At 50.3% G+C, this 142,664-nt stretch overlaps 2 non-coding genes and 1 pseudogene across 2 annotated transcripts; all 3 read left to right on the top strand.

Annotated features, from left to right (window-relative positions):
- Positions 1-5,658: 5,658 nt before the first annotated feature.
- On the top strand, positions 5,659-5,743 carry LOC139826729 (small nucleolar RNA SNORD45). The gene has a single exon (XR_011736873.1). It is a non-coding gene; the product is annotated as a small nucleolar RNA SNORD45 (small nucleolar RNA).
- Positions 5,744-41,882: 36,139 nt separating this feature from the next.
- LOC136115910 (dynein axonemal heavy chain 9-like) lies at positions 41,883-127,857 on the top strand (annotated as a pseudogene).
- Positions 127,858-140,060: 12,203 nt separating this feature from the next.
- Positions 140,061-140,145, top strand: LOC139826728 (small nucleolar RNA SNORD45). The gene has a single exon (XR_011736872.1). It is a non-coding gene; the product is annotated as a small nucleolar RNA SNORD45 (small nucleolar RNA).
- Positions 140,146-142,664: the final 2,519 nt, after the last annotated feature.

Here is a 142,664-nt window from a genome sequence, read left to right as displayed (position 1 = left end):
TCCATCTGAATAGCCCCTCCTACCAGCTTGTGTAAAACAGATCCTCTGTTCTCCCCTAGGGCAGGAGGCAGAGCCTACAGCGAGTCCACCTTTCTCTAGGTTAGTTGCTACCCATAATTTCTGCCCTTGGATTTCACACTTCTCCAATTTTGTTCTATCATAACATCCAGAATTAATACGAGTGTGATAATGTAGAACATACTGGGTTAGTCTTCCTATTCTCACACGCTTGTAGCACTTGGTCCAGGGATTAACCAGGCTAAGTTGGGAAGAATAAGTCACCGCTCCTGGCAAGAGGATCAGGTCCAGGTTTCCACGCTCTCTGGCCGAGCAGGTTGCAGCCGCAGCCGAGTTCGTCGTCTTCTCGGCAGCGAGGGCCGTGTCCCCGCCTTTCCTGTTTTTGTCGTTAGCGTGGCGATTATCGTTTCCCAACTCTTGGCCTTCACTTCCTAGGAACAACAGGAGCAACACGGAATTTGATTTCTCTGTCTGCACTCTATTCTTTTCATCACTGGTGGACTCTCTAAATTCCCATTCACCCCTTCAGTAAATACCTCCCACCATTCTTGGCTATTCTTTTTCTATTCTTCCAGTGGCAACTGGAATCCTCAACCGAGCTCTGGTTTCCTGATCTTCTATTCTTAGACATTTCTTACACAATCCTGTTGGTAAGTTCCCTTTGTGGATATGCTTATACCACAGTCCATTTACAACCCCGAGTCAACTTCAATTTCAGTTTGCCCGGTTCTTGAGATACTTTCAAGGTTCTTTCTTCCGTCAGGGGTCCTTTAGCTTGAGAGACGTGTGTCCATCTTTTCTCTGCCCTCCAAACAGCTGGTTCTGTAGTTAACAAAACAAGAAAAAGGCCATGAGGAAAGAAAGGGAAAAGGGAAAAGGGGCGAGATCCTCGTGATCTCCCACTTTTATATGAAGTATTCACGTGAACAGAATGTTATTCACCATTGGTCAGTCGCTCAGTCATCAGTTTTCTCATTGCCCCCCTCGCGAGATGTCCATCCGTGCTTATCAATAAGTTTGCATTCCCTTGCTGGGTTTAACCAAAACATGTGTTGGGTTCTCCAGGAAAATGCAGCTGACATGAAGGCTTTAGCTGACAGGCAAATTCACTAAAAGAGAAACTTGTTTTTAACAAAACCAGGACATAAACGTAGCAATGGAATGAAAACTTATTGATAAGCACGGATGGACATCTCACGAGAGGGGCAACGAGAAACTGATGACCAACTGTGTATAACATTCCATTCACGTGAATACTTCATATAAAAGCGGGAGATCACGAGGATCTCGTCCCTTTTCCTTCCCTTTTGCCTTTTTCCTTCCCTTCTGCTCATGGCCGACATCAGGAGAGGACCTTGCTGGTCGTCCCTGCGAACTGAGGCCACTGAGAGACTGAATCCAGCTCCGGTTGGCTACAGAGTCCAATCCAGGACTTTGGGTGCTGGCTCTGCAGTTGCTGAGACTTTCAAGATTGGTTTTGTATATTTGTGTTATTTTCTCTATTCTTATCAGTAGCATTAGTAAAACATCTTTAACTTTTCCAACTCTCTTCTCTCTGTCCTTCTTTCCCTCTCAATCGCCTGTGCTGAGTGGGAAGGGGGGAGAGGGAGGGGCAAAAGGGGGAAGTGGGGGGGAGAGGAGGTTGACAACACATCTGCCAGGGTTTGATTGTCACCCCGCAATCTTAACCCTCGACACCAGCCTATCTCCATTTCCCTGCCCACCTCTATGTCCAGGCCTCCTGGGCACTGGTGCCCTCTGCGAGGAAAAAGTGGGTGGCCCTGTGGCATCCCCGGGGATTTTGGGCCATGAAGGCACCCAAGAGTGGCCGTGAGCAGGCGAGCAGGTGCCACCTGCCAGCGATGCCCTGACCACTCAGGACAAGGAGCCTGGACCTTCCTGCGGTCTCAGGGGAGGCGCCCACCGCAGTGGCCCAGGAGGGAGGGGCCGCAGCTTTTGTTGGCTTTTGTTCACTTTTAAGAGAGGCCTTTGGAGGAGTCAGGTGGGAATCAGGAGCTCCCTGCCGCAGGTTCCCTGTACACTGCCTTTTAGGGAGTTTCATTTGCAGACAAATGATTAAACTCCACTGCTCCATCAGATGAAGTGAAAAGATCAAATGCAGAACTTCAGAACATCACTTTGTGGAGCAGCAGTGTCTACATTCATGGCAATCTATCCAAGACAAACTTACACTCAGAGGTGCCCCAACAATATCACTCCTGTTACACAGTTCTAGCACAAATGCCCAAGTATTTAAGGACAAGAAAAGGAATCATTTAGCTGCACAGAACTGTCTTCCAAATGTATGGAATGTATTGGTTTGGGTATTTCTTTGAAGCCCCAACTCACAAGAAAGAAACAGCACCAAGTTTAACAATAACGGTTTCTCAGTGGTTTTTGAGAACTTTTCCAAAAACCATTAGGCAAAAAAAAAAGCATTGAAAAACAAGAGCTGAGTGATACAATGTGAAAATGGCAAAAACCACACTCCAAACAATTGTTATTGCAAGAAACAGAAATCACACACAAGCTGTACAAACATACACGTTACCGGCTCTGGACAGACAGACGCACACCACGGCAGCACGTTCAGCTGTGCAAACCTTGAACCCACACGATCTAAAACCAATCTGACATTATCTGTACAACACAAAGTCAGACCGGAAATATTCTGGCGCATTCACAATGAAATACAATGTGTTGCTGGGCACAAACACCAATATTCACATCAGAACTGTGCAAACCATGGCATTACTCGCTTTGGATTTACAACACAGCCTATGTTTTACTGGAAAACACATTATGTTAATGTTTGGAAAGTTAATACAAGGCTACATTGTTTAGAATTCAGTGTAGTGTGTAGGGAAAACAGTGAGAACGTGTGTTTTTCGTGCTGCTTTTGACAGGCTGTGTCTCATCTCGGTGTACTAAATGTGGCTTTTCTTCCGTGTGCACAGCGAGTACAGACCCCTGGTTTTGGGATAACAGTTGTATCACCCAGATGGACACCAATCAAAGCCTTGCCCAGCCCAGCTCGCTGGAGCAGCGGGGCGGGTGCCGATGGGGCTCCAGCCGCACTGCCCTGTTTGTCAGGAGCCCCAGCGGTGCCTCCACCCGGCTGAGCAGCGAGCGGCCCAAAGGCGCAAGGCTAAAATCGAGATATTGTCTTCAATGAATGTAATTGTGATCTGTTTGTATATTTGAGCTTGGCGTGCGGTTTGCGTGTCTGAGCTCAGCCTTTTACTTCGCACGTTTATATTTGGTACCAAAAGAATTTTGTTCGGGGAGATAATTACAAAATGAGAACCGGTTCCATTATTAAAGTGCCACCGCGCTCCCCGTTCAGATGCATCTGTACACATGAGAGTAAATGAGAGGGGGAAGTGATGTGAATGTGAAATTCTGGGTTAGCTGTGTTGCAGTCAGTGTTGTTCTGCGCACAGACTGATCTGGGTCTGAAATTAGTGTAAGAAACTACAAAAGGGAGGAGCTGAGGGATGTAACTATTGCTCAGCTAATTGAAATTGCATATGAAGTTTATAGTCGCAGGAACTGAATGAAGGGAGAAAGAGATTTTAAATCAGACTCTGCCTTTAGGGTTTCCGATTCATAAAATACAACCTGGGGATAAAGTACTAATTAAAACCTGGAAAGAGGAAACTCTGACCCCACGATGGGAAGGACCTTTTCTTGCCTTATTAACTACAGAACCAGCCGTTCGGACTGCAGAGAAAGGGTGGACACACGGCTCTTGAGTTAAAGGACCACGGACGGGAGAAAGAACCTGGGGAGTAACCCAAGGACCAGGGGAATTGAAATTGAAATGGACACGGGATTGGTGATGTAACCACTATCAGCACTGTTAACGTGAATGTCCAGTACAGAGAGTGAATCGCCCGCGCACCCAGCGCTGTTTGGCTTGTGCTCTAACGAACACGTGTTCAAGGAATACAGTTAAGGAATTGGATTAAATGTTGTTTATCCATAGAAAAAGCGTAAGCTACGTATTTCAGTTCCTCATTTGCAAAAATGCTGTAACTCTGTGCAGCACGACCCCTCATCTTTATCTCTCTATCTTTCCACCTCTTTCTGGCATTAACAACGCCCAGATCAAACCTCTCAGCACAGACACTGAGAAATGCCCGCGGCCCATGCTCTGTCAGTTCCTTGGAGCTGCTGCTGTTCTGAGATCCCAGGAGGAGAAACTTCTCTTCAGCCGAGTTTAACACGGAACCTGTTCTCAGCAGCCGAGCCTTCTCCTCTGTGCAAGGGCAGCAAACCGCAGGTTTGGAACCCACAGCCCCTCAGTCCCGCTGCAGCCAGCGAGGAGGCGACGAACGAGCGCGGACACCGAGTCCGCCCGCGGGACGCGCCGGTCGCGCTTTGTGCTGCGGGGTCAGCGGTGCGGAGGGCGGGGAGGAGCTCATCTGACAGCTGAGGCTGACCTGCAGTTCAGGGGGTTTTCCACTCTCTGAGCCACCATGACGGCACGGCTGCCAGAGACTTTGTTATTTTAATAACTGTTCAACTCAGTCACATTTCGTATAAAAATTTGGCGGGTCAGGCGAATAATCGGACAGCTCTGGCGGGGTCCTGCCGGCAGCGCCGCTCGGCTCGCCCCTCCCGGTGACGCAATTTCCGGCTACAGGGCTGGGGCGAGCGGAGGCTGCTGAGCGGGTCCGGGGAGCGAGCGGCGGGTCCGGGGGAGCGAGCGGCGGGTCCGGGGGAGCGAGCGGCGGGTCCGGGGGGGCGAGCGGCGGGTCCGGGGCGGGGAGCGGCGGGTCCGGGGCGGGGAGCGGCGGGTCCGGGGGGGCGAGCGGCGGGTCCGGGGGAGCGAGCGGCGGGTCCGGGGAGGCGAGCGGCGGGTCCGGGGGAGCGAGCGGCGGGTCCGGGGAGGTGAGCGGCGGGTCGGGATGGGGGCGGGAGAGGCGCCCGCGGTCGGGGCGCGCGCACAAGGATCCGTGTGCGAACGGGCCCTTGGAGACCCCGGTCCCGGGAACCCCCGGAGCTGAGCCCACAGCTGCCGGTCTCTTGGTGCTTTGTGCAGGTGACAGCGCAGAGGCCGCCATGAGAAACCCGGGTGTCCCCAGCACGTTCCTGTTGGAGCAGCGCGTGGCCTGTGCAGCTTCGTGTGGGCCAAGGGAGGCGGCTGTGTCCGTGTTGGCTCAGGTCGGTGCAGCTGCGCTAGGATTTAGAGCAGTGACCCTGGCTGGCTGGTTGAGCCTTGGGGGTTGTTTATTGCTGAGAATGGCAGGGGTCTGTTCAGCAGGTCTTGAATTGCTGTGCACTTTACCCTGCAAGAAGGGTTCATTTTCAGTGTTATTCATTCAGCGTAGCTCTCTCCATTGTACGGATAAGTTTTCCCGCTCTCAAAGGTTCCCTCTCCATTTGGTGGTTGAATTTCTCAGCGTCTCTTCTGCCGTTTGTTTTCCTTCTCCTGCAAAGTGGGGTGGGAAGGAGAAGGCAAAAGGCTCCGCTGCTTCCAGGCAGGGACTTGGTTGCTTGTATAACGTATGTCTGGTTCATCTCGAAGTAGACAGAGAAGAGTGGTGTTAGAAATCAATCAGCTGCCTCCTGTTGGAGGGACAAAGTGTGTTGGGTTTGAAGGCGTTGGGCAGGACAGGAAGAGCTGCCTTCCTGGGTCAGTGATGGGCGTTGGCATGTATTGTCTGAGCTGGAGCTGATGGCTGTCACCACTTGAGCTCTAGAATTACTCTGAGACCCAGGAATCTCCAGTTCCTTGTGGAGCTTTTCCAGGCTGTGGAAGCCCCTTTCTGTCACAGATTGTAACGCAGCCCTTGGAGAAGGGGGCACTGCTTGAGGTTCCTCAGTTTGGGCATTGGGGAGGCGTCGTTCTTGGGCTCACGCTGGGCGTTACGAGGAGACGTTTTCACGTGAGCTGAAGGCAGCTCTGGGTACCCAAAGCTGTTAACCGGTGTTAACAAACGTTGCTGCTGAGATTTGGGGGTAAAAGTGCCACAAATGTGATTTCCCAGGGAAAACAGAGAGATTTGTCAGTGCCTGGTTGTTCCATGGCACATTGTAGTTAAGCACAGTGGTAATTTTGCATCGATTTTACACAGAGTTACTGGCTCTAACAGACTGGTTTTATCAAATAAATGTTGACTTGCTGCACTGGTGGCCTTGTGAACAGCAGATGGCTTCTGGAGGGGGTGACATCTCCTGTGAGCCCAGGAGTGCTGAGCCCATCATACAGGGAACGACCTCCCCTCCCCGAGCAGGGCAGAGGACCCAGGGGTCCGGGCTGCCTGTCTGTGCTCCTCCCCTGCCCCAACACCAAAATACATTCCTTGGGGACAGATGTGGGCCTGGACCAAGATGTTACATAAGATGTTTTTCCAGTAATTGTTATTAAAAACACACTAAAGTCATGTGATGTTTATTTCAGTTACGTTCCCACTCGTTCACAGACCAGGCCCAAGGACATTCACACATCCCATGCACTTGGGGGCGGTTATCCGGCCCGAGATCCCATTCTCACGAGTCTGGGCTATAACTTTTTACAGTTATGAGAAACGTACTTCAAAGTACTCTGTCCAAGGCCCGTTCTATGTTATTATGTTAGTATTATGTCTTTGACCGTCCAGATGGTCATGTTAGTATTGATCTTCGTTTATCATCCAGATGGCTGGAACCGCACATCTTGCTTTTCCACATTTACTTTCCAAGAGGCTGCTGAACTGTGGCAAGGTGTTGCTGTCTGTACGGAGAACATGGTTGTAAAAGTACATCATGGAGATGCTCACACAGCCCAGAGTCAGCCACTGAAGAATATCAAAGCAAACACAGGTATGTCCCTGAAGGGCTGCCAGCTCTGCAGGGACAGAAATCGGGTCTTGGGAATCTGAGATCCCTCTTCTGCTCCAGTCAGTGAGCACAGACTGGTGCTGGAAACCGCTCAACATCCAGGTTGCCCGGGCAGCAGCCACTGAGACTGGAGTTATAAACCCATTGATTCCCCCACTGTCACACTGCCCCACAGTGCCCAGAGGATGCTGACCAGGGCCCCCAGGATGGGGATGTTTGGGCCAGGGGTGCAGTGAAGGGAACCCCGCGCCCTGCAAAAAGCCAGGGAGAGCTGCAAGGCGGGCGGGGGAGAGGGCAGGGGAGGCCGTGCCCCTGGGGACACAGCTCCATCCCCCAGCTGCTCTGAGCCCCACTCCAGCAGGACTCCCCAGGCTGTCCCGAAGCAGAGCGGCACCCCGGCTGTCCAGCTGCTCCCCTGGGACCCCCCGGCCTCTGGGCTCCAGCCTGTGCCCAGGGCAGCCAGGGAGCCCCAGGCGTGCGGGTGCCCCAGGACCTGCTCCTCCCCGCTGCCCCAGCACTGCCCTTCTCTGTGGGCTCTGCCCGCTGCCAGGGCTGGGGGAGCCCAGGCTTCCAGGCTGCTTTAACTGCCCTGGATCCCCTGATCGGTCACTCTGTGAGGCACCGATCTTGGTGAACGGGCTTCTTGTGCCATGGGCCCTGGGCAAACAGAGCTTATCAGAGCCGCTGTGGGAGCAAACATCCCTCCTTGTGCCAGGGGAGCTCCGTCCTGCAATGAGCTCTGAGCAGCTGCCTGGGAACAAGCGCCCGCTTCATCACGTCCCTCTGGATGGCCACGTCCTGCTCAGGGACAGCGCTGGCCTGGGCCGAGGATGGGGGCATTGAAGGGACGCTCGGTGGGGACAAGGGCCTTTGGTGAGCTGTGGCCAAGTCCCAGGAAGGGACAGGGCTGGAGCCAGAGCCTTGTTGGGGACAGGGACACTGGGACCCACCATGTGGGATCAACTCTACAGGGCGGGACCCAGGTTGTCTGGGAGGGCGCAGTGACCCCGGACAGGGACAGGTGAGAGCCAGGGCAGGGGATGTTCCCTCTGCTCTGTTCTCAGCTGTGGCTGCAGACTGGACCAGTTGGGGGCTGGCGGTGCAAGGGAAATGGGGTGGGCTGGAGCTGGGCACTGACACCACCCCAGCACTTCCCCCAAGCCCAGCCCTCCTCTCCCAGAGCCCAGGATTCACCAGTGCTCCCCATTGTCAGTGCCACCAGTGACTGAGGATCCCAGTCACCAGCTGTCCACATTGCCCCAGCTGTCCTCCCACCTCCCAGAGTTCCCTAATCCTGGGGTCCCTGGTGCCCCAAGAAGAGGAGTGACTCCCAGCCCCTCATTTATTTAAGGGGCTGGAAAGGGCTCAGAGATAATTGTGCTTAGAGACCCCAGATTTGAGGCTGGTGTCATCTCTAGGGGGGGTTCCATAGGGAAAGACTGGCCTGGGAGTTGAGGGGCACTGGGAGATGGTGGTGCTGGGAGGTGAGGGGCACTGGCAGGTGGGGGGATCAGGCTTTTGGGGTTGTTGCAGGATGGTTTCGAGTTGGAGCAGTGGGTCATCACCATAGGGTGTCTGGCTGTCAGGGACACACTGCTGTCCCCCCTCACCACTGTGGATGCCTGGGCCCTTCCCCGTGCAGCTGCCCCATGCAGGAAGCGGCACTGATGCCAGGGAAGGCAGCTGGATCAGTGCTCAAGGCGGGAGTGACTCTGTGCCAAGGCTGGGTTGCCAGGGCGGGTGTCTCTGCCAAGCTTTGCCCTGGGGGCTGGAGGTGTGGGGAGGGGCAAGGAGTCCTCCTGGGAGGGATAAAGGTGCCCTCACCTTTTCTGGCATCACCCAGGACTCGCTGCACCGCAGAGGAAGATGAAGGTCGCAGTGCTCAGTGTGGCCCTGCTCTTCACCATCCTGCTGTGCACCCTGGAGGATGCGCAGGTGAGGCTCCAGTGAGGGCCCCTCCCGGTTTCTTGTCTTGGTGCCCCCACACCCCTCTTCTTTGGGCTCCCCATTCCATCCTTTAAGACCCCTCAGGTATCTCCTCCTCAGGATCTCCTCTGTGTCCTATAGAGGGTCGCCAAATGCTCTCCCTTTGATGGATGCCAATGCCTTTCTTTCCATCTTTCCACTCCGCCCTTTGCCTTTCACCCTGTCCCCTGCGGTAGTGCCCCCAGATCCCCCTCCTTGAACACCCCCTCCCAAACACTTTCCTGATCCCCGCGTTTTGTTCCTCTGCTGTCCTCTTCCTCCTGCCCCCACCAACAACCTCACCTGAATTCCCCATGTCCCCTCCCCTTGAATTCTTTACCCCTCACTTGCATCCCATGCAGTCCTGTCCCTCCAGCACCCCCAGCCCGGTCCCTTGGGTTCTGCAAGTTCACAACAGTGCCCTGCCTCTGGGTCCCCCCCAGCCACCGTCCTCCTTGGAGGCCCCAAATTCCCATGTTATCCTTTTCTCCAACCCAAGCCCTGGTCCGCCATGAACAGGTATCCCAGGTGAAACTTGGAGGAATGAGGTTGGGGGGAGCAGAAGGGATTTTCACGCTCAGATGAGGGAGAATCCATGGGCCTGGGTGGGGCTGGGGACACCTGTGCCCCACCCACAGCCCCATTTGTCTCCAACCCCTTTCTCTTCTTTCATAGGCATTTCCAGGAACATTGCTGGAAGCAAGTGGAGGGTCTCTCCTGCATGTGAGTAGTGGGGCGGACTTGGAGGGCATCCAGTCTGGGGAACTGGAGGGCACCTTGGTCCTCCCCTCCCTTGCTGGGGCTGGGACATCCCAGTGACCAGTGAGGTCTCATGGTCTCTCTACAGCAGGGACTCAAACTGGGGCGAGTGAAGAGGGCTGCGGTAGGTGTCACAAGTTCTGCTGCCCCACACCCTCCCTCCCACGGCCACGAAACTCCAGGGCATCCCGGTGTGCCCCAGAACATGCCAGTGTGCCCCAGTACACTCCCATGCACCCCCTGCAGCCCCACAGAACATCCCTGCTCCCCAGTGTTTTCCCAGGGATGCCCCATTGCCCAGGGCTCCCATTGCATTCCCTTCCACCCCATCACAACCCACTACAGCCCAGTGCACCCCACGATACCCCAGGACACAGCCCCTTCCCCAGGACCTCCACTGCTTTCTGTGCCCCACCACACAAACTCACGCACCCCATTTTCCCTGGAGTCACCTTCCCAAGGACCCCATCGCTTTCCCCTGCCTCCCAGTGCACCCAAGTGTGTCCCTCACCCAACCTTTCTCTCCAGCTCCCTCTGTCTCTCAGGGTGGATGATGTTTTGCAGCAGAAACACCAGGTTCCAGATCTTCCAGATGCTGAAGTGCTAGTGCAGCCATCTCCTCCATTGCTGGTGAGCAGCATCAGGGCATCTCCAGCCCCACAAAGGGTCCTGGGTGGGCAGAACGTGGATCTAGAAGCAAACAGAGGAGACTGTCCATGCCCTGTGTCCCAGGCCACGCTGGACAGAGCTGCCCCCATGACTTTTGTTGCACCCAGCGGGGCTCTACGGACCCAGAGGGTCACCGTGCAGGCCAGGCTGGGGCTCTGGGGCCTTACAGACCCCAAGGATCACCCTGAGGGCTGGGCAGGGTTCTGGGAGATGTAGGGGCATCCGGGGCTAATGACACACTGGCCAAGGAGCTCTGGGTGCCACATGGATCTCAGGAGAACCAAGTCTTGTCCTGGGTTGATTGAGGGCTCCAACTCTTCTCTCCTTCCCTGGGTCTCTGCAGAGAGACGGTGGGGAGAGGCCTCCCCTCATGTCCCAGCTGACACTGGAGATCTCATTTTGGGCTCTGATTTCAGAACTGAAACTGATGGTGACAGCCGTGTCCTGTCCCCCTCCAGTGACATGAGGAGATGATCATCCCTGGATGACCCCGTCTGATCCCCTGGGAGCCCTGGGCCATTTCCCTCTCATGATCAGTAAATCCCTTCAGCAAAGCTACGCCTGCGTGTGGATGTGTGTCCGTGTCCATGCTCCCACTGCTGTGCCGGTGCCCGGACACCTGGGTCCTCTCTGTCACTCTGCCCGACACGTTGCCCCTCATGTCGTGGCCTCAGCAGAGGAGGTTTTTACCCTCATGATTCTGCAAGTATTGCACTAAAAAGCTGCACCCAGCGCATGTGCCTGATGTGCTGCTCTGAATCACATCAATAGTCAAAACTGCTGTGTTTGCTCCCCTCCCAACTAGAGCAAAGTGAACACCTGCATTTCACTCTCTTTCCCAAAGAGCCGATCGTAGGAAGTTACATTCACATCCTAGGATGGAAAAAAAAAAAAGAGAAATAGGAAAAGCAGTCCAGACAATGGAAAACAAAATGGAAAAACATTCTATAAGGAAACAAAAATTTTGCAAGAGGCATCCACCTGTATTTCATATCAGAAATACGCTCAGTGCCGATGTTTGCAACACGAGGTGTACAACGTGGCATTCTCTGCACTGCTTTAAATCTGTTATATAGTATTACTAGATAAGTAAAACAATGATTAACTTGTATGAAACCTTGTTTTCATCAGAGTGCACCCACTTCACCTTGTTTCCTCTGACAAGCTGTTCAACTGGCCATATGGGAGAGATTCTAAGGTAATGTCTTGAGGACTCATGTTGGAAAGTAAATGTGGAAAAGCAAGATGTGCGGTTCCAGCCACCTGGATGATAAAGGAAGATCAATACTAACGTGACCATCTGGACGGTCAAAGACATAATACTAACATAATAATATATAAAGGGCCTTGGACAGATTACTTTGAAGTACGTTTCTCGTAATTGTAAAAAGTTATAGCCCAGACTCGTGAGAATGGTATCTCGGGCCGGATAACCGCCCCCAAGTGCATGGGATGTGTGAATGTCCTTGGGCCTGGTCTGTGAACGAGTGGAAAAACAAGGGAGACAAACATCACATGAGTTTAGTGTGTTTTTAACAACAATTAGTGGAAAAACACCTTTTGTAAACATCTTAGTCCAGGCCTGTACCTGGTTTTGAACAGTGGTACTGTCTGATGGCTTTCCTCCTCGTCTCCAGATGAATGTGGTAGAAAATATAAAGCAAGGAAACGTCCTTTGGCCCAGCCGAGCGCCCCCTAGGGGAGGGGGGGCCTGTCATCCCCGGGCCTGTCACTGCCTGCTGTCCCCCCTGTGAGCAGCGAGGCCTCTGATTCAGCTGCAGTTTGTACTGTAACCGTGCATTTCTTGCTGTGGGCAGTAGCGCTCCAGGCTGAGTTGGACACCTCTGTTTCCCTCTAGACACTCTTCCAGAACGTTGTGCCCCACCACTGCCTGGGCTGCATCTGGTCCCGAAGGGACAAGAAAGAGAACAAACAGCTGGCACAGAGCATCAGAGCCACCATCTCGCAGTTCAACGCCGTCACCAACTGCGTGCTCAGCACCATCCTGGAGAGCAAAGAATTAAAGACACAGCCAAGAGCGAAGATCTTGGAGAAGTGGATCCGTATCGGACGTGTAAAGCGTTTATTTGCGACTGTTTAACGTTCCTTGTGCGGGTGCCGTGGAGCTGGGAGGGGACAGGGGGGTTGTAGCGGGGAGTGATATTTTTGATGCTCAGTATTTGTAGAGCTGCCCGCTTAGCAGGGAGAATGTGCAGCAAGCAGGACACGGGGCAGACAGAAGAGCACTGACTATTGGTGATGCTGACGTTTAACGCTCCTGTGTTTCTAACCACTCCTTTCACAGCAATGTAGGATCCTGAACAACTTTTCGTCTCTGAAGGCCATCGTTTCCGCCTTGCAGTCCACCTCGGTTTATCGCCTGAAGAAGACCTGGGCCTGCGTTCCAAAGTAAGGCTGTGCAGTGTGTCACTGGATGTGTTTTGGTGCTTTTATCTTTTCTGTGCCCAACTGTTAACGATTCTTGAGAAAAAAATTGTCCCCTGGTCTGATTCAGAGTGCTTACAAACAACTTAAATCATTGAATCTTTTCCTGTACAGGGACACAATGCTGATGTTCGAAGAGCTTTGCGAAATCTTCTCCGACTGTGACAACTTTGCGACGAGCAGGGAGCTGCTGCTGAAGGGGGGAATGAGCTTGAGTTGCCAGGTTGTGATCTCACCCAAAGCCGAGCTCAGCCCTGTTCCTGACCAATGAGCTCCCGTATGCGGTGCTTTGGGGAAGACGGGTCTGTAAATCCCGGCTTTTCTGCCGGGGCGAGAGGTGCCGCACAGCGAGATTTGACGCAGAGGAGTTACGAATGAGCACTTTGGCTTATATACCGCTCTGTGCAGACATGAACCGCTGGCTGAGATACCAAGGATGATGTCGTGAAAGCATCATTTACAAGAGCGCTGTTTGGTGAAGCAGACTAGTTGTATTTGGTTTGCTTCCACAGGAGTATTCTAATTAGTATAATTATTACTTCTCAGTCAATTAATCCAGCATTGCTCTGACCGTTTGCAGGGAGTCACACAAGGCACGGTACCTTACCTGGGTACCTTCCTCACTGACCTCGTCATGCTGGACACAGCCCTTCAGGACTATCTCGAGGTAATTTGGGGCAATTTTTGGAATCCTAAATCTCCTCCCTCCCTTGCAGACACTGTGTCTGCTCCTGCATCTTCCACTGGGTGCTAGTGCAGTTCTTAAAAAGAGAGGAATGTATTTAACAAATAGACTCAGGTACACGAGTGCTGTGGCTTATCCTAGAGCTGGAAACGGGTCTTTGTAGAGGCCTTTGGTCAGGGCAGCTCTGGCCCGTCCCTTGGTGTCGCTACTTCATCCTGTTCATCCTGTTTGTGATCAACTCCAGCCGAGCCTGTGCTCTTCTCCTCTGATCCCTTCTCTGTCCTTCCAACAGGGCGGCCTGATCAATTTTGAGAAGCGGCGAAGGGTAAGTGGAACGGTGACTGTTCTGTGATCGTTAGTGCCTGACGCTCTCTGCTAGAGCGTTCTCTTGGCGAGGCCTGTTGTCTTTGCTGGGCGTATCCAACAGCCGCTCACGTTACTCAGAGGGTGAGGAAGGAACAGTCCCCGGCACGCTGTGAACCTCTGCCGGGCTGTGCGGGGCGGCGCGGGAAGAGAAATTCCTTTTAGATGCGGGCAGCAGGGGAAGAGGAGCCGCAGGGCACTCGCTGCCGCGGGAGTTACGTCTGGGGCACGTTCCCCCCGTTTGGTGTTCACGGGAACACGTTACACGAGCGTGTTCTGTGTGCTGGGAGCGCATCAGACCTGCTGGCGTGAGACCTTTGCTGGCCACAAGATGCAGTCTGTGACCATCTTCCTTGTGCTGCAGTAAATAGTTGTGGGTCAAAGGTGCAGAGAGCGAAGCGGGTACCTGGGACCGAGAAATCAAGGCTGAGCGTTGCCTTCCAGCCTGAGCCTTGTTGGTCAGAGATCAGTAGGAGCGAAGGTGCCGGGGTTTCCTCTGTCCGAGGGCAGTTTGTCCTGGATCTGTTGCTGCGTGTGTTTAGTGTATTAACGAGACTGGCTTGATTTTTCTAATTAGAATTCCTATTTTATTATTTGTTTTCTTAGGAGTTTGAAGTAATCGCACAAATTAAGCTGTTGCAGTCCTCATGTAACAGCTATTGCGTGACAGGAGATGAGAAATTCGTGCAGTGGTTTAGGAGGCAGCGGCATTGAAGTGATGAGGAGAGGTAGGGTCTCAGCCCAGCTGGCGAAGCAGCTTTTCTTCCCCCGCAGGCAGGTTCAGGTTCTCTCAGCCTTGAGCTCTGCGCTGCCAGGAGCTGCTCCCGGAGAGTGGAAATACACACGCACAGAGCTGCGCTCCTCCTCGTGGGGATGAACCCTCTGGGACGTGGGAGTGACGCAGGGCTTCTCAGATATGGCCACTTTGAGATATTTAACTAACGGTATTGCCTGTTCTGCAGTTTCCGTCTGTCACGTGAAATCGAAGGAGCAGCTCCTGACCAGAGCACCGCAGCGGGCAGAGCTCAGAAGAGCGTGGTGAAGAGATTCAGCCTGTGAGTACAACGGGGAGGGGGTTTGGTGTGTGAATATGAACTGGAATAAATCAAACACCAGCTGACAAACCTGGCTGGGGATCCAGAGCACTGCAGTGCTGCGAGGAGACACCGCCAGCTAGAAATACGTATTGCTGTTGTCTCTTTCTATTGGTGTAAGTAGCCAGGAGGGTTATCGACTAAAGACTTCAGAAATAACTCTAAGGTGTCAAACAAAGGAACGATTTTAGTGCTGGATTATAAATTCAATTCAAATTTGCAGCAGCAAAACAGAGCAAATAAGGATAGAGTCTAATTTGCTATACACACACAAACAATAGGCCACTCGAGATAGGAAAACACAACAGCAGGTCAGATTGTTGAAGCAAGTGACAGCTGTGCTCAGCCCAGCTCTGTTGTGCTTTCTTTTCTCCCCTAGGCCGTTCCTGGGCTTGGGGGTGAGCGCCCTCAGCACCCCCGTCAACGCGCAGCCCAAACCTGCTCCAGGTGGGAGCTCTGGGGACAGCACCGTCACCATCGTCCCTCCCACCGACACTGCTGAGGAGCCTCAGCACAAGGTAGGGCCCGGGCCCTGTGTTCAGCACAAACAGCCTGTGCGAGGCTGCTGACGCTGCCGGCGGCCCCAGGCGCTTGCCCAAGCCTGTGGATCTTGACTGGAGCGTTGCTGGCAGTGGAATGGAGGGACCTGAGCTCTGGGAAAGGCGATTTTGGGGGGAGGGCTCATGTACATCAGCCCAGCCTAATTCTGGGGCAGGCAGAGCAGCTGAGCAAGTGAGAAGCAGGTGAGGTCAGAGCTCACCAGCCCTGTGGTTTGACCTGCCAGGAACTGCCCAGACCAAGCCTGGGCTGGGCTGGGTTCCGTTCCCAGGGAGCTTTGTCCTGCAGACTCTGCTCTCTTGACCTAAGCTGCCTTAACTGGGTTGCCGAAGCCCTTGTTAAGGCTGTTGTGCTGAAGAGTGTCATCTTTAGCTTTTGGATCTTTGAAATTCAATGGTAATGAATGTGTTTGATCTCGTCTCCCCCCTTGCTGCCATCTGATGACAAGTGCTCCAAGAAGTGCCCCGGCCCCGTGACTCCCGTTCCATCAAAAGAAGTGCCGCCAGTCCTGCCAGTCTACAACCAGCAGAGCGGAGAGAGCTGCGTCATCCGCACCAGCGTAGAAGAGGACAGAAGCGGCAACATCTACAGGAGCATCCTGGTGAGCGGTGGGAACAGCAAAGCGCTGTTACTGTGGGTGGTGTTTTCACCCCAGGTGACTTGAATGGTGCTTTTAGTTTCGGAAACACCTATTCCCCGATCAGACCTCCTTGACAGGGAACGTGACCGATGTTACAAATCAAAACATGTGGAGCAGGGGATGAATGAGAGGTTTGCAAAGAGCATCTCTCAAGGTTTCTGGCTTTGAAATTGAAGCTTGTATTTGATCAACAATGCCAAGGGAAGCACTCTGAGCAAGTGCCGGCTTTGCTGCCCCTGCTCTTCTGCCAGCGCCGGCTGTTGTGTGTCCAGCTCAGCACTGGGGTGTGTGAGCTGTGACACAAGGTGCCCCTTCCCCAGCAAACCCAGCTCCAAGGCCCAGAATCTTTGCAGGACATCGCAGAAAGTGTTTAGCAGGGGAGACTGTGGATTAATGGATGTCTGCAAACAGCAGCTGGGGCAGCTCTTGCTGCGGATTCGATGGCTGCTGAGAACAAGGTCTCACCTCTCCGAGCGGTTGCTCAGGAGAGCAGAGGCTGTGATTTCCTGCTGCATTTCTAGAGCAGTATTCTATTTAATCTTTATTTAATATTTAATACTTATATAATAAATATGCAAACGTTTTCCCACCAATTCTTGTCTGGAGTTAGTAGATTTTAATGTTTGATCTTTAGATCATGTTTGAGCTTTGTATAATATTTAATGTATCTATAATAAATAGATGAACTTTTTAACACTATTTTGTGTCTGGAGCGAATGTATTTAAATATTTGATCTCGTGTAACATTCCATCTCTCTATAACCTTTAATGTTTCTATGATAAATACGTCAACTCTTCCCGCTCATCAGTGTCTCGTTCATCTCTTTTCCTCTCTGAGACTGCACCGCGGTCTGAGAGTTTCCACCTTTTCCCCGTTGTCTCCATCACGGCATTTGTTGCTCCTGGCAAAAAGACGACCCCGAATTTAAGCTGCCTCTTGCGTTCTGGTTGTACTTCAACTGCCCGGGGAGCCAGCACACTGTTGTCAGGTTGTCAGGTTCTGGTGACAGCCTTAGAACCGGTGACGTGCACCAACCCTGCCTGTGCCCTTGGTGTGAGCAGCTCCACTTGCTCCTCACCCTGGGGAAACTGCTCCTGGCTCCGGGTCTGTCACCCTCGCTGCGGGGTCTGCACCAGCCGGGGCTCCGGGGGCTTCGCTCTCGTGCTCCACAGCAGAGGACAAACCCCACGCTCACAGGAGAACACAATAACTCATGGAGCAGCTGAGCTTCACAGCAAAGGGGAAAAAGAGCAGAAAAAGAGCAGAACAGCGGAGAAGGGTTTGCACTGGCTCCTGCCTTCCCAAAACACAGTCAGTGCTGAGCAGGGAAAGCCCGGACAGCACCAGCCCAGGAGCTGAAAGCACAAGTGCGGTCACCTGCTGAAGTGAAGGGTGTTTGGGGTTGCACTGGGAAGCAGTTTTAGTCCTTCTGGGTGAGCAGCCTGGGTGGTGCTCACCGCATTGGGAAGAAGAAACCCAAAAGAACAAAACAAGTAGAATTTCTGGTAGATATGGGGGCAACACTAATGAAAACCTGAAAAGAAGAAACTCCAACCCCATGATGGGAGGGACCTTTTCTTGTTTTGTTAACTACAGAAACAGCTGTTGGGAGGGCAGGGAAAGGATGGACACGCGTCTCTCGAGTTAGAGGAGCCCTGATGGAAGAAAGAACCTGGAAAGTATCTCAAGAACCAGGGGAACTGAAATTGAAGTTGACACGGGATTGGTGATGTAACTACTATTAGTGTTATTGATGTGAATGCCCAGTATAAATGAAAATGAGAATGGCTTAATAGCTAAATGTGTTGAACCGAGTTGTATATGTAATTCTCATTTTATATCTGATGTTTAGGTTGTAAATGGACTGTGGTATAAGCATATCCACAAAGGGAACTTACCGACAGGATTGTGTAAGAAATGTCTAAGAACAGAAGATAAGGAAACCGGGGCTCGGTTGAGGATTCCAGTTGCCGCTGGAAGAATAGAAAAAGAATAGCGGAGAATGGTGGGAGGTATTTACTGAAGGGGTGAATGGGAATTTAGAGCCCACCAGTGATGAGGAGAACAGAGTGCAGACAGAGAAACCACATTCCGTGTTGCTCCTGTTGTTCCTGGGAAGTGAAGGCCAAGAGTTGGGAAACGATAAAAAGTCGCCACGCTAACGGTAAAAACAGGAAAGGCGGGGACACGGCCCTTGCTGCCGAGAAGACGACGAACTCGGCTGCGGCTGCAGCCTGGTCGGCCAGAGAGGCAGAGGGTGCAGAACCCTGGACCTGATCCCCTTGCTGGCAGTGGTGACTTATTGTTCCCAACTTAGCCTGGCCAATCCCTGTACCAAGTGCTACGAGCGTGTGAGAATAGGGAGACTAACCCAACATGTTCTACATTATCACGCTCCTATTAATTCTGGATGTTATGATAGAAAAAAATTGGAGAAGTGTGAAATCCAAGGGCAGGAATTATGGGTAGCAACTAACCTAGAGTGTAGTGGCAGAGCCCCCCCCCGCCCCAGGGGGATGGGGTTGTCGCCAGCCTGGCTGAGAGGTGAAGCCAGAGACAAAAGAGACTAAAGGAGCACCATTAGAATGTAATAATGAGTGAGCAATCGCCGGACACATGCGTGCAGAGCGCGTGGACAGTACATGCAGCCTAGCATGTTATTGTATAACACGAGTTACAACCAATCACGTTGTTGTAAGGCGCGTGGACAGGGCAGCTTTGCTATAAAGCCAGCCCGGTCCGACAATAAAGCGAACTCTGTGAACATCATATTGGTGTGTCAGGTTCCGTGGCTCGCATGGATAAAGCAACACTTTGGTGACCCCGACGTGATCCTTCGTATCGAAGCAAGATCGCCGGAAGTGAAGACGCGAGGACGCCACCTGGGGGCGACACCAGCCCAGCGCTCAATCATAGCGGAAAGTAGGCCTACGAAGAAGCAGGTGGCATGGGAAACACGGCATCCGTGGAAGGAAAAATAATAGTGAGAAGTATTCTGCAGCTGGCTGCAAGAACAGGAAGAATTTTGGAAAAAGACGCGGTGGAGCGCCTTTTACTATTCGCCCAGCGTAAGGGCTGTGTTCGTTCGACGGACGAATTTTTTTCTCCCGGTACATGGGAGGACATAGGGACCGAACTATGGGAAGCGGTTACAAGGGGGAGCCGCGAGGCTTGCGATCTCGCCGGACCCTGGCGGGAGGTCAGGCAGCTGGTGCAGGAAGTCTCAGAGGAGCCGAGCTGTGTGCCGTCCCCTCGGAGCCGCCCGCCGCAAGCTGCCCACCCTCCGAGAACTCCGAAGAATCAACACCGCTGGTATGTCCCGTATCAGATCTGGAGTTCTGGGGCGGAGAGCAAATTATACCCTCTGCGCCCGTTGAGCCATTGCCTGGCTCCGACAACGAATGGCAGCAACCGGCAAGTTTCAACAAGCCAGGACAAGTTAATCCAGCCGACGTGCCCTTGCCGGAGGACCCGATGGAACACCGGGACGGAGCACCGCAGAATCGCCCTGACTGCCAGGAGGAGAGCCACGTGCAGAGCCTGAAGGACTTACTGAGACGGCAGGAGAGCCAGATGCAAGAAGTTCTAGAAGCTATGAAACGACTAGATGGCGGTAACAGTAAAACTTCGCGGTTAATAGCATATAAAAAGGCGTCAGATGCAATTAAGGACGGGCTGGAGGCAATTGGCAGGGAATGTGAAAAACGGGGAAAACAGGAAAGGGAGGGGGTGGAATTAGACCTCACTCCCGAGGAGCTCCGTATCAAAAGGGAGCGAATACAAAAATGGGCTAGACAATGTGTTGAAGATGGGATGTGGTCTGTAAGAGAAGCAGATGAATATTTGAGAGCGCGATATGGAAAAGGGCTGGAGACTGGGTTAGTAGATCGGTTTGCAAATATGCGTCGACTTACTGATCCACAGGGAAACACAAGGGAATTGTATAGCAGTGATAATAATGATAATTTGGGTGCTGCCCCTGTGCATCAGGGTAGAGATATTCCTCGAGATCATTCTTATAATGCAGGGCAACGTTGGCAAGGGGTAATCAGAGATGCAGCTATTGAAGGGATCATGTTACCTGGTAGTATTACAGCAATGCCAGTGCACATAGATAATAGAGGACAAAGGCAGTGGTCGCCTTTTGATTGGAAAACGGTTAAGCAATTGCAAAGTGCAGTTATGCAATATGGTATGGATAATAAGCATGTGATGCACCTAATCAATTCATTTTTCAAGGGGCAAGTACTAACTCAAACAGATATTAGGGCATTGATGGAGTTATTGCTTCCTCCAATGGGGTATTTGCTGTTCTTGGACAAGTGGCAGGGGAAAGTGGAATTGGCAGTATTAGAAAATGTTCGTTTACCAGCTGATGATCCGTTGCGGTTAGCGAGCATGGACCAGTTACTGGGTCGTGGGCAATATGCGGATGGTGCTACTCAGGCAGCACTTCATCCAAGGATTTTGCAGCAAACGCAAGGGCTTGCCTTGGCAGCAGTGAAAGAATTGCCAAATAGAGGTAACCCTGTGCCACCCTATTCTACAATAGAGTGGGATCCTGGGGAACCATATATGAAGTTTGTAGATCGTTTGAAAGAAGTGATAGATGCCTCTCCTAACTTGACTCCAGAGGCAAAAGCTGCTGTGGGGAAAGATTTGGCTATGATGAATGCAAACACCCAATGCCAACAGATATTAGCCGGTTTGGGAAAAACTGCTTCTTTAGCAGAGATGGTGGAAGCTTGCACACGGGTACCAATTATGCAACAGGAGGTAGAAAAAGCAAAAATACATGCTCAAGCCCACGCTGCGGCCTTGGCTGCAGCACTTAAGCCTGCAATGAAAGGCCGAAGCCCTTCTTCTTGTTCTTGCATGTTTTACTTGCAAACAGACAGGACATATTAAAAGAAACTGCCCTCAATATGCTTAGCAGCATTGCAAAAATGGCATAACTCTCCAGTTAATCTGGTAACAGATTCTCTTTATGTTGTGGGAATTGTACAAAGAATACATAGAGCGCTTTTGCAGCGAGTTTCCAATTCCTTGTTGTTTGAAGCATTGTTAGATTTGTGGAACGTATTAGATTATAGGACAGCACCAGTATTTATCATGCATATAAAAAGCCATACTAAGATACCAGGTGGTCTAGTAGAGGGAAACAGCATCATAGACAAACTTGTGGCAGTAGCAGATATATCCCCTTTTGAACAAGCCAGACAAGCTCACGAATTCTTTCATCAATCCTCAGCAGCACTCCGAAAGCAGTTTACAATTACAAAGGAACAAGCTCGAGCCATTATCGCAGCTTGTCCTGATTGTGCCCGCATAGTCCCTCTCCAACAAAAGGGAGTAAATCCTCGGGGCTTGCAGCCAGGTCAGTTATGGCAAACTGATATTACTGAATTTGCACCATTTGGCAGACAAAAGTACATTCATGTCTCCATAGATACCTGTTCAGGACTGCTGTGGGCTACAGCCTTGACCTCAGCAAATGCAAAGGCAGTAAAACGTCATTTACTACAAGCTTTTGCTGTCATGGGTGTCCCTACACAAATCAAAACAGATAATGGTCCTGCATACCACTCTGACAGACTCGCAGCCTTCCTCACCCAGTGGAAGGTACAGCACCTGTTTGGAATCCCTTATAATTCTACTGGCCAAGCAATTATTGAGCGTGCACACCGTGCATTAAAAATCTCTTGTCTGTTTTGAAAAAACAAGGGGGAATTGGTGTGAGCCCAGAAGAGGTATTGATGAAGGCATTGTATGTGCTGAACTGGCTTAATCCTAAAAGTGAAACTGAAATGGAACCGGTTGTTATGCACCAAATCAAAAATGTCAAAGATTTTTCCGAAAATGTGCCTAAGGTTAGTGTGTTTAATCCGACAACACAACAATGGGAAGGTCCTATGTCACTAATAACCTGGGGAAGGGGATATGCTTGTGTTTCTACAGGTAACCACAAAAATTCATGGATCCCAGCAAAGTGGGTGAGACCTTGGCTAGCTAACAGAGAAGAAACCGGTTGCAGTGATGACAACCCTTAACCTCAGACATGTTATCGCTTTAAGCAATGAATGTAGCCAATGTTGAGAATACCACTTTGTAAAACAGAGCAGCAATTAATTTTTTGTTATTGGACATGTTCACAGTTATGAAGGGTTTGATTGTATGTGTTGTTTGAACTTAAAAGTTAAAAAGATAGAAGATTTGCAGAACAAGAAAATAACAGAAGATACTGGGTTTTTTGGGGTGAATGCCTTGTTTGGTTAAAAGGAATATTGAAAACAGGTTTGTTCTTGTTAATTGTAATTGTATTAGCCTTAATGTTCTTACCCTGTATTTCACACTGTATTTAAAGCATGATATGGTGTATTGTTAATATTAAATAAAAGAGGGGGAGATGTAGTGGCAGAGCCCCCCCCGCCCCAGGGGGATGGGGTTGTCGCCAGCTTGGCTGAGAGGTGAAGCCAGAGACAAAAGAGACTAAAGGAGCACCATTAGAAGGTAATAATGAGTGAGCAATCGCCGGACACATGCGTGCAGAGCGCGTGGACAGCACATGCAGCCTAGCATGTTATTGTATAACACGAGTTACAACCAATCACGTTGTTGTAAGGCGCGTGGACAGGGCAGCTTTGCTATAAAGCCAGCCCGGTCCGACAATAAAGCGAACTCTGTGAACATCATATTGGTGTGTCAGGTTCCGTGGCTCGCATGGATAAAGCAACACCTGGGCAGTGCCAGGCGGTGTGAGCAGGACAGAGCTGAGCACACAGCGGGTGGGACGGGGTCTGTGACACGGACAGGGAGCAGACCCAGGGACAGAGACACAGCTGCAGGAGCACAGACATGGGCAGGAAGAGTTAACTGCTACCAGAAATGCTGGGGATGGGATTTAGGAACCTCTCTCACATCCCCTGCAGTGCAGACACATTTCCCAGTGCAACCCCTGATCTCCTCTCCTCTCCATCAGAGCCTCTGCCCCGAAGCCATGGGGTCCAGGTCCTGAGTCTCCACCTCAGCAGCTGGACCTCCAGGGGAAGGGTTCCTGGAACGTGAAACACAAAAAAGGTGCTAAAAGTACTTGCTCTACAGTGTCATTTCATGTGTGGCAGCAGCACAGTCGGGTAAGGAGAAGGTTCCACAGCCTGCCCGTCTGCCTTTCTGTCCTTGCTTTATTTCTCAGAAGCACTGCAGTGTTCTTCCCTGTTTCTCCACCTGTTCCTGGAGCTCTTGCTCTCTGGGGTTGGGGTGGGACATGCAGCTGAAATATTCCCATGGTATGCATGGTCTTAGGAGCAAAGCACCGTGACTCAGCCTAAGCAGATCTGCCGCTTATTCTTTTGTACTGCCAGCAGATTGTGGAAGTAGAGTATAAAACCCATCCTTATGGAGAGATCTTTGCATTTTAGGCTTAGTCTAAGTAAGCGGGACCGGCGGGCAAGGACTGAACCGGACCGGACCGCACCGGACCAGCGGGAAAGGACTGAACTGAACCGGACTGCACCGGACTGGCGGGAAAGGCCTGAACTGAACCGAACCGAACCGAACCGGACCGGACCGCTGCGGGACAGTGTACGCGACTCTACGAGTCGAGCTTTTCGACCCTCGCGATCCGTGCACACGCTCGGCGAGTCCGTGTCTGGAGTTTCGGGGCTCGCGCGTGGCGTGGGGATGCGGGTTTCGTGGCGGTGGTTTTTTTTTTTTTGGTGGGGGTTTATTTCGGCAGGGGCGGCGGGGTCGTGGTGGTGTCGTCGTGCCCCCCACCCGCACCTGCCGCCGCCGCCGTATAATTTCACTTCGTGTTCCGGCTCAGACTGCACGGCGAGCACAAACACCCCCCCCCCCCGCCCGCACCCCAAAGCGCGGTCTCTCCCGCCCTCGCCTTGCCCCCCGCCCCCTCCGGCCCACCCGCGGGAAGGGCCGGAGGGGGTCGGCAACTGCGCGCGCCGCGCATGCGCGCTCTCCCCGCCGCCCGGCAACCGGCCCCCTGCCCCCCGCCAGGTGCCCAACGGTCAGTCGCTCGGAGTCAAGCCCGTCGGGCGGGCGGTCGCGGGGAGGCCAGCGCGGGAGCGTCTTGCCGATCGGCCGAGGAACCCCGCGCGCGGGTAGGCAGGGAGGCAGGCGGGCCGGGACGGGGAGACGGGGACGGGGACGCGGTGTCTCTATGCCTCCCCGGGGGGAGGCAAAGCCGCTGGCGGGGTCGGTTTCTTCTTCAGCCCGCGGCCGGGGCGGGCAGCGGGCCGAGGGACCGAGCGAGCGAGCCACCGAGGAAGAAGCGCGGGAGGCGGCAGCACGGGCAGGTGAGGGGGTTAGGCCTCCGACAGCGGGGCTGAGAAACCGCGGGACGCCCGCGTGCCCCGCCCGGCCCCGTCCACCCCCCCCGCCGTCCACCCCCGTCCACCCCGGGCACGGAGCCGGCAGGGACGCCCCGGCTTCCCGGGGGGGAGGCGAACTCGCTGGCGAAAGGCCGGGGCGGGGGGTGGGGAGGAACTCTGGGCGGGGATGGGCGGCCGGGCTCGCTGCGGCGGACTGGGGCGGGCAGGCGGTGGTTGGGGCCGGGGAAGGCCGCCGCCTGTGCTCTCATTGCCCCTCCTGGTACAGTGTTATTTGGAGCACAGAGTTTAGGGGATGGACAGTGAGCAATGAACGGTTATAGAGTTGAAAAGAAAAATGACCCTATCTAAAGGACAGTCTCTCCCAGGATGTGAGTCTCTGCAGTGCAACCCTTTGCTAATTGCAAGGCAGAGAGCAGATGATTCAGTAAGTGGGGTTTATGGATCACAAATAGACATTAGTAGAAAAGATGCCCTGGGAAGGTTCAAAATATATGGAGGTACAAATGCCTGGGTAGAATGGATCAAATATATGGTGCAAAGCCTAAACGAGCAATTGCTATGCCTGTGCGGCAGGAAGGCCTGTGGCCCAAGTGGTACCCTTCCCTCTGGGGTGGAGCGAAGATTGACAGGGGATGGAGTGCGTCTTAGCCTTATGCCAAGACTCTACGGCATGGAGAAATAAGTCGTGTCGTACTCTCTCCCTACTGTTTCCAGCTTTGCAGGGAAAAATATCAAAATTCCCCTGGCATTTTCAGGAATAATTGGAAATCATACTGCCTGTCTCTCACGACGCGGCAGGAATGATACCAAGTTCCTAGGAACATGAGTAGGTGTGCAGAGACACGGGAAGTTGGTCCTCATATGTCCTCAAATGCTTCTTGAGTGGATCTTTGGTGGTACTGTGGGAAGATGACACTTCATTCCATTTTATCCCCCACTGGGAAGGTACCTGTGACGTCGTACAACTGGAAATTCCTTTTACCCTGGCATTTGAACACTGTGATCCATCAGGGCAACAGAAAAAGGAGTTGAGGGCTTTCCTCTGATGACAGGGTTTATTTCAATTAGATTGGGGTCCCCAGAGGAGTCCCCAAGGAACACAAAGCAAGAAGTCAAGTTAGCTGCGGGTTCTGAGTCCTTTTTGTTTTGGTAGGTAACTACAAACAAGAATGTAGACGGGATAAATAACATTTATTTATAAGTTATACTAGACAAGCAGTTAAAGGAATCACCAAGCAATTAGATGCTACTAGTAGAATGGCATGGGAAAATAACATGGTCCCCGATACGATGTTGGCAGAAAAAGGTGATATATGTCTAACCACAGCTTCAGCAGAAGAATTGGCTGAGAATTCAGGTGTAGATAGTCCACTCATGGGATTGTTAGAATCTTGGTTTGGAATATTGAGAGAAATTACTTCTTTAATCGAAGTAACAGAAGCACTGATTTCTATAGCATGCTACATCATTCCGTGTCTGCGAGGACTTGTTCAACACCTTATTGGACAGCTCTATCAAAGCAAGTGCCTTTAGGGCCACTGCCATGCTCAGATAAAATGATCCTGCTAAAAGAACAAGAAGAAAGAAAGAACAGCAAATGCATAACTCCAGAAGAAAAACGTGAAATCGTGTTGTCTAGGCTTGAAGCCACCTATACAACTGTATCATAAGAAAGTGCAAAACCTCCTCCATTTCAGTCCTGCAGCTCAGCACTAGTTTTTCCTCTTCCCTCCCTTTGTCCTGCTCCCTTTGCTTTCTCCCTTTGTTCCATATCCTTCTGCACAAAACCACCGTGACTCAGCCTAAGTAGATCTGCCGCTTATTCTTTTGTACTGCCAGCAGATTGTGGAAGTAGAGTATAAAACCCATCCTTATGGAGAGATCTGTGCATTTTAGGCTTAGTCTAAGTAAGTGGGACCGGCGGGCAAGGACTGAACCGGAACGGCGGGGCGGTTGGTCCTACGCAGGGACAGGAGCTGGACGCGACCGAGCGAGCCTCTCGCGGGTGGCTGCGGGACAGTGTACGCGACTCTACGAGTCGAGCTTTTCGACCCTCGCGTGCCCCCCCCGCCCCCGTCCACCCCCCCCCGCCGTCCACCCCCGTCCACCCCGGGCACGGAGCCGGCAGGGACGCCCCGGCTTCCCGGGGGGGAGGCGAACTCGCTGGCGGGGGGTGGGGAGGACTTGGACTACTGAATGTATTAACTGAACAAAGCACGGGGTCGTACGTGGCACAAACAGTAAACCCAGAAATGCACATACTATCATGAAGCCTATTTTCTTCCACCAGGCTCCCCCAAATAAGTTACCCCACCAATGGCTAGTAAGTACAGAATTCCACTTCTGTACTGGTACATGTGCAACGCGTTTTATCTCCTCTGCTATTTTCATTATGGCTTCCCCATCGTTATCTCTTTCCAAACAACACTCCGAAGTGTTCAGTTTCCCACAGACGCCCCCCTCTCTTCAGCTGAAAGACAATCTCACGCTCCCTGATTTTGGTACACTGCAGCTCTGGTCTGAGACAATTGTCTCGCTATGAGATTCGGTGCCTCAGCCGTCTGGTTGCTTATTATTTCAACCACTGCTTGCAACCGAATAATTTGGTTTAGCATATATATAGGGGTACGGGATCCCCAGTTTCCACCCCCCGCAGTGAATCACTCCCTGACAGCCGGGCAGGATGGGGGTCTCGGGCCCGGTCCCACTGCCCTGGGCGCTGAGCAGGCAGCAGCTGCAATAAATGGTGATGGGCAACCAGGCACTGGTGTGGTCTGAGTGGGGTTCCATGGGGCAGGATGGGAGAAAGCCCCACTGTGTTTGCTTTTTCAGGAGAAAAATAAGTGCTAAAAAGCCACTTTGGGGGTGCCCAGGTGGATCCAGTGGTATCCAGACCCCCCCCAGAGGGAGCATCCCCCAGCACCCCCAAGTCCTTCGCAGGGCTGCTCTCAGGCCCTCCATCCCCAGCTTGTGTTGATACCCGTGGTTGCCCGGGGCAGCTGCGTCTCCCAGGCGAGCTGGGTCCCGCCCCGGCCCGCCCCCGGCTCCTCGCAGTGTCCCTTCCCCCGGGCAACGCGGCTCTTCCCCGCAAACACCCGCCGGTGCCGGCCGGATGGAGCAGGCGGTGGAGCCGGTGCCCGGCGCCGAGCGGCTGTGCCGGTGCGCGGCGCGGGGGCTGGGGGTGCCGGCGGAGCGCTGGGAGCGCTGGGCAGGCGGGGAGGCGGCGGGGCCGCTGCTGCGGAGCTTCCTGGCGGGGCCGGCGGGGCCGGCGCTGCTGCTCTGGCGGGGCCCGGCCGGGGAGCTGGAGCTGGGGCCGCCCCCGCCGCCCGCCGCAAGGGGCTGTTCTTCCTGCGGGCCCCCGGCGCCGGCCCCGGGGAGCTGCTCTGCGGGGACCTGCCCGCCGATGCCCTGCGGCACTTTGCCGCCCTCGTGGAGGAGGTGAGGATGAGGGGCCACGGGGGCAGGCTCAACATGAGGAGAAATTTGTTTGCTGGGAGGTGCCAGAGCCTGGCCCAGGCTGCCCAGGGCGGGTGTGGAGTCTCCTTCTCTGAGACATTGAAACCCGCCTGGACCCACCTGTGTGATCTGCTCTGTGACCCTGCGTGAGCAGGGCTTGGACTGGGGGATCTGCAGAGATCCCTTCAACCTAACCAGGCTGGGATCCTGTGAGGCCTGGGCAGCCCCGGAGGTGCAGAGGGAGCCCTGGCACCCATGAGTACCGGGTGCCCCTCGCACATGGCAGCGGGGAAGGTGTCCCCTCCTACAGACAGGCTCCTTGGCCTCCCTCCCTTCTCTGCTGATGCACTTGTACCCTTAACTCTGCCCTTTGCAGTACCATGGACGGCTTTAGAACTCATATAAACCACCTGAATGCTGATCCACATCAGCTCTGTCTATCAGTGGGGTCCTTGTGGGACTGATGTACCCACAGGTGCTGGAGGGGACATCTGCAGGTCACCTACTCCAAACCCCTGCTCAAGCAGGGCCATCCAGAGCCAGTTGCCCAGGGCCATGTCCAGGTAGCTCTTCATTATCTCTAAGGATGGAGACTTCACAACCTCTTTGAGCAACCTGGGCCAGTGCTCGATTACTCTCATAGTGAAAAAGTGTTTTGTGATGTTCAGGAGCCTCCTGTAGCTCAGTGTCGGGTTATCTCAGGTGGGCTGATGTTTTCTTAAAGAGATCGTCAAGAGGTTCGAGTGCTTTTGCTTTGCTGTGTTATTAGCCTGAACTAGACAATGTTGTTTCGGTTTATTCCTGATGGCTCCTCACCTGGAGAAGTCTCAGGAATGAGGCTGTAATGGGAAAGCAGAGGAGCTGCTGGATTTGAGAAGCTCTGATCATGATGTTTGGTATATTAAGATGGTGACTGATAGATTGGATTCCCAAGAGCAGGCTGCCAGACTGGTTATCCTGGTTTTGTGAGAAAACACATTATTTATACGGGGAGCTTTTGTTTTGATGAGCCCCGTGGTCTTGCGAAGTCTGCCCAAACAGTGGTTTTGCATCACGGCTGGCCAATAGCATTGCAAGCACCGTCTGCTATGGGTAGATGGTGGGGTAGGAACACTTTGGCAGATCCTGTTAAATCCTGTTTTCTGGATGCCTTTGGGAGCCGGGATTGTGCGTCCCAGCTGCGTGTTTGCAGGCTTTGCTCTCCCCTGTGCAGACATGCAGTATTTCTGCAGGGAGCAGATTGTGCCTGGTTTTCATCCTATTTTCCTCTCAAGCTTCACTTGAAGGCAAAAGCAGCGGTGGTGCTGGGTCAGGCAGATGGGGTGGGTCTGCGTGAAGGTGAAAAAGGTCTTGAATTTCCTGGGGTTGGGGTCGTGTGTTCCTCTGCCCACACTTTGTCTTTATTCAGTGAGGGGTCACAGCTGGTGACCTTGTCCACTTGTTGCTTCACTCCTGCGGTGCCGAAGGGAACACACCTGCTCTGTGGGCTGGGGCTTCATCCTGAGTCCAGTTATCATTTTAACAGTCAGAAAGAAAATGAACGGCTACCATTTGCCTGGTTACAATATCACTGGCATTAGCAGTCCACATGCTTTAAGTAATAGAGACACATCTTGCTAATAATGCAGCTAAAACTGCTGAAGGTGAACTCGTCAGCACCTGCCCGTGTGTTCCCTGGGGTTGTGCTCCCCCTTCCCACGGCTCCCTGGGCACGAAGGTGGCTGGTCGGGTCTTCTTCGGGTCTACAGAGCCAGCCACAGTTCCAAAGAGTCTTCAGCATCCTGGGACAGCACCATGGAGGTGCTGAGCTGCTTTATTCCGTTTCAATTTTATGTCCATTTGCAGCTATTTTTATGCCTTTAGTCACCTCCCCCCCTCCCCTACCCCCACCCTGAGTCCAGTAACACAAAGGGCTGTTGTTTGTCACTAGGGACAACCTGGCTTTGTTAGGCTGTTGCCACAGGCTGGTCCCAGTGCAGAGCCAGCCAGGATAGGTGACAGACACGGTGTTGCTGTCACAGCTCAAACAAGCCAAAAGCAGCTCAAATCTGGGCAAACCCCGACCAGCCCCACAACCCCATGCTGCCGGGTCAGTAAAAGTGCTGATAAAGGCAAAGCTCCTGTTTGGTGGGCTGCAGCTGGGACCTGGGGGACCCTCACCACCAGTGTATCCCAGGGGGTACCAGCAGACCTTCCCTTGCAGCACACTGAGCTCAGCCCAGCCCTGGCAGGCTCAAAGGGCAGCCTGACGGCTGTGCCCATGGGCAGGGACATGGGGACCAAGCACCGGGGACAGTTGTGAGGGCAAGGGACAGCAGCCCATGGGGCCATCTCCAGTTGCGGGCTTGAAAGGCTGGGAGAGCCTGGGGATGGGGCTGCTCACTTTGCCTACTGGCTTCCACCCTCCTTGGCTGCTTGGATTTGGGGAAAAGGGTGTTCTGCTGTATAAAGTGGGCCTGTAGAGATGCCCATTCATCATCAGCTGCCTCTATTTCACATGGGAACTGCTTGAGACAGCAATGAATATGGGTCTCCAGGCTTGGCCAAGCACAGACCTCAGAGCCTGGTGGCCCGTCCGTCTCCTGCTGCACTTTTTTCTCCATTGGTCTTCCGTGACTCCCGCTGTAGGTGATCGTGCCCATCCTAACGAACAAGAAGAACCATCAGGGCTGGCCACAAGTGGTGTCACAAGACATCGTGCGTCATGTCCACAACCTCAAAAGTACCATTTTCACAGTTGTTGGCCAAGTAGACGGCAAGACCTTGCTGCCTCTCCCAGCTGGCTCAGAGGGAATTGAGGACATTGATCTGGAAAATGAGAAATCGTGAGTACCACCCCAAAATAACAGGTTCTGGAAGGTCCAGAGAAGCAGATGCGTTTGTACATCAAGTTGTCATCGTGTCTGGGCTGCGTGCGTGCCCCTGTGGAACCCCAGGAGATGTGTGGGTGCAGTGGAATGAATCACTCCTCAGACAGGACGTGGTGCGGGTGGGATTTTGTGAGAAGTTACTGCTTCCAAGGCAGTGGGGTGACCTGTCCTCAGCTTCCCAGCCCACTTGGTGGTGTTTCTTGCTGAATTAAGTGAGTTAATGACTGCAGGGATGTAGAATATTTTGAGGGAGAATGGTATGGGGAGAGAGAATCTTGCTGGATGTGTGAGTCTCCAGGTCAGATCCTGAACCTGAATGGATCTGATGTGGCAATGACTGGCTGTGCAGAGAGGTGGCGACTGGCTCTTCATTTCCACCATTCACTTTATGAACAGTGTTGTTGCCCACACTGCTGCAGACATTCAGCCATTTTCTCCAGAGTGTAATTCCTATATTAAACCAGTGACAAAATCTTATGGGGTTTGATTGTTTTGTGGTTTTGAAATGTGAAACCCTGTAAAATCCAGCTGCCCACACGGCCATTGGAAGTAGATCCAACTGAGCAATGCACATCAACAAAGTTAATCACGTACTCTGTTTACTACAGCATGGAACGGATAGATAAATCTCTGGTGTATGCCATGGAGTCGGCCATCATAGACTGGAGCCACCAGATCCAGGAGGCACTGAAGAAAGAGTCTTCAGAGCCTCTCCTGCAAGGCAGCAATCCGAACCCGAAGGTGGAGCTGGAGTTCTGGAAGAACAGGTACCCAGAGCAGCCTGGCCAGTGCATGGTGCCCTGTGGTGCTGGTTTTGTGTAGAGGGAGAGTGCTGGTGGTGGAGCTGCTAATTCCATGAGTTGAGAAGAACAGGCCACTTGGGGTTCATGTAGGCTTCAACTAAGGAAAATTGCTCCCGCACAGAAAATCATCCTGATCTGCAAAGTGCCTGGGAGGTCACTGGGCAGCTGGCTGTGTTTTAACTTAGCCCCACCACAGGGGCTACACCTCAAGGGACTTTTTTCAGAAATGCCCTTTACAGGATCCCAGCCTGGTGGGGCTGAAGGGACCTCTGCAGATCCCCCAGTCCAAGCCCTGCTCACGCAGGGTCACAGAGCAGATCACACAGGTGGGTCCAGGCGGGTTCGAATGTCTCAGAGAAGGAGACTCCACACCCGCTCTGGGCACTCTTTCGTCACTGTTCACTAGGAGCCATCCACAGGAGTAATTGCTGATGGACACCTGCTGGGGGCTGTCTGGAAATGGTGCATCTCAGCTGGCTGCTGTTCATCTGTCAGGGCCAGAGGGGCTTTAGATGCTCAGGAGCCTGGGAGTGGTATTTCCTCCTGCCCTTTGAAAACCTTTGTGCTGTACTGGTTCAGGCTGACTCGGGGCAAAGCCCTGCTGGCTGGAGAGCTGTTGCTAATGCCTGCAGAAACACGATGGCTTTTTTTCAGCGATGTTCTGTCAGTAGCAGAGCTGCTGTCATGCTGAACTCAGCACTTTCTGTCCTGTAGGGTTTGTCTGTGCCTCATGCAGCTTTCTCCCATTTCCACAGTCCATGTGTAGCTGGAGGAAGCCCTGAATCAGGTCCAGGGGAAACAGATGATGTTGGGGGACAGCTGATGGCCCAGTGTAGGTGGGTAACATGGCCACCAGCATCCTGGTGTGCATCAAGAACAGTGTGGCCAGCAGGCCCAGGGCAATGACTGTCCCACTGTACTCAGCGCTGGGGAAGCCAAACCTCAAATCAGTTTTGGGCCCCTCAGGCCAAGAAAGACCTTGAGGTAGTGGAGTGAGTTGAGAGAAGGGAATAGAGCTGGTGAGGGGCTGGAGCACAAGTGTGGTGGGAGTGGCTGAGGGACCTGGGGGGTTCAGCTGGAGAACAGGAGCTGAGGGGAGACCTTCTGATCTCTGCACTGCCTGAAAGGAGCTTGGAGCCAGGGGGGGTCGGGCTCTGCTCCCGAGGAACAAGCGCCAGGATGAGAGGAAACGGCCTCAAGTTGCGCCAGGGGAGGCTGAGGTTGGATATTAGGAAACATTTCTTCCCAGAAGGGGTTGTGAAGCGTTGGAACAGGCTGCCCAGGGCAGTGGTGGAGTCACCATTCCTGGAGGGGTTGAACAGTCACTGAGATGACATTCTCAGGGACATGGGGCAGTGCCAGGGGTTAGGTTATGGTTGGACTCGATGATCTTGAGGGTCTCTTCCAACCAACTGATTCTGTGATTCTGTGTCTCGGTTGCTGTAGGTGTGATGACCTGGAATGCATTTACAACCAGCTGACAACGAGGAAGGTCAGGAACATGATGGAGCTGCTGGAGAGAGTTGAGAGCAGCTACATCCCAGCCTTCAAAACCATGCTAATGGATGTTGAGGCAGGTGAGATGCTGGGGCAACTTTACCACAGTGCTGGCTTCTGGCCTTTCTTCATGGCCTGGTGTGACTGATTTCAAGCCAAATCTTTCTAGTTTGTGAATTGAGACTGGGCTGCTTGTGCTTGAGTCTAGGCTTTTGTTTCCAGGCTGGGACAAGCTCCATCGCTGGTCTGTTGAGCCAGACTCTTGCCAAAGTTCAGGGTGAATGGGTTTGGGAATTTATTCTGCTGTAATAAAGTGTTTGCATTACTCTAACAGGACTCACCTCAACTTCCACCAGCTCCTCTGGTGTTATTATGCAGGAATGGGAGTTCAGACTAAGAGGACAGATCTTGTACCTAAGACTGCTTTGTTAGAGCGCTGCTTCTCAGGCTTTGGCCACTGCAGCCCGAATTTCCTTGCTTTGCTTTGCTTAGGGGAGTTGAGCGCAGCCCAAGGAAATATTGCAAATCCCTGTCTGTAGTGAAAAACAGTGTAGTCCTGCTGGTCTGTCCCTGCAGACCAACACAGCTGGACATCCATGTCCAACCCAGCTGCTCTCTGGCACAATGAAACCATCTAGACTGTGTTAGCTGTGCACGTGCTGGCAGAAAACACTGTTCTTCACCACTTCACGTGCAAACATTGAATCTCTTAAGGATCTGTGTCACACTCTGCATTGTGCAGTTTAAATGGGCTGGAGAAACACCCCTTATATAAGGAGCCAAGGGTTCATTGTTAAACTAATTAATACTTTAAGGGTTTAATCAAAATACAACAAATATTTGGTTTTAATCTGGCTACAGCGATACTAACCCTAATTGGATAATTTGGACTATAATTGTTAATTTCCATTACAGCGCAGTTCAGATTTGTGTGCACCTGCTTTTAAGTCTCTGCCCCTTTCCCTGGCATTGTACTGGTGTGGCTGCTGTTGGTGGATTTGCTGGGAGGGTGATGCTGATAGTGGGAGTCTCTTCTTCCTTGGTCTTGGGCCTTAGGGGTTATTTTTGCATGCATTCAAGCACTTCTGTCACTTCTTGTTGGTCCACAGGTTTAATTGCACAACGATCTGGTTTTATTAATGCTTGCGCTCTGGGGTAATTCTTCAGGGTAAAACCACACAGCTGTACAGAGCTAAGCTAAAGCTTTCGACGAGTCAGACATCAGTTGCTTTACTGTTGACAGGTTTTCTATTACAGTCAGGACTAGTGGGGCCGTCGTCATCTGCCCACTGGACAAGGAGTTGCTTGAGCCAAAACTGAGCTAAAAAGGGCTCAGGCCAAGGCTGTACAGCCTGTCGTGCTGTACAGCAAGGCCATGGCTCACAGCCATGGCAGCACTGTATTTTTGGTGCTGTTGGGCAAATTCCGTGTGACTTTTTAGCAGTTGTGGACTCAGGCTCTCCACGAAGCCCTGTCCCAGCTCCCTGTCCCCTGCCATCACATCAGCTTATTTCTGTTCTGGTTACTGCCGCAGGTGAGTGATGTTCACGAGTGAGTGACCTGCAGCACACAGGTGGCTGAGGGTGCTCAGTGCTTGTCAGGACAGTTTCTTTTCCCAGGCACTTTTCCATGTGGTGAGGCCAGCACCTAGCTGGGAACCCAGCACACCGCAGCTGGGTGGTTCTTACCGCTTCTCACGTCTCTCAACACAGCTTTGACTGAAGCTCAGGACGTTCACCTGCACCTGACACCCCTCAAGCGCCGCTTGGAAGACGTAGAGAGGGTTGAGTTCAGCGAGGTGAAGCCTTTCCTGCTCCCCCTGCTCCACGTGGTGTGTTTGATCTGGGTCACCTCCAAGCACTACAACATGCCCGTGCGGATAGTGGTGCTGCTCCAGGAGATCTGCAACCTTCTCATTGAGCAGGTCTGTGGCTGTGATGCCTGTGTTTGCAGTCCCCTGTGTCCCCTCTCCCCTTCTTCCTATTGTCCTTCCCTGGAAAAGTGATTCTTTAGGCAACATTTAACTTAATAAACAGGTTCAAATGTGTTCAACACAAGAAGTCCTTGTTTTCCATGATGGCAGAAGTGACCTCTCAGGTGTGATTTTGCTCTTCCAGGCCCTGGTGTACCTGTCTCCAGAAGACCTTCTGAAAGGGGACATGGAGGAGAGCCTGGGCAAGGTGCGAATGGTGCTCGGTATCCTGAACATGTTCAAAGAGGCATTTGAGGAGAGAAGGGAAAAACTGCACATGTATTATGAACCAGGCCAAGAAGTGAGGGAGTGGGACTTCAGCTCCACGATGGTGTTTGCGAGGCTGGACACCTTCCTGAAGAGACTGGAGATGGTGGAGGTGAGACTCTGGTCTTGAAAAACATTGCAAACCGTCAGGAGAACTCTGTAGCCAGGAGATCACTTGCTGGCATCTTTCCTTTCTATAGCTTCACCTGATACCAGGGAATGGGGCCACTCTTTTGCTGTTAGGTCTCCTGTTACAGCGAGTCTAAGACTGTGTTTTACTATGTCCTGCTCAGTGCATATGTAAGCTGGTCAGGTTGATAGGTGTGTTTTTTGCTCTCAGGAGTCCCGTTGGACTCCTTGCTCCTGTTGGGGCAAGAAAAGGAGGATTACTGGAGGTGTGGTTTGCACAGCTGTAAATAAAGCAATGTAATCTCCCAGGTCTCCTGGTGCCATCAGAGACAGATTTAGGTTATGGTTGGACTCAATGATCTTAAGGGTCTCTTGCAACTGAAATGGTTCTATGATTCTATGACACCCTAGAGCTGGGTCCTGCCTGTCTTGGAGAGGCCAGATGGCAGGATCCCCTTGGCTGTGCCACGTGGGCCTGGGGAGGAGCAGGGACACGTTCCTCACCAGGTTGTCCCTTCGCATCCTCATAGTCCATCAAACTGGGGTGCTGTGGCTCAGGGGTGTCCCTGTTTGCCAGATCTGTCACCTGAGGCAGGGACATTGGGGTGTCATCCCTGAGCTGCCAGTGTGGCCAAGGGCTCCTTGAGCCACAGGAGATGTTCTGCAGAGAGCAGGTCTGAGTGTGAATGTGGGAGCTCCCTATGCTCTCCTTACCACATGGCTGTGTCTGGAGACCACAGACATACAGACACCATATGTACCTGTTATACAGACACTGTATATACCTCTTATACAGATACTGTATGTACCTCTTGTACAGACCTTGCATGTACCTGTTATCTCTCACGTGGCTAACCACACACATTCATCTGCTCTCCACACACATCCCAAATGAATTTCTTTGTTGATTGTTGCTGCATTCTCAGTGTGTAGGGTTGGATGGCCAGTGTACAGGTTGCTGGTGTTTGCAGTTTTACTGCTTTAAATGTGCCATATACTTTTATGTGTTCCTTAATTAACTATGTTGAAAACTGTCATGACTGGTGCCTATTTTAAAAGTATTCATAATGATGGTTTCCAGTAGGGTTTGATGTGAAATAAACCAAATTATGCTGGTCAGTGTAGAGAGGAATATAAATAGACACAGGAATAACTGCAGGTTATCATGAGGACAGTGTTGGTGACAGGTTTACTGGGACCCTGTAAAGGCTCTGGGGCACTGACTGCTGGGATTCCATGGATGCCATGGGCACACTGTGGATATGGGCTGCAGACAAAAGCCAGTGGGGAGGTTTTGAGCTGGGGCACTGTGCGTTTTGACCAGTGTCTGTTTCCTCCTTCCGTGGCTGTCCCACACTCCAGGGACAGTAGAAGCTGCAGTATCTGGAGTCAGAGGGAGAGCCTGCGGAGTGAGCTGTAAAACAATAATTAAAAGCATAGTGCACACCAGCCTGTTAATGAGGAAAACTGCTGCATCTCTCTCCGTCTCAATTTCCCCTCATCACTTCATTTCAAGCAACCTTGCAAGACAAAGCAAGGGACAACTGGTATTTCCACATTATTTTTTTGCCTTACTAGGTATTTGTTCAAGCGGATGTGCTGGTGTGTCGAAGTGAATATGAATGCATATGTGCATTTGTTTTCGAATTTTCATAAAAGCTGCAGTTACACTGGTGCATGGGTAGCCCATGAGCACGTGAAGAGGGAAGGATCCCTTTCCTTTGGTTCGTTGCACTGTTTCATATTACGTGTCTGTGGTAAAACCTGCTGCCCTGCTCGGGTGGCCCCAGGACAAGTGCAAGCAGAGAGTGGCCACCAGTACATTCCTGTGCACATTTCTCCTGGTCCTCTGAGACAATGGATGTTCAACCAGCCCTTACTTGGCCCTACCTAGGGAGACAGATGAGGTGGGATGGCAGCAGAGCTGCCCAGTGCTGCCACCACCACTGGGGGAGCGGGACATTTTCCCAAGAGGTGACACTGCCAGGCTGCAGAGGATGGGAAGGGAAGGGAAGGACCCGTGTGCCACCTCAGCAGAGAGGGCCAGCGGGGCAGGTGCTGCAACACCCACTTGGACACGTGGAGGTTTGACTGCGCAGGAGCTTTGGACAGTTTGGGTACCTGTAAATATTAGAAATCTGTCCTTGGTTAATACCTATAAAATTGGGATTCTTAGCTATGCTGGATGACATATAAGAGTCTCATATCCTGCTTTGGATCTGTCCTTTAAATACACTTAAAAGCGATTTTACAGTTGTCATGGTATTTCTAGTGGCTGCAGCAGGTCTCACTGGGCAGGGACGTGTTATGAGCAGCCACTGATGCTCAGGACAGGCAGATCAGGCTCCCCCCTTCCCATCCCTGCCACCCAGCCTGAGCACCAGCGCTGTGCTTGGGAAGGTCCCTCAGCAAGTGCAACTCTGTCGTGACAACTGTTGTCATCTTCTTTTGTCAACATCATGACCTGTGTCTCCCTCCGTTGACTTTGAAGGATCTCCTGGCAACTTCCTTGGACTTGATGAAGCTGGAGAAAATTGAATTCAGTGGGATTAAAGGGAAGACCCTGGGCCAGCAGGTCCTGGACATGTATGAGGAATTCCAGGAGGCATACAAGGTGTTTTCAGAGCGAACCTATGACTGTCTTGACCTGACCAACACGGTAGGTGGGACCAGTTTGCGGGAACATCAGGAACATGTGCATGTTTCCAAAGCAGCAGTTTCCTGCTATCTTCTTCCCAGCTCTTTCCTCCTTTCGTTATGATCTGATCTGGTACTGGAGGGAACAGGGAGCCGCTGGCCTTTCCTGCAGAGATTTGGGACTTCTTGCACGTCTATATCTAACATATCTTGCTAGATCAGCACCTTAGATCAGTGCAGCTGGGAAACTGGGATTTCCATGAGTTATGCACAAGCTTTTGCTGTACATGGTGCTTGCTGAGGTATAAGAGCTATACCAACACCCACATCTCTTTGCTTTCCTGCTCTTGGTATTTACCATGTTTCCCCAAAAATAAGACCTACCCCAAAAACAAGCTATAGCGTGATTTTTCAGGATGCTTGAAATATGAACCCTATTCAAAAAATTAGCCCTAGTTACAGTTCATAAAAAAGTCAATTTAAATAGGGTCCAGGCAGCTATACATGTAAAAAAGTAAGCATCTTTTGCAGCAAAAATTAATATAAGACGCTGTCTTAGTTTTGGAAAAACAAGGTAGTTTGCCTGATGAGGGCCAACTCAGATCATCTCTGGGATGTGTTCGCTCCTGCCTAGATGAACACATGGCATCTGGGGCTCTCAGAATTCAAGGATGCTCTATTTTATTATCAGTAGTGCTTTAATTAAAGGAATATTCCCAGCCCTCTGGGACCTGCCTGGTGTGGGGATGGGTGGCTCGTGCTTTGCTTCCTGCAGCTCCCAGTACATCTCTGCAGGGGGTGGCACGTCCCCAGTGTTTCTTGCTGGAAAGCTGCTTGCTCCATAGCACCCCTCCTTCAGCAGGGCAGGCACAGAGGAGAGGTGACAGTGGCTCTGCAGGAGGTGGCTTGGGTTTGGTGACCCCATGGCCATTTGTGTGACTCTGAGTCATGTTTGTTCTTTCAGTGCTCTAGTTTTGCACCCTCTGCCACTGCTGGAGCCGTTTTTTTTAGCTAAAACATGGCATCTGGATCTGCTGGAGCTCAGCAGTAGCAATAGTAAAAGCTATTTCCTTGCACTTTGTCCTTTGGAAAAGAGACACATGACCTCATTTTTAGTGGTTTTGTCCAAGCTAGAACAGAAGGACTGTCACGGACTGTCAAGTTCAGTCTTTGATTTGGACTCTTTTACGTGTAGGAAAACAAATATAGATGTTACTCTTGAAGTTCAAAGGATTTATTACAATTGAAGCAAGAAAAGCAGTGCAAGAAGATGATGGAAATTACAGAAACCCAGTACTGTTGAGTTTGAAAAGGACCTCTGGAGATCACCCAGTCCACCTTCCCTGCTCAAAGCAGGCTCAGCTAGAGCAGGACTGTGACTGGTCAGGTGAAATATCTCCAAGATTACCTATGTCCAAGTGTGGAGACTCCACAGCCTCTCTGGGCAACCTGTGCGAGTGTTTTGAAACTGCCTCACTCACAACCAGCTCACCATGGAACCACAGGCTTGTTTTGACTTGAAAGTAGGTTGGATTTGGGACTCAGCAGGTGCATCCGTGGGTTTTCTGGATGATGGTGTGGTCTTCAGGCCAAGTGGTGGGGGAGAGGGTGTGGAAATAGTCCATCTTGCCTGTAGGCTGAAGATAGTGCCATGTGGGCTGTGGAAAGCCCTCAGGACCAAAGGGTCCCTCCCAGAGAAAGGGCCAACATCTCAGCCATGGGACAGCACAGAAATGTTCTCAAGCTTCGTGAGGACTTTGCCACGTTGCGATGGCTGAAGATTGGCCAGAGGAGTGGCTTAGTTCACAGTGAATAAGAGAGGGCATCTCTGGATCGAGGAGTTACAGGTACCTTCCTAGTGCCATCTTGCAGCCTCACAGCTTGTGTTTTGCCTTTGTGCAGGACTTTGAGCAGGATGCCTTTGGTTTCCAGCAGAAAGTAGAAGACATGGACCGTCGGCTGGGCACCATTTTCATCCAGGCTTTTGATGACGCCTCCAACTTGGACCACGCCTTCAAGGTTTGTTTATCGCTCCCTTGCTCTTCCCTAAAAGGGAAATCAGGGCACCCGGCTCGGTGAGAATCACGCTGAGGAGACCAGGCAGTGCTGGAGCCACAGGCACATGGGGCTGGTGTTTGCTGGTGGGACAGCGGGACTTGTAGCTTTTGGGCTGCTCTTGGTTTGGGATGCTCAGGCTGGTGGGTCCCTCACAAAGCTTTTGGATGCCAGGAGATATATTTGTGTCTCTCTCTGCAAGTTGGGGGAAATCATGCTTTTTCTAGGATTTCCTGGTGAGAATTGATATTGTTAGTATCAATTTGTTAATATTATTAATACATGGATCTGTTTCAGTTTTGGAAACAGGTTTTCTAGAAACAAAACTGGTTTATTTATCAATTAATCTATCTTGCAGAAATAATAAATGGTATTTTTTTAAAAAAATCAATATAAGCATTTGTAGAAAAGCCTTTAGCAAGTGACAGTGTTTATCTTTGTAAGTTTTTTGAAAAAAATAGAAAATCTTGAAGCATTTGAAGAACAACAGTTGGAATGTGGTCCAACCCCAGAGAAAGTCTGAGAGGCCCCGTAACAAAGGGAGCAAATTTCCTTTTTCCAAAGTGCCCATCGGTGCGGACAGTATTGAAGCCTCTGGGCTGGGGAGGAAGGTCCCAGCTGATCTCTCTGCAGGAGTCGGGGTTGTAAATTTTTCCCCTCTTCTTTTCCTGCGTGTTCACCCCAACAGCTGCTGGACATGTTCGGGAGCCTTTTGGAGCGACCGGTAGTCGCTGCAGATGCTGCTGGCAAATACTCCGTCCTCATCAGCGTGTTCAGCAGGGCCCTGGACCACGCCAGGCTGATCTACTCCCGGCACATCCAGGCAGAGCTGAAGCTCGGTAGGTAGAACGTGCTGAGTAAAATGGGTTTTACAGGGAGTTTGATTGAGATTAATTTGGGGGGGAAATGATTTATTTTTCTAAGGAACCCAAAACTTTACAAATTGCAGATGTTTTCAGCCTCTGTAGCTCCTAGTGGCAATGGAAACGCCTGGGAAAGCTCTGTTCTTAGTATTAAAGCAAATAATTGGTTAGGAGTAAAAATACCCTTTTTCAAATGTGTATGCATGATATGTGACTGGGAATGGAGACACATGCTGAGCTTTTCTCCCAGCGAGGCTGTGACAGGAGGTTTCTCTCCACATTTGTGTGCTGCCTCCAACACCCCATGGGACCTGCAAACCCACTCATGTGCTCCTCAGAATGAATTTATTTTGTTTCCCTTACAATGCTTAAAATGCAAAGTGTGCGAGTGGGACTTTGTAACCAAGGGTTTAATCAGCCTTTTCCAAGTTTATTATTCCCCGTGACTGTTGGCACAGGGGGGAATGGGTGGATTTCTATCAGATTATGAGGATTCAAGTGTGTCATTTTGAACAATAACCTATTTACTTGCCTCAGAAAGATCATACTGGAACGAGACAAGTCCTGGACTGGAGAGAATCATGGAGAGAATCATTTGCTGTGAATTTGTGGTTATTGTTCTGTGGCTGTTAGATAAGACGGACAGAAGTAACTCCTGGTCAGAAATCCCTATGTCAGTGTTTGTGAGGGGCGGGGAATGTGTCCCAGGCAAGGGACACCTCACATCAGCTCAGGTTTGGACATAGTCTGGGCTTCTCGTTCGATCTCAGCTCCTTATTCAAGATCCAGAGGCACTCGCCTTGGTCACAGACCTACATCAGTGTGGCAGATGTTGGATTTAAGGAAGGAAGCTGGGAAATCAGAGCAGTTTTCTGCAAATGAGGTTCTGTTGTTGCATCTTTGGGGTTACAAGTGCAGTGTTCAGTCAAATGCTGTTCCAATGTGCCCTCCCCAGGATCCCCCCCTGTGCACAAGAACATGCCGCCGGTGGCTGGAGCGCTGCGCTGGGCGCAGGAGCTGCGAGCGCGAATCCAGGTGCCGTTTGATCACTTCAGGCACATCCCACATCTGTGCGTGTCTGTTCCAGCTAAGTTGCTTTATGACCACCTTGCTATCTTCTCTGTAATCAATCTGATTTTCTTTCTGTGGTGAACATTATCCCATGGTTATAGCTGAAATAATTCTTAGTCAAAGAGGTGTGAAGTGGTTGCACTGGTGCTTTTCAGCTTCCTTGTGATCATTATTTTTTTTAAGAAACTCATTAACTGGATTTGTTTTGAAGCGATTAAGAGGCACAGTGGGCTATTCAGCTTTCAGACATAGTTCCCGGGTTGCAATTGAAAGAGGTATCAGAACCTTTCCTGCTGCAATCCCACTCAGCATGTTCTCCAGGACCTCCTCAGCTGCAAGTCCTGGTTCTGGCATCATCCAAACTGTGAATAGCAGAGAAGTGCTGGGCTGGACTCAGCTGAGATGGGTCGATGGAGCTGGGTTTGCATGTTGGGGAGCAGACGAGCATTTTGTTGGGCAGAAGAAAACTTTCTCAGCGTTAAACAAAGGAGCCATCTCCCAAGATCAAGGAAAGAAACCAATGCTGGTATATTTATCACCCAAATGCTTGTTATAACGGATGGTGTCAGGGAAGTATGGCCTCATACTCACAGCTGGCACCACATGAGACAACATTTAAGAGCTCTGTAAGCAAGGCAGTGTTGGACTTACGACAACTGAGGGTGTTCTAGGGACTGCACCTGGTAGCTCACAGGAATGGCTTCACGTGTGCTGGTCAGGATTCTGTGTAAATGGATCCACTTTTTTAATGTACTTGACCAAAATAACTTGACCGTCACTGTACCATGTTTGTAACCTTCTCTCACTGTATCTTGCCATTAAGTGTCTTTAAGTGCACAGTTATTCTGCAGCAGCAAAGACATTGGTGCAATGAAACAAACTCTTGGGCTGTTCCCAGCACAGAGCCCAAGTTATCATGTCTGATTTGAACCTAAATGGCAAATTTTTGTCCACCATGAAGGACCCAGATCTGCATTTCACACTGATTTTCTGTCCTCTGTTTAGAGTAGTTAATAACATGCTCTGCAGCGGTGGTGACATGATGCTGTTGAAAGGGAAAAAGGATTAAAAAGGAGAAACAAAAGTGGTTTTGCTGGGATTTACTTGGATTTGCTCAGAGGACTTGTTTACTTCCAGCAGGTTTCTCAGCACTTGCCCAGCGGTGACTGCTCAGGCGCTCCTTTTTTCCAGCTTTTGGTTAAGTTAATTCAAGTTTTGTCAATATGTCCTCCAAAATCAACAACCATCTTGAGGAGAACTTGGATATTGTAGATGAAACAGTGGGGAAAAGACAGCATGATAAGAATTCCTCTGGCCTGCTGTTCCCTGGGCTGTACAGCCCTGGCAGCGTGGCCAGGGCTCTGCCTCCCGCACTCTGGGACACCTTTGCTCTTCGGTTTGAGGGGCATGAATTGGGCACCGCCAAGAGCTTCATCTGCCGGGAGCCACACTCTGCTTCTTTCTGTGCCTCTTTGACCTCAGAAAGTGGTGGCTGGTGAGCAGAGGTTGCCCTGCTCTGTGCAAACACCGGAGCATTGAGTATGTTACGGAGACCAGTGTTCCTCCAGCAGCTCTGGGCCCTTGTTCTTCCCCCAGGACGTGGTTCTCATTTGCCAGTTGCCATGCAAACACCCGCAAAAGGGCGCACTGGGGCTTGGAGAGCTTTTGTGCAGTGAAATGGTTTTGGGCGATATGGTGGGGTTGGAATGTAAGATCCCCAGCCAGGCTCTGCCTGCAAGGTGGTGGGTGGTTTTGGGAAGGGGTAAATAGAGACTGCAGCCTCACAGGGCTAAATGTAACGCTGAGCTTGTCTGTTGTGCCACCAGCTGCTTGGACTCTGCTGAAGGAAGAAGGGTGATAGAGAAGTATGAAGAAATGATCCAGCTGCTCGACAGGTAAGTGGTGGCTCAGGCATGACTGTAACTATATGAAAAAAAGCCAAACCTTATAGAATCATAGAATTGTTTTGGTTGGAAGAGACCCTCATGTCCATCCATTAACACAACCCTGGCACTGCCCCGTGTCCCTGAGAACCTCGTCTCCACGTCTGTCCACCCCTCCAGGGATGATGACTCCACCACTGCCCTCGCAGCCTGTTCCAATGCCCGACAGCCCTTTGGGGAAGAAATGTTTCCTAATATCCAGTCTGAACCTCCCCTGGTGCAACTTGAGGCCATTTCCTTCTCCTTCTCTAAACCACCTTTCAGCACATTTGCAAGCCCAGGGCCTGAGAATGTCTCTTTCTAAGCCAGAAGGAATTTTGTGATGAGAGAGGAGGAGGAGTCCTTTGCTACACACCACAGTCTTTCTGTGATATCTTGAAATGAGAAGTTTGCATGGGAGGGACAGGGGCTGTGCAGCCCAGCAGAAATGTTGGAACGAGATTCTTTTGGATGTAGGAGATGCTGTGGTAGAAAACCTGAGCTGACCAGAAGTCTCAATCCGCTTGTGCCCATTCACAGTGTACTTACCGTGGCTGTAATGTGTGTATTCCACAAGTGGGAGTGGGATTCGTTGCACCTCACTTAATATCTTAATGTTTGATGCTAAAACTGAACTGATTGCTCTGAGCTTTTGAATGTTTGTCCCCAAATTTGAATCCTCTGCTAAGAATGGTACTTGGGGGATCTTTGTTTTCCTGACTTGATGCTGTCACTGGTTTTCAGGTGTTTGTCTTTGAAGCCAAGATCTTTATGGAGGTGGTGTGGGTGGGTTTTAAATATTCCTTGATGTTCTTCAGCCCTCAGAAGTGGACTTGGCTTTTATTTGGTTCTATGTCTTGGTGTGCGGGCTTGGCAGCTACGTGGTGGATGTTTTAATTTGTTTGTTTTTCGGCAGGTATCAGGAGAAGCTCTATGCAGACTGGTCCCAGACAGTCTCTGAAAAATCACAGTACAACCTTACTCAACCGCTTATCCGGCGAGATCCAGAAACCAAACTGATCACAGTTAATTTTGATCCCCAGGTAAGAACTAGCTTTCCTGTCTGCTGGAGGGCACGTCTCCAAGCTGTGCCCCACCGTGCATGGCAAGTCTGGTGGGATCGCTACTAGATCTGTTCTGCTGAGGTCCCTGGAGCATCTGTTATGGGTGACATGAATTAACCATCCCCTTTGTGGGCTCTGTCTCCTGGTAAAATATCAGGATTACAGTTTAAGCAGCGCAGATTGTAATTAAAGCCAGAAAGTCTGTGAGTAGCCAGATGTTAACTGGTGTCAACATCTCCAGAGCAGGTTGGTTTGACGCTGGTGTGGGGAGCGTAGGAGCATCATCCTACAGACGTGGGTTCGTGTTATGTTTACCTGAAATCTGAGCTTCCTGAAAGGGTATAAAAATCCCAGGAAAGGTTTGTTTTGTTACTTCAGTGTTGTGGCTGTTGGATTTCCTTAATTGTGGTGCAGGAGGCTTCCAGTAGGTCTCTGTTCCCTAGGGCTGCCCTCTCCAGCACAGGGAGGCCTGACCATCCCCCTGCCCAAAGCAGAGGCAGGGTCCAAGCCAGCAGAGTGCAGAGGTGGATTCAAAGGTTCTGGGGCCTGATGAGAGCTGGGGCCTCTCAAATGTGAAATGCCATTTGCTGCGGAGGTGCTGAATCTCAGGGGCCTGGGAAAACATCAAACACTTCCCCCTTTCCCTGGGACTTGCTGCTGTTAGAGAAAAGTGTTGAGGTTCCAGAGCTCATTCCAGCTTGGCTCTCAGACAAAGGATTTGTCCAGCTCCTTGGAATCTCCTTGCTAAGGTGGGAAGCAAATGGCCCCAGGGGATGTTTTCCACCCTTCACCCTGGTGCCAGGGTTTGGAGCCTGTGCCGTGCTGAGCATGTTCTCAGCTCCAGTCTCTGAGTGCTTCTGCGCTGCTCTCAGCTTTCCATACTGAGGACTGCCTCATGTCCTCAGGTGCCTGCTTAGCAGCCCCTTCATGCCCTTCAGAGCAGATAGGAGCACCTCATTTTGCCTAAAGGGAGGATGTATTTGCAACCCTTCAACATTAAAGAATCTTCCAGAGCTCACCTTCCATGGAGGAGAGGGAAAGAGGGTAAGACATCCTTGACACCATGGTGGGGATGTCTCAGACATTCCAGTGCATAAAAGGGAGGGGAGTTTGGTTCTATCTCACTTGGCCTCCTGCTCCCTCAATCCCCTGCTTTTCCCTTCCTCCCATCCCATCCTCTTCCGTCCACCTCCTCAAACTGCTCCCTTCACCCTTCTGCGCTCCGTCTTTCTTTCCTCTTCTTGTCATTGTGGACATAGTCACTTTAGTATTGTAGATACTCCTCACCCCTGCCATTGCCCATACAATATACTGAATTTCTGTCACCCAGCCAAAATGTGCAGTTTCAGGAGCATTTTCCCTCTCACAAGCCACTAAACTGAGCAAAGATTTTTTTTTTTTTGTCTTAGAAGTGATATATTGCGTTGGAAGACCTTGCTGCTCCGTTTGTTGCAGGGACTCACTTCTACTTGGGTTTATAGTTTAATAACCCACTCAATCCCGTTCCATCACAACTCAAAGATGCTTTTGGTTGTGCCTCCTCCTGCAGGCACAGTATTGCTGAAAGACTGTATTGATGAGGATAGCTGAGAAGACCAGAGATCATCATGGCTTTTAGAGGCTGCACAGGGTTTGCTGGCTGGGTAGTTAACAGAGCTAGATGTCTTTGATTGGGAAGCAAATCAGAGGCAAAGATCAATGGGAGGGAGATGGTCTGGACTAGGAGGTGTCCAGGCCCTTCTCAGAGCGTACTGCTTTGTGAATAAAACAGCAGGAACCCCCTAAGATCCCCAGAATTGACGGGAGGGTGTCTACCAGGTGAATGGGGAGGATTGTCTCACATTCAGCTCTCTGCCTTGTTTCTGCAGCTGGTGTCGGTGCTGAGGGAGCTGAGCTACCTGTCTGGCAGCCGCCTGGGAGCCATCCCACCCACGGCAGCAGAAATCTATTCCTCCAAGGAGTCATACCGGCAGCTGGCGGCCAACTTGGAGCTGATGGTGAACAGATACAACAAGGTCCTGAAGACAGTCCTGGAGGTCGAATACCCTCTCATACAGGAGCAGCTGTGGGATATTAACTTGAAGCTGAAGAAGGCAGAAGAAACACTCAACTGGAAGATGGAGGGTGAGCTAGCTCTGTGTTAGGGCAAAAGAGGCCGTACAGGATTTCACAGAATCCCAGACTGGTGAGGGCTGAAGAGACCTCTGGAGATCTCCCAGTCCAACCCCCCTGCTCACGCAGGGTCACAGAGCAGATCACACAGGTGGGTCCAGGTGGGTTTCAATGTCTCACAGAAGGAGACTCCACACCCGCTCTGGGCAGCCTGGGCCAGGCTCTGGCACCTCCCAGCAAACAAGTTTCTGCTCATGTTCAGTCTGTACCCGTTGCCCCTCACCCTGGCGTTGGGCACCACTGAACAGAGTCTGGTCCATCCTCTGACAGCCACCCTGAGATATTGATGCCATTGATCAGATCCCTCTCAGCTTCTCTTCTCCAGCTCAACAGCCCCAGCTCTCTCAGCCTTTCCTCAGAAGAAAAATGCTCTAGACCCCTCAGCATCTTGGTAGCCACCGCTGGGCTCTCCCCAGTAATTCCTTGTCCTTCTTAAACTGGGGTGCCCAGAACTGGACACACCACTCAGATGGGGCCTCACGAGTGCAGAGCAGAGGGGGAGGATTCACCTCCCTCGACCTGCTGGCCACACTCCTACTCACGCAGCCCAGGTACCATCAACCTTCTTGGCCACAGGGCACATTGCTCATGGTTAACCTGCTCACTTGGGTCTCATCAGATTCCTCCCATGTCCCCAGCCTCCATCACCTGGTTCCCAGTGACAGTTCACAGCAGGGCAGGGGACTCTCCAGCAGAGCCAGCACTGGGGAGACAAAGGGCAGCCCCCAGCCTGCCTGCTCCTTCCCATCTTACCTTGATCTGCTTGGGCTGGGGACAGGATCCTGATCCCTTCAGCTTCCCTCTGGGCTTTTGGGGAAGAGAGGCTGCCCTGTAAGCAGTGATGCTGAGGAAACGGCAAGATTGGGGTTTGTGAGAGCTGGCAAGGCTGGGGTTGAAGAGTCTGCTCCCTGCCCGTGCCAGCCCAAGTGACCCACTGTGTGGTCATGTCCCTGTGTCCCCAAGGCACTGCTTTCTCCCTGAGTTGTGCAGGGACTGGGACCCCTTGGCCCAGCCATCTGGCTTGGGACAGACTTCTCCCGGTGGGGGCCAGGGCCACCTCGTTATCCTTTCCAGCCAGATGAAATACTGTGGTTAGTGGTGAGGTTTGTGCACCGTGACTTTGGGATGATTTAACCAGTGTTCTTGCTTGATCAGTTTTAACTGCAAAGCAGAATGGAGGAAGACAATTTGTTTCCTCTTGGTGAAAGCAAACTGCTCGCTGTTGGAATATATATTTCTGTCATCAGGCTTGTGGTATGAACAGGAACAAGTGTCCTCCCTTGGGAACTTGCAAAGCAGAATTCCTCATGCTGAAAAACTCTTTCTCCATTGCACAACAAAGATGAAGGGACTTTCCTGCAGATGAAGTTCCCTGAATCTAAATGCAGCCCTCGCTGGTACCTTGGGCTGTCACAGCCTGTGTTTGTGGGGCTGTGGGTCCCTGCTCTAGTGACAGTGGCAGGAACACTCAGCCTGTTGTCCTTGTTCTCTCTCTGGTAGCAGATTAAATCTGGGTACGGGAAAGGGGGAAGTGTCAGACGTCCCCACGGTGCTGGTGCTCCTGGCAGAAAACAGAGGCTGCAGCTGTACCATGGATTGTTGGGGTAGGAGGGAGCTAGAAGTGACTCTTTTGGTTGAGGTGGTAAGTCTCTTGTGTTAATGATGGGTGAGAAATACATGAAACCGTGGGGGAAAAGTCTTATGGAGAGTGCACAAGAGCTTGGCCATGCAGCTCTGAAAAAAAGTCGTCAATCATCTCATTTTTTACCAGGTGTCTGGGATCACATCTCCATGGTGATGGATGATGTCCATGACCTCGAGCAGAGGATACAGAAAGCCAAAAACAATGTTGAGGAGATCCAGACCATCGTGGGATCGTGGGCGTCGCCCATATTTGTGAGAAGAGATTGTAAAAGAGAATCGCTGCTGAGCCTGGAGGACTGTCAGGACCGCCTGGAACGGCGTTACAGCCTTGTCCGAGAGTCAGGGCAGAGGATTCATCTGCTGGTGAAGGTGAGGGGGGACCTTCTCCAGGGGTTTGTTGACTCTTCATAGGCTCTGGGTGTCTCTCCGCTCTGGTGAAAATGTCCAGAGCTGCTTCACCTTAAAATTAACTCCCTTAACTCATTTGAAAAACTTACCTGTTGTTGATTAAGGAATACTTTGATGGGTGAGCTGGTACAGCTGAGTGTGCGGGGCTGCTGACCAGGCACCGAGTTTGGAGCAGGAGTGGGAGCCGATGCAGCCCAGTCTGGCTCCCAGTCCTGGTTCTTGTGAAGCCACTAGAGGGGAGTCGTGCATCAGGCTTTGGGATCCTGCTCAGAGGAAAAACTCCTCCGAAATATTCACCTTAAAATGGAGAGGCAGCTGGCTGTGGCTGACCTTTCTGCTTTAGGCTTGTTGTTCCTCTGTGGGAGCAGGAGGTGACGCTGTCAGTCCAGGGAGAAGCTGAGTAACAAGAAAAAAGCTGCTGTCTGAACCCTGGGTTTTTTCCAGTGGCTTTGCCAGAGCTGAGAGTCCTCTTTGCAGAGCAGGAGAAAGCCCAAATCTCTGCGCCTCACCTGCCCAGAGGTTTTAGCGTGTCAGGGACAGCACCTTGGCTGGAAGGCAGATGGATTTTAGGTCCAGCCCACTCCTGAGGGTCACCATCTGGCCTTGGACTCTGGAGAGACTGGGCTGACCCTCTCTGGGACACTGAGCCCTTGTTGCTCACCTTACTTCACTGTCTGCACTCAGCCTTGGGCTTCTGACCCACTTCTGTACCCTCTGAACCCACGGCGAGGATTTTACTATGCCCACGTTGTCCTGCTGCTACAGCTGTGACAGGCTCAACCACCTCCAGCTACACCCAAAAGATGGGAACACTTCCTAAATTGACCGGAGAGAACATGGGGCTGTGGCCAAGGCAGAAGGGCTGGCACCGCTGCTCTGGTGGCTCACAGGGCAGGACCAACTGCAAAGCAGCACGAAGGTCCTGGGGAGGGAAAGGCACCGTGGCCCAAAATAGGATGTCCCCATGCCTCTGTCCTGCTGTGCTGGTCAAACCTGGAGGAACAGCAGCAAAGGGGCCAAGAGCTGGTCTGCTGTGTTTCCCTTGGGTGTTCAGGTCTTCTTTTGAGCAGGTGAGTCTTGAGGCTGCTGAGAGAAGAGCACAGAGAGTTTGGGTACGTGCACCCACAAGCACAGGCAGGACAGTGAGATGCTGGCTTGCATTGCCCTTTTGCACCAGGATGAGGCCTCTGGAGTAAAGGTTCAGTAGAACACCAGTGACAAGGGGGCATTGTCAAATACAAGGGCATGGGACGGTGAAGAGGGGGTGGTGCTTTCAAATGGGCATTCCCATAGTGTTCAGTCCTGTGAAGTTCCCCTTTCTCTTGTGTCAGCAAAATGTGGAGGTGAGTCTGCAAGGCACCAGAGCCCTGGCTTGCTCTGTTAACAGTTTAATCACTCAGCGTTGATGTGTAAAGTTGGGGAGCAGCAACTCTGGGTTGACTCAAGCCCAATTGGCAATGCCACTCTATCTTGAGGAGGCTGAGGCCAGACCTTCTTGCTCTCTGCAACTGTCTGAAAGGAGGTTGGAGCATGGAGGGGGTTGGTCTCTTCTCCCAAGTAGTAAGAGATAGGATGAGAGGAAGTGGCCTCAAGTTGCACCAAGGAAAGTTCAGATTGGATATTAGGAAAAAATAATTCACAGAGAGGATTGTGAAGCTTTGGAATAGGCTGCCCAGAGCAGTGGTGGAGTCACATCCCTGGAGGTGTTAACAAATGTACAGATGGGGTTCTTAGGGACATGGGTTAGTGGTGGAGTTAGGTTATGGTTGGATTCGATGATCTTGAGGGTCTCTTCCAACCAGAATGATTCTATGATCTCATGTGTGCCAAGCTGCCATGCCACTGGGAATGGCACCCTCTCCTGTGTCCCCAGAGATGAAATACAGCCAGCTTTGAACCCCTGGCAGCAGACTGCAAGCTGGACCTTACGTTTTTTTTGAGCCCGTGCCTGTGTTGAGAGCCCCTGGCAGGCTTAGGAGAAAGAGCCCTCAGAGGGCATAGCAAGGCCGGAACAGGATCACGGCAGAGCCTGGGAGGTGCAGGGGATGGATACCCAGGCTGGTCTTGTGGGTGTGGAAGAGGAGACGCAAGAAGGATGGGGCCATTCTGTGGCCTAGAAAACCGTGAATTTCCTGACTGTGAACTTGCCTGGAGGTAAGGAACGCAATAAGCTGAGAAGGGAGGCTGTAAGCCAACCCTTTGTCTTCTGATCCCAATCTTTAACTATTTTCACTTGGTTTATTTAAAAACCCTTTTCTGAATTTTAAAGTTCTCTTGTTTTGAGATGACCATTTGTAGGGCAGAGGTGTAAGCAGTCCACTTGGAAGGACTCATCCACCCAAGGTAACATTATACAGGCCACAAGGACTGAGGCTTCATGCATTGGGATGAGCCTTTGGCCCAGGTCTGCAAAGCACCCTTGAGCCCTTTGGCCTCAGAGAAGAGGGAGGAGAAGGTTGCAGGGCTGCTAAGTCTCTCACGCACTCCATTTTTACCTTGTGATTATTTTGAGTTGCTTCAGATGACAAAGCAGCCCTTGACAGAAGGAGAAAATTGTGGCCATGCTACCAGCAGCAACATCCGTCTGTCTGGTTTCTCACCCCCCGCAGGGCTGGTACCTGTGTGCTCATTGCCATGAGTCCTCAGCTGTGGGCAGCTCTTGTAGGACAGACTCAGCCCCGCTGTATTTCAAAGTGTCGTCTTTTTCTTCCAGGAAAACCAGAGCCTCTTACTTGCAGACCCAGCATCTGACATCTGGAAGGCCTATGTGGATTACGTGGATGAGATAGTTCTGGATGGATTCTTCACTGCCATTGAGTGCTCACTCAAGTACCTCCTCGAAAACACAGGTAACTGCTGGTTCCTCAGCTCTGGCCGTGATACCATCTTCAGTCTCACCAAAAGGAAGTTTCTGTTTTGTGCTTTGACTTGTGGTGGTCTTTCTACTCTGCCTCTTGCATTGTCTACAGCAAGTGCTGGAGGAGCCTCCAGACTCAGAGGGTAACTCTGTCCCCTGGTCACTGGAGCAAAGCCTTGCTCAAGGGAAGGGACAGAGATGACTGTGCACCATTTGCTGGGATTTGTGAACAGACAAAATTGAGGCATCATTCCAAGTCTGTTCTTGGGCATCAGCCATCTCCTGACCTCCCATGCACAAAGCATCAAGGTGACACAACCTTTCGTTTGTGGAGAGTCTCAAGAGTTGGTTCTGTGGATGAAAGACATGAAAGAAAAACCTCCATCACTGAGGAGTGAGGAGAGGGGTCACCAAAGCAGAGCTCCTGCCTAAGGCTGCCACGGAGGGTCACTCTGCTGAGAGCAGCTGTGTCCAGCTAAAGCACATCTTCAGAACGCTTCCCTCCTGGATGTGGAGGCACACTGAGCTGGAGAATTGCATCCAGTTCCTCACCATCTTGTTAAAAACAAGCACATAATTTCACATTTGTGAAACCAGTTGGTGTTTTATTTTTTCATGCCTTTCTCCACTAAATTAAAGAGCCTCTTGGTTCCTGTTGTTTTTCTCCTCTTTAAGTACTTATGCGCTGTAATTGTTCAGCTCTCAGACTCCCTTTTGATTAGCTGAAGAGCCTGGTCTCTTTAAGGCTTCCCTCCACAGCATTTTTCCGGTCCTTAAATCACTTGTGTCTCATCTGTTCTCCAGTATCTCCTGTGGGTACCAGAACACCAGCTGGTTTGGCAGCCTCCCCTCTGCGTTGTATGCAGACACAATGTCACTGGACCCAGCGAGTGGGTGTCCCACCTGCCTGGTGTCCCTGTGGGGCATGTGTGTGTCTTGTGGTGGGATGTTAGTGGTGGCTCTAGATCACTTTTCTCCCCTTCAAAAATAACCTGGCACCTCTGTTCTTCCCTACCAGATCCCAAGGCAGGGCTTCCTCCCCTGTTTGAGGTGCAGCTGGATTTGGTGATCCCAGATTTGATATTTCAACCCTCCTTGGACCCTGGCACAAACGATGGCTTCTACGACGTGGTGGAAGGTCTTCTCAACGACATCTACCGGATCTCATCGCTGGTGCCCAGGCTGGCTGAGCACAGCGGCTTCCTCCACTACCAGGTCCGTGGCTGTGGAGCTCCCTCACGCTGTGTGGCAGTGAGGAGGTGCCACGCTGCCCCCGCATCACTGCGAGCTCCTCTCCTCTTCTCTCCAGGCTGACATGGAGGACATGGCTGACCTGGCCGACATGCGCCATGAGCTGATGGGGCGTGTGCAGGCCGTGATGGCGGCCTGCTGTGATTACCGCAGTGCCTTCGACCACTACTCCTACCTGTACGGGGAGGACAGAAAGGAGTTCTTCCGCCAGTTCCTCCTCTACGGGCACATTCTCACTGCGGCAGAAATCGAGGCCCATGCAGAGAACGGGGTCCCTGAGTCACCTCCCACGCTGCAGCAGTTCCGAGAGCAGATTGACTCCTACGAGAAGATCTATGAGGAGGTGAATCGCATCGAGCCCATCAGCATTTTCCAGAGTTGGATGAAAGTTGATGCTCGGCCTTTCAAAGCGTCTCTGCTGAATGTGATTAAACGGTGGAGCTTGGTGTTCAAGCAGCATCTCATGGACCACGTCATGCACAGGTAGGAACCATTCTACCTCTTCTTCCCAGAACCAAAGTGGGTTTCTCTTGTGTTGGCTGGGCTTTATCATTTCACACTGATAAGCAAAAGGCTAATACAGGAGCAAGAGGAGGGGGCACACACCCCCTGCCAGCTCCATCGCATCTCTGCTGACTTTCATCCCCTCGTCTCTGCTGGGAGCAGCTGGTCCAGCTGAGTGTGTAAAGTGCAAACAGTTCCACGAACTCGGTACCATCGACATCCTGCGAGCTGATGCTCCTACGACCTACTGTGTGGTGTTGGACAGGATGTCTGTTTGTCTGTTCATCCTGGTCCAACTAATCTAATCTCTTCTAGGGCTCTATGCTTATTTTGTTGAATTTGCCATCAGTAAAGCTGCATTAATGCCATGAGATACTTGCTCCGTTTCTAAATGCAGTGCTCTTTTGAGTGCACTCTTTGTAAAAAAAGTAATTTGGGTTGCCTGGCATGAGCAGTCATGGGGAGGCAGTTTCAAGGTTACAAAAAGGAGGAGCTTTGGATGTAAGTTTTGAATTAACATGTGTTCCCTGCTCTGAATAGCTGCTCAGCCGCCTGGTCTCTGCAGGATGATGTGTTAGGTGATTTATTTGAGTAGTAGCAGCTGAAGGATGCCACAGGGCTTGGATGCTTACGAAGAAATATTTACAGACATATGTACTAGTGAAGGCTGCTGCGTGTGGTGGCTGCTGTGATCTCTTGTGTTCTTTTCAGCACGATAATTCCTGTGCAAAGAGGTTTTTGCATAGGTTAGAACAGGCATTTAGGAGTTCTTATTAAGAGCTCCTGACTCAGCAGTTTAGTCTTTAATAGGTGAAGTGTTTAGGGCTATGTTTTGGTCCAGCAGCATCCACAGAATTTAAGCGGGCACTTCAAAAGTAAGCGTTTTGAGAAGGGAAGAATGGAAAGGACCAAAGATCCAGGAGCCCATCAAGCTCTGCTAACAGTGTCCAGCAGCTGGTGAGATCAAGAAGCAGGTAGGGAAACTTCCCCCAAATAGTCTCCTTGTCTCTAACCATTCATACCTGAGGACTTTGAGAGTCATGGGTTGTACCTTTGTATCTAAAGACCTGGATGGATTTTTTTTTCTCCCACAAATGTTCGGTTGCTTTTCTGAACCGCTGTGAATTTTTAACATCTGCATCCTTCTGCAGCAGAGACTTACCCTCTGAAATAAGGCAGCGTGCGAAGAAGAATCCCTGTTTGTTGTAGCTTTACAACCTACCAGGTTCATTTGTTGAATTCTTGTATTGGAAGAGATGACATGAAAACTGTCCTTTCACATTCACTCTCTTCAGACCACAGACCCGAGCTCACAGGTCTCCCTTATAGAATCATAGGATAGAGTCATAGAATCTGTTTGGTTGGAAGAGACCATCAAGATCACAGAGTCCAACCATAACCTAACTCTGGCACTACCCCATGTCCCTGAGAACCTCATCTATATGTCTGTCCAACCCCTCCAGGGATGGTGACTCCACCACTGCCCAGGGCAGCCTGTTCCAAGGCCCGACAGCCATTTCTGTGAATAATTTTTTTCCTAATACCCAATCTGAACCTCCCCTGGAGAAATTTGAGGCCATTTTATCTTATCACTTGCTACCTGAGAGAAGAGACCAACCCCCTCCATGCTCCAACCTCCTTTCAGACAGTTGCAGAGATCAGGTCTCCCCTCATCTCCTGTTCTCCAGGCTGAACAGCCCCAGCTCCCTCAGCTGCTCCTCGTAAGACTTGTGCTCCTCAAATGCCTTTTCTCCAACCTGTGAAGTCCCAACCCATTTATCCGTTCCTCACAGGAAGCTGTACCACATCTATGGATCCCTGTGAGCATGAACTGTGGTTCTGATGCCCTCAGCATGTTGCCATGTGATGGGCAGAGTTAGCCAGGCCTTTCCCTCTCCGTGCCAGTCCAGCTGCCTGGATGATTCCGGTAGGAACTGCTCTCATTTGGTGCTTTCCTGTTTTGTGTTCTACAGCTTGTCTGACCTGGACGAGTTCATAAAAACTGCTGACAAAGGTTTGAGCAAAAAGGTTGAAAAAGGCGATTATGATGGTTTGGTGGAGATCATGGGGCATCTCCTGGCCGTTAAGGAAAGGCACAGTGTCACCGATGCCATGTTCGAGCCCCTGAAGCAAACCGTCGAACTGCTGAAGACGTATGAGCAAGAGCTGCCGGAGGAAGTCTATAAGCAACTGGAGGTGGGTGAAAAGCTGCGGTGGACACGGCGGTTTGCCGAGTAGCCAGCGTCAAAGAGTATGAGCTTAAGAGCATTGCAGGAATATTTAAAGCCCCACTCCCTGTCATTAGAGGGCCTCAGTGGATAGTATTTTACTATTGTGGGATGTGCCTTAATAGCTCTAAATTTTGGAGTTATATTGAGGTTTTTCTTTTAAAGCAGAGATTAAGCCTTTTGTTATGTATGAAAAACATAGAATTGCCTGCTCCAACTCTCAGCGATTACTCTTGAAAAAAATTAATGCATTTTCAAATACATCTGTTAATTAGTTTGAATTATAATTATTTTTAAATAAGCCAGTTCTTGGCAACTGTGGAGATGGGAAGGATAATGTTGGCAGAGGAGTCGCCTTCTCATAGGACTTCAGTCCTCCACTAGGTCTATAACACCCAATCTGCTTGACCCAAAGGACATCGCTGGGAGCACGTTATGAAAGTATTTCAGCACCTTTCCACATCTGGCCCTGATGAATCAATTTTTCTTTGGGGAATTCTTCTCATTTCTGGACAGGGGACCATGAGGTGAAGGTTGGAAAAGCCTGTGGGATGCCCAGCCAGCCTTGGGGAACTGGCAGCAGTCACCATGTTACGGTGGAGGAGCGTGTGGCTGCATACTGATGGATACCCCTTAGTCACGGGGCGTTGTGTGCAGAGGGCTCTGTGTAGGACACCAGGTTTAAGGCAGAGCTTTTTGGGGAGAAGTTCCTCCCTCTGCTGCAGGCTTGGATGGGACCTGAGCGGGGTTTAGCAATCCCCCAGTTTTCTGCTGGTGCAGCCGTGATCCACGGATGGTTGTATCACCAAATCTGACACGGGTAAGGGTCCTAAAGATAACTGGATTCCTACAGACACCCTGAAAAACAGAAGAGCTGCATTAAATGAATGTTTTGGCTGCTACAGCAGCTTCAGTTCAGCATAAAAAATGGTGCTATGGGGAACCCAGCTCTGCTGATTCCTCTGCCCAAGAGCTGCTTGCTTGGTGCCTGTTTGTGCGTGTAGATTTGAACAACTGATTTATTTTTCTGACAGAAGAAATGAGGTATGCAGGGCAGCCATTCAGATGTAGGAGATAACAAAACAGTTTCGTTCTTTCTGGCAAGTGACAGCAACACGTAGTTGAATAATTCATTCACTGCTGTACACAGTAGGAAAACCAAAGTAAGTTCCTCCAGGTACCGCTCCCTCCATGGCCATGAAGATGGATGGGCTGGAGCTGATAGTTTGTATGAGAAGGACAAGGAAGCAGCTCCATGTGTGCCCTGCTATGGTCATGGATAGTGATTTCTACAGAGACTGGAACATGAAGTGCCAGAAAGAGACCCCTCAGGAGGGACTGGCCCTGCTCTGGCCGCCTCTGCTGCCTCCAGGTTATTTCGCTTCTTTGCATAGTGTTGGTGCATCTCCATTAGTCTTCTCAACTATGTGCACTGGGATGAAAAGAAGCCCAAAGTCTTTCCTGTAGGCTGGCACAGTACCTGGGGAAGTGGGAGAGCAAAGCTGTGGGACTTGAGGACAGCAGAGCCCTGGCTGGTGTCACTGTCTGGGGTGAGGATTTGGCTCGAGAAGTCTAGTGAGAAGAGAAGAAATCAAATCTCTTTCTAAATAAAATCCCAGGTGCAAAGGGTGGATTGTTAGCAGTGCTGTGCACCAGCAGCTTGGATGCAGTCCTGAGAAAGAAACTGTCTTATTTATTACTAATATTATACAGGCAGGCTGGAGGGATTTGCCCCAGAAAGCTCTGTAGAAGTCCTTCTGGCATAATATCTTCTGCTCTAAGAGCTGGCTGGAAATTTCCCAGGCTCTGTTTCTTAATTAGCTCTGGGAAGCCGGACGATCTGATGAACTTGCATCCTCAGCCCACCCTCCTGCCTCCAGCCAGCTCTGGGTCCCGCTGGGCTCGGTGTCAGGAGAACTGTGCTCTCTCAACCACCGAGCCATCCTGGGAGCCCAGGATCTGGTCTGGGACCCTTCTTCTGAAGTTATTTAACATGTTTTTGCAATCAGAGCAGTCAGTTTTAAAGTCTCAGTCTTCATTCGTCTTCAAAATTGTGGATAACTGATAAGTTTTATCCCAAATTGTGTTTAGCTTTTGCATCACAACAAAACTTCCTTGCAGTTTTAGGCATGGAATCTGTTGCTTTTCCTGTTCTGTGATTGTCCATAAACAGATCAGTCACATCTTATATCAAATAGCAAATACTGCCTACCGTCATTTAAATTTTGCTTGCAGGAGCTGCCAGAAAAATGGAACAATATAAAGAAGCTGGCGATAGCTGTGAAGCAGCGTGTGGCTCCTCTGCAGGCGAACGAAATGACAGTTGTGCGCAAGAGCTGTGCGGCGTTTGATGTTGAGCAACACAGATTCAGAGAGCGATTTCGGAAAGAAGCACCATTCAGGTACAGTGAAATTATAACATCAGAGAAGCCCTGAGGAAGAAAAGCTTCATGGGATCATCTCGGAGTGTCCTGAGGATGTGTTCTTGAACCCTTGCATACATTTCCTACCTGCTCACGGTGTTGTATCTGTTATGCCCTGGGTGTTTTGTCCCTGCAAACACTGTAAGGTGTTAGCAAGAGATTCAATCTGGATGCTGAGTGCACAATATTGCTTAAAGGGGTTGTCAGCAGTGCCATGTGGCTGCACCATCAATGGGTACTATAGATGTATCATGTCTGCTTTGTGTCTCAGAGGCACCATTTGTTTTATGTTTTCTTTAGAAGTTGTTACAATATCACTTATGAAGAATAAACATTTCTTTCTAGGTTTGACACCAAAAAGCCTTATCAACTGCTGGATACAAAGCACATTGAGATTAAACAAATGGAGTCAGCCATGACCTCGATTTATGAATCAGCTGGTCTGTTTGAAGTCATAGTGCCAGACTATAAACAACTGAAGCAGTGCCGAAAGGAGCTGTGTCTTCTCAAAGAGCTCTGGGATATGATCTCCCTTGTGGGCACTTGCCTTGATGACTGGCAGACCACCAAATGGGCGGATATTAACGTGGAAAACATGGATCTGGAGTGTAAAAAGTTTGCAAGAGAGATTCGGAATTTGGATAAGGAGGTGAGGGCGTGGGATGCTTTCACTGGGCTGGACAGCAAGGTGAAGAACATGCTGACGGCCCTGAAAGCTGTGGCAGAACTTCAAAATCCCGCCATTAGGGAAAGGCACTGGAATCAGCTGATGCAGGTGACGGGTGTGAGGTTTGTGATGGACTCGGACACCACGCTGGCTGACCTCCTGAAGCTCAACCTCCATAACTTTGAGGATGAGGTTCGTGGCATTGTGGACAAAGCGGTACGAGAAATGAGTATGGAGAAAGTCCTGAAGGAGCTAAAAATGACTTGGAGCACCATGGAGTTTCAGTATGAGCCTCACCCCCGGACGAACATCCCGTTGCTGAAGTCAGACGAGGAACTCATAGAAACTTTAGAAGACAACCAGGTGCAGCTGCAGAATTTAATGACATCCAAATGTATTGCTTTCTTCTTGGAGGAAGTGTCCATATGGCAGAGGAAGCTGTCCACAACAGATTCCGTCATTTCTCTCTGGTTCGAAGTGCAGCGTACGTGGTCTCACTTGGAGAGCATATTCATAGGCTCAGAAGATATACGGGCACAGCTTCCTAAGGTATGAAATCCCAAATCCTATTTTTCCTGTGTGGAAAGCGTTGAAGAAGAGCCTCCATTACACAGAAGAAGGTTGTCTATATTGCCGTGTTCCCCCAAGCAGGACTGTTCTCTTGCTGCATTGCTTTCTTGGAGGCTCCCTTAATGCTACAGCAGTTTCCCCAGTGTTGCCCCAGGATGTTTTTGTACTGTTGGTTGTGCCTGAACCCTGCTGAGAAACTGTTTTTCCTCCCCTCCACCATTGCACAGCAGATGCAGAGTTCCTGGAGGCTGAGCAGGAGGCTGCTGGCTTCCTTCAGTGATACAGGCGTGTTCCCTCTTTCCTTGGAGGGGAGAAGACGGAGATAATTACTCAGATGGTGCAAATTGTCAAATCAGAGCTGGACCAGGCAGCTTTGCAGTATCCGCTTCCCTGCCTCCAGTGCTGGTGCAGCGGGAGAGCAGCTCTTCTCGCACTTCAGCTTCAGAAAATTGAGCAGAGTTGTCACTGATGCCCTCCTCAGGGTTGTGACCTCCTCAGGGCTGTCTTTGAGTCCAGCTTCCAGTCTTATTCCCTATTCTCTTGATTATTTAGAAAATCTTCCAAGCTTGTTCCTGGCCCCGCTGGACCACTCGCAGCCCTGTGGAGGAACCTGCCTTTCACTCACGAGTGACCCACAGTTGGCTGTGTGACCCCCGTCCCTGTTCACGAGCAGCATCGCTGACAGCACCACTGTGGGACGAACACCCACGAGGGGATGTGCGCAGCCCATTGACCCCTGGACAACACACTGTTCTGTCTCCAACCCTGCACTCTGCTCTGCTTGGACTGTTCCTCCATCTGCTTCAGAGAGCACGCTGTGCTGAGTGTCCTGGGGGCAGTTTTTGGCCCCTCACACCAAGAAAGCCCTTGTGGTGCTGGAGCAAGTTGAGAGAAGGGAATGGAGCTGGTGAGGGGCTGGAGCACAAGTGTGATGGGAGCGGCTGAGGGACCTGGGGGGTTCAGCTGGAGAACAGGAGGTGAGGGGAGACCTTCTGATCTCTGAACTGCCTGAAGGGAGCTTGGAGCCAGGGGGGGTCGGGCTCTGCTCCCCAGGAACAAGCGCCAGGAGCAGAGGAAATGGCCTCAAGTTGCGCCAGGGGAGGCTGAGGTTGGATCTGGGGAACAATTTCTTCCCCAAAGGGCTGTGGGGCATTGGAACAGGCTGCCCAGGGCAGTGCTGGAGTCACCATCCCTGGAAGATGTATAGATGAGGAACATGGTTTAGTACTAGATTTAGGTTATGGTTGGACTCAGTGATCTCAATGGTCTCCTCCAGCTAAATGATTCTATGATTCTGGGCACACCTCGCTCACTGGGCAATATATACAGGTGCTGATAACCAGTGCCCTGAGGCTGTACCATGTGCCAGCAAGCTCTTAATATCCAGGAGCTATCTAATGTCATGTATGAAATTGCATCATGATTTACATTTGCATCCTGCTGGGCAGCTGTCTGCATCTCAGTAGCTGTCTGGCAGTGGTATGAACCATAGAACCATAGGATGTCCTGACTTGGAAGGACCCATCAGGATTGTCAAGTCCAACTCCTGTCCCTGCACAGGACACCCCACAATTCACCCCATGTGTCTGAGGACGTTGTCCAGTCTCTCCTTGAACACTGTCAGGTTGGGGCTGTGACCCCTCCCTGGGAGCCTGTTCAGTGTCCAGCACCTCTGGGTGAAGAACCTTTTCCTCATGTCCCACTGCCCTCCCTGGCACATCTTCTGCCATTCCCTGGGTTCTGTCACTGTCACAGAGAAGAGCTCAGCCCTGCCCCTCCTGCTCCTGCTGAGGAACCTGCAGCCCCATGAGCTCTGCCCTCAGTCTGCTCTGCTCCAGCTGAGCAAACCCAGGGACTTCAGCCGCTCCTCATACGGTTTCCCCTCCGAACCCTTCACCAAGTTCATGTCCCTCCTCTGGACACTCCAGTAGCTTTATCTCCTTTTCTCCTGTGTCCCCAGCCCTGCACACAGTGAATGCTCCAGGTGAGGCCGCCCCAGCACAGAGCAGAGCGGGACAATCCCCTCCCTGCCCGGCTGGCCGTGCCGTGCTGGATGCACCAGGACACGGGGCCCTCTTGGCTCCAGGGACACAGGTGGCTCAGTCAGCAGCTTCTCTTCCGTAAAAGAAAGACTGAAGCTCAAAGTCTCTGTAGCTGAGCACCCTCAGGATGCATCCAGGGCTGGGGGGATGTGCTGACAGGCTGTGGGATGCTCACCTGGAGCTGGATCTGTGGCGTGAGTGTAGGGAGGGCTCAACCTTCCAGATGGAGCCTTGCTCCTGGGGCTGAACACAGGGTAGCGTGGAAGTGTTACCTGGACTGCTTGGAACACTTGTTCAGTGTCCCGCCTCACTTAGGAGGCCTGACCTGGGAAGAAGGGAGGAGCAGAGATGTTTTGAACATAGCTTGCTTTATTCTTCAGTGTTTAGCTCCAGAAATTCAGAGTCCCTGTTAGATATGGAGCATAATTGTTGATGTGGGCCTCCGGTGCTGACGTGGGGTTTCCATACCCTCATTGAAGGCAAGGAAGGGCTCTCCTCTACAAGAGTCATCATACCCGTTTTGTGGATGGGTGTTGGGATTCCTGTGCTGTAGCAGGAGGGGAGGAGTGCACTCACATGAGGCTGGGAGCCTTTCCACGGTGTGGGAGCATCTCCTGCTGCTGCAGCCAGGGAAACTTGGTACTTCACCTGGACATGGGAGAGAGAGATTTATGAGGTTTTCCAAGGGGAATTAAATCCCATGAAAATGGTTGGTCCTAGACATTGCCTCCTGCATGGAGCACTTTATCCACAACCCCTTTGGGATACAGTGACAAGAAGGCAAGTGCCTGTTTGCAGACTAGTTTCAGGCAAGTCAGTGGAAGAGCCATTCTGGAATGGTGGAGGGGTCCCTGTCTGCACTGGACAGAAGGTTTTCCCCTCAACCCAAAGACAGCACCCAGAGGATGGAGACCTTTAGCACAAAATCCATGTTTTACCATGAACATGTTTGTGTTGCTTTTTAGGACTCCAAACGCTTTGAAGGGATTGATGCGGACTTTAAAGAACTGGCCTATGAAACTCAGAAAACCCCAAATGTGGTTGAGGCCACCAATAAACCAGGTCTGTCCCAACAACTGGAGGACATTCAGAGTAGGTAGGTACAACTTCAGTCCCAGGATTTTGTCAGAGACTGGGATCAGCTCTAATAAGTTGGTTTAACCTGTGCTCCAAGGCTTTCCTTCTGGACTGTGCGTTCTTTGCATTCACACATTGAGTCTTTTTATTCATGATCCATCACCCTGAAGCCCCCAAGGTGGATTCTGGCTTTGCGTATGTGCAAACTCTTATCTTGAATATTGATTTGCACACATGCAAAGCTAGGCACTCAGTTGGTTTTAATAACATGTGGCCTCACTGCCACCCCAAATTTGGTGTCTTAAATATCTATTTAGCAGTCCAAGCAGGGATATCTGCAGCAGAGCTGATCCCATGTGCTTTAATTAACAAAATTATCTTTGTGTGTGTACCCTTCACAGATGGTATAACTAAACTCCCTGAGAAAGACCTTAATGTCCAGAGATGGATACAGTTCTCACCTAACATATGAGCTACTCTACCTGGAACACACCTAACAAGTTAACGTGATAGCTGTTGTGTCAGTAATAACTATCCATTTAAAATAGAGATCTAATTTTACTTCCTAAACAGATAAGGCCCGTGTTCCCCACAGAGGACTAACTGCATGTTATTTATGAACTTTGAAAGCTCAGCAGCAGTTTAACATGTAAACACTGAGAGATTCATTTTAGAACGGAGCAAACAAGTTTCTTTTCAGGCTTCACAAGCACAAAAAGCTGAGTAGGTTTGAATCAGACTTTAAAATGTGCTCGTTAGAATAAAAGCAGTTTTGGAAACTTTCATCCTAGTGTGAAATCACCTGTGGCAGTTGAGAGCTTGTCTAAAACAGTAAGTCAGACTGCAAAGCCTTTCTAGCCTCTTCTTCCACCTGTGTTTCTGCTTTTTGGTGAGGATTCTCTGACTCTTTGTCTGTTTGACCCTTGGGAGTGGAGAGAGATCTATGAGTTACTATGTGCTTTGTTATCTATTTGGAAAATGCTGTAAAGGACCAGCCTGCAGGCTCAGCTCATGTCTGGCATTTCCCCATGGGAGGGGAGAATCTGCTCGATAACCCAAACTGTAGCACGACACATTAAAGGATATTCACCCGCCTGTCCTGGGCTCTGTTTTTCTGCTCTTCTCCCCAGGTTGTCCCTGTGTGAGAAGGCTTTGGCTGAATATTTGGACATGAAAAGATTGGCCTTTCCCAGATTTTACTTTGTTTCTTCAGCAGATTTATTGGATATTCTTTCCAATGGCACCAACCCACAGCTGGTAAGCCTTGCACTATGTCACCTTCACATTTTCCAGCTGTCAGTAATGTCAGGGTGGAAGATGCTGTCTAGGGACTCAGCTGTAGCTTATCCTTTCTTGAGTGCCTTTTCTCCCACCCTCACTTGGATTAACAATAACTCTTTCACTGCTGGCCTTCATCTGTCGTCTCTGAAAGGCAATGCGCACACTGTATGTTGTCCCATCTGTCCCTGGTGATGCTTGCAGATGGTTCTGAAAGCACTGCACAGAGCAGAGCTATGTTCTTGATACCATAAAAACAGTGGGTTTGTTTCTGCTGGGATACAGTGAGGTTGGGGGAAACCATTTCTTGAGGATCTCAGCCAAAACTTGTTGCTGAGCTTGGTTCCCCAAGCTGGGATGCCAGCAAACAGCATCTGTTGTTGAAAGAGCCACAGACCGATCATTCAAATGTGACAGTGTTGACAACCGAGGGCTTGGAGACGTCTCTGTTTTTAGGCAGAGGAGACATCTGCTAGTCAGCCACTTCTTCCTTCCCCCATGCAAAGGTCTTTGGGATGGCCTGTTTACAGGGGAAGAGCAGAACACAGCCTGGAAGAGGTAAGACAGCTGGTGGTCAGACAGTGGCTGTGGCCAAGGCAGGACTTCCTTGGGTTGCCACCCACCCCTGCACAGCTCTGCTTGGCCTTGTTTGGGACGCATCTTTTATTCAGAGGTTGGTGCATAAAACCAGTCAAAACGTTCACAGCAAAAGGCGAGTGTTGGATGATGAACAAAGTCCTAATTCTGTCTTTTGGTAGCGAGTATTTTCACTTTCTTCAGGCTTTCCACCATTTTCAGTATTGATGTGAGCACAGGAATGGAGCAGGTTTGCATGTGTATTTGGAAATGCTGTTGTTTACCTCTAACCTTTAACGCTGCTTCTATCTGTGTCTGCTGCTGGGTGATTTCAGCCCACAGAGTATCATAAATACATAGTTGATTGATATTTAAAATGAAGAGGAAAAAAAAAACACAGGAAGCAAAGATACTGTGTTGAAATGCTCTGTTGAGTAAGAAGAAATTCCTGGTGTTTTCTGTTATTCAAAAGTATTTGCAGTAAAATCAAAGTAAATGTCAAGCAGTATCATACATAGATACACTCTCAGCCTTCCCAATGTAGTTTCAAAGTCTGATGATTCCTAAAGGAGGATTAAATACACAATGACATTATCCTCGTGAACTGGGTGCTGAACTTGTGCAGATTCAGGTGCGTTCGGGCTCTGGCAGCAGGATCGCAGCAAGTGCTGGGGTTGTGTCCGAACCCTCCAGACTGGACAGGGTCTGGGAAGGGGCAGCTGGGGATTTGTGACCAGAAGCTTCTACATGTAAGAAAAAGTTTCTACGGTTTACTTACGGTTTGAAAAGAGATAAGCTTATGGCCTCAAGATACGCTTAATGGCCTCAAGTTGTGCCAGGGGAGGTTCAGATTGGATATTGTAAAAAAATTCTTCCCAGAAAGGGCTGTGGGGCATGGGAACAGGCTGCCCAGGGCAGTGCTGGAGTCACCATCCCTGGAGGGGTTTAAAAGACATTTAGACGAGGTTCTTAGGGACATGGATTAGTGCCAGAGCTAGGGTATGGCTGGACTTGATCCTGAGGGTTTCTTCCACCCAAAATGATTCTGTGATCTGGGGGGATGCTGAGTGCCCTGTGCTTCTCAGAGTCACTTAGCACCTCCCAGGGTTTGGCCCTGCTTGTATGTGTGTGAGAAGCTGCGTCCACTTGCAGCACAGCTCATGAGAGGGAGGGTTGTAGTTCTTTGTGAGTCAGTGAGTCAGAATTAGATGGACAAATCCACCTCCACCCTTCCTTCTCTGAAAGCATCAGAGCATTGGGCATCTCACGCAGAATCCCAGAATGTCAGGGTTGGAAGGGACCTGGAAAGCTCACCCAGTGCAATCCCCCCATGGAGCAGGAACACCCAGCTGAGGTTCCACAGGAAGGGGTCCAGGGGGTTTGAATGTCTGCAGAGAAGGAGACTCCACAACCTCCCTGGGCAGCCTGGGCCAGGCTCTGCCACCCTCACTGAGAAGAAGTTTCTTCTCAAATTTAAGTGAAACCTCCTGTGTTCCAGTTTGAACCCATTCCCCCTTGTCCTATCACTGGTTGTCACTGAGAAGAGCCTGGCTCCATCCTCCTGACACTCCCCCTTTATATATCTGTAAACATGAATGAGTCCCCCCTCTGTCTCCTCTTCTCCAGCTCCAGAGCCCCAGCTCCCTCAGCCTTTCCTCACACGGGAGATGCTCCACTCCCTCCAGCATCTTGGTGGCTGCGCTGGACTCTCTGCAGCAGTTCCCTGTCCTTCTGGAACGGAAGGGCCACAACTGGACACAATATTCCAGGTGTGGTCTCCCCAGGGCAGAGCAGAGGGGCAGGAGAACCTCTCTGACCTACTGACCACCCCCTTCTAACCCACCCCAGGTACCATTGGCCTTCCTGGCCACAAGGGCCCAGTGCTGGCTCATGGTCACCCTGCTGTCCCCAGGACCCCCAGGTCCCTTTCCCTCATTTCTCATCTCCCCTATGGGAGTTTTTCTACCTCTCTGCTGTAATTGAGAGAGGCAGCTCCTGTCTGGGACTGCTTTGGGAGCTTCCCCTTTCTGTGGGGACGTCAATCCTAGGAGAATCTCACCTTCATTGGCGTGGGGCGCGCAGTGATGCAGTTGTGTGTTACGCAGTGGTCTGGAAGAAGTGCTGGTGACCTGCTCAGCTCCCAGCAGGCAGATGCTGATGTTGAGAGCCCACAGCATCTCCCTGTTGGCTTTGCAGACTCAGATGGAGGTGAACAGGAAAGAACTGAATTATTCTTTTCCTTCTGGAAGAGTGCTTTTGGTGAACATGGTTGTTCTATAGGAGGTCTGGGCTGTTTATCATAGGTCTTAGGCAGAAATAAAGATCTTTCTTCTCCATGAAAGAGAATTTAGGATATTTCACTAGCACAAAATCAGTTTCTAGTAGTGGAAAAACAGGAAAGTTCATAGTGAAGAAAACTCCACGTTGTGCTGAGAATAGGATGAGGTGGAGAAATGGCTACAGACTTCTCATCACTACATGTAGGGAAATTTGGGGTAGGAGTCATGAGGTGTTTCAATGTTTTCTATGCTTTTGCTCTGTATGGAAGATTTCCCAATGGAGAAACATGATTTATTAAGGCATGTCTGTTTTCTAAATTCCATAGAAATAGGTGGAAGTATTACAAGAGACAGCAAGAGGCTTTTGTTGGCAGTACGTTGGCCACATTTGAGAAGATGTGGTGCTACCTAAATATCCAAGATATTTTGTTAACATGATTTTGCTTGTGACATGTATAGTGATCTTCATTCCGCTCGTCCTATCTCGGTTGCTTTATTTACACAACCCGTTTTGCAGGTGCAACGTCATCTTTCCAAACTCTTTGACAGCTTGGCCAGGATGAAATTCCAGCTGGACTCTGAGCAAAAGCCAACCAAGGTTGGCCTGGGAATGTACAGTAGAGAGGAGGAGTACGTCAGCTTCAGCGAGCCCTGTGACTGCAGTGGGCAGGTGAGAGGGAAGTCCTTGTCTATCAAAACTGTCCGGTGGAGTCTGCTCCCCTGCCCCTCGTGTGAGATCCCTTGCCAAGACGTCATAGAGCTTCACTGCTCTCCCCTGGTGCATGAGAAAAGCTGGAAGAGGTGGTGATTTAGTACCTCCTTACACCACAACCTTTCGTGTCACTCTGGATAGGTCCTCACTAAGGGGGGACGTGGATGTCGCAGTCCACTGTGAGAGAAAGAGCTGTGCCATTTTTCTGACTAGGTTTTTAATTTGATTTTTTCTAAGACCTTTTGAAGGTTAGTCTTAAAGCTTGCTACAAATATCCTCGGTGAGGGAGGGGATGCAGACTGAAAAGAGACTAAGCTATTCCATAGTACCTCTGCACGGGTGTGTTTGGCAGGAGAAGGCCTTTTACCTGTTTCTCAAGTCTTCATTATTTCATACCACGAGTGAAAGTATGAAATGTAAGAATCAAGCTACTGCTCAGCTTATCTGTCCTGGTAGTTTCACCTTTCTGCATGGTCTGTTACAGGAAGCTAAAGTACGTAATACCGGCTACTGAGCTCCCCAGCAATGGAGCTTGCTGCGTTCAGTCTGTCTTCTTGTTGAGGGCTTTGCCTGTGAAATATGAAATTCAGCAGGAATTGTGTTCCCAAGTTTGGCAGCATCTTTCTTCTGCTGCTGGCAGACTGCCCACATCCCACCAGGGATTCTGTCATGGCCTGGAGGTGGAACACACCTGACCAAATTATTCATTGACGGAGTTCATTTTGGTTCCTCCTGTAGCTAGAGTTCAAGAAAAAAATCTGTCTTCTGTTCTTGGTGTCTGGAAGTAGATGCTAATCCTACAGTACCAGAATTAGCCAAATCTACCCAGTCTGAAGGAGGCTGTGAGGTTTGGTTAACTCATAGAATGTCCTGAGCTGGAAGGGACCCACCAGGATCATGGAGTCCAAGTCCTGTCCCTGCAGTGACAACCCCACAGGTCACCCCGGGTGTCTGAGGACGTTGCCCAGTCTCTCCTTGAACACTGTCAGGTTGGGGCTGTGACACCTCCCTGGGAGCCTGTTCAGTGTCCAGCACCTCTGGGTGCAGAACCTTTCCCTCATGTCCAGTCTAAAGAGAACTGAGATGCTTGCCTCATTTCCTATCTTCACTAATTACCAAAGGCACTTAAGAAGAGCAAATGTGTTACTGGGATTTAATCTCTTTTCCAGGGTGAAGTCTGGCTCAGTCATGTACTAGACAGCATGAGGGCTACTGTGAGAGATGAGATGACAGAAGCCGTCATGGCTTATGAGGAAAAACCAAGGGAACAATGGCTCTTTGACTATCCTGCCCAGGTATCTGCCACTGCTTCTTATCACCACTCAGGCTGGCTCGTGGAAAGGTAGCTCTTGGGTTCCCCATCAGTCCTGCCCTTCCCTTCTTTCAGCAGCTGTGGACAGGCATGTTTCTGGCCTCCACCTTGCTATCCAGGAGAGAGGGAGGATGAGTTGTCCTTTATCCTGGCGGTCTCCTGATGGAGTTTTCAGGCTGAGCTCCATGCTCTGGTTGGGGCTCTTGGTTGGGTGACAGAGCCCAGGGGCTTGGGCAGTGCAGTCTGTACAGCCAGAGCAGTGAGAGGTGCAGCAGGAAGGCAAAGTGGTGAGGCCTGATAAGAGTGAAGAGCCCCTCAGATGCACCTCTGACAACCTCGTGGTCTCCAACTCTTCCTCCTCTGCTGTGTCAGGCATGTGAAAGGTGCTGATTTACTTATAACTAGCTGCTAAATGTGTCTATCACTGATATGGTGTTTTAAATGAATGTCATGGAGCAGATCCTTGTTGTACTGTCTGCTGTGACTACTGTATGAAAAAATACTTAATTTCATGTCACGGATGTTTCATCCTTGATCTCCCTGTGGATCCGACACTCTTGAACATAAGGAAGCTTTGGTATTTTCCCTGATACTGAACCAGCCTATTTCCCTAGGTGGCGCTTTGCTGCACCCAGATCTGGTGGACAACCGAGGTTGGGATTGCCTTTGCCAGGGTGGAGGAAGGCTACGAGAATGCGATGAAGGAATAGCACAAGAAGCAAGTGACCCAGCTGAACACCCTCGTTACCATGCTGATCGGGCAGCTCTCCAAGGGCGACAGACAGAAAATCATGACCATTTGCACCATCGACGTGCATGCTCGGGATGTGGTGGCAAAGATGATAGCACAGAAGGTTGGTGTTGGCAGTTCAGCACAGTTCTGTGGGTGCTGGAGAGGGGGCTTCAGGGGGCCCAACCACTGGCCATTCAGATCACTGCCGGTCTCAGTGGGAGACGTATGACTAAATTTATTTCTACAATGTTTGTAGTAAGTGTGCAGAAAGCCCCTGTAAGCCTGCAGAGCTGTGCTGTGTCATGGCCCTGCAACACCAACTTGTAGTTGCTGCAGATTCACACCAGGAGTGAGAGCGCGGCACTGCGTCCTGGTGCCAAGACATGTGCTGGTGGATGATGGTGGTGTGTTGGGAGGCTGCTGGACTCAGTCTCAGTTTTGACTTTAGAAAGTAAGAAAAAGCATTCAAGCTTTGTTCTTTGTAGCGTCCTTTGTCTGGTGTGGGGCCACAGGGACTTATGTGGGACTCCCTTCTCCTGCAACACCTCTCTCACACTACTCCCCTGTCCCTGACACCATGCCAAGTGTTTAGCCTTGCAGGTGGGTGGGAAGATGCCCTGAATGTATTGGGTTGTGGCTCTTCCCTCATCTGTGTCATCTCAGAGGCAGCCAGGCTGCTCACAGGGTTTCTGTCTTCAAGGCTCAGCTGGGCTCAGTGGTGCCTCGGTCCAGCCTGGGGTGAAGTGATGCATCTGGACCTGCCTGCTGGTTGTGCAGAGAGCGCTGGCCATGCCTGTCTTTGTCCACCTGTCCCCAGTCTGTTTCCTTGGTGCTGTCTGCAACCTCTTCCTTGTCTAGATGGCCTCTGCTCCTTCTCTCACTCTGGTTGCATTATGAGACCTTCTTCATGACTTGCTGCTTCTTAAATCTATTCAGGAGTCTTTTTGTAAGGCTCTTTCTCTTGGCCATTAATTTTTTCCTCTCCCACCAATGTGGTCACTAATTTGGTTCCTCCCCTTTACTGATGGGAGAGGGGGAGGTGACATTTCTCACCGCATTGCAAGGAGGCGGCCTTCCTCACCACACCTGCCTTGCAGTGAGGACCAGTCATCCCCCATGAAAATTTTATAGCAGTCGCTATTTTGGCCCCCGAGCTGCATGTGTCTGGCATCCCCGGCCTTCCTGTGATGGTGTTTGTGGGTGTGTTGCAGGTGGACAATGCCCAGGCCTTCATTTGGCTGTCACAGCTCCGGCACAGATGGTCAGATGAGGAACGGCACTGCTTTGCCAACATCTGTGACGCCCAGTTCCTGTACTCCTATGAATACCTTGGCAATACCCCTCGGCTTGTGATCACTCCGCTGACCGACAGGTAAGTCCCTGGGACACAATGTCATAGCTGGGCTTTGCCACACAGGTAGAGAGAGAGATGCCAACCAAAGATGGATTTAGTTCAGACACCTGTATCCCTCTTGTTCTGTCTCCATGTCCCAGCACTCCAGTGGTCGAGCTCTAACTCTTATCTGGTTTTTGGTGGTACCCTCTGGGGAATTTGTACATCAGATCCCTGGGTGGGATTCAGCTCACACATTAAAACACTTGTGGGTGTCTTCCTGTGCACAAGATGTCCACAGTCCATAAAGCTGTTGAGTCTAGAGAGCTTTCATCCCATCTTGAAGCAGACATCTACCTGGTTGCCTCAGTGGGGACACCTAGGGTTACTTGAGATACTCTGTGTTGTCCCACCTGGCTTCCAGCTGCCAATCCAGAAGTGTAAAAGTCTCCTATGGACCCCTTGTCATATCTCTCCACCCTATGTGACATTTCAGCAACCAAGAGCATCTCAGGTGGCTCTAGTCACCTGTGTTAGTCAGCTGCGTCAAGCCCCCAGGTATCATCAGGTTTTGTTGGCTATATTGACTACACCTCTGTGGCTTATACAGGTAGTATAGATACTCACATGTGGACACCACCCCAGTGTCCATCATCAACATGATGGAGAAACTTTGGGACTTGCTGCAGCTTTGAGTTGGGTTCACTCATAGGCCACCTGAGCAGGTTTCTGTCAGTGACAGGTCTTCCAGAAAAGCTGTCCTTTTCTCATACTGCCTGAGATGTGCCCAATATCCATGAGTTGTATGAGGATCCAGAGAGAACACAAGCTGGACATGAAGAGGTTTGGGCAGACCTTGGTGGAAGATGAGTATCTCTTGGAGAAAACAGAGCTGAGCAGAGGTGGTAATTAATGCCAAGAAGGCTTTCAGCTCAGACACGACCCCTGCTCACGTACAGCTTTTCAGAGGAGAGGCTCTGCTGAGTGCAATGCTCTAGTGCTATTGCCCTGCAGCCCACAGTTGACCTATTGGACATATTTCCTTTTTTCATTCATCATTCACTGTGAAAGATGTTACATCACCCTGACCCAGTCACTGCACCTGACCATGAGCGGAGCACCTGCAGGCCCTGCGGGCACTGGCAAGACGGAGACTACGAAAGATTTGGGGCGAGCCCTGGGCATCATGGTGTACGTGTTTAACTGCTCCGAGCAGATGGACTACAAGGTATGGCTCCCACCTCGGCTGCAGTGCGGTCACATGGGGCTGGGGATGCTCAGGGCCCGAGCAAACCTGAAGGGTGAGAGTAATCCAATGGTACCTGGGGTGCATTAGGAGAGGTATGACCAGCAGGTCAAGGGAGGTTGTTCCTTCCGCTCTGCTCTGCCCTGGTGATGCCACATCTGGAGTTGTGTCCAGTTCTGGGCTCCCCAGTTTAAGAAGGAATAACTGCACAGAGTCCAGCAGTGGGCTACAAAGATGCTGAGGGGTCTGGAGCTTCTTTCTTGTGAGGAGAGACTGAGAGAGCTGGAGCTGTTGAGCTGGAGAAGAGAAGCTGAGAGGGATCTGATCAATGGGATCAATATCTCAGGGTGGCTGTCAGAGGATGGACCAGACTCTGTTCAGTGGTGCCCAACGCCAGGGTGAGGGACAACAGGCACAGACTGAAACACAGGAGGCTCCATCTGAACATGAGCAGAAACTTGTTTGCTGGGAGGTGCCAGAGCCTGGCCCAGGCTGCCCAGCGCGGGTGTGGAGTCTCCTTCTCTGAGACATTGAAACCCGCCTGGACCCACCTGTGTGATCTGCTCTGTGACCCTGCGTGAGCAGGGCTTGGACTGGGGGATCTGCAGAGGTCCCTTCAGCCCCACCAGGCTGGGATTCTGTGATCACCTCTCTCCAAATCCCTGCTACACTCCTTTAAGCTGAATGCCTTTTCCTTCTCCTCCCGTTCCTTCTCTAAGATTTGCACAAGGTTCTTCAGGAGGCAGAGACCCGAACTATCTTCTCTGCCTCATTATGCATTTCCCTTCCTTTCTGGAGTTAGATTTCATGTGCAATTCTTCAAAAATGTTGGTCTGTTCAGTTGAGACCAAGGCTGTGCTGATAGTTGGACCCTGGTCGTTTCTTCTCGGCGTGCTCGTGACCTGGCAGCCCCTGGCACGGGGAGGGACCTGTCCTGGTTTTCTCAGGATCCTCTCCCAGAATAAACCCAAAACATAGTGAACCTTCAGCCGCTACAGAGCACTGAATCATGAGGCTGAGTCTTGCTCTCTGCCAGTCTGGCACGGTACAGTGATTTTGGTAGCCTCGGATCATATTTCATTTAGCTTATGGGCTCTCCCAGGAAACGGGACCATCAGTAATTCAGCACAAGTGACCTTTAAATGAAACTGGTGCACAGATATATCGAGAAAGTGCAATTAGCAGATAAAGTGGCAAGCTGCGCAGAGCTATAAATATTATAATTGAGTTGTGCCTGCTGTTTCCATGCACTTTTCTAAATACCCACAATAGACTGTAAATTGCTATAAATAAACAGGCTGGGAAATAAAATCAATTTTTTGCTGAAGTTGATTCCATTTATGATTTCACTCTTGTAATCTTTGGTTTTGTTTTGTTTTTCCAGTCTTGTGGGAATATTTACAAAGGCCTTTCCCAGACGGGAGCCTGGGGCTGTTTTGATGAATTTAACAGGATCTCAGTTGAGGTCCTTTCTGTGGTTGCTGTACAGGTGAGTGGAGAAACACTCATAAATAAATACAAACAGAGCAGAGCCATTCTGCAGTCTTTGGAGCAAGGGTAAAAATGGCAATTGCATATTGCCGGTTTCAGTTCTGTGTATAGGCAGGTGTGGGATTAGATCTCAAGATTAATCACATGAATATCACAGCACTGCCAAGATGTCGCAGTTACGTGCTGCAAAGATATTTGTCACTTTTCTTGCCCCAGTTACAGCATTTGTGCCAAGACAATTCTTTGCAGCATCTTTTCCCAGACCACTACGCACCATGGCTCTGTACCTGTTCCTCCTCAGGAAAGCACTCGTGTCATTAATCTGCTGTGAGATAATTGCAGCACATCGTTTCAAGACAGAGAAGCTGCCTTGACTTGCGGCTGCTCAGTCTGCAATGTAGGGAATAATTTTCACAGAGGGGAAGAGGGGTGTTTGGGGCAGATCCGCTGGACTTCTGGGGGTTCCTTATCACCCCTGGTCAGGCACAGGTTGTGTGTCATACTCAGGAAATGGGAATACATTCAGGATTAATTTTCTTAACCTGTCTCCAAAACTATATGGCTGTGGATTTAGTTCTGGTGTCTGTAACGACAGCTCTGCCAAGTGGCTTTGGAAGGTATTCCTGGCCAACTGGCACCATTCCTTGGAGGAATGTGCGCAGCCCCGTGGTGCTCCCAAAAGCCAGTGTCAGCTGGTGACACTCGGGAGCTGGAATCTGGGGCAGATCTGCGGCCCTTGCTGACGCGCTTGCCCAGGGTACCCTGACACCGTGGGATTAAACCTGGGACAGAGCTATTGGAGCGGTGCCCAGCTGGGCATGGGTGTTTCCCCTGGCGAATGGTTTCTCATCTCCTCTGTAGTTCAGCTGCTCAGTGCATTGTGTTGGTGAGTCTCGTGTGAAGCGCAGCAGCATCCCTGGAGAAGGGCTGGAAGGGAGACTGGCCTCCCCATCGTGCCAGAAAGTCCTGTGCTCTCGTGCTTATATATATAATCTGTCACTTCGCGTCCTCCTTCCCCTCCTCTTACCAGCCCATGAGGAAACCTGGCATTATTTTATACAGGGGAAGCCTTGGGGGGCTTCAGTGCAGAAAACTGAGGTGCCAAAGTGCCCAAGTTCTTCAGGATCCAACTGTCAGCTGAGTGCGTGTTTTAGGATCCTAATATCTGATTGAGGTGCTGAATTGTTCCTGGACTCCCTTTTGGGCTCAGTGTTATAGAAAGATATAAAGCTCAGAAGTTTCTACACTTCTGTAAATGTTTCGGTCAAAGACATTGTTCTGAACCCCTCCATGAACTCCTCATTCTTCTCATCTGTTTCACTCATAATTGGTACCTTATGTGGCATCCCAGAGAAGCCCCAGGCAGGTACAAGAGTTTATGTATCATTCCCTCTCAATTTCTCTTCCGTCAGGTCCTAGTTTAAAGTTGTCATTGAAAAAAAGTCTTTGAGGATCTTGAAATAAAAAGGGAAGCTGAACAAAAGAAGCCCAGGAATGACTCAACTGCTAATGGTTCCCTCGCTCCTGGCTGGAGCGTGGCAGCTGAAGAAAGCGGCACGGCCGTCATTCCATCATGGTGTCTCCTGGCTGCTATTAGGAGTGTTACCATGGCGATGTTTAATTGGCTGTCTTACTCATGCAGCTGATGTCGATATGGTTCCTTACAGGGAAAAATTCGATTAATTGCTTTACTTTGAGATGGCAAACAGTAGTGAGGTTAGAGCGGTGAATAGAGAGAGATTTGCCCCTCGCTGAGGTGCTGTTTGCAGAGAGGTGAACTCTTCGGAAGGAGAGGAATGAGCAGAACAAAGCTGCAATCAGGCAAATATAAAAAACAATATAATATTAGTGAGTGAAGGTGTTAGGAGAGGTTTTACAGCTTCTGCCTTCTGGTTTTGGTTTTAAATCAAACGTCTGATGTCCCAAAATCTTTAAAAGTGATATCAAGTGGTCAGTTTACAACTGAGCTGAGGCCAAGCTTATTGGGAGGTGCTACCCCTTCTCTGGGCCTGGTCAGGGAACGGAGCAGGCACAGGAGGGTTTTGGGATGTCCTGAAGAGCAACGCTGTGTGGGGAGAGGTGAGATGGGTAAAGGGAATAATGGGCCCATATTGTGATAGACTTTGGGGAGTGCGTTTGGGTGTTGGCTATGTTGTGGATACCTGTACTGCCCTGTGTCTCTCTCACACATCAGACCTCTGCTGGGCTGGCTGGTTCAGAGATGGTGGAGCCTTTGGTGGTGTTTTTGCTGTGAGATGTGCTGAGCAGTGTCCCACAGGTGATGTCAAAAGCCAAGGTGAATGCAGGCAGTGCTGGGGACATTTCCCGCTCCTGAGTTGCTCTTCCTGACCCACGTTCATCATTGTCTCATGGAGCAAAGGTGTGAAGTCTTGCAACTCCTTTGCATTTTGACTTTCCACTCTCTTCAGCTCTTTTTTCTGCTTTGCCAGAGTTTGACTGAGATGGGAAATTGATATTGCCATGCTGATGTACTCCAAACAGTGTATAAAGCTTTATGCTGCCGGTAAAAAATAAAACAGTGATTAGCCCCATTTGTCACGAGGCCAAGAGTAACGAAGGAAGCACCGTTGTCTGATGTGTTTTTCATAAGTGAACGCTGATACTATAGTACTGTCTTGATTTCTAGGTGAAGAGCGTGCAGGATGCAATACGGGAGAAGAAGAAATCCTTCAATTTTCTTGGAGAAGACATCAACTTAGTACCATCAGTAGGCATTTTCATCTCCATGAACCCTGGTTACGCAGGGCGAACAGAGCTACCTGAGAATTTAAAAGCTCTCTTCAGGTGAGTCCAGGTCAGGGTTTGTGACCTGGCAGAAACTGTCTTTTGGAACATCCAGGCTCGACCTCATGTCCTTGGGGAATTCACTTGCATAGGGCATTCGCAGGTAGTTTAAGCCTTGCACAACAGGCCTGGGTCTGGGCACGCACAGGCAGGGCAAAGGAGCTCTGTCCCTTGTCGTGGGGAAGGCAGAGGGTGACCTGGCTCGTAAAAGAAGGCCTAGAAGATGAAGCTGCAAATGCGCTGCCTGTAAGACCTGTAGTCAAGAAATACTTGTTCTGCAATGCCTCCTCACCTGTCATTTTAGGCCGTGTGCGATGGTTGTGCCAGACTTTGAGCTGATCTGTGAAATTATGTTGGTGGCTGAGGGATTCATCGAGGCCCGGGTGTTAGCCAGGAAGTTCATTACTCTCTACCAACTCTGCAAAGAGCTCCTGTCCAAGCAGGTGAGCCTGGTTCTGTGGCTGAGTGGTATGATGAATCTCCAAAATCAGCAGAAACATGGCACTGTGCTGCTCAGCTCCATGGCTAACGTTTCACAGCTTTTATTTAATGACTGCATTTGCACTGGCTGCTGGGGGAGGAGAGGGTTGGTGATCATCGGAGCAATAAAATTTTCAGACTGCTTTACTGGAGCATCTGCAGGGACAAAAGCATTTGACCAGCTGCATTAATGGGAGACCTTTCAGTGAGTTTAAATGACACCATGTTTGGGGTAGTATTCAGTGACCTTTTGCTTTCCAGTCTCTTCCTATTGATTCTCCTGCCTGCAAAGGGTTTATGGTGTCCCTCTCTGAGTTCAGCCTTAGGCTGGTTCCAGGTCTTGTTAGAGTTACTGTCAGTGCAAAGCAAATCAGATTTTTCCTTGTCATTATTTGTGTAGATCGAAGCTGGGTCCAGAGGAGACCTGAATCAGGATTCCTGATGATACAAACCTGATCTTGGCTGTGCCAGCATGAGGCTGGGTGGGATATGCTCTGTCGCAGAAACTTGGTGCTGTGCCTTGAGGGGCCTGGTGGAAGCCATGGCCTCCCACACAGAGCAGTCAGCTGTCGAGCTGTGCTCTGGAGGGTGTTAACAGGACAGAAATATGAACAGTTGTTTGTTGGCTTGAGAGTTCTTCTCATGCCGTTTTGTGGTACTTTTTCAGCAATGTCTTTACTGACCCCTTATTCCTGGACCTCCTCTGAGACCAAACAGGCTTGTCATCTTGTGATGGGCAGGGTGGAGAAACTTGGGTCTTTGGGGCCTCATAATGGACTAACAAGCCTTTCACCTTGGTGGCTCCTGCAGATGCAGGGGGCTGGCTGGCCTTGCTATAGGTGCTTTATGATTTAGGTGAAACAAATTGCTTTGGTCTCTGGAGTGCAAATCCTGCTGCTGTCTTACTGCCAACTGTGAGCCCATGTGATGGTCTGAACAGCTGAATTATTTGACTCTTTAATACTGTCCCTGACGGGAATCTCACCTACTGAGATGGAAACCAGGTCACTCAGGCTGGAGAAGGTCTCTGGCCACAATGCAAATAACAGATTTAGATGTATTTTCATTGCTTACTAGTCTGGCAGTTTGGGAATGGTGGTTCTTCACCCTACATGGTACTGTCTAAGCATAAACTCATGCCTCTTTTTTTTTCTTCCTCTGGTGTAGGATCACTATGACTGGGGCTTGCGTGCCATTAAGTCAGTGCTAGTTGTTGCTGGCTCCCTCAAGCGAGATGACCCAGAGCGACCCGAAGACCAGGTTCTGATGCGCTCTCTTCGTGACTTCAACATCCCCAAGATTGTGACGGATGATGTGCCGGTGTTTATGGGGCTGATTGGGGATCTATTCCCTGCACTGGATGTGCCTCGGAAGCGTGACCTGAATTTTGAGTCGTTTGTGAGGCAGGCTGTGCTGGACCTCCGGCTGCAGGCTGAGGACAACTTTGTGCTCAAAGTAAGACCAAGAGATCTTCTGCTACACCCACATCGCCATCAAATCATTTGGGTTTTCTCAAACAGCTTTGCTTCTACAAAGAGAGCTCTGCACAGCATTGTCCTTGCAGGCAGATCTCGCTGGAGGGCAGTCAGCTGTGCTGGGTCTGAGGCAGTTGCACCTGCTCCTGAAGTCAGCACTGGATCAGTCTCTGGGCTTCCAAAGGGGCCAACTTTTGTAGGCTCATGAAAGTGTAGCCCCTGGAGAGCAGGGCCTCATCAGGTGGTGGTTGTCAAGTATAAACAGCGCTGAAAGTTTATCTGCAGGCTGAGGATTTCACCCATTGTGATTAGAGTGGCTGGACCAAACTCAATTGTCAAATCTGCTTGTGTCTCAGGGTCACGTCTTTCTAAAGAGGTGGCCCAGTGGGACCTATTTTATAGACCTGAACTTCAGTTTGGCATCTTTGTCTAAAATTTGGGAGTGTTTTTCTCAGGTGGTGCAGCTGGAGGAGTTGCTGACGGTCCGGCACTCTGTCTTCGTGGTGGGTAACGCGGGCACGGGCAAGTCTCAGGTGATGAGATCCCTGAACAGGACTTACCAGATAATGAAGCGACGTCCTGTCTGGACAGACCTCAACCCCAAGGCAGTCACCAATGATGAGCTCTTTGGCATCATTAACCCAGCAACAAGAGAATGGAAAGACGGTAAATGTCATTTCATGTCTGAAATATGTAGATAAAGACGGGTATTTTTAATGAATTTCCCGAGCAGCAGCAGGGTGACTGGTTCTTCATGTGCAGGTCTGAGAGCCCAGGTGCTTGTCTGCTGCCTACAGCCACATGACAGTTTGTTGTTGAAAGGATACACAGGATGTTTTAGCTCTTTGATCTTCAAATGGGAAATATAGCATAAGCCTACTTGATCCTATTGCCCTAAGAATAATTTTAATGCCCATTAATACCAACACTTACCAGTTCCTAAGTGGGGCAGGCAGTTTTTGGGAGTTGGCTGGACCAGTGATGGAAGAGATGTCCCTCCTGCACTGTGGTGTGCACTGGGACCCCAAAAAATGTCCCATCCCCAGGTTTTCATTGCTGATAGCACGCACAGCAGCCTTAACGTCAGTTTTTCCACTCAGTATGGCTGCCCGATCTCTGTAGCACACCAGCGTTTGCCAAGCTGTTGATCCTGCTTACTCCTGAGGAACATTTCAAACTTGCTGGAAGATTACAGAAAATCTGGAGTGGAAATGTTGGGTTGTGACTGATACATAAAGGCAGCTTCGATTTACGTGTGCGGCGGGTTTGGGAGGTGTGGGGGAGGTGAGGGAAGACATTACCATGAATCATCCACAGCAGCAGATGAGCTGCCACCCACCTCCCCTGGCCCCGCCATGGACCCTTCCCGACCCCCTGCTTTGCTCCAATGCCAGGTTAATTTCTTTCTAATTGTAATTAGGGAGCCTAAATCAAAGCGGCAGAGGGACGTGCAGGGTACAGCCTGAACTGTGCAGACTGGCTGCAGCAGTGGCTGCAGATCGAGGGCAGCGGTGACACCGAACAGCAGGAGGGACATTTTACAGGTGACTGTCCAGTGGTTTCTGGCCTGCGATGGTTTAAATGAAATAGTGGCACTCCTCCCTGAGCTTTCAAGGCAGATATTTTCTGCAGTAACCATTCCTGAAAATGTTGTTTCATGTTGTCAAAGACCAGCAAGGCAATCTTCACCACAGCCTAGCAAGAGGTGACCTGTTCCCTTACAGATCAGCCCCTGCTTTTCCGCTCCCCAGTTTTATCCTGTCACATTATCAGAAGTTGAAAAGGTCCTACATGTTAGGTGGTAAAAGGTCCCATATGGGAATCCCAAAAGTGTTCTTTGCAGAACAAAACTCTTCTTTTAAACCCCAAGAGAGCCGTGTGCTGTGGATGCACAAGGTCAGGACAGAGGCGCTTTCCTCTCCCCGCTGCCGCGGTGTATCCGAGGGAAGCCCTGATGCCCTGAGACAGCAACTGTTTCTGATGCTAATAATGTCGGAGTGGTTCCCAAGGCGTGTGTCCAACACGTGAGGAACTGGCTGGAGGCAGAGGCGCTGAAGCGTTATTTTTGTTGACCCAGTCTCGGGATCACACACCTGTTCCAGGTGAGCCGTTCTGCATTTGCTGAGCACAAGCTTTGTCTTCAGTCAGATGGTGCCACCAGCTGTTCCTGATCTGGATCACAAAGAAATAGCTTGTCCTGGAGAAAAAAAGAAAAAAAAAAAGAGTTCTTGTCACAATTCACTGGAAGAGAGGCTTTTTTTCAATGTTTGCCTGATGTTTTTTCATGAAGACCAGCATCTCCCGAGGTATTTTCACATGTAGAGGAGAGCAATAGTTTTGTGGAGTTTTCATTTGCTCTGCAGTGCTGCTGCTCTATTCCCAGCCTTCGTGGTCTTCTTAACATTCATTATTTACTCCCCTTGAGACTCTGTATCCTCTCTCTCCTTGATTTTACCAACATTTTGTTCTGTCATTCAATGTCATTCTGTGCTTGTTCTCCCCTCAGTCTCACTAAAGCCATGACCCAGCGTTTAATGCATCTTGATTGCCCTGATATACTTTGAGCCACAAAAAAATATTTATAAGGATTTCCTAGGCATATTCAGGTGGTTTTCTCTGCATTGTATAACTCATGCCGCCTTTTGCCTTTGAGTAGCTACTCTACATTTTTCTTATCCCTTATGATTCTCGGTGGGAATGAAGCTCGTGCGTAGGTCTGCAATCATTTTCAGTAGTGATAACTGATAACCCTTTTTTCACTTTAAAGCAAACTAGAACCGTATTGTGATATAGTAATATTTACGTATAGGCACATAGAGTTTTGCATGTTTGAGAGGAAAGCATTAATTAGAGTAATTTTTACTGTGTTGCTGGAGAAAACCGTTAGAGCAGGTGTCAAGTTCAGTGTTCATCACCATCTTCCTGTCACCCTCCCAGGCCTGTTTTCATCAATCATGCGAGAGCTGGCCAACATCACGCATGACGGTCCCAAGTGGATGGTACTAGATGGAGATATTGATCCAGTGTGGATTGAGTCTCTTAATACTGTGATGGATGATAATAAGGTAATGAATATAAGTTAAAGAAGGAGATATTCTTTGACTGCATGGCATGGTTCAGCCTAAAAATGCAGATGCTGAAATAACACCTCCTAGAATAATGCGGTTGTGTTTCTTCAGATACACCAAACAATATCACATATAGAAAATGGTGCATGAGGGGAAATAGCTCAAATCATGGTTTCATTGTAATTTCCCTTCCTGGAACTGGGCTCATGGATAATCACAGATGTCCTGATTGTAACTCCAGGCCCTTCAAAAATAGGGTGGGGTCATAATTCCACACCTTTTTCCGCCGCTCGAAGGGAGTGCTGTTCCTTTGAGTCATGGAAGACAGTTCTACTACCTGCTGGAAATCAGCTGCATTCCCTCAAGGAACTGTGCTGGCAGCAACCAAGCTTTTTAGTGCAAAGTGCTGAATGCTTTTCATTCCTGTTCCTGGGGAAGATGTCATTCTGTCTGTCTGTCTGTCTGCCCAATGCAGGTGCTGACCCTGGCGAGCAATGAGAGAATCCCTCTGAACCCAACGATGCGGTTGGTGTTTGAGATCAGCCACCTGCGCACAGCCACCCCAGCAACCGTGTCCCGAGCGGGTGAGTCCTGGCCTGAGCTCCGCACTGGGATTTGCCGTGAACCCAGGAGGATCTAGTGCCATTAACCAGTCTTCTGTTGGCCAACTTGACTCCTGTTGCAAGTACCCAACCTGAGATCACAGCGGCCGTGGGTGGACAGGGCAGGTTTCTGACAGACAAACTGAGGATCCTGACCCCAAATGCACATGTGGAGCTGTCATCATCCTGGAGATTTACCCAGAGCACTCTGACTGTTGGTGGGTGATCATGGCTTCAGCGTTGCTGAGTGCTCCTGTTGTGCAAAGCCCTTTGGATGGACTTTATGAGGAGAAGGACAGTATCTGTCTCAAAGAGTTCTTGATCTTCTGAAGAAGTGCATGAAGTATGGGAGAAGGGAATGGAGGTGTCCCCTAGTTTTACACATGGGGAAATGGGGCCCAGAGCAATGAAACTGCTCAGACAAGACAATGTTCTGAATTTAGGGCAAGGTCATGAAAAGCGCCGTGGTTTCAAGGGTGAAGTTTCTTCACTGTTCATGTTTCTACTCTGCAGTGGGGCAGGAAAAGGGGGCAGGTAATGGGACGTCCCGTCATATTTGATAGGGTTTTAGTTGTGTGAAAGTACCTGGTAAACTCTGCTGGAAGAAAGGAACAGTTTCTGCTATGTCTTTACTATATGTTCTCTCCTACCCTGGGCCTAAAGGGATCCTGTACATCAACCCGTCGGATCTGGGCTGGAATCCTCCAGTGAGCAGCTGGATCGACAGGCGAGAGATCCAGTCCGAAAGAGCCAACCTGACCGTTTTGTTTGATAAGTACCTGCCCATTTGCCTGGACACCCTCAGAACAAGGTACCATCTGATGAGTGATTGTGTCACCCGTGGTGAGGGCATGGGGACACCTGCCACTGTCCAGCCCAGCTGTGCTGCGCTGGGTTGTGCTGCACATGATCCTCCTTGCCCCTGGAAGCCCTGAGCATCATTGGCTTAAGCTCAGAGAACCAGCAGGGCGAGGTGGGCAAAGTGACGCTCCTGCCTGTATCGTGTTGGTCAGATCTGGTTTTCATCTGATTTTGATTTGATTTTTATTGTATTTCCTGTATCAACTCTCTATCTCTTGGAAAATAATTCCGGCAGATCCCAAAGAGAAAGCTTTTCAGCCTCCTGATGTGTCAGGCTAGACCTGAGCCCACTCCACAAGTTATTTTTCATTAAGAACTTGGGTATTTGGAAGGGTCCTAGTGCTTCTTGGCTTGATTTGGCTTTAAAGCAGTGTCCACAGGGAAGTCATGTGGTTCTTGCTTATCATCATGTGAAACCATTCTCTTTCTCATACTGTGGTGAGGACTGGCCAAAGTAGAGTCCCAGAAAACTTAAGGGAGCATCTCCCATCCTCTACTTGCTTCCTATAGTTGCACTTTCCTTTAAAAACAAAAGAAAAATCAGTGAGCATGGGAGATGTCAGCCAAAAGGGGGATGTGTCAGAAGGGTCTGGAATCAGGACTTAAACATTGTGCTAGGGAACTTCTCTCTGTGGGACCAAGTTGGTTTTGACTGTTGGTAGCAAAGTCAATCGGACGTTTCCCATTCTGTTTGCTGAACATTGTCTCAGAGCGTGAAATCCACGGGATTAGCTGCAGGCAACCCTGAGCTGAGTGTTTTGGTAGCTTGCTTAATTCAGAAATCGTAGAACCAACCTTTCAAATAGCTATAATTACTTTATGGAGGACTTCAGTGCAGCTACAATATTAGTTTGGAATTCTGTAAGTGTAGCTTAAATGAATGTAAAATGGCGAGATGAAAGGGTTTATTTTATTACTCCTCTATTTGACCGCTTTTGAACTCATCGTGCTCGCAGGAAATCATTGCCTTTAGCAAGTCTTCCATTCTGCTTCTTTCAAGAAGATCAAAGTTTTAAAATGCTTGAAACTTCTGATTATTGTTATTACTTGTATATGTGCCGGTGCCAGCGGGTCTGAGTGTGAGAATGGGTGTTCTCTTTATTGTACCTGGGAATAGGACACGTACCGCTGACAAGCAGAATGCCAGTATTCTGAAAGAGCATTTCTAGTCTTCCTGGGTTGTGATGGACGTATTGCTTTCTAATTTCCATCCCTTAGATTTAAGAAGATTATTCCCATTCCTGAACAGAGTATGGTTCAGATGTTGTGCTACCTCCTTGAATGTCTCCTGGCAGAGGAGAACACACCTCCTGACTGTGCCAAGGAGCTTTATGAACTTTACTTTGTCTTTGCTGCCGTCTGGGCCTTTGGTGGATCAATGTTTCGAGATCAGGTAAGACGGAAGATGCCTCTTCAGCATCTTTCACACAGTTTGTTTGTGTGGTTTTGTGTTGTTTTGATTTCTTCATACTTTCTGAAACATAGTGCTATGCCAGTAATGCTGTTTTCCTGGGGCTCTCATATAGGTGATAATAAACTAGAAACACAACAATTCCTTTTACGAAAGGCCTCGTTATCCAGGGTGTAACACCACCGGAGAACAGCTGAGGGGTCAGTGGTAAAGGTGGAGGGATGTTTGCTTATGCAGATGCATTTCACTGGGGAGAAACATAAGGTTAACTTATAGAAGCCTGTGGATGTGCATAATGTGATCAAATTAAGACTGATTTATCAGATGGATGTATCAGTGGAGCAGTCTTTCAGCCTTCTGACTGCACAGGTAGACGTGCTACATAACACAAACCAGCCGGTGTTTTGTCACCAGGGCAGAGCAGAGCCGGAGGAACAACCTCCCTTGACCTGCTGGTCATACTTTTCCTAAGGCACCCCAGGTGCCATTGACTTTCGTGGCCACAGGGGCACACCTACTCTTGGGTGGTTGCATCCCCTAGTCAGAGGACGCCTTATCCTCAGATCTACAGTGTGTAGTCCTGATGTCTGGGTCTGCCCACACTGCACTGCTGTCAAGGGCTTGGAGATCCACGTCTGATCTCCGCTGGGCTTGTGTCAAACTCTGTGTTGTCTGGACTATGCGGGAGGTCTCTCCACGAATGTAACACCAGACACCCCTCCCCAGCTCGGGTGGAGGCACTGCCGTTCTTGATGGCTGCTCAAGTGCTCCCAGGGGTCTCTTTGTGTGTTTTCATGTACCTTAACGCCAGACCTAGAGTGTCTGCTGGTCTCTTCAGATTTGCTCCATGCCAAGGATCAGATGCTTCAGGAAGTGCTGAACAACACAGCTCAAGCTCAGCTGGGTGCTCACTTGGTGCCATCACACCTTGTGACCATTGAATGACCTGTGCGAGACCAGCTTCCTTGGTCCTTGTGGAGCCTCCATTTCCCATGTGCCAGCTGGGAAATACTCAGCCTTAGTGTTGCCAGTCTAGGATGACTTAAAGAAACAAAACAAAGCACAATAAAGCCTGGGAAGCACTACTTGTCTTTGCTTCAGCAGTACAAGCGCAAGTATGCTGGTGTGCGGTGCTGTGGCAGCTGGCCGCTGTGTTCCCCGTGCCGCACAGTCAGTCTCGGGTGCATCAGGCCGGGCTCCTGCCTGCGGTAGTGGCTCTGGGTGGGCTGCAGGAGCAGCTGCAGGCACAGCGACCCTCCGGGAGGCTCCGCCGGGAGCCTGGCTGTGCGTTACTGCCCGCGATGCTCTGTGAATGTCAGAGCTGAGAGTGCGAGGGTACAGCAGTCCGAGCAATGGGGAGCCTGATGAAAAATGATACAATATAAAATCTGTTTATTGCTTTCCACCGAAGGTGCCCTTCGCGCTGACCTTTCGCGGCCGAAATGTCAGGAGAAACAGTCTGGGAGGCTTCCCACTACTCGGTGCTTGTTGGTGGGTAGCGGGGCCCCTGTATAAAAACAGATGATAGATTTGCCATTTCCTGGCTCTGAAATTAGCGGTAATCCATATGGGGTTTTTATTAAGGAAGTGGTTTGAATTCCACACCGTTCTGGCAATAGAGCTGGGGCTGGAGTGGCTCCGTTTAACCGCGGGGTCAGGGAGGGCGGGCAGCGCGGCACAGCGCGCTTGCAGGCGGTTTGGCTGTGCGGGGTAAGGGCACCCTTGTGGGAAAGCTTTTAGCAGCCACGCACGTCCCGCTCCACTGCGGGCTACTCTGCTGCCGCTGCTGAGGAGTTATAACAACAGGAGAACGGAGAATTACAGGGATTCTGCCTCTCTGAATAGCATGAGTCTGCAAAATCGTGGATACTATTAATGTGTTTTTCAAATCCACTGGTCTTTTGAGGGACTGTGGCTCAGGAGGCTTTATGGAGGACACTTGGTTCAGTTCAGCAACAAACCCAGGTTTCCTTATGGAGGCCGAGCAGCCTATGGACAATGTGTTGGTGACCCCACATTGTATGGCTATGGGGAGGAGAGACCCGCAGACACCCCAGGAACAAACTGTGCTGTTAAAACGGGCTAAATGATGCGTCCGGTATTTCACAAACATCTTTCTCACAGCAATTTTCCTCTCCTCCTCCCCTCCACCTCTCTCCAGTTCCCATTGTCCACATGGGAAGGTGTTTGGGCAGAATGGCTGGCCCAATGTCATACAGGAGACCTAGGGCAGAGGAGGGGACTAAGCACATTTGGTGAGTCCTGACCCAGCATCTAAAGCAAAACTGTCACCCCAGTTGAAAAAATTCAGATGCTCCAAAATCTCCATGTGTAGAAAGATACAATGGGGAAAAGCAAGGAAACGGGTGCTTTGAGGGGAATGTGGCAGCGCAGAATCACGGCGGGGTCAAAGGGGCAGACCCTCGCTGCTGCTTTGGTACGCTGGTGTCTGCAGTCCTGCTTGTCTGAAACGTTGTGGCTTGAAAAGAAGCCAGAAGACAACAACTCACTCTGAATAGAGTGGTGTGATTGATGAGGAAAGGCTTTGGTATGCATGCTGTGACCGACCATGAGCACAGATGTAGACGGATGTTGTGTCCTTGTCTGTTGGAAGAAGTAGGCACCAAGAATCAATCAAGTGGTCTGTTTAGTCATAGGCACGTATTTCTCTTTTTCAAATTGATCCATCTATCTAGTCTCAGACATACCAAGAGTGATCAACACAGAGGATGAATTATTTAGATGAATAAATAGGACTGATGAGCAGAAATGAAGAAAATGAAAAATTAGGCTTAATAGCAGGAAAAATGATAAGAACTTTATGCTGTGGAATATATTTTAAGGACTAATCCCGCTCTGGTGGACTGGGATAGATAACATTCTCCATTACTAATGAATTGATCCAGATTAGTGTATTTTCTCCACTTTTTGTCTTATAGCTTGTGGACTACAGAGTGGAGTTCAGCAAGTGGTGGGTGGCAGAATTCAAGACTATCAAGTTTCCCTCTCAGGGCACAGTCTTTGACTTCTACATTGATCCAGAAACGAAGAAGTTTGAACCTTGGTCTAAACTTATTCCTCAGTTTGAATTTGATCCAGAAATGCCCTTACAGGTATGTGAACCTTGCACGTGTTTTGTCTGGGAAGAGCACATGCATTTTAGTGACCGTATGCAGGCATTTCAATTGAAGTCTCATTCGAGGTCAAGCACTTCATAATAAGAATGGCATTCCGTCCTGGTTTTGTTAAAAACAAGTTTCTCTTTTAGTGAATTTGCCTGTCAGGTAAAACCTTCATATCAGCTGCGTTTTCCTGGAGAACCAGATCCATGTTTTGGTAAACATAGCAATGGAATGTGAGGTTATTGATAAGGACAGATTCGCATCTCGCGAGAGGGGCAATGAGAAACAGGTGACCAAGAAACTGACAAACAGAGTATAACATCCCATTCACGTGAATACTTCATATAAAAGTGGGAGATCACGAGGATCTCGTCCATTTTGCTTATGGCCGAGATTAGGAGAGGACCTTGCTGGTCGTCCCTGCGAACTGAGGCCTCATGACAGACTGAATCCAGCTCCGGTTGGCTGCACAGTCCAGTCCAGGACTTCAGGTGCCAGCTCTGCAGTTGCTGGGGCTTTCAAGATTGGTTTTGTATATTTTGTATTATTTTCTCTATTCTTATTAGTAGCATTAGTAAAACATTTTTAATTTTTCCAATTCTCTTCTATCTATCCTTCTTTCCCTCCCAATCACCTGTCCTGAGTGGGAATGGGGGAGAGAGAGGGGCTGAAGGTGGGGGAGAGGGGGCTAACAACACATCTGCCATGGTTGTATTGTCACCCCACAATCAAAACCCTTGACACATTCTTTATGAAGTACAACTCAATTACCCATCTTTCTTTACTGTACTTTGACTGTGAAGACTCATCCTCCATCCATCTTCCAGAGCTGAGTGATGTACATGAGGCGCAGGCTCAGAGACACCTATGAGCCAGGGCTGGTGTGCCCAGGGTGCGGGATGGAGGTGCGTTTGGCCTGCAGAGAGAAGCAGGATGTGGGACAACGTAGTGACAAAGTCCCTGAGACACCATCTCGTCATTCTGCGTGGCTGAAAATAGGGTTGTTTATATGATTTGGACGAAAAATGAGAGTTGCTGCAGGTAGTGAATTGCGTTTGCCAGCTATGCCTTTCTTTCCTTTTAGAGGTGCCACAGTGAGCAGATGACTTGTAAAAATTGTTACCATTTTAGCAAAATGTGTGTTTGCGGGGAGATCCAGATGTTGCTCTCAGCATCCCGCTGTCATTGTTTCGTCTGTACAGATAGTTTGACTTGAATGGTTGGTAGCAGTGTATTGTTCCCTTCCTAGCGCCATCTAGAAACTCAGGTCACCGCACTCATTCCTGGCTCTCCCAGTTTGATGTCTCCTCAGAACATGGCAGTGGGGTGGTGCCACAGATGGGTACACTTACCTGCTCGTTTTGCCCCTCTCAGGCTTGCCTGGTGCCCACCACCGAGACGGTCCGTGTGCGGTACTTCATGGACAGGCTCCTGGAGCGCCGGCGCCCCGTGATGCTGGGGGGCAACGCCGGCACGGGGAAGTCTGTGCTGGTGGGGGACAAGCTCTGCTCACTGGATACAGACGCCCATGTGGTGAAGAAGGTCCCGTTTAACTACTACACCACCTCTGCCATGCTGCAAGGTAAGACAATGGCTGAGATGTGGGACTTCTGCCTGGCAGGTCACCAAATTCCTGGGGTGTCCGTCGGGGTTTGGAGCTGGGTGTGCACTGTGGGCACTGCACTGGCACCCACTGACTCTTAAATCCCACTGTGAAACTCACTGGTCCGCAGACTCCTGGTTTTATGGAAAGTGGCATTTCCCAACATGAGGGATTGAATTCTGAACACCACGACTCTGGTTCAGGGCTGTGCAAAGCACACACTTAAATCTGCTGCTGTTCTCTACAGCACACAGCTCGTACTTGACTTGAGGTGTGTCTTTAATACGCTTGAATTTAAGCCCGTGCTGAATAGAATGGGTTGCTTGGCTGGGATCTAAGCTGTCCTCAGAGTGCAATGATGGGAATTGCATCCCAGTTGTCAGTGAGGACAGTGCTAATGGGGATGTGCAGGTGCTGCTGGTTCCTGGGCTGTCCCCCGCATCCTGATGCAGCCCCGTGTGCTCCCACGGAGCGGGTGCCACATCCCACCGCCCCAGGGGACACGGCTGCTGACCCTGGGAGGCTCTGACCTGGGGAAGCCCATGAGAATATCTTTGATGAGGATTTTGGCACATCAGTGAAAGATGAAGTTTGAGACCAGGATAAGGTCAGTTCTGCTGTGTAGTCTTTTCACAGATGAAGAGAAAGAGGGAATTGTTGAAAAGTGACTCATTTTGGAATGGTATTTTCACTTTCAGTTGACCTAAAGAGAGAGGATAATTTTCTACATGTATTTATTAATCAGGAATGAAACAACCTTGCTTGTTTTGAGTTGAACAACAGCTGTGGGTCACTGTAAACCAAAATAACTTCCTTTATAGAGTTTGGTCTGACCCAAGTGTCCTGAAATCCCTTTACTCCCTCTACAGGACCAGCACCAGTGAGACCAAGGTTTTAACCTTCACCATGTGGGTTTTTCCGGGCCAGGTGGCCCTGGGGCGAACACGCTCACGGCCATGAGCATCACAGCCCCTGTCTGTGCTCTGCTGGGCTCCCGACACTGCAGATGTTTTAAGGAAGGTGTCAGAGTTTAAAGTTGCCCTGTGGGACTGATCCACTCGCAGAGGTGACAGCACAGGCTCAGCCCACGCTGTGTCACCTGGGGCTGTGTCGTGGAGTCACGGCAGCTTTCTGGGGCAGGTCTGAAGGGTTTTGGGTCTTGCTAGTGTGTGATGGCTGCAGTCTCCCTCCTCCCTCCCAGGTGCCCCTTTGCTTTTTTCCCTGTGTTGGGGTCTCTGCAAAATGCCCTTGAGCTGCTAAATGGGCTGAGCTGTCTGTCTGTCTGTCTGTCTGTCTGTCTGTCTGTCTCTCTGTCCAGCTGCCTGGGTGGGGGACAAAGATGCTGAGGGACCTAGAGATTCTTTCTTATGGGGAGAGACTGAGAGCTCTGGGGCTGTTGAGCTGGAGAAGAGAAGCTGAGAGGGATCTGATCAATGGGATCAATATGTCAGGGTGGCTGTCAGAGGATGGACCAGACTCTGTTCAGTGGTGCCCAACGCCAGGGTGAGGGGCAGCGGGCACAGACTGAAACACAGGAGGCTCCATCTGAACATGAGCAGAAATTTGTTTGCTGGGAGGTGCCAGAGCCTGGCCCAGGCTGCCCAGAGCGGGTGTGGAGTCTCCTTCTCTGAGACATTGAAACCCGCCTGGACCCACCTGTGTGATCTGCTCTGTGACCCTGCGTGAGCAGGGCTTGGACTGGGGGATCTGCAGAGGTCCCTTCAGCCCAACCAGCCTGGGATCCTGTGATTCTGTGAATGTGCAGCCGTTTGTCTCCAGCTGGATGGGCGAGTGTGTGCAGGTGTTATTTGTACAGGCAGACCTGGCACCGTGTCCCTGGTCATGAGCTGTGGGCTGAGTCAGTGATTTTCTTCCCCTGCACAGAGGAGCAAGTTGTCTTGTGTGTGGATGAAGATGTGGTGGTGAGATTTGCATTGAGAAGCATGATTTATACTGCTTGGCCTGGATCCCTGCTGCTCATTTTTTAGAGTTAATTTGTCCCTTTTTGTGTAGTTTGTCACTTGGCTGCTTTATTCTTTTCCCCAGCAGGCACATCTTTAAATTTGTAAAACATGGGCACAAAGTAATTTTGGATTTTTTCTTACTTAAAAAAGATCCTAACCTGAGTTCCAGTAGTTCCTTAGACAAGGTGCCTGTTGCTGCAGAGATGTATAAGATGCAGCCCTTAGGGGAAGCAGAGTTGTTGTTCAACCCATCCCTGCATCCTGTGGCTTCCAGAAGCGCCATGTGCACAGGGGTTAAAAGGAGCCCAACACTCTCTCTGCCTGAACCTGGGGCCAGTTTGGGGATTTTCTGTAGTTTATTGTGACTAAATACCACATTCTGTGGCATTTGCCCTGGGCCTCGCTCTGCTTCGTGCCCTCTTGGGCCTCTGCCCCTCCATCAGATGTGGCCCTGACTTCTGTCATTCAGAGAAATTGCAATAAATCTTGTGGGTTTTTTTGTTTGGGTTCTTTTTTTCCCTCTCCCTTGCTCCCCAACCAGAAGGTACGAGGTGTCCAGACTGTTTCTTTGAGGTGCTGGTTTGAGTATGTGTCAGGATCTCACACAGACACACCGCCCCTTATTATTATTGTGAGATACGGCTTTGAATTAAAATACCACTTCCACGAACATGTCACTTGATCCCCAGTAATTGCATTTCAGTGTGATGAATCTCTTGCATACTTGTTTAACCTCAAAAAGGGCTGATTTTATATGTTAATTAGGGACTAATTAAATTTAAATTAAATGCTTATTTGAAACACTTCATTTAACTTGCTACCAGAAATTTCAAATATTGTGGTTTTATTGAACGGGGAGAGAGGCTCTGCTGAGGAAAGATTCATCATTTTTCGTAGCACAATCCATTCCTTTGTGCAGCAACTGTCTGTGACAAGAAATCAGCTGCGTTTTGAGTGGTGAGCAAGGCGAGCTGTCTGCAGTGCACCCAAGCAGGAAAAACCCAGCGTTTTGAAAGGTCTGTGATCTGAAACAAACCAACGGAATATAAATCTTCCTTAACAACTTTTGCACGTGATAATAAATGGCTTAAAAAAACTCCCAGTCCCGTTTACATTTGCCAGTCTTCCCTAATTACAAAGAATTGCTACTTACCGTGTGCTGCTTTATAGCACCTTATAGGTCTGTTGCCAACCCAAAACTGCTAATGAAACAAATTCTTCGAGTAAGCACAGGGCAGAAAACCCACCCGGGGTCTGGGCAGAGGAGCGTTGCTTCCGTTTGCTTTTCCACTTACTGAGACAGTAAAGGTTGCCTGGGCTGCAATCAGAGGAATCAATAACCTATAGAACATGATGTGCGGCGACGTGGGGTGATTTTTATTAAATATCAGCCCAGGATTATAAATATTCCCCACGTTTTATGAGCTAGAGCAACATATGACCCCAGCCTTCTGCTAAAACAAATTAAAGTCTTCCAAGGCTTTGAAATGCGAAACTGTTCTCTCCGTGCTTTCCTTTGCGTGTGCGTGACCCTACTTGAAACTAGGTGGTAATTTGACAGCTCGTGTTGGAATTAAGTCTTGTCACATTATCTGGAGGGTTGGGTAACGCTGGTGAGAAGATCAGGGAACTTATGATTATTTGATGCATTTAAATAAAAGTGTCATGTTGGTTGTTCTGAAGATGTCCAGGAATTTGGCCCTGAGATCGCCTATTTTTGTCTAACAGGGTAAAAGATGCATATATTCACAAAACCAGCAGCTTTGCTCGTGGGCTTCTGTGCCCACAGCATCCATCTCCCTTTCTCCATCGCAGCGCCCAGTGCCTGCTGCCCTGGCCACGCTGCAGTTGCCGCATCGCCGGGGCAGGCAGCAGGGGATGCTCACTGCTCTGGCACAGCCACCTCTGCAAGCAAGATTTCGTTTAAAAAATTATGCAGAAGAGATTCAAAAGGCTTTATCTTGCATGAAAAGCTCTTGTTTGCTCTGAGGTAGACATGTTTTGTAGCAGACGAAGTTTGTTGTATTTTTGTTTGGAAGGAAGAGTTGAGAGCTTTCTGATTTAAGTCAAACCAAAGTGCTGACCAAGGGTCCCTGCAGGGCTCCCAGCTGCACTGTAGAATCATAGAATCAGTTTGGTTGGAAGAGACCTTCAGGATCATCGAGTCCAACCGTAACCCAGCTCTAGCACTCTAGTCCCTGAGAACCTCATCTCCACGTCTGTCCAACCCTCCAGGGCTGGTGACTCCAGCACTGCCATGGGCAGCCTGTTCCAATGCCCCACAGCCCTTTGGGGAAGAAATTGTTCCCCAGATCCAGCCTCAGCCTCCCCTGGTGCAACTTGAGGCCGTTTCCTCTGCTCCTGGCGCTTGTTCCTGGGGAGCAGAGCCCGACCCCCCCTGGCTCCGAGCTCCTTTCAGGCAGTTCAGAGATCAGAAGGTCTCCCCTCAGCTCCTGTTCTCCAGCTGAACCCCCAGGCCCCTCAGCTGCTCCTCATACAGCTGCAGCTGGGGGACATCTCAGCTCCTTGAGGGGCCGCTGTAGCTACACACAGCACAGCATTGAGCTGGGCTGAGAAATCATTTTTATTTTGCAGCAGTTGCTCTCCCAGTAGATGAGCTTTGCACCTCTGCCTCCCTACAGGTATGCTTGAGAAACCTCTGGAGAAAAAGGCTGGTAGGAATTATGGCCCTCCAGGTACCAAGAAGCTCGTGTACTTCATTGATGATCTCAACATGCCCGAGGTGGACGCTTACGGGACAGTGCAGCCCCATACGCTGATCCGGCAGCACCTGGACTACGGCCACTGGTAGGAGCCTGCTTGGGCTTGGTTGTCGGAGACCTTTTTGTTCAGCTCCAGTGCTGGGGAGTGGGTTTGAGAGAATCTCAAAGCGTGGGTCCCTCTTCCCATCGCATACTGCTGGGCTAGAGCTGGTTGGGAGGCTCTGGGTGAACTGAGAGTTGAGCACCCTCAGGGCTTCCCCTGTCCCCAGCAAACAAATTCACTTAGAATCACAAAACGTCCTGAGCTGGAAGGGACCCGCAAGGATCATCGAGTCCAGCTCCTGTCCCTGCACAGGACAACCCCACAGTTCACACCGTGTGTCCGAGGACGTTGTCCATCGCTTCTTTAATACCGCTTGATTGCTTACTCATAGCTGGGTTGAGAGGAGCTTTGCTCTGCTCTTGCTGTGGCTTGTGACTGTGGTCCCAGTGCAAAGCCTGCGAGGGGAGCGCGATGCTCGGCCTTGCTGCCCCGCGACGCTGAGAGCAGAGGCGGCTGTGGATTTGGCCTCAGCTGGGGTGAACCCCCCTGCTGTGAGCACCTAACATTGTCTTCTGTCAGGCAGCAGCAAACAACCATTATCTAGGCAGAGGTGATTTGAAGGAAAAGCAGTGACTGTTTTGGAAGGAGATTGGTGTGTTTTACACTTTAGCCAGCAGCTCTGTGTGGGACATGAATATTTGCATCTCTCCACAGGGAATACAGGGCAGGGACGCATTGCAATTTCCACTCTCCTCAGCTGTGTGCATGCCTGAGCTCTGCCAAAAGCTTCCGAGGAACAGAGACAGTGGAGCGGAGGCAGAAATCTTGGGCTGTGGGTGTCAGGGAAGTCAGGCAGATAGAGGGTGAGGGAGCTGCGAGGGAGCGTTGGAGGCACAAGGGGCTGCAGCGAGGAGTAGGGGGATGCAGTGAGGCGCAGAGGGATGCAACGAGGTGTGGGGGATGGAGTGAGGCATGGGGGATGCAGCGAGGTGCGGGGGGATGCAGCAACGTACAGGGGATGCAGCGAGGTGCGGGGGGATGCAGCAACGTACAGGGGATGCAGCGAGGTGCGGGGGGATGCAGCAACGTACAGGGGATGCAGCGAGGTGCGGGGGGATGCAGCAACGTACAGGGGATGCAGCGAGGTGCGGGGGGATGCAGCAACGTACAGGGGATGCAGCGAGGTGCGGTGGGATGCAGCAACGTACAGGGGATGCAGCGAGGTGCGGGGGGATGCAGCAACGTACAGGGGATGCAGCGAGGTGCGGGGGGATGCAGCAACGTACAGGGGATGCAGCGAGGTGCGGGGGGATGCAGCAACGTACAGGGGATGCAGCGAGGTGCGGGGGGATGCAGCAACGTACAGGGGATGCAGCGAGGTGCGGGGGGATGCAGCAACGTACAGGGGATGCAGCGAGGTGCGGGGGGATGCAGCAACGTACAGGGGATGCAGCGAGGTGCGGTGGGATGCAGCAACGTACAGGGGATGCAGCGAGGTGCGGTGGGATGCAGCAACGTACAGGGGATGCAGCGAGGTGCGGGCGGATGCAGCAACGTACAGGGGATGCAGCGAGGTGCGGTGGGATGCAGCAACGTACAGGGGATGCAGCGAGGTGCGGGCGGATGCAGCAACGTACAGGGGATGCAGCGAGGTGCGGGGGGATGCAGCAACGTGCAGGGGATGCAGCGAGGTGCGGGCAGATGCAGCAACGTACAGGGGATGCAGCGAGGTGCGGGCGGATGCAGCAACGTACAGGGGATGCAGCGAGGTGCGGGCAGATGCAGCAACGTACAGGGGATGCAGCGAGGTGCGGGCGGATGCAGCAACGTACAGGGGATGCAGCGAGGTGCGGGCAGATGCAGCAACGTATAGGGGATGCAGCGAGGTGCGGGCGGATGCAGCAACGTACAGGGGATGCAGCGAGGTGCGGGCGGATGCAGCAACGTACAGGGGATGCAGCGAGGTGCGGGCGGATGCAGCAACGTACAGGGGATGCAGCGAGGTGCGGGCGGATGCAGCAACGTACAGGGGATGCAGCGAGGTGCGGGCGGATGCAGCAACGTACAGGGGATGCAGCGAGGTGCGGGCGGATGCAGCATGCCATGGGTCCCCTCCCAGACACATCGAGGCCTTCTGCCCATGTGCTCAGCAGTGCCCACTGGGCACTGTATTGCATGCAGGAAGTTATCATCTCACCAATATAATAGGCTCAGGTAGGATCTCTCAGCAAAGCATATTTTATTAACGATTTTGCAAGGTCGGGTGTTCCACCTAAAGGTAGGCACACAAAACAGGGCAAAAAGCCACTGCTTATATCCACCCCTAATCCCAACTGCAAATTCCCTCCCCAGTTCCCCGTTGGTTGGGTACGGCAGGGTTTACAGACTACCTGACACTTCCTAGCTGCCAAGGCTCAGTTTACCTGTCTCACGACTCCATTCTAATAACCCTTCCCATTATTTCTTTATTTTCATTGAAGGTGTGTTTTCTTGACTGTCTGAATTTTAACCACTGGAATGGTTTTCAATTCCTCCACACCTGCTCTGGGCAGCCTGGGCCAGGCTCTGGCACCTCCCAGCAAACAAGTTTCTGCTCATGTTCAGATGGAGCCTCCTGTGTTTCAGTCTGTGCCCGTTGCCCCTCACCCTGGCGTTGGGCACCACTGAACAGAGTCTGGTCCATCCTCTGACAGCCACCCTGAGATATTGATCCATTGATCAGATCCCTCTCAGCTTCTCTTCTCCAGCTCAACAGCCCCAACTCTCACTGAGTCTTTCCTCATCAGAAAGATGCTCCAGACCCCTACCAAACCATCTAGTTGTGTTGACTTGGGAAGGCTGTGAGAAATTCCATGTATCCTTGCAGAACAATGATTTTCATCCACTGTTCTAACTTGATTTTGTCTCTGGACTTCACCTTCAGCTGGACAGCATTAAATGCCTCAGCATTGTACTCAGTGCTGCTGCTTGTCTGGCGTCAGCTGGCCAAGGGTGAAACTTTGGTTCAGGCCCTCAAGTAGAGATAAGCTGGTCTGTCCTATGTGACACCGGGGTAATGTGTGTGTTGTGGGGGGGTTTGGCTCCCAAAGGGGAACATGAGTCTCCAGGGAGGTGGCGACTGGCAGAAGGGCTGTGGGTGAAGAAGGGGGATGAAGAGGGGAAGCCAGCACTGGGCATGGTTCCTCTGCTGAGTACACAAACACATTCGGGTCACTGCTGACCTGGGAACACACCAGGGTCTGGGCTGAAGGATGCTGCTTCCTGATTTTTAAAAAGAATAACAAGGAACCCCAAAATCTATGACCATCTTCAGCCCCCTGGGCTCGTGGCTGGTTTTAAATGACTACAGAAGGCTCAGCAAGTACCGTAATAATTTGTAATAATCTAACTTTAATTTGCTGTCACGTTTCACTGGAAATATGAGGAGGGGCTGGAAACCACAGTCAGGGATGACAGGCAAGAAGGGGCTGGAGCAGGGTTAGGCAAGGTCTGCAGGAACGGCAGCCTGGCTCCTGGTTGTTGTGAGTATATAATTTACTGTTACTGATGTTACTGCTGCAGGGGCAAGGTCACCCTTCAGTCCTTTGTAATCCTTTGGGCTCATCAGAAGGTATTATCTGTTACTTTCGCTCTGTAGTGGGTCCCGTCTGTGGTTCAAGTCCGACACTACTTTGTCTTGCACTTCTACAGCACCTTTTCGTGCCTCTGGGTCCCACCATGCACTGCAGAGTTAAATTGATTGGTACGCTCCAAGCAATTTACCCTTGATTAAAGCAGACAGGTCTCTGCAGTGACAGAGTTGTGGATTATGCTTTTTAAAAATACATTCCCCGCTGGCTCCCACCAGAGAAAGCCCTGCTGCTGTCTTTCTTTCCATCTGAAAGGGTTACCATGGTATTATGCTCTAAATTATATCTGTCATCTCTGTAAAATAATAATCATAGACCCAGCAGGGTTGTATTTTGCTTTTTATTCCTATTTCTAACAAGATTTTGAAGCAGCATGTCACATTAAGATCTGTGGCAGCTGGGGAAGAGCAGGCTCTCTCCTCCTGACAGCCAGACAGCAGCGGGGGCTCCGGCGTGTCCTGCTGCTCCACGTCGGCTCCGCTGCCAGTGAACTCCTCACTCCTTTGCATGGGGAGGGATTTTCATGTTCACCCTTGGTTGAGCTCACTAAAGAGCCCTGCAAACTTCAGGCTTGAAGCACCGAAATGCACCTTGTGTGTTACGTGCTGACATTGTGGCTGAGTTGGGAATGACGGCGGCGAGATGGGCGCAGGGTCAGCAAGAGTTTGTTTTGTGCCTTGGTCTGGCACGGTTGTTTGGCACAGCTTTACCTTGGGTTTGGCTGGCGTGTGGTTACCTGAGCCAGTCTGGTTTCACAGCTTCCCCCTCCTTCTCTCTTCCCATCTCTGCTATTTTTCTTCCTAACAGAGATCCAGGTGCCAGCAGCTGCTCTATCGCACATGGCAACCACGGTGCTATGGAACAGGCTGCCCAGGGCAGTGGTGGAGTCATCATCCCCGGAGGGGTTTGAAAGGTGTTTAAACAAGGTGCTTAGGGACATGGTTTCATGCTAGAATTAGGGTATGGTTGGACTCGATGCTCGTGAGGGTCTCTTCCAGCTGAAATGATTCTGTGATTCTATGCAGTGCCAAGGGGGTGACTGGAGCCTCTCGTCAACCCTCCCTGATATCAGAGCAGATTTAAAAATTGGCACTTTAAATAGGACTCTTGAGTTTGTGGCCCACACGCTGTTGTTGTGTTTGTCATTGTTTTCATGTCACCGCTGCTGAGGCAGCTCCAGGCTCCCCAAGAAGAACGTCAGGAGAAAGGAGAGCAGGTGCTTCATCCAGCAGTGCAGGACAGCTAGAAAGGGGTCGCTATGCTGCACTAGTTAGTATAATTTTAAATGTTATTTAGACTGCAAAGAAAAAGTTATTTATTTGTCTTGCCTGGTCTCCAGGGATGGTTCATCCACCACCTCTCTGGCCAACCTGGGCCAGGCTCTCACCACCCTCAGGGGCAGCAATTTCTTCCATATCTAGAGCGTCCCCGTCGCTCTCTGGGGACGCAGCTGGTTGCCGTGGCAGAGCCTGGTAGCTCTGCTGAGAGGAGTCGGGAGAGTCGGGTCTGTGAAGTGAAGGAAGGGGAGATGTTCAGGTGTTAAGTTAATAAACTGCTTACAGATTTGTGAAACGTGGATTTTCTTCCCTCTGAGCCTTACATTTGCTTGCATCAAGAACACAACTTTTGTGGCTTGGAGTGTCTTTAGAGTGACTTTTTTTTAGGACCTGATGGGTTTCACCTTATTCTCTTTGAGTCATCAGCTCTTCTCACTATCTTTTCTCTGAAATAAATAAAATAACAGCTTGACAGCTGTAATGACAAATGTGAAACCCAAATGATTTGAGCCATGATCCATCGAGCTGAGATGGCCTGCTTTACATTGCTTTTAATACATTTTATGTTTTGTGTGTAAATAATTAGATGTTAGGAATAAAAACTGTCTGTTTAATACATGCCATTGAAAACCCTGGGTGCTGTTAATAGGCTTAGTAATAGGTGACACCTCTTTGAAATATAATTCTTTTATGCATTTTAATAGAGTTCATGGTAAACATGCTGTGATAAGCAGACAGAAACTAATATTTCCTGCAGCCAGAATGCACCTAATTAAAATTAATTGATTTTAGAAAAAAATCATCACCGCTAAGATGTCCAAACTATCTTCTTCTTGACAAAGCAGCCGTGCTGTGGTGTTGGGATGCAGAAACCCGCCCGTCGGGCTGGTGTCTGACCCTACGCACTCTTGGAGATCAGGCTGCGCTGGGGATGCACTTTGGCTATTAAAATTGGTGTAATGTATACAATTGCTTTGGGAAATTGGAGGTAACGAAGGGCACGTTCTCCAGGGGCTTCTTCAGAAGTTTATTTGCAGGTTGTTACAGTAACTCTGCATTTTGAGTGATTCAGCCCCATTCAGCCTGGATGCTGGGGAGACATCAGGCCCTTCAGGTCAAGGTGGGGTTTACTGCTGGTCTCTGCACCCCACAGGGCCTTCTGTTCTCTACCCCGGAATGTCTGCAGCACCCCCAAGACCTGGTGAAACTCTACCTGCACGAGTCAAACCGAGTCTACCGGGATAAGATGGTTGAAGAAAAGGATTATGGTACCTTTGATAAAATCCAGCTGGAGACGGTGAAGAAATTATATGACGTAAGTGTTGAGGTTCATAACTCTGATAATAACGTACGTGCTTACAGGAAAAAGGTTCCTTGGGCAAGAGAAGTTTGACCCAAGGTCTGCCAGTCTCTCACTTGCAGGGAGTGTGATGCTCTTGGTGGGACACCAGGAGCAAAATCTCTGTCAACTGCTTCCTGGGCTGCCAATGTTGGTATTTGGGTGAATGATGCTCTCCCTAAGGGCACCGGGGAGAGGAGATTTCGGCTCTGTGAATTAATTAAATTATTTTATTTAAATGTCTTGAGTCTTGTGGCAAAAGCAAAAGAGTCAGATCCCCAGTCTTGGTGGGAGTAAAGTGAGATGCAGGCACAAATCCCTAGTGCTTTCCTTTTTTTCCAAAATATCTTCCTAATGGAAGCTCTAGACCTGCTTTGCTTCAGTCCTGTCATCACCCGGCAGTGTTGCCATTGGAGTCCTGCAAATATCACAGTAACGCAGACAGTGCTTTTTCCTCTGGCTGTTAATCATTGTCCATGCAACAGTGTCATGCTGTAGCTGTTGCTGTGGGGCTTTTCTTGTGCTCACATTTTCTTAAGGTGATGAGTTCTTGTGATTTACAAAAGGTCCAGAGCAAGTATTGGGGCTTTATCCTTTCCCTTTCCTTCCCTTTTGTCGCTCTTTCCCCTTTTTCAACACACAGGTGCAGCTATATGGACATTTTTTGGAACACTGTGCTTCACTTGGAAAGATGACATAGAGCTGCAGTGTTTTCTCCTTTACTTCTTATATACCTTTTTTAAAAATTATTTTTAAATTTGACAGGACATTGAGGAAACTTTAGAGCAGACCAAGCGAATGAACATTTATTGCCATTTCGCTAAAGGCGTTGGAGAACCCAGCTCCAGGCCAGTTCCGACCTGGGAGGAGCTGAACAAGATCCTTGTGGAAGCCTTGGGCAGCTACAACGAAGTCAACGCTGCCATGAGCCTGGTGCTGTTTGAGGACGCCATGTGCCACGTGTAAGGGAGTTTTCTGTCTTTATGCTCTCATTGTAGCTTTTATCCATGCAGATTGTTTCCATGGAGGTTTCTGGAGGATGTCGGTATCCATTATTAGAGCAGAAGGAGCTGGAGGTGTGCAGAAGCTTCATCTGCCCACGTGGTGTGTCCTGCACAAATACTGCCCTGCTTCTCCAGCTGCTGCTGGGGGGATCTTTTGACACTGTGAGGATGCGGGGCTGTCGGATGGAGGGTCAGCATGCTGCTGGTCGTTTGAAGTCTGGTTGCTGTTACATCTTTGGCCCTTGATGCTCTGCATACGGCACAGACGTTTATTGTACATGACATTGATCAAGTGCTTTTTGTCTTCACTTGACAGCCAGCCACAGAACTAGTTACACCAGGATGTCCCTAAATGCTTTCACAACTGGGTTGGAGGCACGTTTACACAATTCTCAGTGGGATTTTCAAATGTATATAATGTGAGATTACGTGAATTCAGGCTACTAGTTTGAATGGACTGAGGCACTTAAATTGCCTGGATCCTTTGGAAAGCCTGCTTGCATTCCGATGCCTGGAGGTCCAGCTGGATTCCCTGTGGAAACTGGACACGTGGGACTATATGAAAATAGCGAGCCTCCGTTGATCATTATGAAGCTATTTACATGCCTGTGGTATGGATCGTGACACGTACCTCCAGCTCTTATACATGATTTAAATGCTTGTTGGGAATTCCACAGAATCACAGAATCCCAGAATGCCAGGGGTTGAAGGGACCTGGAAAGCTCATCCAGTGCAATCCCCCCATGGAGCAGGAACACCCAGCTGAGGTTCCACAGGAAGGGGTCCAGGCGGGTTTGAATGTCTGCAGAGAAGGAGACTCCACAGCCTCCCTGGGCAGCCTGGGCCAGGCTCTGACACCCTCACCATGAAGAAGTTTCTTCTCCAATTTAAGTGGAACCTCCTGTGTTCCAGTTTGAACCCATTGCCTCTTGTCCTGTCATTGGTTGTCACCGAGAAGAGCCTGGCTCCATCCTCCTGACACTCACCCTTTATATATTTATAAACATTAATGAGGTCACCCCTCAGTCTCCTCTTCTCCAAACTAAAGAGCCCAGCTCCCTCAGCCTTTCCTCCCACGGGAGATGCTCCACTCCCTTCAGCATCTTGGTGGCTGCGCTGGACTCTCTCCAGCAGTTCCCTGTCCTTCTGGAGCTGAGGGGCCACAACTGGACACAATATTCCAGGTGTGGTCTGATTTTTGGGGGCTGAAATGCAGACCTGGCCTCAGATAATTTCTGAAGATGAACCTCCCCTGTAAATCATAGTTTTAACTGATTTTGCCTGGAAACATTGTATCATGAAGAGCAGGTTTGTGACTAAGCTAGAAGGAAGCCGCTGTCCTGCTGCACGCTTGTGTGGGTGATTTCAGGTTTGCTGGACCTGGTAACCTAATGCAGTTACTCTCATGCAAATTAAAAAAATACATATATATATATAAATTTCTACTCCTTTTAACTAGCTGTTTAACCAGTTCTGTTCTAAGAGCTCAGCAATCTGTTCCTTTTGCGGTGCAGCGTGCTGGCTGTGCTGGGGCATGGCTTCCCTTATAGTTTGGGCATTTACTTCTTTGTATTAATGAGTCATATGCAACCTGATGTCCATTGGTGTTTCTGCTTGCAGAAAGGTGACAGTAATTTTAATCTTGTGCTTCTTTTGCACTTTACATAAATTGGGATTTTCAACAAAACCTGTCAGTATCCCTCCAGTTAATATTGTGAGTAATCGGGAAGGCGAGGTTTGAGTATTCAGCATGATTTTCACTGGAGCTGAGTGATTTCGATTCAGCGCATTTGGAAATTGCGTTTTGCTGAAACACACAAATTATTCCATCTCCAACAGCTTATGGATGACATCTTGAATTTGTTGTGAAGTTTCTGTTGGGAAAAAAAAGTAAGGGAGTTAATGTATGTGGGGAGGTGGGGGATATGGGTCAGTCACCTCCTGACCCGGGGCTCATGGTGCCCATTCCCAACGCACACCCCGTGCCCTTGCTTTTGGGGACAGCCAGCTAGAGAATGAAAAGCAGGAACATTCCAGCTCTCCACACAAGCTGGATTGCTATTCTGGGTTTAATTTCACAATCTGTGGGAGTCTGCACATAGATCATAAGACGCTTGAGTTGTAATAAAGCAGTACAGTATTTCTTGCAGTCTTATTTGAAAAATTAATTAGATTAGTCTAGGAAAATACTCAGTTAAGTGAGTTGAATAAAGGCAGTGATGTCAAGAGGGGAATGGTGCTTGCATTTCAGACACCTGACAGTGAGGTTTTCACAGGTAGGATCCTCTAAACCTCCCTCACTTGGGATTTTAACGTGGGGATGTCAGCAATTGCTTAAAGAGAATAGACTGGGGGCAGAGCTCACTGTGCAACTCTCAAGGACAAGTGAACAGACCTGAAAAACAATAGCAAGTTCATTTTAAGTGTGACAAAATCTCACTCTTAATGGTGGCTTGGATAAATAATGTTGGACTGTATTTTCCAGACAGGTATTATGCTATTCCAGATGTATATGAATATGCTTTAATGCATAGCAGGACCCTTCACCTGAACATGAACCCAAAATGCTTTGTGAAGAGGAACCTTCACTGGAGAGGTGCACCAGAGCCATGAATTCTGTTCTCACTATTTGCATGTCCATGTAATGTGTTTTTTCCCTTGTCCTCCCTGCAAAGACATCCAGGCCTTCACCTTAAAATATTTCTATCCAGCAGGACTTGGCAGGTGGAGAAATACTGGACACAGTTTGAATCGCCACCAAACTATTTTTTTAATCAGCTACGTCCTTTGTTTGGGCCTCAGCAGAGATGGGGATTGATTGCTGACATGTCTCTTAGATTGACATTTTTCATCCCATTCAGACTACGGTTTCCTAGTGATTAAAATATATATTGAAAAGCAGTGGGCAGAGAATAAGAAAAATACTCTTATTAATGACAGATTTTATATGCTTCAATTTAGTTGCCGCATCAACCGGATCCTGGAGTCCCCCCGAGGGAACGCTCTCCTGGTCGGCGTGGGTGGAAGCGGGAAGCAGAGCCTGACCAGGCTGGCGGCCTTCATCAGCTCCCTGGAGCTTTTCCAGATCACGCTGAGGAAAGGGTACGGGATCCCTGACCTGAAGGTGGGTGACTCCTGGGGCTGAGGTGGAGCGGAAGGGAATAAAAAGCAGAACTTGCCCTGAAAACTTTGGGATCCCCAATTTAAGAAGGACAAGGAATTACCAGAGGGAGACAAAGATGCTGAGGGGTCTGGAGCATCTTTCTGATGAGGAAAGACTCAGTGAGAGTTGGGGCTGTTGAGCTGGAGAAGCTGAGAGGGATCTGATCAATGGATCAATATCTCAGGGTGGCTGTCAGAGGATGGACCAGACTCTGTTCAGTGGTGCCCAACGCCAGGGTGAGGGGCAACGGGCACAGACTGAAACACAGGAGGCTCCATCTGAACATGAGCAGAAACTTGTTTGCTGGGAGGTGCCAGAGCCTGGCCCAGGCTGCCCAGGGCGGGTGTGGAGTCTCCTTCTGTGAGACATTGAAACCCGCCTGGACCCACCTGTGTGATCTGCTCTGTGACCCTGCGTGAGCAGGGCTTGGACTGGGGGATCTGCAGAGGTCCCTTCAGCCCAATCGTCTGGGATCCTGTGAAGAGGCTTTTGTACATGGACAGCTTCCTGAAACTTGCCTGGCCCTGACAGAAAAACGTAGAGGTGCCCAAGGCATATGCTTGAAGGTGCAGGAAGGATTTCTGTGTGTCTGTCCCCATGCGCAGTGGCCATGGCAGAGGAGCAGGAGCTCTAAGTTCAGCTACCTCTTCTGAAATGGAAACTAAAGTGGGTTTGTTACAGGCAGTTCTTTTGTGGCTTCTAAAAAACAGATCATGATGGAGGTGTTGACCCACTATAGCGACATCTGAGCTAACAGCAGCCTGTCCTATGACACTTGCTAAGGTACCAGCCAGGGCTAACAAGTGGGAGAGGGATGATGCACTGAGTGAGATACACTGCTTCCCAAGCTGGTCCTTGCTCACATGTTGCTACTTCATTGCATGGTGGCATCTTGTCCATGTCCTTCTTTGTGGCCAATTAACAAAGCTTATATGGATTTATGAGCCACAGCGGGCTCACAGGAAAAGGGCTGTGATGAACAGTAGTGGTAGGTTTTGGTTCTTGGGTCTTATCTTGCTGTTAAAGCTGGTTGTGAGGCAACAAAGAGGAAAGGTACTTTGCCTTGTCCTGACTTTACGTCCTTCCAGAAGGAGTTTCCTGCTGGCAAAGGCAGAGCTTGTGCTGCCAAGAGGAGCTGTGGGCCAAGCGGCTGTGGGGCAGGAGGCTCCCAGCCTGCAGGAAAGGCAGGGGATGAGGGAAGGGATAAGGCTGGAGGAAGGAGAAATGGTGCAGGGCAGAGGGGATGCTGGGCAAGGGAGTAACAGCCCCTTGACCAGGCCCCAGAATAATGCAAAGAGAGACCCCCAGGGGCCCGCATACACTGCACAATTTGCTGCAACTCAGAAACTTTTAGCAGCTGGACTGAAATAAAAGCCTGAAAAGCAAAGGACCTGCTGCACAAAAATGCAATGAGTAGGGAAAATATATTCATAAATGCTTTTATTTCTGTTCTGCTTTGTTTTGAGGTTTCTCTATTCAAAAAATGTCTCACTCTGATAAAAGCAGATTTTGAGTTTGAGCCACCTCGACTCTTTTCAATGCTGCTTTCGGGGAAACAGCCCAGGTGGGCCTGTGGTCCTGCCAGGAGAATTTAGATCCATTCACTTTAATTCCTGGTTGCACCACTTGAATACAGATGCCAGTTCCCTGCTGGGCAAAGCTTTGTTTCACTGCTGAAGCAGGGAAGGGTGGTTTTATTAAAACCCAGCTTCAAGCTTGAAAGTGTGCCAGGCTTCTGCTTTTGACCATGGCAATGTTTAACACCACTGCTTGTCTTTATTGCAGAGAAAAAATGTGTTCACTGCCACATTACCTTTTTTTCCATGCCAGGCTTGCTGGCCTGAAGTGCAAGGGCTCAAGGACTGAGGTTGCTGTAACCTCAGCTGGTGCTGTGAGATCTTCCATTCATGGAATCCCAGCCTGGTGGGGGCTGAAGGGCCCTCTGCAGATCCCCAGTCCAAGCCCTGCTCACGCAGGGTCCCAGAGCAGATCACACAGGTGGGTCCAGGCGGGTTTCAATGTCTCAGAGAAGGAGACTCCACACCCGCCCTGGGCAGCCTGGGCCAGGCTCTGGCACCTCCCAGCAAACAAGTTTCTGCTCATGTTCAGATGGAGCCTCCTGTGTTTCAGTCTGTGCCTGTTGGAAGTGGATGGAAGAGCCTGAGCTGGGCTGTGCAGCTGGAACCCCATGCCTGCTCCTGGCTGTGTCTTCTCATGTTCTCCTTCCCTGGGCTCTGCAGGTTGTGCTGTGTTTTTCGCCCGTGGGCAGCAAGCTCCGTGTCCGCAGCAGGAGGTTCCCTGCCATCATCAGCTGCACGGCCATAGACTGGTTCCAGGAGTGGCCGCAGGAGGCCCTCGAGTCTGTCAGCCTCCGCTTTCTGCAAGAAACAGAGACCGTGGAGGTGAGCACCTCACCCACTGGCATCTGGGGCTGCCATGGCCGTGCCTGGGTTTGGGTTCCTCTGCGGGGGGTGCTGGTGGCAGCCAGGTGTGACATGTCCCTCTGCTTGGTGCAAGCAGTGCCTCTCGCGATGGGGACAGCACTGCAGGGACAGCACTCACCCAGGACATCTGGGTGACCGTTCAGAGAGGAATTGCTGGTAACTCTCTACTGCTTTAGGATGAGAGAAAATGGCCTCAAGTTGTGCCAGGGAAGGTTCAGATTGGATATTAACTAAGGTTTCTTCCCCAAAGGGCTGTCGGGCATTGGAACAGGCTGCCCAGGGCAGTGATGGAGTCACCATCCTTGTGGAGGGGTTAGACAGAGATTAAGTTCTTAGGGCCATGATTTAATACCAGAGTTAAGTTATCGTTACACTTGATGTTCTCAAGTGTCTCTTCCAACCAAAATGTTTCTATGATGCTAATTAACTTAAGCAAAGCAGGTTTTTCAGAGAGGGGCACAGCCCTCAGCTGAAGCATGGCCGTGGGCACCATGTTGTGTTTGTTCACTGATAGCACTGCCAGACACACCACTGCTTTGCAAGCAAGAGCGGCAGCTTACAAATCGGTGCAGGAAATAACCTAATGCTTATGGTTATTGCAGGGAACATGGGCTTTGCTCTCCACAGGCGTGTCTGAGCGCCTGTAATTCTCAAGGGCAAAATTATGTCAAGTTCTCATTGATGACAACCTGCTGCTAGACTAAAAGAGATTCAGTTATGTTTATTTAGCTTTTCTGGGCAGGATTTTTGTAGAATAAAGTCTACAATGTTTCTTTTTATGTGTGTGCTTTCCCTATTTGTAGAGGAGAAAAGCCCAAATTTATGCTTGAAAGGCTGTTATTTTATAGAGCTTAATGCTAGAAAAATTGCTTGGAATAAGATAAAATATGAGATAAAAAGATATAAAAAGAGGTATACAGTACATGAACAGACAAAGTTATTTTAGAGATAACAAATGAAAAGGGATCAACTTAGATGTTCCAGCCTGGATTTTGCTGCAGCAGAATAAAATGTTAATAAATTCCTTTGTATATGGCACAGATCTGCACTACATATAGTTGTTCAGTTTGAAATATTTTCTCCTTGTCTTCTCATCTTACTTTTAGGATTCAGTGAAAGATTCAATAAGCAAATTCATGGCCTATGTCCACACAAGTGTCAACGAGATTTCGCGATTGTATCTGAGCAATGAGCGACGATATAACTACACCACTCCAAAGTCCTTCCTTGAGCAAATCAAACTCTATCAGAATTTGCTACTGAAGAAGGGCAAGGATTTAAAAGCAAAAATGGAGCGGCTGGAGAATGGCCTGGAGAAGCTCAAGAGCACATCTGCACAGGTAAGCAAACCCTTGGGGTTAAAAGCTGATGGGTTTTCGTGTTTCTCTGTTAGAGGCATCTCCTCATCCTGGTTTGAAGGAGAACTTTACCGGCTGGAACTGTGCAGAGTGTAAAATTTGCACTAGATCCTGGCTCTAGTCTGGTGTGAACTGGTTCTTTGAGGAGCAGGAGTTGTGTCTGTACTGGAAAGGAGAAGGGGAGGGATGTATATTCAGTCCCTGCTGCTGGGGTGGTGCCAGTCCCTGGTGACAGATCACAGGAACTGAAATGAGATAGGGATCCAACTGGCTATGGACATCTTTTAATTATTATCTTTCAGTTGTGACAAAATACCTTATAAAATAGAGGGAGATCAGTGATTTTTGGAGTAGCATCCAGGGGATCTACAATGACTTCAGCAAGAATCCTTTTAAAATATAGCTGATGGTCATTTTTCCTTGCATTATGCTGTCCATCTTTGAGGGAAACTACTGCGTGTCTGAAATGTAGACCAGCCATCCCCAAATCGCCCTGCTAAGGACCAGCACTGGCACTCTTGTGCAGTAAAGACTAGATGTTGTTCTGAGTATTTCACAAACCCCTCTGTAGTGACTCAAACTGCCTTTCAGAGCTTTGCTGTCTACACCAGTTGCTAGCTCCCGTTTTTCTCTCCATTTCATATTCTATTAACTGTTTCAAATGTTCTCTTACAAGCTTCTGCTGTGGCAAATGGACCTCTCCTGAAGCTGCTCTGAGGAAATGCAGGGGGTTGGTGGGAATGAAGGACTAGCGGGTTCACTCCCTTCTGCCTATGTGCTCTGGGTAATGCTGCTGACATCAACAACGTCTGTCGTGCTCAGAAGGGTATGTGCCTCGCTGGAGGGTGATGTATGGGCTTTATTAGTGCCTCTTGGCTCTGAGAGCCTGCGTCTCACTTGAGCACTTGCTTTCTTCATGGTGCAGGACAGGTCTTTGAGGACACAGAATGGGAGGGGGCATGTTTCATGTCCCCTTTGCAGGTTCTGTCATCTCCTGCGGAAGGATGGGGCTGCGGTTGAACAGCCAGTAGCAGAGAACACCAGTTAGAACCAGTGATGTCAACCAGAGCGACCTCACACCCACCCTACCTATGGGGGGAAATCATTTTGCTGACCTGTGCATTGCTGCTGGTTTTGGTGGTGTCCCAGTGATGGAAAATTTGTGTTAGGTCTATTTTTTATTGCAAGCAACTAATATGAAACCAACCTTTTGAGGGGAAACAAGTCCCTGTAGTGTCGGTCAAACATGGGAACCTTTTGTATTCTTCAGTTGTATCTGCATATAGGTGTTTTGTTGGCAAGGGTTCTCTGACCAGCCACAGAAGAGGTGCTGAGGAGTGGTGGAGGGCTGGGGAGGAGATGGGGAGCCACAGCACCTTGGGGTCTTGTCTATTTTACTGTTGCGAGAAGGATAAAAGGAAGCGATGTTCATATCTGGTTGGAGTAAGGCTGGGCGAGAAACGCCTGTTTGTGAGGTTCCTGAAGATGCAGAGCAGTGAGGAGAAATGTGTCAAATTTGAATCTGAGATTAGCACTGGGGGCCTAAAATTAAACACCTGAAATATCAGATGTGTGCAATAGTCAAAACTGCTGCCGAGTTGAAACAAGGGTGTGGATATTTAGCAGTAGTGAAAATCATACCAGAACGTTCAATCTTGTCTGAACTTTACACTCACCCATGGTTGGTCCTGGTGCTGAGGAGCTGACGAGTCTTATGTCTCAGGTGTGTCATCTCCAAGCTGTGTCGTGGTGCTTGAAAGTGATATGTTGTGGGTTGTTTTGGTTTTGTTTTTTTCTTTAAATTTCAAAGCAAAGGTGGAGGATTTCGATACCTGGGTGTGGCCTTACGTCTGAGGACTAGTGCTCCTGTCACCAGGATTCTCCAGTTTCCTGCTGCTTGGATGCCACGACAAGTTAATGATGAGTTTTATGCATTTCTATAGACCTTCCAGTGTGGCCTCAGCATGAGGGAGCTGTTGTGCAAATAGTTGCGGGGTACATTTTGACTTAACCATTCCAACTTCAAAATAACCTCTTCCCCCTCCTTTGACTTGTTTCCCCTCTCCACCCCTCGTCCCTGCTCTGGACAACTTGATACTGTTGACCAACTTTTCTTCTAAAGAAATGTTTTCCATTTCCTATGTTTCCTCACCATCTTTCCCTGAAGACAGCGACTGTCCTCAGTACCCTGAAAAGCAGGAGCCGGCTTCCAGTTATTAGGACATAGAAGACTTAGGAAGATGCATGGGATGAGTAATTTGTTTTTCCAAGTGATGTTCACCATGAAGAGGTCAGCGCTCTGTTCAGAGCTCATTGCTGAGTCATTTTTTGGATGACCTTGGTTAATATTGCATCACTGGATTCCAGATCCAAGTCTTGCTTGCTCTATCAATTAGTCGCTGACCTTTGTGATGTATTTTGTGTTCTTGAAACAAAGCAGGGAAAATGAGGTAAAATGAGTCTTCTGGGAACCTGCCCTGCAGGTTTTCTGTTCTTTAATAATTCTTCTTGCTCTGTCCTGGCTGAGTGTTCATGGGTAAGAAGACCAACAAGGCCAATATCCTGGTGGGGGTTTGTTACAGCCCACCCAACCAGGATGAAGAGGCAGGTGCAATATTCTGTGGGCAGCTGGGAGAAGTCTCCTGATCGCCAGCCCTTGTTCTTGTGGGGGACTTCAACCCACCAATGTCTGCTGGAAATACCACACACAGAGAGATTAATAGTGTTCTCTCCTCACTCTGGGGTGATGGTCTGCTGTCATTTTTCCTGCCACCTCGGTCTCTCTTTGTACAATTATTCTTGAAGTGTTACCCAAAAGTTTCCGAAGAAGCAGCAAATAGCTCTGTGTGCAAGCTGCCACCCTTTTTGGTGTGAGAGAGGGGAAACCTGAGTACCTGGTTACCGTGACGTTTGTAGAAAGAGGAGAATTTTTCATGCCTTTATTCCTGGCATTGCTGTGCCAGGGACGGCTCCGCAGGCCACCCATGGGAGCGCATTAGATATTTCAGCTGTGCCTTCCCGAGGCGGCGGTGTGAGCCCGCCCCGCTCAGCGCTGTCTCATCAGGCGTTTTCATGGCTGGGCATCAGGCTGTGTGGGAAGGGAGGAGAAATGGATGTGACAGACTGGTTTTGCTGTGGAAACGAGCCTGACATTAAAGGAAACTTGTTTGATGTGTTGAGGGGGTGAAACTGGAGGAGTGAAGTTCATAAATCTGCATTCCTGGTGCTGCCCCCAGGATACCACTAAAGAGAGTGGATTTAGTTGTTTAGGCGTAGCTCCTGTTTCTCTCTTTCCACTGCACAAACACTATTAAATTGTCCCTGTTCAACTGTGTTTGAGCTGTAGCCTCACTGGGGAAGTGTGATTTGTTTCCTTACACAGGTGAGGGAGGCTGGAGGTCAGCAAACGTCCCCCAGATGTGGCGAGGTCTGTTAGCAGAGGGTCCTCAGCTCCCACTTGGATCATTTCCACTGGGAATTTAACGTGTTGCCCAAGCCAAACTGGGCAGTAACACACACCTTCACAGTAACACACACCTCTGGCCTTCCAAATGTTTCATTCGGGCAAAGCCCCAGCTGAATTTCTTGATTTTAAAATCCTGACAGTGTTATAGCAAGTCATTTACCCTTCCGCTATTACATGTGCTTGGCTGAAAGAAGGTTTTGTCAGAACATTTTCTGTTCTCAGGGGCTGTGCTGAGGGCTGAATTTACATCAGCTGTTGAGTGCTGGTGGGTTTTAATCCCTCACTTGTTTTGTTGTGGCCACGTAAACCCCTAAAGCTCCCATTCATGTCTATATCCAGCACATCATTTTTGGGCAGAAGCTCACAAGCCATATCTGCTATCAGTGAAGCCTCCCACTTCAGTTTCCTGCAATCCCCAAAGATGTGGAGCTGAACAAGAAGCTGCTGCTGAGTTTGCTGAATGAAGGGATTACATGCTCCTGAAGGCTGGAGTCATCTGGATTTACAGTTGCGTCTTTGCCCAGGTGAAAACAGCATTGTAGTGCTGGGCAGCAGGAGGTGACAATGACTGAAGCGCACAAAGAGACTTCTAAGAAACCGCCCTCCACTTGAAGCTGATGCCGAATGTCAATAGCTTCAGTTTATATGATTGCAAATCTTGCTCTCTCTTCTGGTATAAAAATGGAATTATCAACAAAAGCAAGTGTCTGACTTCCCTTCTAGTAAGTACTTTTATGTAGGTAAAGATGTATTGAAGGAGCATTAAGTAATCCTTTATGCGCCTGACCTCAGGACAGGGAAAAACTCCATGGTCTGCACAGAGCCTGTGGAAATTAATCGATACGGTGCTTTTAGAAAGAGACTTTCTGTCTTGGAGTGAGAGCCAGTGTGAGCTGCCCCACCATGTGAGCGCTCCAGCCTGTTGCTGAAAGTGCTCCTACCTTACGCGTCTGAGTAGCTGCTTGGTGGAGCTGCTACCACTGCTGTGCCTCGAGGCTGCCAGCTGAATGGGGGATCCCTTCTCAAGCTCATTTGACATCACGAATTGGAACAGAAGTGTGATGGGAGCGGCTGAGGGACCTGGGGGGTTCAGCTGGAGAACAGGAGCTGAGGGGAGACCTTCTGATCTCTGAACTGCCTGAAAGGAGCTCGGAGCCAGGGGGGGTCAGGCTCTGCTCCCCAGGAACAAGCGCCAGGAGCAGAGGAAACGGCCTCAAGTTGCGCCAGGGGAGGTTGAGGTTGGATGTGGGGAACAATTTCTTCCCCAAAGGGCTGTGGGGCATTGGAACAGGCTGCCCAGGGCAGTGCTGGAGTCACCATCCCTGGAGGGGTGGACAGACGTGGAGATGAGGTTCTTACGGATGTGAGTTAGTGCCAGTGTAGGTTAAACAGTTGAACTTGGTGATCTTAAAGGTCTTTTCCAACCAAAATGATTCTATGATTCCACAATGTAAAGTCCCTCAAGCCTTGGGCGTCTGACAAGGGCTGTATGTGTCAGCAGATCACAATCATGATGTTTGTGGTGTGAAAAATGCCCTTAGTGCCACAAGTCTGTAGGACCTGATGGTTGTAAGGGAACTGATGGGCATCTTCTTCTGCCGTGTGTGTGCGGGGTGCGGGGGGGAGGAGGTGTGTTGCAGGGTGTGCCTGGCAAGCAGGGGGTTCCTGGTGCACAGGACCTCCTCAAAACCTGCACGTGGCAAAATAACACCTGCTCTGTTCTGTAGGTGTCAAGGCTGAGAAGAGAAAGAAAGCGTAGCTGAATTGTAGTGCGTCATCGCCACTGCCAAACACATGTGTACAGTGCACGCGTGCCTCTGTTAGAGGGGACGTGATGTGACACCAGATCTCGTGTTCAAAGAGAGGTGACAGCTGGGTGTATTTGGTTTTCTGATGAGAACAGCTTGCTGCAAGTGCCTGGCCTATGGTGAGGCTCCTGATTGCACAAAGGCAATCCCAGGAACAGCTGAAATGAAAGTTTCCACCTGCTTCCCATCAGATCATACTCAAAGCAGCATTTGCATTGCCCTGGCACCTCAGTCCTCTTTCCAGGCAGGGAGCAGGGCTGGGACAACCTCAGCAGCTCCATCTGCTGATGGGGTTTCTCCCCTGCTGGGTTCCTCACCGCTCGCAGGCTGCTCCACTGTGTGCACCACACACACCGACCCTGACCCAAGCAACCATGGGCAAAGGAGAGCAGCAAATCTTGCTAACAGCTAGAATACCACTTTTCTGTGCTACCGTGGCATTGCTTGCTTTGCCCACAGGCCCTCTGTGCTTTTGAGTGCTGCTCAGCCCCTCCGGAGTGTGACCCTGTGCTGCTGTGCAGGGCAGGAACAGGTTGGTGCATGTCTGTGCTCCCACATGTGTTTCTTCCCTCCAGGTGGATGAGCTGAAGGCCAGGCTGGCAGCCCAAGAAGTGGAGCTGAAGCAGAAGAATGAGGATGCTGACAAGCTGATCCGGGTGGTGGGAGTGGAGACGGAGAAAGTGAGCAGGGAAAAGGCGATTGCTGATGAGGAGGAGCAGAAAGTGGCACTTATCACCCAGGAGGTCGAGCAGAAACAGAAGGACTGCGAGGAGGACCTGGCCAAAGCTGAGCCTGCCCTGGAGGCTGCCCAGGCTGCTCTGAACACCCTTAACAAGGTAGGGTAAAGATTCCCCTGGGAATCCAGTATCTGCCGACTGCATTGGAGCAGGGGGAAATATCATCTGATGGCCCAAATTTTTGGGCGATGTATTCACCCTCCTCCAGCTTCCTCCCAGCTGGTGCATACTGGGTTCTTGGTGTAACTTAGAGTAGCAGCAAGGCTGCACCAAGTTGCCTTTTACTCATGTTTATGGAGAGCAGGAGGAACTGGAGGTGGGTGTTTCGTTTGCACCTCTTCTCCACTGTTGGCTGGCTCCACTGCTCGTTGGTTCTGCCCCACAAGGAAGGGAAGGTCACCTTAGAATCATAGATCCATAGAATCACAGGATGGTTTAGGTCGGAGGGACCTTCAAAGCTCCCCCAGTGCCACCCCTGCCATGAGCAGGGACACCTTCAACAGCTCAGGTTGCTCAGGTCATTCCCCAACTTATACTGGAACCTGGACGGACCTACAATTTATCTTGACTTGAAGTTCACACGGCATCCTGGAGCAGAAAACTCCTGCTGCACCCAGGGCAGAGGAGTGGCCAAGCACCTGGTGCAGCTGGAAAATCAGAATGAATCCCATGATTGCAGCAAGGCAAGGCTCTGTCATGCCTCAAACCATGGCTCAGTCATAGCCCCGTTGGGGGAGAGGAAAACAACTCTCCGTCATCAGGAATGGGTTTGCTGTTTAATTAGCTTTCAGAAAACATGGCTTTGCTGCAGAGATGTGTTGCTTTGGCTCTTGTTCCTGGAAGGGAAAGGACTGTACAAAGGGAAAATGTTTGTCTCCTTATTAGTTTTGGTTTCGTGCTGGAGCTGTAGAATATTTCATTAGGCAAAGATTAGGGAGATGCTGGGATTTTTCTCTAGGGACCTGTGAAGCTGCAGTAGCAGAGCACTGGAAGGCATGGTCTCCTTTACCTGCTGATCGGAGATGCGCCGGAGAGCTTGACCTGCTTACTAATGTGAATAGTCTGCAATATTTGTGTGTGTATATACAGTTTCTCCCCAATTATCTGTCTTCTTTGGGCAGCACTGCTATATGCAACATTAATATGGAAAATAGCGAGAAAAACTGTCAAGTAGAATGCAGCAGTAAATATACATAGTTAGCTACCAAGAAGCTCAGTAAGTATGTGGATACATGGACATTTCTGTGCCAGTGTCACCTGCTAGTTTAAAAGAAGAACAACCATGTCTATTCAGACTTGTATAGTATATGCATAAAATAATTAAGGTAATAAGTATATGGACCATGATGGATGCCCAGCAGGTTATGACAGACCCAGCACAGAGCACCTGCAAAATCAAAAAAAGGCAAAGCCAGATGTGACAGTGAGTTTGAAAACTTAGGAAATCAGGTTTTAGAGACAAAAATGCCCTTTATCTCTTGCAGTGCAATTTGTCTGCGGGCTGTTCCTCAGCACCTGCATCCCCTAAGGAGTGCAGGACGTGGAACTCGGGGGATCTGATGTTTCGACATCCTCATCTCATTTTGGGAGGAGGGAAGGAGGAGATGAAGGCACAGCGACTCCGGGACTGCCTTCCCCTGCCCGTGGGTCTCTGCTTGGCACAAAGCACTTGCAAGAGGAGGCAGAGTTGTCTCTCTGGGCAGCCTGTGCCCGTGTGAGAAGGAGGATGGTGCTTGGCCAGTGCTGCTCAGTCTCCGCACAGGTTACAGAGAGCAGAAAACAGTGACAGTATCAAAAGCAACAAACTTGCCATGCAATTCCCTGCAAGGAATATCCCCCTGGAGATGGTCCAGAGACATCTGAGGATGCCATAGTGGTTCCTGAGGCAGGTGGCACTCGGTGTCAGTGTCCTGTCTGGTTTCCATCCTGGGGATACTCCAGTGTGCAGAAGAAGAATTTAGAGTGATATAAGGTTGTAGCATGGAGGGTGTTGATCTCTTCTCCTGAATAGCAAGCGATAGGATGAGAGGGAATGGCTTCAAGTTGCACGAGGGGAGGTTTAGATTGGATATCAGGAAAAATTTCTGAATGGAAAGGGTTGTCAAGCATTGGAACAGGCTGCCCAGGGCAGTGGTGGAGCCACCATCCCTGGAGGGGTGGAACAGATGCGGAGATGAGGTTCATAGGAACATGGATTAGTGCCAGAGTCAGGTCATGGGTTGAACTTGATGATCTTGAGGGTCTCTTCCAACCAAAATGATTCCATGATTCTGTGATTAAAATGCAACAGATCGATGCCATCAGGGAAAAGGGCAGAGCTCCTTTTACATGGTACTCAAGTTCATCAGCGTGGCGCTCACCATGGGCTTGACTTGTCCTCTTCCCGTGGCGCCAGAAACTCTCACAATAGGGAAGGAAACCAGGCACCCCATGCTGCCCAGGGCTTCCTCCATCTCCTGACCAGGACAGCATCATCCTCCCCTCCACCCAGGGCAGTGGCGTCCCCGTTCCTATCATGCCGTGAAGTGTTCACTTCCTAGGGAAAGAACAACAGCACCCACTCAGCATCCCATTGCCAGCAAGATGCAGGCTGTGAAAGACAGGCTGCTTTGCCAGAGCCCCCCAAGCAGCACCCCCAGCACACGGGGGCTCCGGAGAGGCCACATCGTCCGTGCTGCTCCCGGCTGAGCTGAGCTGGGTGCTGGGGACACAGGAGGGAATGTCGGGCTGCTCGCCTGTGCTCACGGTTGGCTCCGTGTCATCGAGCATGTTAATTAGAGACGTTTCACACTGGAAATGCACACAGCTCCCAAGGGCCTGTTTCTGCCAGCTCGATGATTAAGAAAAGCTCAAAGCAAACGAAGACACATTTAGGAATAGATTCATGGCAGATACCTTTATCTAAAAATGAATGCTCAGAAGTACCAGACTCTCGCACCTTGCTGCCACAGATAGAAACTGATAGAAGCAGAACATCAGAGAAAATAGATTAAAAACTATTCAGAACTGATAGAAACAGGAGCTGACTGAAACTCATAGATTTTCCTTAAACCAGTGTTGAAACAGCCCTTATCCTTGTTTTGACAACAGCGTGTCATCTGAGCACAGCTGAGTTACCCGCGCTGGTTTTTCCTATGCTAAAGCTAAATCGCGTGTGCGTGGAGACAAGATTTAAGATGTCAGCAGATCAAATCCTCAGCACTGCTTTATTGTCACAGTTGCAAGGGTGTTAGGAAATAGGTGCTTTCTCCGCAATTCACCTTTTTTTAACTTAGGTTAAGATTCATCCCACTTTCTATTAGGGACTCACTGAAGCTGCCTGTGTTGACAGTGGAGGAGGTGGATTAGCTGATTTTCTTGTGAGGGGACTGTCTGTTCACCCCAATGACTGCCATCCTGCTAAAGGTGCTTTGTTTAAGTGCCTAAATTTGGGCTGGATGATGGCCCCAGGGGTGCACACAGATAGTTCAACAAGACCTCAGTGCAAGGGTGTCTGGCACAGGGAGTAGTTGAGCACAAAGAGAAGAGCTTCAAGGCAGTTTTAGAGGGGCTGGGGGCAATTTGAAGAGGTTATTATTTGGAAAGTTTTCCTTTTTCCTTATCCTGATCTTCTGAGACGGCAAAAAACCTCCTGCAGCAGGGAAAGGGTGGGAGTGTGGGGAGGAACATGGGGCTGGGCTGGTCCGGGTGCAGGGAACTGAGCACATGTGCTGCAGACATGCACAGCGGTGATTTAGAGGCAAGAATGTTTGGGCTGGAAGAAACCCAATTTATCAGATTGATAGCTTGGGAGCCTGACTCTATTAGTTGCAAAGTAGAAAGCAAACCCATTAATTTTTGTCTAACAACCTTGTTTTCCCGTTTTCAGAAGAATCTGACGGAGCTGAGGTCCTTTGGCTCACCACCTTCAGCTGTCAGCAATGTCACCGCAGCCGTGATGGTGCTGATGGCCCCAGGAGGAAAGATTCCCAAGGACAGGAGCTGGAAAGCAGCCAAAGCCGCCATGGCCAGGGTGGATGGCTTCCTGGACTCCTTGATCAAGTTCGACAAGGAGAACATCCATGAGAACTGCCTCAAAGCCCTTCAGCCCTATTTACAGGATCCCAAGTTTAAACCCGAATTTGTGACCACCAAGTCCTTGGCGGCGGCCGGGCTCTGCTCCTGGGTGGTGAACATGGTGCGGTTCCACGCTGTGTTCTGCGAGGTGCAGCCCAAGCGGCAGGCTCTGAGCAGGGCCAACGCCGAGCTGGCGGCTGCCCAGGACAAGCTGGCCAGTATCAAGGCCAAGATTGCTGTAAGTGCTTGCCCTTCGGTGGGAGCAGTGTAAGGGAAAGGGAGCTGGGGGTCCTGGGGACAGCAGGGTGACCATGAGCCAGCACTGGGCCCTTGTGGCCAGGAAGGCCAATGGTACCTGGGGTGGGTTAGAAGGGGGTGGTCAGTAGGTCAGAGAGGTTCTCCTGCCCCTCTGCTCTGCCCTGGGGAGACCACACCTGGAATATTGTGTCCAGTGGTGGCCCCTCAGTTCCAGAAGGACAGGGAACTGCTGCAGAGAGTCCAGCGCAGCCACCAAGATGCTGGAGGGAGTGGAGCATCTCCCGTGTGAGGAAAGGCTGAGGGAGCTGGGGCTCTGGAGCTGGAGAAGAGGAGACTGAGGGGGGACTCATTCCTGGGGATCAATATGGAAAGGGGCAGTGTCAGGAGGATGGAGCCAGGCTCTTCTGGGTGACAGCCAGTGACAGGACAAGGGGCAATGGGTGCAAACTGGAACACAGGAGGTTCCACTTAAATACGAGAAGAAACTTCTTCCTGGTGAGGGTGGCAGAGCCTGGCCCAGGCTGCCCAGGGAGGCTGTGGAGTCTCCTTCTCTGCAGACATTCAAACCCGCCTGGACCCCTTCCTGTGGAACCTCAGCTGGGTGTTCCTGCTCCATGGGGGGATTGCACTGGATGAGCTTTCCAGGTCCCTTCAACCCCTGACATTCTGGGATTCCGTGACTTGTCACACTGGTCACTGCCTGGGGAGAAATCCTCCACTTTGGAGCAAACTGCTTCTCTGTGCTCACGTGTGGAGTGGGAATCCAAAGATTTTTTTTTACTGCTGCTTTCTACATTTCATCTGTTCTTCGCCAGCCTTGCTTACACCTTGAAAGAAAGGCTAATTAATAATTCTTATTATTCCCACCTAGTTTTTCAAAACGTAATTTACCTCTACACCTGGGTCCTCAGGACACTCATTGTCTCAAACCAGTGTGTTCCTGGGGGGGAAGAGGAACCGGAGGCTCATTCAGAGCACTCACAGCATGTGCTGGGCTGGCTCCCTGCGCTCAGTCCCCGATGATGGGCGTTTTTTGCAGGATGACGACTGCTGAAGTACGAGGCTAAAAGTTTGTCCCTGCACAGCTCCCTGATGGCAAATCTTGTGCATCATCCTTATTTAGTTTTTTGCTAATTAAAAAAAAAAAAAGAAAAAAGGCAGCGCAGCAGGGACATCTTTACCCAGCCTGGCCTGGGATGTCTCCAGGGATGGTTCATCCACCACCTCTCTGGCCAAGCTGGGCCAGGCTCTCACCACCCTCAGGGCAACAATTTCTTCCTCATGTCCAGCCTGAATCTCCCTCCTTTAGTTTAAACCATCACCCCTTGTCCTATCGCAACAGGCCCTGCTCAAAAGTCTGTCCCCATCTTTCTTATCAACCCCATTGACGTATGAAAAGGCCACACTAAGGTCTCCCCGGAGCTTCTCTTCTCCAGCTGAACCCCCCAGCTCTCTCATCCTGTCCTCCCAGCAGAGCTGTTCCAGCCTCGGATCATTCCTGTGGCTCCTCTGGCCCCGCTCCAGCAGGTCCATGTGTGTCCTGTGCTGAGGACCCAGAGCTGGACCAGCACTGCAGACAGCAAAAAAACCCCACAAAAAACCCAGACAAATAAGTCAATAAAATCAAAATACGTAAAAAATATTGACAAGTAAGTAAAAATATTGACTTATTTTGGAGCATGTGCCCCGAAACCTGCCTTTTCTTAACATGCTGTGGATCTGGCATCCTCCTTCATGAGTGAAGGATCCTGTGTGTCTGTGCCTTCGTACTGACACCACAGTGTGTGCAAAATCCCCTTTAAAAACCAACATGTGTTGTCAGCTGGGCTGACAGTTCTGTGTTGAAATATGCGGCTTTGAGATGTGCACTTAGAGAGGGGCAGCGCTGTTCCTGCAGCCCAGCTCGTGCGAGGACTCATCTGTTCCATCTTCGTTTTAGAAAATATATAGCTCTTTTGATGCCTCCTAGGCTTCTTAAAATGCTTACTACACTTTTTAACTAAAAATATTAAAGAAAAGGCTGCAGATTCCTCCAGTAGCCCCTTCCTGCTGCAGAGGTGGGCACAGCACCTGGAGCAGGGCTGGATTTAGAGCTATTTAGCCTCTAATTCTCCCATCTCAGATGTGAAATACAGCACTGGGAAACATTTTTTTATCCCTTTATGGTTCTTGTTTCTGAAGCTTTTAATGTCTGAGCTTTTTCTCTTCTTTCTTTTTTCGAAGAAGTGGGATTTGGTTAAGGAAGTGGCAATCCCCCCAATCTTTGGGGGGATTACTGGTACCTCACCAGCATGCGCTTGCAAAACTGATTGGTTTAGGTGAGTTTTCCCCTCTGCAGATGGGTAATGACACACTGCTCGGCGCAGGGCTGGATCTGTAGGGGTATCCCTGCTTATCAAACTGTGATATCTTGGATACCTTCATTGACGTGAGGCTGATTCATACCTGCTCACAACAGGGCCCTGAGCTGCCGCATATCTATTTTTAGGAATAAATGAGACTATTTGGATTTTCAAAAATACTTATCACTTTGCCTGGGAAGTAAGGTCACTACAAATCTGGGGAGGGTAGATATAGAAGTGAGAGCTGTCCTCCCAGCTGCACACAGATGTGTTTGTGTGTTACTGCAGAGTGGGTCTGGTGGGCATTGCAGCTCTGACCTGTTCTCACAGCTCACGCTCATGTATCAGATTGTGCTTGTGTAATGGGGTTTTATATATAGGAGTGTACGTATGCACACGCATTCATGTACCTGCAGGGACAGAAACTTTTTGTGTTATTAATTCCAAGACAGGTCAAGGAGGGAGCGCTTTGTGTTTTCCAGTATCCTGGAGAGCTGCAGATACTGGAATGGAATGGAATGGAATGGAATGGAATGGAATGGAATGGAATGGAATGGAATGGAATGGAATGGAATGGAATGGAATGGAATGGAATAGAATAGAATAGAATAGAATAGAATAGAATAGAATAGAATAGAATAGAATAGAATAGAATAGAATAGAATAGAATAGAATAGAATAGAATAGAATAGAATAGAATCCTTTTTTATTTTCAGGTTTGTTTCTAGCGTAGCTCAAACAGCGTTAGAGTGATTTACGAGCAGTTTATCCTTAAGCAGTTTGCACTGGGTGGAGATAAAATCTATTATTACTTCTGCCTCTCTTATCAGAAGTGAGATGCTCCAAGTGCTTGTGGGAGCCCTTGATTTGTTTTAGACCTGAGTGTGAGCAGCTCTGGCCAAGCAAAGGGACAGTGTGGGGGGCTCCAGGTGCTTTGGGAGCTTCTGCCCCTTCCCAGCCCTCAAACACTTTGCAGCCGGCCTGCACGTGAGATGGTCCCGCCTGGAGCTGCTTGCGCTCCTCTGTCACAGTGTCCAAGGCAGCTCAGGCAGCTTTAGGAGCAGGATCACTTTATTGACTTCTATGTCATAGTCCTTTCTAGAAAGAGGGCACAGGAGGTGTGTTCTGGCGATGGTTCAAGCCCCAGGAGCCCCTTGGGGTTCTGCGCGCAACTCAGCAGAGCCTCAAGGACTGGACCGAGACCAGAGGGGCTGCAGCATCAGAGAACAAAAGACTTGGTTTTCTTAGCTGCCCTGTTCATAGCTATAGCACCACTCATAGGTGCTTGGCCATAAGGACCCCTTTTCCCAGTTTAAATTCACACCAAATACATTAGTTTTGCAGGTTCTTCGCCTGTGCCCTGCGCTGAGGGTGTGAGTTCCAAGCACACAATGTAACCCAGGACCCGGCTGCTCCGCGCTGCTCCTGCTGCCGCAGGGGGAGTATCTCTCCAGAAGGGTTTGCCTTAAAACTGTGCTGTGATTTTCTCCTTTTATTTTCTTTTCTCATGTACAGCGCCTCAACGAGAACCTGAGGAAGCTCACAGCCAAGTTTGAGAAGGCCACTTCCGACAAACTCAAGTGTCAGCAAGAAGCCGAAGCGACAGCGTGTACCATTGCTCTTGCGAATCGACTGGTGAGTGTCAGCAGATGCAGCTCTGGTGGCATGAATGGGAGGTACCAGGTGCTGCTGAGATGCGAACCACGTGCGCACAGCACGTTACATCCTCTCATTTTTTTGGAATATGTTTCCTGCACTGCAGCAAGTTTCAGTAATGAAAATGATTTTGCATTGGCTGTTTTCATACATCAGGGTAGGCACTGCTCGTATTGCTATACCCTCTTCACAGGTCTCATCTCCTTTTTGTTACTTAAAAGCTTGATCAAGTACTGATGAGCCAAAACTATATTACTCAAAAATCGTATCATTAAAAAAAAAAAAGACAGGAATATGCCAGTAGCTTTGCAGGTTTAGAAATTATGAAAAGTTAATAGTGAAAAGCTCTAAAAAAGCAGCGCATGTCTCCATTATCAGTCCATCGCTATGCATTGCAGTCTATTGTATCTTCAAAATACGCAGCCTCCTAGTCCTCTGCAGGGGCAATGCCCTTGTCACTACTTCACAGATAAGACACTGAGAGATGATGGCTTCTGTTCACACTAGCTGGAGCCCCAGCTCACATCCAGTGCCTTAATTGCCCTTAATGCTTTGCATTTTGGCTTCCGCACTGGCTGTCAGCTCCGAGCGAGCCAGTTCTTCCTCTGAGCAATGGAACAGGGCTGCAGGAGACTGACTGGTGCTTGAGCTCTGCCCTGCCAGGCGGTGGTGTTGGAGCTGGTTCTAGCAGCTGATTCTGCTGACTCAAGCTCCCCCTCTTGCACACAAAGGCACCGTTATCATAGAATCACAGAATCATTTGGTTGGAAGAGCCCCTCAAGATCATCAAGTTGAACAGTTAACCCACCCTGGCACTGCCCCATGTCCCTGAGAGTGTCATCTCCATCTATTCAACCCCTCCAGGGCTGGTGACTCCAGCACTGCCCTGGGCAGCCTGTTCCAATGCCCCACAGCCCTTTGGGGAAGAAATTGTTCCCCAGATCCAACCTCAACCTCCCCTGGTGCAACTTGAGGCCGTTTCCTCTGCTCCTGGCGCTTGTTCCTGGGGAGCAGAGCCCGACCCCCCTGGCTCCAAGCTCCTTTCAGGCAGTTCAGAGATCAGAAGGTCTCCCCTCAGCTCCTGTTCTCCAGCTGAACCCCCCAGGTCCCTCAGCCGCTCCCATCACACTTGTGCTCCAGCCCCTCACCAGCTCCGCTCCCTTCTCTCAACTCTCTCCAGCACCTCAAGGCCTTTCTTGGTGTGAGGGGCCAAAAACTGAACGCATTGATATAATCTCAGTGGAAAGCCCCAATTTTTCCATGTTTTTAAAATATCCGACATGCTAGACCTGCAGGGAAGATGCAGGTGGAGGTCTGGACTTAGGCAGTTGCGTTCCCACATTGCAGCTCTTCATGTGCAGAGCTCCTCCCGTGCCCTGTTTTGGGTGAGGGATATGTGCACAGCTGCCGAGCCTGTCCTGTGACCTGGCAAAACTCACTGAAACGTGTGGCCCCTGCTTTGTGACCTGCAGCCTGGGCCTGCAGCAGCCCTGAAAGGCAAGCGGCCGTGCTGCTCTTCCTCCCAGCGGCAGGGGAGATGCTGTGTTTGAACCGCTCTCTTTCCCAAGAGACTCGGCCTGTATCTCCAGGAGACCATCCTGCCTGCTCTGCCCATCTTCAGGGATGCAGGTTGGTCTCTGTGTTGTTGAAGCTGCTACTGCTGGTGGAGCTGGTGGCAGCTGCATCCCAGTACAAAGGTATGTCTAGAAGTGATGCAGGATTCTCTGATTGGCTGTAATCTGTATATAAAGTAAAATATCTGTTTGCATCTATCCCAATGTAGCATGCAGTGATAAATATAGAAGTCAAATGGTTAAGCTTTTTGCTTTGGACATGCAGAGTTGTGCTCTGTTCCACATTTCGTACTCTCAGACCTTCTTAAGTGACCTTCAGCAAATTGCTTTAGCCTGGATTTTCAGAACTGTTTAGATTTCGGGTGAGTTTTCACAGACACATGAAAAAGGGCAGGAAAGTGTTCCCCAAAAGTGCGGAGTTCACCTGCTGCGTGCTTGGGTACTGGGAAACTTGGGAAAAAAGACCCTTCATCTTGAATATCTGTGTGCCTGCGTTGGAAGAGCCGCGTGCAGCCCGGCTGCGGCACAGGCGGCTGCTTTGCCGACAAATGCGTTTGGGACTCTGAGATGCTCAGATATCCGGGGTCAAAGACAAACAGCAGAAAAGTCCCTTCCTGTGCCGATTTAGATCTGTTTTATGCAACCGCTGAAGGAGTTTTATGCTTTCATGTTCTTCAGGTTAAATCTCGCTGAATGCTTCTGAAGCATTTAATTAAAACAGGAAAGTAGCTTTTTCTTTTGAAAGAGCCATTGATGTTTCCGGGGAGATTTTGAAGGATGAGTATTGCCCTGTGTCTTTCTGCAGACTAACAAAATCACATTGAACGTGTGACATGGAGGTAGATTGTGGCTCACATAGAAGAACCACAAAATAGAAGAAAATATTTCATTAAAAAGAAACATAGAAATGATGGTTGCAATTCTTTTCATATAAATGTGTGTGTGTGTGCTTTACACTGAATACGGCTTAATTTCACCTTGATTAGTACCACTGTAGTGACAGATTGTCACCTGTGATGTATCTTCCTACATGATTTTTTTTAAGTTTGATAATTTCCTTTAAAAGCAACTATTTCAATTCTGAAATCAAGATAAGACATAGGAATCAAGCTTTAGAAAATCTTTCTTTGGTTGCAACTGCATTTTTAGCAATGATCTCTGCACTAGTCTGTGGTCTGACAGCACGGAGTTTGTGTCATGGGCGGTATAACCTCAGTGAAGCAATAGGAATATATTGGCTCTGAAACGTGTTCTTTCCCTTGCTCATGACCTGGGGACGCTCACAGGTTTCTTTCATCTTGAAATGCTTTGGGTGCATTTGGATGCCTTCCAAATAATGAGCGTGCTAGCTGTGATAAAGAAAGGTTTCTAACTGCAGGAAGGAAATGAACTCGTTTTCAGCCAGAGCAGCACAGCCACTGCAGACAAGGACACACAGGGCTCCACAGCTCTGCTTGTGTGGAAAGATGTGGAAGATGTTCCCCGGGGTGCTGCAGCACTGCTCTGTCCCCTGTGAGTGTATCTCCTCCCAGTGCTGCTGGGTGACCCAGCTCCATCTGCCCTTGCCTTCCTTTCCTTCTGTGTGTGTGTGTATTGGTGGGGGAAACATCACTAGGAAGACGATCAGCTGCGAGTCCAAGCTCTGAAGAAAGCCGTGAGAGAAAGAGAGGAGAAAACACAAAAGGAGATGGAGCTTTTGAGGGCTAAGAAGAAACTCAAAGCCCTGAAAAAGGAACACCAGAAGCTCAGCAGCCAAGTGCAGAAGCACTCCATCTTCAAAAACTACCTGGAGGATGTGGTGAAGATCTCCCCACAGGTGAGTTTGGACATGAGAGACAGATCATGGCCTCAGGGAGGGCTGTATGTGGATGTTAAACCTGGAGGAGATAAGGCAAGTCCAGGGAAATCATGACACTTGGTCAAACCCAGAGACCTCAGGTGGGATGGGAGGAGGTTCCCTGCAAGCCAGGTGAGCCAAGGGGACCAGAGTGAGGGGAGGAAAAGCAGAAAAGGAGACAAAAGCTTGAGAAAACCCAAGAAAAAGTGTTAGAAGGGGGAACAGCACAGAGCTGAGGGGCATGGGGACCCCTTTGTGTCACTGTTTCACGTGACATGGATGGTTTGGGAGGAGGGCCAAGCTGCCCAAGAATGGGAGCCCAGGCAGCTGTCGGGAAAGCTGAGCCCTTCTCAAGGGTGTGCGGGCGTCCCTCCCTGCATCGCTCGCACTCCTCCGGCCCGGCTGCCCCACTCCCATGGCTGGGTGACTTGGCCCTGGCAGCTGCACTTGTGCTTTGTTTCCTATCAGAGCACTGGGGGGTGGTACGACATCTCCCCTTGCTGCTGGCAGTGGCAGCTCTGGGACCGGCACAATGGGGCCATCAAACAGGGAATGTGGCGACGCTCACAAACCAACTGGGGCAGCAGGCTCGCCAAGAGGGGAAATCTTTCAGCTGGGGGAGGTGTTGTCCCTGGTCAGGACAGGGTGCCAAACAGCACGAGACTTGCAGTCATGAGGGGAGGGCAGGGGCATTACTAAACCCAGGATCCTTGTGCTGCAGTTTGAGGACATCCAGGACGTCATTTCCCGCTACAAGCTGCTGGTGAGGACGCGCAAGGACCTGCAGCAGTCCCAAGAGAAGGACAGGGAAATGATGGAGCAAGCCAAGGTGCTCCTGGATCAGTACGAGGCAGAGAAAGCAGCTGAGATCCTGCAGTGCCAAAATGAGCTGGAGCAGCTCCAACGACGTTTTGCGCAGGCTCAAAGTGATGTCCGCTTCTGGGTGAGGAACTGCGGGATGGGCAGGGGAAGATCTCCAAGGCCTGGCTGGGTGAAGCCACAGGGTCATGGCAAGGCACAGTGGCAGACTTTGTAATTGGAGGAGATGCCTCATTTCATCCCTGCAGCAGGGGGCTGCAGAATGACAAATGACAGACCAGGTCTGGAGCACGTTATGTCAGGGCTTAAAACAAGTCCAACAGTGACCCAACTGGTGGTCATCTGGGCTGTACCAAGGCACATGAATGTGTAGAAACGCGCGCAGCTCTGCTGGCCTCTGTTCCCTTTGCATCACTCTGAGGGGGCCTTGCCAAATTCCCTTCCTGGATACTCCAGGCTGCAGGAGTTGAGTCCCACCAGGCAAAGCTGGAAAGCGCGTGGTCTGGGCGGGTGGTGGTGGGATGCGCTGCCCCCAGGGTGTCAACTATCGGGGTATCTGGAGGACCCACTGGAATGAGGGGTGCAGGAGCTGGCAGAGAGATGGGGCTGCTCAAGGAGCAGCTGTGGTAGTTCCTGGATCTGCTTCCACCACACCAAGCTGAACCAGCTCCAGCATAGCCCTGGGTGAGGACAGGTTCTTCCTAGCAAAACAAAGGAGTGCGGAAGCCAGGCTCTCCAGCACTGAAGCTAGGGACTAACTGGGGGGACGGGGTGAGGGGGTAACCAGGGGGCTGTGCAAGAAGCCGGGCTGACTGTCGGCAGCCGGAGGAGGGGAGCGCTTTGCTCTGGGTCGGGGGACCCAGAACTGGGGGGACGCAGCAGCTCCGCGCCCCGCCCCGGGGGGCCCACAGCCCCGTGTCGCAGCACTTTGCAGCCGCAGGAAAGCGCCCGGCACTTCCGGTTGATGGGCGCTCTGGTCACGCCCACAGCCCTCGGCTGACAGACGGAGCCCTCGTTTAGTGAAACGCCTGGGAGCGGAGAAGCTTCTGGAGCACTGACCGTATACGGGCCCAGCTCGGATTCCCTTGGGCTTGACAAGGAGGCTGTGGGACCTTCCGGCGGTTTCGGTGCGGGGCTGTGGGCGGAGCGTTGTCCTCAGACTGCGGACCCTGCGGGAACCCCCCCCCGCCCCGCCGGCCGGTGGTTGTGTCTGCTGGGGACCCTGCGGAGCCGCCAGCTTTCGTGAGTGGGGATGTGCCTTTGGAATTGTCATTCAAAGGGTAGATGAGCACAGCTCGGCTTCAGCCGGGACGCCTCTGTGCCTTTAGTTTTTGTTTTTCCCTCACCTTCCCTTTCGTGCGGAGCGGCCCGGCCCGGGACGGGGGGGTGTGGGTGTGTGTGCTGAGGGAACACCTCGTACCCAGCAGCCTGCTCCGTGCCGCTGCTCCTTGTCCCTGCATTTATATACGATACACAAATGTAAAGCAAACGGGGGGGGTGCGTGGGAGCAGGAGCGGCTGGGGGCTCCCGGGCCGGGCCTGACGCCTGCAGCGCCTCACGCTTTCCCGCTCCCGTCGCGCCGCCATCTTGGGCGCGGGCAGTGAAGCCGCCGCACTGAGGCCGTGCCCCGTGCCGCCGGGGAGGAGGGGAGCTGGTCGCTCTGGGAGCCGCTCTTGGGAAGCGGGCGGCGCACCCCGCCGAGGAGGGGGAGTTAACGTCCTTCGAGTCCTCCTCCTCGGGTACCGGCGCCGTTCGGGCGGTGGCTGATGAGGTGTCTGTGGTGGGGCGGGGAGAGCGTGGCCGCTGTGCCCTCACTAGAGATGGCGGCGGGGCGGTCTCTGGCGCGGACAGGACGGCGGCCGCGGGGAGCGGCGCTCCAGCCCTATCTGTGATAATAAGAATTAAAAGTGTGTGGGGAAGGAATATATTAGTGGAAGATTCCCCAGCTTATTTATTAGAGACAAACGTTTTACAGGCTCTGGGTGTGGAAGCACAGTTACTGCCTGGGGGGGTGATAAGGAGAAAATTTGAGAGCTATTCTATTACCTGGAAGTTTGTGTTGGTTTTGGCCAGGGTGGAGTTAATGTTCTTTGTGGTACCTAGTATGGGACTATGTTTTTTGATTCGTGCTAAAAGCAGTGTTGATAATACAGAGATGTTTTTGGTACTGTTGAGCAATGCTTGCACAGGGTGGCCTGTTCTGCCTCCCACACTGCTCCACCAGCAAGTGGGCTGGGGGGAAGCGACAGCCAGTGGCACACTTATCTAAGCTCTTAGAGCCAGTGTCTTGAGTGTGTGCAAACTGCAGCAGGCACCGCTCTTCTGGTGAAAGAAAGCAGGAAATTAAACCCTGCTGCTTTCCTGAGGAGAGATGACAATGGGCTGCACCTCCTCATAGATGGGACTTCAGGGATAATTCAGGGGAAAAGACACAATGGGTGTGCCATCGTTGAAGGTGTGAGTGGTGAAATAAGAAACGGGCAGGTTACCTAATAACTGGTCAGCTCAAACATGCCAGCTATACGCTGTCAATCAGGCACTGCAAATGTTAGATGGAAAAGAAGGTACCATCTGTAACGGTTCTAGATATGCATTTGGAGTAGTGCACACCTTTGGGAAAATCTGGGAAGAATGGGGTCTAATGAATAGCAAAGGGAAAGAATTGGTTTGTGAAGAACCAGTTGGACAAGTGTTACATAATCTGATGTCACCAATAGAAGTGGCTGTAGTGCATGATGTCCATTGGGACATCAGAGGGGAAACTCCTTTTGTGTCAGGGGAGATTGGTTATCAGATGAAATGGCCTGAGAAGCAGCCTTAAAACCTGAAGTGATAACTGTAAGTTATCTCACGCTTGAGGTCCTGGCCTCACAGGAAATTCCAGTTTTTGATGAAAAATAAGAAGAAGTCCTCCAAGAATTAGGAACCAGGGAACAGAGTGGGAAATGGGTACTCCCAGATGGTAGAGAAATGTTAAATAAGCAAACCATGAGGGAGGTATCAGCGATTCTACATCAGGAGAGTTATTGGGGAACACAAGCAATGTGTGACATAATACGGGAATTTATAGTATAGCCAAGCAAATTTGTGAAAGATGGGTGGTTTGTAAAAGAAGAAATAAAAAGGCACTTAAAAAGCAGCCTGCAGGAGGGCAGGGTCCAAGTTTACAACTCTCTCAAAATATTCAAGGTGATTTGCCTGTAGCTGGTGGAATTAAATACATACTAGTGTTGGTTGATCACCTTGCCAGATGGGGAGAAGCTTTCCTCCTGAGCACTGCCGCAGCAGCAGTGGTAGCAAAAGTTTAAGAACAGGTGGACCTCCACAGTTTGAAACTAAGGATTTATTTCTCAAAAACTGTATACTCGGGTTGTCTTGCCTATCTTCTCTCAGGCACAAGGCCTTCTGGCACAAACTCTGCCTTTAGAGTTTTCAGCTCACAAGTTTCAGCCTGAAAACTGGGTCCTGGTCAAATCCTGGAAAGAAACGGAAGCTTCAGCCAGATTGGGAAGGAGCATTTCAAGTTCTGCTGCTCACCGAGACAGTGGTACGACCAGCTGAGAAAGGGTGGACTCATTAGACACGGATTAAAGAGCCAATGGAACCTCCAAAGGACAATGACGAGTGGCAAGTATTGACAACTGATGACCCCCTTCGACTAAAGATACAGAGATGAAAATGAAATGAAACCTTTGGGGATTGTTAATCCTGTGTATGTAGAATTTACAAATGGGTTACTTAACAAACGTCACTGAAACTGAAGGTTCCCTAACAATTTGAGTAGATGATTGCCACATCCTTAACTGTGGGGATGTACAGAGCTGAAGAGAATGGAGTTATGAAAAGAAACGTGTCCAAGGGGCCTGAGTCTAAGGATGATTTAAAGAAGTGCACAGTTTTTGTTACTGTCTCTCATTGCCCCTCCTGGTACAGTGTTATTTGGAGCACAGAGTTTAGGGGATGGACAGTGAGCAATGAACGGTTATAGAGTTGCAAAGAAAAATGACCCTATCTAAAGGACAGTCTCTCCCAGGATGTGAGTCTCTGCAGTGCAACCCTTTGCTAATTGCAAGACAGAGAGCAGATGATTCAGTAAGTGGGGTTTATGGATCACAAATAGACATTAGTAGAAAAGATGCCCTGGGAAGGTTCAAAATATATGGAGGTACAAATGCCTGGGTAGAATGGATCAAATATATGGTGCAAAGCCTAAACGAGCAATTGCTATGCCTGTGCAGCAGGAAGGCCTGTGGCCCAAGTGGTACCCTTCCCTCTGGGGTGGAGCGAAGATTGACAGGGGATGGAGTGCGTCTTAGCCTTATGCCAAGACTCTACGGCATGGAGAAATAAGTCGTGTCATACTCTCTCCCTACTGTTTCCAGCTTTGCAGGGAAAAATATCAAAATTCCCCTGGCATTTTCAGGAATAATTGGAAATCATACTGCCTGTCTCTCACGACGCGGCAGGAATGATACCAAGTTCCTAGGAACATGAGTAGGTGTGCAGAGACACGGGAAGTTGGTCCTCATATGTCCTCAAATGCTTCTTGAGTGGATCTTTGGTGGTACTGTGGGAAGATGACACTTCATTCCATTTTATCCCCCACTGGGAAGGTACCTGTGACGTCGTACAATTGGAAATTCCTTTTACCCTGGCATTTGAACCCTGTGATCCATCAGGGCAACAGAAAAAGGAGTTGAGGGCTTTCCTCTGATGACAGGGTTTATTTCAATTAGATTGGGGTCCCCAGAGGAGTCCCCAAGGAACACAAAGCAAGAAGTCAAGTTAGCTGCGGGTTCTGAGTCCTTTTTGTTTTGGTAGGTAACTACAAACAAGAATGTAGACGGGATAAATAACATTTATTTATAAGTTATACTAGACAAGCAGTTAAATGAATCACCAAGCAATTAGATGCTACTAGTAGAATGGCATGGGAAAATAACATGGTCCCAGATACGATGTTGGCAGAAAAAGGTGATATATGTCTAACCACAGCTTCAGCAGAAGAATTGGCTGAGAATTCAGGTGTAGATAGTCCACTCATGGGATTGTTAGAATCTTGGTTTGGAATATTGAGAGAAATTACTTCTTTAATCGAAGTAACAGAAGCACTGATTTCTATAGCGTGCTACATCATTGCGTGTCTGCGAGGACTTGTTCAACACCTTATTGGACAGCTCTATCAAAGCAAGTGCCTTTAGGGCCACTGCCATGCTCAGATAAAATGATCCTGCTAAAAGAACAAGAAGAAAGAAAGAACAGCAAATGCATAACTCCAGAAGAAAAACGTGAAATCGTGTTGTCTAGGCTTGAAGCCACCTATACAACTGTATCATAAGAAAATGCAAAACCTCCTCCATTTCAGTCCTGCAGCTCAGCACTAGTTTTTCCTCTTCCCTCCCTTTGTCCTGCTCCCTTTGCTTTCTCCCTTTGTTCCATATCCTTCTGCACAAAACCACCGTGACTCAGCCTAAGTAGATCTGCCGCTTATTCTTTTGTACTGCCAGCAGATTGTGGAAGTAGAGTATAAAACCCATCCTTATGGAGAGATCTTTGCATTTTAGGCTTAGTCTAAGTGTCTCAAGTAGCCGGGGTTTTTGTTTGGGCCTAATCCATCAGGTCTGATGGCTTCCCTGCTCGTCTCCAGATGTATGTGGTAGAAAATATAAAGCAAGGAAACGTCCTTTGGCCCAGCCTTGCCTTATTTCCTTCTCATCCTGTTCTCTGTCCCAGCCTCTCTCACTGACCCCTCATCTGGCTGCATGTCTCTTCTTTCCTCTCTCCTTTTCTCAAACTCTCCTGCTTCCTGGCTTTTGTCTTTCCATTCCTCCATTTCAGTCCTGCAGCCCCGCACTAGATTTTCCTCTTCCCTCCCTTTGGCTTGCTCCCTTCGCTTTCTCCCTTTGTTCCATATCCTTCTTTCCGACTTGTCTCTTGGAGACTTTTGGCCACGCTGGACCCAAGTCTGGGCATGTTTTGGAAACTTTTCCGAGGCCTCGCTGCTGACAGGGGGGACAGCAGGCAGTGACAGGCCCGGGGCTGACAGGCTCCCCCTCCCCTAGGGGGCGCTCGGCTGCCACACCCAGCTGACATAGAACCTTTGTCACAATGCCCGCTACCGTGGGGAGGATGCGGGCACTCTGCGGGTGACAGGGACACAGCAGGACTTGGTGTCAGCTCAGCAAGTTCTCAGTTCCCCAAAGAAGCTGAATGAGGTGTGTTTAATACAGTAAGGTGTTACGTATTCATAATGACCCCAGGAACGCCTCTACATATTCATAACCTTTCCCGCTTCTTCTTAAAATGAGTCCCAGGTGATCATTTCCGTAGTCTCCTCCTTGACCCCTCCCTGTTGCACCTGCGCAGTGCCATCTGGTGGTCTTGAGGAGGGTCTTTGGATGAAGGCTCCTTCAGCCTCGTCACAGTGACCTCTTTACCTTTGGCTCATTATGTTGAGTGGACTGGAACCCAAGCTGCCAAGTCGATTGAAATCAGACTGGTTCCCCCTTTTGCTGTAAATCTTTGTTATCTCGTCTTCTCAAGTTTACATCTAGGTGCTGTAAAACCTCTTACCTTGGCATTCGACGAGGTTCTGTTTTTTCTTAACATAATGGGTTAGTTAGTTAGTTAGTTCCCTCTGTCAGTTCCCCCCTTTTCGGGAAGGTTAGTAAATTCTTGTACTAACGTGATGATTCCCTATTTAACCTTTTCTCGGACCACAAGTAAGAAGGCTGCTTCGACAGGAGAAGACTTATCTTTCTCCCTCAAAGAACAAACAAATTCTCATGTTGAACAAAACATTCGTGTTGCTCTTCTGGGGCAGCTGATGACCGGGTGGCTGGTGCCCCGGCAGCAATGGCATCTGTTGGGCTGCAGCGGGAGCTCGCGCTCTTTGGCGTGGTGACCCCGCTCACTGCAGTTCCTAGCGCTTTCCTTTTGGGTTTCTTCTTCCCAGTGCGATGGCCAGGTCCAGTTTGGTGTTATCTTTTAAAATCATTAGTTTATACCCCGTTCCTTTTGCTGCCATTTCAGGATCTGTAGGCGTGCCTGAGATTTGCATGGCTTGGACTACTGAATGTATTAACCGAACAAAGCAGGGGGTCATACGTGGCACAAACAGTAAACCCAGAAATGCACATACTATCGTGAAGCCTATTTTCTTCCACCAGGCTCCCCCAAATAAGTTACCCCACCAATGGCTAGTAAGTATAGAATTCCATTTCTGTACTGGTACATGTGCAACGCGTTTTATCTCCTCTGCTATTTTCATTATGGCTTCCCCATCGTTATCTCTTTCCAAACAACACTCCGAAGTATTCAGTTTCCCACAGACGCCCCCCTCTCTTCAGCTAAAAGCCAATCTCACGCTCCCTGATTTTGGTACACTGCAGCTCTGGTCTGAGACAATTGTCTCGCTATGAGATTCGGTGCCTCAGCCGTCTGGTTGCTTATTATTTCAACCACTGCTTGCAACCGAATAATTTGGTTTAGCATATATATAGGGGTACGGGATCCCCAGTTTCCATCTTGGGCCCATGTGGCTGGATCATAGTATTCAAATATTCTTTGTGCAGGCCATTCACCATCTTTCCAAGTTTGCATTCCTCCTATGGGGCATTTATTAAACTCCTCTCTGTTTCAAGTTTTGTCTTGCACTCCCCCTCCATCTGAATAGCCCCTCCTACCAGCTTGTGTAAAACAGATCCTCTGTTCTCCCCTAGGGCAGGAGGCAGAGCCTACAGCGAGTCCACCTTTCTCTAGGTTAGTTGCTACCCATAATTTCTGCCCTTGGATTTCACACTTCTCCAATTTTGTTCTATCATAACATCCAGAATTAATACGAGTGTGATAATGTAGAACATACTGGGTTAGTCTTCCTATTCTCACACGCTCGTAGCACTTGGTACAGGGATTAGCCAGGCTAAGTTGGGAAGAATAAGTCACCGCTCCTGGCAAGAGGATCAGGTCCAGGTTTCCACGCTCTCTGGCCGAGCAGGTTGCAGCCGGCAGCCGAGTTCGTCGTCTTCTCGGCAGCGAGGGCCGTGTCCCCGCCTTTCCTGTTTTTGTCGTTAGCGTGGCGATTATCGTTTCCCAACTCTTGGCCTTCACTTCCCAGGAACAACAGGAGCAACACGGAATTCGGTTTCTCTGTCTGCACTCTATTCTTTTCATCACTGGTGGACTCTCTAAATTCCCATTCACCCCTTCAGTAAATACCTCCCACCATTCTTGGCTATTCTTTTTCTCTTCTTCCAGTGGCAACTGGAATCCTCAACCGAGCTCTGGTTTCCTGATCTTGTGTTCTTAGACATTTCTTACACAATCCTGTTGGTAAGTTCCCTTTGTGGATATGCTTATACCACAGTCCATTTACAACCCCGAGTCAACTTCAATTTCAGTTTGCCCGGTTCTTGAGATACTTTCAAGGTTCTTTCTTCCGTCAGGGGTTCTTTAGCTTGAGAGACGTGTGTCCATCTTTTCTCTGCCCTCCAAACAGCTGGTTCTGTAGTTAACAAAACAAGAAAAAGGCCATGAGGAAAGAAAGGGAAAAGGGGCGAGATCCTCGTGATCTCCCACTTTTATATGAAGTATTCACGTGAACAGAATGTTATTCACCATTGCTCAGTCGCTCAGTCATCAGTTTTCTCATTGCCCCCCTCGCGAGATGTCCATCCGTGCTTATCAATAAGTTTGCATTCCCTTGCTAGGTTTAACCAAAACATGTGTTGGGTTCTCCAGGAAAATGCAGCTGACATGAAGGCTTTAGCTGACAGGCAAATTCACTAAAAGAGAAACTTGTTTTTAACAAAACCAGGACATAAACGTAGCAATGGAATAAAAACTTATTGATAAGCACGGATGGACATCTCACGAGAGGGGCAACGAGAAACTGATGACCAACTGTGTATAACATTCCATTCACGTGAATACTTCATATAAAAGCGGGAGATCACGAGGATCTCGTCCCTTTTCCTTCCCTTTTGCCTTTTTCCTTCCCTTCTGCTCATGGCCGACATCAGGAGAGGACCTTGCTGGTCGTCCCTGCGAACTGAGGCCAGTGAGAGACTGAATCCAGCTCCGGTTGGCTGCAGAGTCCAATCCAGGACTTTGGGTGCTGGCTCTGCAGTTGCTGAGACTTTCAAGATTGGTTTTGTATATTTGTGTTATTTTCTCTGTTCTTATCAGTAGCATTAGCAAAACATCTTGAACTTTTCCAACTCTCTTCTCTCTGTCCTTCTTTCCCTCTCAATCACCTGTGCTGAGTGGGAAGGGGGGAGAGGGAGGGGCAAAAGGGGGAAGTGGGGGGGAGAGGAGGTTGACAACACATCTGCCAGGGTTTGATTGTCACCCCGCAATCTTAACCCTCGACACCAGCCTATCTCCATTTCCCTGCCCACCTCTATGTCCAGGCCTCCTGGGCACTGGTGCCCTCTGCGAGGAAAAAGTGGGTGGCCCTGTGGCATCCCCGGGGATTTTGGGCCATGAAGGCACCCAAGAGTGGCCGTGAGCAGGCGAGCAGGTGCCACCTGCCAGCGATGCCCTGACCACTCAGGACAAGGAGCCTGGACCTTCCTGTGGTCTCAGGGGAGGCGCCCACCGCAGTGGCCCAGGAGGGAGGGGCCGCAGCTTTTGTTGGCTTTTGTTCACTTTTAAGAGAGGCCTTTGGAGGAGTCAGGTGGGAATCAGGAGCTCCCTGCCGCAGGTTCCCTGTACACTGCCTTTTAGGGAGTTTCATTTGCAGACAAACGATTAAACTCCACTGCTCCATCAGATGAAGTGAAAAGATCAAATGCAGAACTTCAGAACATCACTTTGTGGAGCAGCAGTGTCTACATTCATGGCAATCTATCCAAGACAAACTTACACTCAGAGGTGCCCCAACAATATCACTCCTGTTACACAGTTCTAGCACAAATGCCCAAGTATTTAAGGACAAGAAAAGGAATCATTTAGCTGCACAGAACTGTCTTCCAAATGTATGGAATGTATTGGTTTGGGTATTTCTTTGAAGCCCCAACTCACAAGAAAGAAACAGCACCAAGTTTAACAATAACGGTTTCTCAGTGGTTTTTGAGAACTTTTCCAAAAACCATTAGGCAAAAAAAAAAGCATTGAAAAACAAGAGCTGAGTGATACAATGTGAAAATGGCAAAAACCACACTCCAAACAATTGTTATTGCAAGAAACAGAAATCACACACAAGCTGTACAAACATACACGTTACCGGCTCTGGACAGACAGACGCACACCACGGCAGCACGTTCAGCTGTGCAAACCTTGAACCCACACGATCTAAAACCAATCTGACATTATCTGTACAACACAAAGTCAGACCGGAAATATTCTGGCGCATTCACAATGAAATACAATGTGTTGCTGGGCACAAACACCAATATTCACATCAGAACTGTGCAAACCATGGCATTACTCGCTTTGGATTTACAACACAGCCTATGTTTTACTGGAAAACACATTATGTAAATGTTTGGAAAGTTAATACAAGGCTACATTGTTTAGAATTCAGTGTAGTGTGTAGGGAAAACAGTGAGAACGTGTGTTTTTCGTGCTGCTTTTGACAGGCTGTGTCTCATCTCGGTGTACTAAATGTGGCTTTTCTTCCGTATGCACAGCGAGTACAGACCCCTGGTTTTGGGATAACAGTTGTATCACCCAGATGGACACCAATCAAAGCCTTGCCCAGCCCAGCTCGCTGGAGCAGCGGGGCGGGTGCCGATGGGGCTCCAGCCGCACTGCCCTGTTTGTCAGGAGCCCCAGCGGTGCCTCCACCCGGCTGAGCAGCGAGCGGCCCAAAGGCGCAAGGCTAAAATCGAGATATTGTCTTGAATGAATGTAATTGTGATCTGTTTGTATATTTGAGCTTGGCATGCGGTTTGCGTGTCTGAGCTCAGCCTTTTACTTCGCACGTTTATATTTGGTACCAAAAGAATTTTGTTCGGGGAGATAATTACAAAATGAGAACCGGTTCCATTATTAAAGTGCCACCGCGCTCCCCGTTCAGATGCATCTGTACACATGAGAGTAAATGAGAGGGGGAAGTGATGTGAATGTGAAATTCTGGGTTAGCTGTGTTGCAGTCAGTGTTGTTCTGCGCACAGACTGATCTGGGTCTGAAATTAGTGTAAGAAACTACAAAAGGGAGGAGCTGAGGGATGTAACTATTGCTCAGCTAATTGAAATTGCATATGAAGTTTATAGTCGCAGGAACTAAATGAAGAGAGAAAGAGATTTTAAATCAGACTCTGCCTTTAGGGTTTCCGATTCATAAAATACAACCTGGGGATAAAGTACTAATTAAAACCTGGAAAGAGGAAACTCTGACCCCACGATGGGAAGGACCTTTTCTTGCCTTATTAACTACAGAACCAGCCGTTCGGACTGCAGAGAAAGGGTGGACACACGGCTCTTGAGTTAAAGGACCACGGACGGGAGAAAGAACCTGGGGAGTAACCCAAGGACCAGGGGAATTGAAATTGAAATGGACACGGGATTGGTGATGTAACCACTATCAGCACTGTTAATGTGAATGTCCAGTACAAAGAGTGAATCGCCCGTGCACCCAGCGCTGTTTGGCTTGTGCTCTAACGAACACGTGTTCAAGGAATACAGTTAAGGAATTGGATTAAATGTTGTTTATCCATAGAAAAAGCGTAAGCTACGTATTTCAGTTCCTCATTTGCAAAAATGCTGTAATTCTGTGCAGCACGACCCCTCATCTTTATCTCTCTATCTTTCCACCTCTTTCTGGCATTAACAACGCCCAGATCAAACCTCTCAGCACAGACACTGAGAAATGCCCGCGGCCCATGCTCTGTCAGTTCCTTGGAGCTGCTGCTGTTCTGAGATCCCAGGAGGAGAAACTTCTCTTCAGCCGAGTTTAACACGGAACCTGTTCTCAGCAGCCGAGCCTTCTCCTCTGTGCAAGGGCAGCAAACCGCAGGTTTGGAACCCACAGCCCCTCAGTCCCGCTGCAGCCAGCGAGGAGGCGACGAACGAGCGCGGACACCGAGTCCGCCCGCGGGACGCGCCGGTCGCGCTTTGTGCTGCGGGGTCAGCGGTGCGGAGGGCGGGGAGGAGCTCATCTGAGAGCTGAGGCTGACCTGCAGTTCAGGGGGTTTTCCACTCTCTGAGCCACCATGACGGCACGGCTGCCAGAGACTTTGTTATTTTAATAACTGCTCAACTCATTCACATTTCGTATAAAAATTTGGCGGGTCAGGCGAATAATCGGACAGCTCTGTCGGGGTCCTGCCGGCAGCGCCGCTCGGCTCGCCCCTCCCGGTGACGCAATTTCCGGCTACAGGGCTGGGGCGAGCGGAGGCTGCTGAGCGGGTCCGGGGGGGCGAGCGGCGGGTCCGGGAGAGAGAGCGGCGGGTCCGGGGGGCCGAGCGGCGGGTCCGGGGCGGGGAGCGGCGGGTCCGGGGGGGCGAGCGGCGGGTCCGGGGCGGGGAGCGGCGGGTCCGGGGGGGCGAGCGGCGGGTCCGGGGCGGGGAGCGGCGGGTCCGGGGGGGCGAGCGGCGGGTCCGGGGGGGCGAGCGGCGGGTCCGGGGGAGCGAGCGGCGGGTCCGGGGGGGCGAGCGGCGGGTCCGGGGCGGGGAGCGGCGGGTCGGGATGGGGGCGGGAGAGGCGCCCGCGGTCGGGGCGCGCGCACAAAGATCCGTGTGCGAACGGGCCCTTGGAGACCCCGGTCCCGGGAACCCCCGGAGCTGAGCCCACAGCTGCCGGTCTCTTGGTGCTTTGTGCAGGTGACAGCGCAGAGGCCGCCATGAGAAACCCGGGTGTCCCCAGCACGTTCCTGTTGGAGCAGCGCGTGGCCTGTGCAGCTTCGTGTGGGCCAAGGGAGGCGGCTGTGTCCGTGCTGGCTCAGGTCGGTGCAGCTGCGCTTGGATTTAGAGCAGTGACCCTGGCTGGCTGGTTGAGCCTTGGGGGTTGTTTATTGCTGAGAATGGCAGGGGTCTCTTCAGCAGGTCTTGAATTGCTGTGCACTTTACCCTGCAAGAAGGGTTCATTTTCAGTGTTATTCATTCAGCGTAGCTCTCTCCATTGTATGGATAAGTTTTCCCGCTCTCAAAGGTTCCCTCTCCATTTGGTGGTTGAATTTCTCAGCGTCTCTTCTGCCGTTTGTTTTCCTTCTCCTGCAAAGTGGGGTGGGAAGGAGAAGGCAAAAGGCTCCGCTGCTTCCAGGCGGGGACTTGGTTGCTTGTATAACGTATGTCTGGTTCATCTCGAAGTAGACAGAGAAGAGTGGTGTTAGAAATCAATCAGCTGCCTCCTGTTGGAGGGACAAAGTGTGTTGGATTTGAAGGCGTTGGGCAGGACAGGAAGAGCTGCCTTCCTGGGTCAGTGATGGGCGTTGGCATGTATTGTCTGAGCTGGAGCTGATGGCTGTCACCACTTGAGCTCTAGAATTACTCTGAGACCCAGGAATCTCCAGTTCCTTGTGGAGCTTTTCCAGGCTGTGGAAGCCCCTTTCTGTCACAGATTGTAACGCAGCCCTTGGAGAAGGGGGCACTGCTTGAGGTTCCTCAGTTTGGGCGTTGGGGAGGCGTCGTTCTTGGGCTCACGCTGGGCGTTACGAGGAGACGTTTTCACGTGAGCTGAAGGCAGCTCTGGGTACCCAAAGCTGTTAACCGGTGTTAACAAACGCTGCTGCTGAGATTTGGGGGTAAAAGTGCCACAAATGTGATTTCCCAGGGAAAACAGAGAGATTTGTCAGTGCCTGGTTGTTCCATGGCACATTGTAGTTAAGCACAGTGGTAATTTTGCATCGATTTTACACAGGATTACTGGCTCTAACAGACTGGTTGCATCAAATGAATGTTGACTTGCTGCACTGGTGGCCTTGTGAACAGCAGATGGCTTCTGGAGGGGGTGACATCTCCTGTGAGCCCAGGAGTGCTGAGCCCATCATACAGGGAACGACCTCCCCTCCCCGAGCAGGGCAGAGGACCCAGGGGTCCAGGCTGCCTGTCTGTGCTCCTCCCCTGCCCCAACACCAAAATACGTTCCTTGGGGACAGATGTGGGCCTGGACCAAGATGTTACATAAGATGTTTTTCCAGTAATTGTTATTAAAAACACACTAAACTCATGTGATGTTTATTTCAGTTACGTTCCCACTCGTTCACAGACCAGGCCCAAGGACATTCACACATGCCATGCACTTGGGGGCGGTTATCCGGCCCGAGATCCCATTCTCACGAGTCTGGGCTATAACTTTTTACAGTTATGAGAAACGTACTTCAAAGTACTCTGTCCAAGGCCCGTTCTATGTTATTATGTTAGTATTATGTCTTTGACCGTCCAGATGGTCATGTTAGTATTGATCTTCGTTTATCATCCAGGTGGCTGGAACCGCACATCTTGCTTTTCCACATTTACTTTCCAAGAGGCTGCTGAACTGTGGCAAGGTGTTGCTGCCTGTACGGAGAACATGGTTGTAAAAGTACATCATGGAGATGCTCACACAGCCCAGAGTCAGCCACTGAAGAATATCAAAGCAAACACAGGTATGTCCCTGAAGGGCTGCCAGCTCTGCAGGGACAGAAATCGGGTCTTGGGAATCTGAGATCCCTCTTCTGCTCCAGTCAGTGAGCACAGACTGGTGCTGGAAACCGCTCAACATCCAGGTCGCCCGGGCAGCAGCCACTGAGACTGGAGTTATAAACCCATTGATTCCCCCACTGTCACACTGCCCCACAGTGCCCAGAGGATGCTGACCAGGGCCCCCAGGATGGGGATGTTTGGGCCAGGGGTGCAGTGAAGGGAACCCCGCGCCCCGCAAAAAGCCAGGGAGAGCTGCAAGGCGGGCGGGGGAGAGGGCAGGGGAGGCCGTGCCCCTGGGGACACAGCTCCATCCCCCAGCTGCTCTGAGCCCTGCTCCGGCAGGACTCCCCAGGCTGTCCCGAAGCAGAGCGGCACCCCGGCTGTCCAGCTGCTCCCCTGGGACCCCCCGGCCTCTGGGCTCCAGCCTGTGCCCAGGGCAGCCAGGGAGCCCCAGGCGTGCGGGTGCCCCAGGACCTGCTCCTCCCCGCTGCCCCAGCACTGCCCTTCTCTGTGGGCTCTGCCCGCTGCCAGGGCTGGGGGAGCCCAGGCTTCCAGGCTGCTTTAACTGCCCTGGATCCCCTGATCGGTCACTCTGTGAGGCACCGATCTTGGTGAACGGGCTTCTTGTGGCATGGGCCCTGGGCAAACAGAGCTTATCAGAGCCGCTGTGGGAGCAAACATCCCTCCTCGTGCCAGGGGAGCTCTGTCCTGCAATGAGCTCCGAGCGGCTGCCTGGGAACAAGAGCCCGCTTCATCACGTCCCTCTGGATGGCCACGTCCTGCTCAGGGACAGCGCTGGCCTGGGCCAAGGATGGGGGCATTGAAGGGACGCTCGGTGGGGACAAGGGCCTTTGGTGAGCTGTGGCCAAGTCCCAGGAAGGGACAGGGCTGGAGCCAGAGCCTTGTTGGGGACAGGGACACTGGGACCCACCATGTGGGATCAGCTCTACAGGGCGGGACCCAGGTTGTCTGGGAGGGCGCAGTGACCCCGGACAGGGACAGGTGAGAGCCAGGGCAGGGGATGTTCCCTCTGCTCTGTTCTCAGCTGTGGCTGCAGACTGGACCAGTTGGGGGCTGGCGGTGCAAGGGAAATGGGGTGGGCTGGAGCTGGGCACTGACACCACCCCAGCACTTCCCCCAAGCCCAGCCCTCCTCTCCCAGAGCCCAGGATTCACCAGTGCTCCCCATTGGCAGCGCCACCAGTGACTGAGGATCCCAGTCACCAGCTGTCCACATTGCCCCAGCTGTCCTCCCACCTCCCAGAGTTCCCTAATCCTGGGGTCCCTGGTGCCCCAAGAAGAGGAGTGACTCCCAGCCCCTCATTTATTTAAGGGGCTGGAAAGGGCTCAGAGATAATTGTGCTTAGAGACCCCAGATTTGAGGCTGGTGTCATCTCT

Source organism: Patagioenas fasciata, unplaced genomic scaffold (assembly GCF_037038585.1).
Source record: "Patagioenas fasciata isolate bPatFas1 unplaced genomic scaffold, bPatFas1.hap1 Unplaced_1, whole genome shotgun sequence".
Lineage (NCBI taxonomy): Eukaryota > Metazoa > Chordata > Aves > Columbiformes > Columbidae > Patagioenas > Patagioenas fasciata.
The sequence above is the reverse complement of the archived record's forward strand: the minus strand, read 5'-3'. Positions and strand labels throughout refer to the sequence as shown.